Genomic DNA, 128,934 nt, shown 5'->3' on the forward strand with positions numbered 1-128,934 from the left:
GTTGGATTTAAGCTTCCATCACAAATGTGGTATTTTTTTTTATTAGTTGTTGATGGACCTTTATTTTATTTATATGTGGTGCTGAGAACTGAACCCAGTGCCTCACACATGCTAGGCAAGTGCTCTACCACTGAGCCACAACACCAACCCCAAATGTGGTTATTTTTATATTAATTTGTGATGGAAATTTAAATCCAACACTTAACATAATGAGGAGCTGAGGCTCAACAGCTAGGTGACTGCACCATTTTGTAAGTGGCTTGTCTAGCCCTTGTCAAACCTTCAAGATGCAGCAGCCCTGGCTGATAGCTCCTTTGCAAACCCGAAGAAATCCCAAGCCAGAACTAGCCAGGTAAATCGCACCTAGATCCTTGGAAACTGTGGGAGACAATGTTTATTATTTTAAACTGCTTAATTTTATGTTATAAATAAGGCACACTGGGCAAAGACAGCCCATTGTTTCTTGAATGGAATAAGTAAAATTAAATTACCAGTCTTCACTGAAATAGTATTAAGTTCATTCTGTTAAAGATAAAATTTTCAATTCATATTTGTTTGATATCAGGAAAAGAATCCAATTCCTAAATTCCCTAATTGATTCTTAGGTGCAAAACTATATTTTAAAAAATCTAAATGTACATATCTATAGATATTCACACTATTGATTAGATTGCAGCCTAAAGTGCCCATGTATTTTTTAAAAATTAGATTCAAAACAGTAGCAGGCCAGCTCCTTGGATATTTTTTCTCCCATAGGATTAAACTATAGATACTTAAAGTGTTTCTAGTGAGTTCCAAAAGGTCTGAATTAGGATGCTTTGGTTACACCTGAGCTATTATAATGAGTTTTAAATTATACTTAAAAGAAATATGAAGTAAATAGTGTGGGCAACAGTATACAATGACTACATACAGTTGCCAACTGCAGAATTCAGCACAATGCAGGGTATTCTTTGACACTTATGGACATCACAGATCACTACCAGAACATCACATAAGTTTATTTCAGATGTAACAGCAATGTTAAAATCGACAAGTTTAATTCTTAACTGCACCAAGTAAACTTAGCCATTAAAGTAATTTTAAAGTTTTCCCTCCAAAAACTGAGGGAGCTTTTCTTTTCCACCACCACACACCAGTTTCCTAATAATCTCTTTTTGAAAGATTTTCAATTGATGAGTAAACTTTGAAGATATTTCAGAACTCATTTCCTCAAATGAAAACTAATCTGGGCAAATTATACATTGCATAGATTTCTCTACAGATTCTTTTCTTTAGAACCTAAATGCAAATTCCATACAGTATAAATTTAAACTACTTGCCCCACTGTAAAAACTATCTGTCCTGAAAAATATGATGGATATATCCTGTGATCTTCCAGTTAACAGAATTACTATTTTACCTCAAAGATTTTTTTTTTTATCATATATCAAAATAATCAACTCAACATGGGGTATTACTTTAGTCTTTACTGACTCATAGGTGTACAAACTAGTGCCCAACTTCTACTTCTTCCAAATCTTCTTCTTGTATAAGTGGATGGAATTATTTAACACAAGTTTGATGTAGGACAGTTAACTCTTTACAAACACTTAAAATTTAGGTTAAATCTTTTAACTAGTGTGGAAAAAGAAACTAAATGACAGAAAGCCTACAAACTCAATTCAAACTTTAATATTTTTCCCTCTTTAAATAACAAGTACTTAATTGTCGTGAGGCAGCTATTCGGTTTTTGATAACCACATATAGGGATACATTCATAGGACTGCTTAGAAAGTCCAGGTGAAATGGATATAGAAATAGAGGCAGTGTCATCTCAGAAAACTCAGTTATATATCAAAATCTATTTTGATATCTGGAAGTTTACAAAAAGGCTGAATTCTTCACACTAATTACACTTCCTGTAACTCAAGCACTCTTTTCTTGTCAAGAGCAAGCTGAATCTTATCCACAAAGGTAAAGGTGCTTAATGCTAAACTTTTCTTCTAAGCCTACATTTGGATTGTTTAAGGAATTGATAATGAAGAAAACAGTGTGGTCTTTCTACATTTTTACTAATTTAAGATTAGAACACTAAAAATTCATTCACCAGCCATCTTCCTTATATTTTTCTTGGCACTCAAGACTATGGAAGCCTATTTTACTTTGTACTCTCACACTTACAAATAAAAACTTAAGGATATAAAGTGTGTACATTCTATAAAATAATATTGTCATTTAACCTATTTGGACATGAGACTTTTATACCAGAATTTTACATGAGGATCAATATTATGAATCAAACTTCCTTAAAGTCAAATGACAGAAAACTCAAGCCCTGTGCATTGTTTGTAAAGTCTAATGAGAGCATTTCTAGAACCATCACTACTGACAAACCAAAAAATTCTAAATATTGAAGATGGGGCAATGGGAGTAAAACACAAGTATTTCAGATGTCTCTCATAAAGTTATCAACCTGTTAAAGCCACTCTCTACGTGTCAGAAAATGTTCTGACAAAAACCAGTCTGTCAGTAGAGGAGGTCACAGTGATATCTGCATTATTAATACTTTATGCTTCTATCTTTCTTAGAAGCAATTTGTTTAACAATTCCCCTTATCCCAAATCCTTAAACTCAATATTGTAGGCACAGAGTATAAGCAAATCTGGGATGTTCTCCAACAGATAAGCAATAGCATAGCTATGTTATTCTCAAAAATACTGTTTAGATATTTTTTCCTATACAATCAAATGTTCAGTGGCCACACTTTCAATTAACAACCTGCATTAGTTGACATTAAATGCATTTATTGTGCCACAGTCCATCTAGGCTTCCTTTTAGGTATTTTTTTTTTAAATATGTTTACGAGAAAACACCTGCTTTAGGTTGATTTAGGGATACTGACCTATAAGGACATCAACTCCACTTTTAAGGTTAGACTATTATTGGGTTTGCTGAAGGAAAAAGGTTGGGGGAAAAAAAAAGATCACAACAAAGCTCTTTAGGTCAGTTAAAGGCCATATCTCTAGCTGGGAGAATAAAAAAAGCTTTTTTCACCAGTTCATACTCTAAAAATTAATGACTCTAATATCAATAGCAAGAAAAACAAATCTTCTAATAACCAGAGCTCACTCATTAGCAAAAAAGCAGTTTAACTCAAATGCTTTCAGATCAAAATATAACACAACCTACCCAAACTGCCTCATCCATCAGTTGGGGGAAAAATTGCTTTAAAAACCTAAATAAACTTGATATTTCTTACGAAGATAAAAATGGTCCAACTCCTGAGAAAGTGCTCAGAAGGACTAAAGGTGGAGTGAAGGCAATGTCTAGGGATTAACATCCCACAAATAGTTTTTAAGAACCTAGAGTACCACAAACACACTACACTTGTCTATGAATTACAGAACAAGATATTGCTGCTGCTTCTTTTTATCTTTAGAAATAAACAATATCTGTAGGCTCTGCCCTTCAATGTGAAAGCAGGAAATAAGGAAAAAAAAAATTGAAATCAAATGACACCCAAATTTTGGGACCATACATTTTAACTGTGAAACTAAACAGATCTACCTTCTCCTTCTTTCAAGACAACCACCATACACACACACACCAAAAAAAAAAAAAAAGAGAGAAAAAGAAAAACTAAAACAATCCAAACATGATTATTTTTGAAAGTATTAAAACTTCTAGAGGAAGAAAAGAAATGAGGAAAAAAAGGAACAAGGAGGGAGGAAAACTTAGGAAAGGCGGGGGACAGGGGCAGGGAATCAATGGGCCTCTCTTTTATTTGGCGACAAGCAAGTGCAAGAAAGTTCATTTGTAATTTGTTCAGTTGTCTGTTTTCTGCGCATCTGCATTCTGACCAGAAGGGACTTTGAGGTTTTTCTGAAGCACATGAGCATCTGCAGGCTCTATCCTCTTATAGTAGTTCTTCTTTGTCTCAATAATCTCAAAGCCAAACTTCCTGTAGAAGTCAATTGCTGACTCATTGCTGATCTGAACGTGCCTGAGATATAAAAGGTTATAAAGAAAGTAAATTAAAGTTTCATCAGCTTTTAAGTATTCTCTACACAGAGCTTCAACTTTGAATTAGAATATTATTTTTTTGTACATTTTCTTTACAATCACAACTAATATTTTCAATTACCAATAATTGATGATTTTTTATTTTTAACTGAATTATTCCATTCGAAAGATGTGGCTAGGAGAAGGCTCAGTAAGAATATTTAGTCTTACAGTTAACAAAGGGAAACCAAGCCCTACTTTTGCCAGTAAGGGGGGAAAAAAAGATTCCTGTAATTAAACATGGATTAAATAGCTGGGTGTGGTGGTACACAACTATAATCCCAGCTATTCCAGAGGCTGATGCAGGAAGATCAGAAGTTCAAATAGAGTCTCAGCAACTTAATGAGACCCTCAGTAACTTAGTGACATGCTGTCTCAAAAAAAAAAAAACAAAAAACAAAAAACAAAAAACTGGAGATGTAGCTCAGTGGCAAAGTGCTCCTGGTTTCAATCTCCAATACAAAAAAAAAACTAAACTTGGGGTGGGATTTAGATAACCATAGGCAGGAATCAGAGGCCATACAGACAAAAGCAGAAAAATAATGATAAAAAACTTTAAAGCTAGGGTCTCAAATCTGTTGTCTTCCTTTGAAATGAAAGACAACATGTTGAATTTGGGGGGGGGGGGGCGCAGGGGATGGGGGCGCATTAGGACCTAGCTAAGTGCAATCCTCCTGCCTTGGCTTCCCAAATTTTCTAGGATTATAGATGTGTGCCACTGCTCCCAGCAAAAACAACATCAACAACAAAAAAATATATAAGAAATTAGAGCTTTCTCAATTACTCTTCAAAATAATACCATATTATTTAATATCTGCCATCACCAAACTGAATTACAATTATAAACATCCAGTAATAATCTTAGTCTTGTTCTTAATCTGCAGCCTTTTAAGAGTCAAATATAACCTCAGAGAATTCTCTGATTTTGATTTTTTTAAATTGTAGTATAAATGGGTATATCACTGATAACCTTGAATGAAACAGTACAAACAGCAAGGCATGAGAAAAATAATATTAATAATATGAATGGTTTTAAATCTGAACGAGTTTTAATCCTGACTTCATTTATATGACTTTGTAGTTCCCATCCCAATATAATGTAGCAATGTGTCTCAGATTCTTTATTTATTACTAAAACAAACCAAATAAACATTGTATCAAGTAGTCCAGTGCGGTGATGCACTGCTAGCCTGTAATCCCAGCATTTTGGGAGGCTGAGGCAGGAGGATCACAAGTTCAAAGCCAATTTTAGCAATTTGACAAGGCCCCAAGCAGCTCAGCAAGATCCTGTCTCAAAATAAAAAATAAAAAAAATGGGCTAGGGATGTGGCTCAGTGGTTAAGCACCCCTGGTTTCAAGCCTTGGTACCAAATAAATAAACAACAACAACAAAGCATTGTTACAACTACAGCAGGCCCCATCACATTCCTGGGTTCTGCTTCTACATAGGATTAACATATTAGGAAAGAAAATTGCATCTGAATGAACAGGTACACTGTATTTTTCCTTGTCATTCCCTAAATAATATAGTACAATAATAAATGTACACAGCATATAATATTAAATATTATAAGTAATCTAACTGGATTTCATACGGGAGGATATCTGTAGGTCTTAATGTAAATACGCTGCCATTTTATACAGAGGCTTGAATCACTCATATTTTGGTATCTATGAGGGGAATCAGGGGGGCGGGTCCTAGAAGCAATGTTATACAGGTACTGTACAACAATTATTCCATGGTATTTTTTTAAGATACAGTAAGTGATCAGATTTTAAAATTTCTAGTAATGATTTTTATTGACATTTAAACTGTTGAGATAAGAACATTAAATATTATCTTACTTACAGATAGATGTTGTCAAAAGTGCCATCTTTTTCACAGATGTTTAGGACGTGATTTAACATTTTAGTTCCTGTTAATAATACAAACAACAAATAAGTAACCTTAAAAAGCAACCTTTAAATTCTATACCTATTTGCCAACTGAACTACTTATTGAGACCTAATAAAATTTAAGAGGTAACATTAGATACTAAGAGATAAATATAAAGCAATTTTTTATACAAATATTTACAGATAGATATTTTTTAAGTGGGGGGAAAATTAGACAAATCCATGGAGGGTTTTTCAATTGAATTATGTTAGTAAACACCAGTTATTTTCACTTTATTTTATAAAAGAAATAAACTGACTTATTATATCAAAAAGATTTAACAAGGTACTTAGGCTTTGAAGGAGGGAGGGAAAGTAGGAGGGAGGAAGGAAGAAGAAAGAATGAATTACCTATTCCTAGCCTTCTGTAAGGTGCAAGACATCCTAATGTCATGATGTAAAGTCTCTTCTGATTCTGTGAATGATCCACCCTGCAGCATACTGCACCTACAGCAATATCATTGAAATAGGCTGCCATAGAAAATATAAAGACATAAAGTTCAATAGACAAAACAACACATTTAATCATTTCTTCTAAGAGACTAAGTTGTTATTATAAGCATTAAATTTTAATTAGCTATCCTATGAATATCAATGGCTTCAAAAACCTCTTACATTGTCTCAGAAGGCTGTAAAGCTAAATCATTGGTAACATACAGGCAAACACTAAGTAATAAAGAATATTTAGTGATTCCATTTAAAATTCAAATATTCTATATTTTTTTTAGAACCTGAACCACTCCATTAACCTCACTTGTAAAATAAAAAGACAAATTAGTTAAGTCTTCTTGCTCTAATAGTAACGGGTGAAGTTTAAAACTACAAATTTTAAAACAGAAGTAAGGAAAAAAGCCACATCTTACCAAGTTTTGCTAGCTCGCCAACCTCCAGCACATCCTTGTAGAACTTGTCATTGTAGCTGACTGGAAAAATGACCTGGTTCAATCTCTTCAACTGTTTAATATTGTGTGGTGTTACATCTCCCAACTCGATCCGGCTACTGGAACAAACCAATATGTACTCAATAAAATATAATTAGTTTCTCATTTATAAAGATAACATATTAAATGGGTAACAAGTTTTTTTTTCATGATCGACAAATCCAACATTTTCATAATGACTTGATATTCCTAAAACTATTACCATTTAAGCAAATATGGCCAGATATTCAATACCAATTTTGCTAGTAATTTTCATACAAGGGACAAATATAGTATGCAACTATTAAGAAAGCCAGAATAATATCTTACAATGAACAGGAAAGATTTCCCTGTAGTTTACTATTCAAAAAATTAGATACAACTATTGATCAAAAAGAATGATGACACCTAATATTAGCAAGAGAAGTAGCAAATGGTATTCTTAAACCTTGCAGATGGTAAATATACAGTATCTCTTGAGAAAAATTATCTAGTACAATGTACTGAAATAAGTAATCCTACTTCTAACATTTATCCCAAGAAAATAATTTGTGTAATAATTATGTGCCTATTAATTGAGAATAGTGGCCCTCCTGGGGCCATCTACTTCAAAGTCACAGTGGTGGTACTCAAAATTCACATTCTTGGACATCCCACCCCCCTTTTCAGGACCAGAATCTCTGGAAACAGAATCTACATTTTGAAAAATACAAGTTTGAAAATTATCTATCCAGAATTGGATCCATTCTTGCCCACCCCAGCCAGAGTTCTGTTTCTATTTTTCACACATGAATAAATCCTACTTCTTTCACTCTTGGGGGGAAAAAATGCAATAGTAGCATTTCTACAAAAACTATGTAATCAAAAGAACTGATTCCATGGAAAAAGGGATTAAAACTAAAAAGTTTCATACAGTAACCAAGTTATTTTGCCTATAAAGCTGCTAGTTTCAGATTATAAAGGCATTCGAATCTAACAGCAATGAATTGCAAACAAGTATGCTTATTAATCATTTGTATCACATTTGGGGTGTGTTGAGCAAATGACTCAACAAGAATGTCTACATTCTACCATACTTAGAATAGTAAAAAGGAAAAAGCAAAGATAAAAAAGTGTTTACTGATAATGAAACCGATTAAAGTTAAGCATGCTATATCCAAATTTCTGGCACAGAAATATGTTGTAATATAATTTTGTGGAGAAAAAAGTATATTCCACCTATATATCCAATACTACAACTTTTGTTAATATCTACAGAAAAATATCTGAAAAGGATATTTTTAAATATATAGCACAAACTATAGGCAATTAAAAAAAACTTTCTGAACCATTAAAACTTAGATAATAGAAGCATTAAACCTTGTTGTTTTTTTTTTCTTTTTGTATCAGGGATTTAACTCAGGAGCATTTAATCACTGAGCCACATCCCTAGTCCTTTTTTTGTATTTTATTTGGAGAAAGGGTCTAAGTTGCTTAGGGCCTTGATAAATTGCTGAGATTATAGGCACGTGCCACCACATGTGGCTAAACTCCGTTCTTTTTTTAAAATGTGGTACAGAGGATGAAACCCATGCTAGGCAAGCGCTCTATCATTGAGCTACAATCCCAGTCCCAAACCTTGTTGTTAAGGACAGTTATAATTATAGATCACAACAGGATGACCTAACAAAAGAAATGTGTAAAGTTTATTTATTTAGATAGAAGTCAATATGCTACACTATTTTCTTATGTTAGAATTCTCTAAGAAGTATATCACTCTGTAGTGCCCTGTTTGAAAAACATTCTCTTGCTAAGGAGTTGGAAGCAGAAAAAAAAAAAAAATCAAAAAGAAACTCAATCTTCTACTTAAGTACTCTGTATCCAGAACTCAAAAGATAGTGTAAAGAGTATCCTTCCTGTCATATGACCTTCAGTCTTCGTGCCTCAATTATTTAATTTTTATTCCACTATTATGTATTACTAACAGCAACTCAATCACACTTACACATATTGTTTTCTTAAAATGTAAGCACAAAACTTTTCTTAGCAGTCACAGTGATTTTTTTTTAATTTCTTTTCCATTTTCTGGTCATACAAATAAATATGGTATTCTCCAAAGTATCTGACAACTGCATTGAATTCCCTGTGTAAGATTCATGTCTTCTTTAAGTAGGTTTCACCTCATTCATAATAACTTCTCCTCTTAATTGAAGCATAGCTTGTTTTTTTCTTTTTTAAAACTGAAGTAAATTAGGGCTGGGGTTATGGCTCAGTGGTAGAGTGCTTGTCTAGCACATACAAGGCCCTAGGTTCAATCCTCAGCACCACTTTAAAAAAAAAAAAAAAAAAAACCCGAAGTAAATTACATCTTGTCCCAAACCCTTTCTTACCTGAAATCCACTGGGCTCACTGCCTTGCTGTCTATCATTCTTATTTTAAATATTCTGCAGATACTGATATCATGTAAAATATAGGATTCCATTAAATAAGGAGATCACATCTTACCTATACCATCTTCTCTTTAACTTCCCATAGTGCCACAAATTGGGTACAGTAATTTATTTTACATACAATATAGCTTCTCTTGATTATATTCAGGGACATCACTTAAACTACTCCACTGCATTTTCTTAAAATAAAAGTCTTAGCCTCTGTATTTTAAAAGTGACTGAAAAATACATTAAGTTTAAATTTAAACAATAATGAGTAACTAAAGAACTTAGGAACTCAAGCTTCTAAATGATAAGTGAAAAGACTATAGTTTTTAAAATTTGAAGAATGACCTCTTGGCAGTTATCAGGCTTCAAGTATATTTATAATTTTCTGGATAATAACCAGGTACTTGACTTCATACATGAGGAAAAGGTGATTATAGGGCATGTCCTAGATTGAATAAAAGTACTAAAAAAAAAAAAAAGTTTTCATTAGGCTTGGCAGATCAAGCCTATACTGAAGAAACAAAACTGAATCATTACAGTATAGCAGCTTAATCTTTCCTTGCTTAATTTTTTACAAGTTTTTTTTTTTAGGTGCATAATCATAGAAATGACTTAGGAAGTGAAACTATTCTGAGGAACAAGACCAGAAATAGTTTGACACAGTCTCTCAGTATTTTTCTATATGCAAACATGTACTGTTTGGTAGCTGTCTGAAAAATTAGATTCTTACTAGATGGTCAGAATATACTAGAAACAATTTCAAAGTGGTGACTAAAGGTACAACTGTCAACAAAATTTAGCTTCAAATATAGTTTATTTTCATTAACATGATATGTCTAATTGAAATGGAATACTTCTGTAATCCTGATCACTTAGCTTCAAAATTATTTTAAGATGTGGATATTCTAAATATATTAGTAATATAATATCAACCTATAATTTAGCAAAGAACATGTGCAGTATTAAAAGGCATGGAATAATTTCAACATAAGGGATATGTAGAAATGTCAAGAAAATGAGAATATCCCATGACTATAACAACCAAAAAGTAGAAGAGCTCCCAAAGTTTTATGAAGTCCCAAATCTCTATTAGAAAATTAATATAAAAACACAGTTTCTAAGAACTCAGTGAATTTAAACTTTTCTTGAGTTCTTAATGTGGAAAGAAGGTAAGATGTACAGTCTAAGGAGAAGGCAAAACATTAACAAAATAGTAATGGTGTATTTCCAAAACTGTAGCCTGTTCGGTAAGGCTAAAATATAAATTACCCAAAAATAAATAAATAAATAAATAAATAAATAAATAAATAAATAAATTACCCCATGGGTACATAAGAAAGCTGATGTTGAAACAATTCTACGAGGGCCCTGCACATATTTTCTTGGTGATTTTATTCATTCCTATGACTTTAATGCTACCTACTTCCAAATTTGTCTGTAGCCTAAACTTCATTCCAGAATTCCAAAATCTGATTCAAAACAACTCTAGTAGAAACCCCCAAGTACATATACTGGAAACCAAATATACGGACCCTTCCCCCAAAATGTCTAACCTGCAGTTTTCCCCATTTCTTTTGGCAGCCTCTTCATTCTTGGCTGTGTATTGCCCTTGCCTTCTTTTAGTCTTTGTCCAAATGACATCTCAAGAAAGCTTACTTCAACACAATGGTTTTCTTATAATCCTGACAGGCTTTCTTTGAAGATTTATATATATATATATATATATATATATATATATATATATATATATATATATATATTTGTTAAATATATTTATTAATATACATTATATGAAATACATTTATTAAATTATATTTAGTTGAAGTTGGACACAATATCTTTATTTTATTTATTTATTTTTTATGTGGTGTTGAGGACTGAACCCAAGGCCTTGCATGTGCTAGGTGAGAGCTCTATTGCCAAGTCACAACCCCCATCCTTGACAGGCTTTCTTATCAGGATTAAGTTGGCTTCAAAGTTTGGAAGTGTTCCTTCTTTTTTAGCAGGAACGTTAAGTACTCAGGACTGTTATAAACTGTTGATAACTTGACGTCTGTATAATCTGAAACATCCTTCATTTTCACTGATGATACTTCTCATTTTAAAGTCTGCTTTAATTATCACATAGACACAGCTTTCACTTAATCAATGATGCATGGTGTATCTTTTAGCAATTAAAAAAAATTTTTTTAAACTTCCCCAAATCCTTAAAGTGCCATGTAAGCAGCAGCACTTATATAGTTCAAGAGTTCGAGGCCAATCTGTACTACACATTGGGACTCTATCTATTAATAAATTAAAAAAGTAAAAATAAAAAATAAAATTTCTTGTAAACAATACACACTCAAGTCCTACTCCTTTCATCTGACAATTAGAATATCTAGTCCAGTGAAACTCTCAATGCCATAATTAATTCAATCAATCCAAGTCCACCAGCTGGCAATTTTTTTGTACCAACTATTAGTCATTTTTTATTTTCCACTTTTTTTTGGCATAGGGGAATCAATTTTCTCTTGGCTTTTTTTAAACTTTAAATTCACTTTTGAGTGTATAGCTCTGAGTTTTGACAAATATGTAAAATCATGTAACCACTATTATACACATACATATAATCATGTAGTGAAATATATAATAGTTCTACCACCCTAAGAACCTCCTACATATAACCACACCACTCCCAGGCAACCACTAATCTGTTCTTTATAATTTTGCCTTCGAGAATGTGACAAAAATTGAATCACAAAATACACAGTGCTTGTTTAGCTTTTCATTCAGCATAATTCCTGATACAACAGTGTATTCCATCCTTGTCAATGTTGAGTAGTATTTCATTTTATAGACAGATGTATCATACTTTGTCACTGCTATGCTACAGATTGGACCCAGGGCCACTCACATACACAGAACTACACTCCTAGCTTTATCCTCTAGTTGAAGAACATTATGAGTTGTTTATAAGTTTTGAAGATTATAAAGTTCCATTAACATTTGCATATAGGTTTTTCGTGAATGTGTTTTCATTTCTTTTAATAAATACCAAGGAGTGGGAATGCTAAATTATAGGTAAGTACATGAGAATTCCAGTTGTTCTGTATTCTCACCAATACTGGGCATTGTCAACTTTAAACTTTATGCTGCTCTCATTAGTGGGTTAAGACATCTCATTGTGGTTTTTATTTATGTCCCTATATAACAAATGATATTGAATATCTTCTCATGTACTTACTTTTTACCATGTCTTCCTTGGTTAAGTTTATGTTCAAATCTTCTGCCCATTTTTTAAAAAACTTAGTCTTTGTAAGCATCTTGTCCTCTATAAGTTATAGCTACATACATATAATCTCTGAGTCATGTCGCAAAAATTTTTTTCAGTCTGTGGCTTTTTTCATTTTTCTGATTTTTTTAAAATTATTTTTTAGTCGTAGTTGAACATGATATCTTTATTTTATTTATTTTTATGTGGTGCTGAGGATCAAACCCAGGGCCTCACACATGCTAGGTGAGCACTCTACCACTGAGCCACAATCCCAGCCCCAATTTTCCTGTATTTTATGGAGTAGGAGCTTTACATTTTGGTTGAATGTCTTTTGGGAAATACTTCTCAGGGTCTTACCTAAGAAATTTTTGCTTAACTAAAGGTCACAGATTATTTGATTAGTTACAAAGATATGCAACTATCAACCTCAATTCAGCTTTGGAAGTGCTTATACGGTCTCAATCCTCTTTCCTACTCACAGTCAGCCACAATGTACAGTTTCTCTTAGTACAGATTTGCTGTTCCGGGACGTTTCCAACATGAAATCACATAATAATGTTATCTTTTACACTAGACTTCTTTCCTGTTGCATAATATTTAAGGTTTCCCCATGTTGTAGTATATTAGAAGCTCAATCCTTTTATTTCATTGTGGTATGGATATATATAACGTTTTGCTTATCTGTTCACCAGTTGATGAGCATCTGACCAATGTGTACTTCCTAGCTATTATAAATAAAGTTGCTAAGAATTTTGTATACAAGTCTTTGTACAGGTATATGCCTTAATTTTTTTCCTGAAATTGGAATTGTGGGCTGGATAGAAGGTATGGTTTTTAAGAAACTACTTACTAAAGTATAACAATGGCTCTCAAAGGATAACCATTTCCTAATCCAACGTAACATACATTATTTTACATGGAAAAAAATGTATTTTGCAGGTTAAGACCTTGATATATGAAAATTAACCAAGATTATCCAGATGGGTCCAAAGTCCTTAAGAACCAGAGATGAAGCCAGGCCCCACAGCCCATGCCTGTAATCTCAGGGATTCAGGCAGCTGAGGCAGGAGGATTGCAAGTTCAAAGTCAGCTTCAGCAAAAGCGAGATACTGAGCAACTCATTAAGACCCTATCTCTAAAACAAAAATAGGTCTGGGGATGTGGCACAGGTTGAGGATGCCCCCGAGTTCAATCCCTAATATCAAAACAACAACACCCCCCCGCCAAAAAAAAGAAATAGAGATAACAGAGCACAGCAAAGAGTTCTTATGATGGCACACTGCTAGATTTGAGATGAAGAAAGAGCTTTGAGTCAAGGAATCTAGCTGCCCTTGTGGAAGCTGGAAAAGGCAAGGAAATGGATTCTCCTCTAGAGCCTTTAGAAGAAATACAATCCTGCTATAAGAGTTTGATAGGGCTATTTTAACAAATTAACACAAACTTAGTGACTTACAGCAACAAAACATATTTTCTCACAGTTCAGGAGATTAGAAGTCTGAAATTATGCTAAGGGCAGGGCCATGCCTTCTAGCCCATAGGAAAGAATTCTTCTAGACTTTTTTAGCTTCTAGTGGCCCTATATATTTCTTGGTTCAACGTAGTGTTTGTTTCCACCTTCACATGGGTCTTCACTGAGTCTGTGTCCTCTCCTATTCTTAGACACTAGGTCAATGGATTCACAACCCACTCTAATCTAGTATGACCTTGACTTAATTTTATCTTTAAAGACTATATTTCTAAATAAGGACACAGGCTGAGAATCTGGGTAGATTTGAATATTTGATGGTAACTTTTAAATCACTAGATCTGCCAACACCTTTACTTTTAGCCCAGTGAAGCCCGTTTCAGACATCTGAATTCAAGAACTGTAAGACAATAAATTTGTGTTACTTTAAGCCCTGAAGTTTGAATTGTTTCAGCAACAACAGAAAACTAATATATCACTTAAACGTTTACAAAATGGCTTCACAATTTATATTCTCACCAGTAATGTATTGGGGTTATAAACCCCCAAGTTTTCCTACATTATTTTTTTAATACCTGTTTCCAGTCATTCTAGCAATGTGATGTGATACTTCACTGGACACGCATTACTCTAATCATTACTGACACTGGGAATCTTTCTGTATGGTTACCAGTCATTTGTATATTTTTGGTGAAATGTTTAAGTTTTTTGCCCATGGCATAGACCTGGGATTAAACCTAGGATTTTGACAATGACTCAATTCATAAGAAATTGAATTGTCTGTCTTAAGTGAGTTAAAATATATATTCTGGACATAAGTCCTATATCAAAATTATAATTTTCAACTCCTCTGTTCCAATTGTGGCTTGTCTTTTCATTTTCTTAGCTGTATACCATAATAACCTAAGATGATAGTAATTGAACAAACGGAGGATTTTCTGCAACATCTTTGCAATCTATCTGTAAATCTACAACAAGTTTTTAAAAAATTTTTTACACAATACCTTTATTTTATTTACTTTTATTTATAAATAAGTCATAAGTTTTAAACTGTGCATCATCCTAATTAGCGAGATAAAAGTCTTGTGCCTTTTCACTCAGTCTCATCTGGGATGTGAGTCATCCTTCTGTCCAAATTTTTTTACACAATACATTTATTTTATTAACACAGTGATGAGGATCAAAACCAGTGCCTTTACACATGCTAGGCAATTGTTCTACCACTGAGCTACAACCCCAGCCCAACAAGTTTATTTATTTTTTTTAAAAAAAGGATGATGAGGCATTTCAGCCAAATGCAATCAGTGGAGTGTAGGAATTTGATGTAAATAAATCTATTAAAAGGACATTTATAAGACAGGAAAACTACAGATTAATAGTTTTAATCATATTAGCTATTGTAATTATGTTAGAAAAAAAACTTTTCTATTCAAGATTCATAATGAACTACTTAGAGGTACAGTGAGATAGTAGGTGTAGGATTTCCTTTCAAGTGTTCCGGCTGAAAAGGAAAGTAAGGGTCAAAGATGAAACAACATGGGAATCGACCCTACTACTTTCTAGAATTGAAAGTTGTTGTTTATTGTCTGTTTACTTTTATATGTGTGAAAATTTCCATAAAAAAACCAAAGAAATACAAACACCACTCATTAAATAAAGCACAAGATATAGAACTTTGAAGTTAGGTTTTGTATCAACTTGGTGAGGAAAGAACAGACATGTTATTGGTGATATGAAAACTCATTAAAAAAAAAACACTTGATGCCTCATTTATTCTTTACTGTTTAAAAGACAAGCAAAAGGAGGCAAGAACTTCAAATTTTTAACAAATAGTAACTTCTCAATCTCTAGCTGTACCAAGCTTTCACTTTGTGGGAGAAGCTGAGTAAGAGAATGAGTCTTCCATTGAAGTACAGATCTCCCTTCCAAATACCTAAACCAAACATCTGAGATATGTATGTATACTGACGTATGTACATATGCGTATGTGTGTGAGGGGATATGTGTATGTAAATATATATTTCTCCTAAGGTGCTGTAGATGGAATCTGGGGTCTCCACTGGGCCCTAACCCCAGTCTCTAGACATATTTAAAACAGGAAAAAGAACACAGAAAACTTGTTACATGTCTAAGACATGAGAATATGAGATTCAGTGACATATTTTTCATTAAATTAGTGTCAAACACACTAAAGGGAATACATTTAGACTTTTTATATGAAAGAATACCTCTTTATACATTACTTTTAGAGTTGTTTCCTTGAACACAGAACAGATATACCATAAAGAACATGTGAGTTTTAGGGGTACAATAGTAACCTATAAAGATGTTGGAGAAAAATTTTCTAGAGTAGGAGAAAAATCCTGGAGAAGCAGTGTCACAAAATCCAAGATTAGATTCCTAACCCGTGTATATATAATAACCTTGCTCAAAATTCACAGTGCAAAGTTCCAGCTTAGAATTTACTTTTGTAATAAATCTTGTTACATAAACCATCCATTTTAACACCCACTTAAATTATAGTAGTACTCTCTTACCTTAGGTTTTGCTTTCTATAATTTCAGTTACCACAGTCTGAAAACATTAAGTGGAAAATCGCAGAAATAAACAAGTTATACGTTTTAAACTGTGCATCATCCTAATTAGTGAGATAAAAGTCCTGTGCCTTTTCACTCAGTCTCATCTGGGATGTGAGTCATCCTTCTGTCCAATGTATCTGCACTATATAGGCTACCTGCCAGTTAGTTCTTAGTAGTCATCTTGTTATCAGATCCCAGTATTGCAGTGCTTCTGTTCAAGTAACCCTTTCTTAGTAGCCTAATAATTCATCACAAGGCCTATCATTCATGTCACTTTATCTCATCATGTAGGCAATGTATCATCTCACGTCACAGAAGAAGGGTGATTATAGTACATTAGGATATTTTGAGAAGACTACATGCACAAGCTAGGTGCACTGGAGCACACCTGTAATCCCAGCAGCTAGGAGGCTGAGGCAGGAGGAGCAACAGTGAGGCACAAAGCAACTCAGTGAGACCCTGTCTCTAAATAAATACAAAAAAGGGCTGGAGATGAGTGTACCTGAGTTCAATCCCTTGTGCCCCCCCCAAAATAAATAAAAATTAAATAAAAAAATTTAAAAGTCCATATGCACAATTTTTATAATATTGTTAAAATTCTTGTTTTATTATTATTTTATTATTATGCCTAATTCATAAATTAAGCTTTACCATAGGTATGTACTGCATAGGCATAAAATAGCATATATCAAGTTCAATACTTTCTGTGGTTTCAGGTCATTCACTGGGGTCTTGGAACATATACCCCGGGGATAAATGAGAACTACTTTAAGAAAAAACATCCCTTATGTGTGATTTACAAAGCTAAGGAATCAGTACCAGAAATAAAGGTTATGTATGTCCAACATATCTGCACTATATAGGCTACGGTGGCCATGGCAAAAAGAATTAGAATAGGTCAATGGAAAAAGTATGCTATATGATTAGAGTAAATTTGACTTCAAATATTAATTATTTCCCCTAGTCAATTAGCACAGAATGCTACACTATAGTTCCAATTTATGTGTAACAGCAATTTATGTGTAAGAGGACCTATGATTCAAATTCAAATCTGTTTGTCCCTGCAATGTGGGATTAAAAATGTACAATGATGGTTTGCTTTCTGAAAAGAGTTCAAGTTAACAAGGTAGACCATTTATCTGTAGTTTAAGACTTCTATTCTGTACATAAGCCTGAAAGATTGCCTAAAAGCCGAATCAAATGACCACAGCTACTGACCCAGTTTTTCTTTTTGATTTTTAAATTAAGTTGGATGCTAAAACTTAAATGAGGATTTTACATAAAGCCTAAATTTGCAATTTCTCATTTTACTCATGTACATTACCAGCTCGTTCCTACTGGCATGGGAGTTTACAACTCTTAGAAAACTGAAGACAGCAATTACTAAAGGAACTAAAATATCTTAGCTCAAGTAAATTCATGTGACATTTTTTTCTTGATTTCAAAGCTATAACTATCAAATCCCAAGTCATCTTCATATAGAAATTCTTATTATACTATGGATCCAACTGCAGGCAGACTGACAGAAACAAGAAAGAACAACTACAATGGCACTCAGAATTCTCAATTAAGTCCTCAGATCTGAAATAACTGTATACATCTACAGAGCCTATTAGCTAGTAATTTGTGTCAGCATAAGACTAGTCTGTTATTCAGTCAAATCTTATAACCATAATCTTTGGGATTAGAATATGGAAATAGGAAACTTTTATTTTTGGTTTAGTAAACAAGCTAAGTGACAAAATGAGATAATGTCTCCCCATGTTTAGTACAGCAACATAAACCACAGCAAGCACTTGAATGTTCTGAGTGTCAATCATGCCAATGATTGCGAATTTAGTGGCATTATACTGAAAGGCCACAAGATGGGGATGATTCCACAAAAGTGGGTTTCTGTGCAAAGTATGACTTTTAAAGTTATATAGTAAAAAGTGAAAATAAAAAAAGCAAGCTCAAAACCTGTTTATGCTATCAATGGGTATAGCATACCTTGGCACAAAATTTTAACTATACGGTCACTTCGTGCACTCTTTGACCAGAAAAAACTTGCAAACCATTGGGTCTATTCCCCCTTCATTTTACAGATGATAAAACCAAAGCCCTGAGAGACAAATAAAATCTGTAGTTTTATAGACAGTTATCAATAAAGCCAGAATCAGACCTAGGTCTAGGAATTTCCATTTTAACAGTGCAGTTGTATAAAACTCAGTTTGTCTACTAGCAAGAATCAGATTATGACCATGGTCCTCGGAATAAAAAATTTCGAACAGGTAGATAATTTTTTCTTAGCTGGCAGTAATCTTGTTCTAAACTCTTGCTTTCAGTAATTACATGAAAGGGTTAACTCCTCTAGAGAATTTCTTCTTCCACAGAAAGGCCCAGTTCAAAATTTCTCAAAGCACAGCTTAAATACTAACTGCTCATGGTGCCTTAACCTGTCTCCCCAGTCTTCTACCCATAAAAAATTTATTACTGCTTCTGCCTTTCCAGGACACATTTTAGTATTCCATAAGCATTTATTTTTATACTTTGTCTTTTCTTCTAAACTATAAGATTTAGAGCAAGTCCCCAAATATCTCAAGGAATTACTAAATTATTTTCAGTAAATACAAGAACTCTAGCCCTTAATATTAACTGGTCAGACTCTTATCATCTCATCTAGATTTCAGAGTAGGGTTTCTCAATTTCAGTACAACTGACACTTCAGGCTAGATAATTCTTGAGTGGGAGAAGGCTTTCCTGTGCATTGTCGGATGTTTAGCAGCATCCCTAGCTATTAGGTGCCAAAACTCTTCAAACATTTATCAATAATTAGGGAGGAGTGCAGGAGGAGAGGTTTGCTCCTGGTAGAGAACCATTGTTCTACAGATTTAGCAGCATCAAAAAAGTGGTAGTATGGGGGTTGGGGTTATGATTCGGTGGCACAGCGCTCACCTAGTGGCTCTGGGTTCGTTCCTCAGCACCACATAAAAATAATAAAATAAAGGCACTGTGTCCAACTACAACTAAAAAATACATATTAAAAATACTTATTTTTTTCATATAACAGTCAAAAAATAAGACTAATATACTCCATATCTATACATGCATAAATCTTTAAACAAAAACAAAAACAAAGTGGTAGTGGGTGGACAGCTTTCCTAATTGTTAAACTGCAAGAATCAGAGGTGTAAAAAAAAAAAAAAAAAAAAAAAAAAAAAACTCAGAAATTATTTGGTTAATTGCTAATGCTAAATACACACATGGACACAATGTACTCAAGGCCTTTACCTAAAAAGAATAAATTACTCTGTGAAAAAAATTTCCATTATCATCCATATATTAAATTAGAACTCCTTCTGAGCTATGGTTTTACCTTTATTACCAAGTAAATGATAATGTTTTTATCTCCAAATCTTAGTATCCAAAAATGTATTCCTTAATGCTTATTTGCACAGGAATCTCAAAATCAACTCAATCTACAAAAAATTAGAGCATCTACCTCTATTCATATCTGTCTTCATGAATAGCTCCATCATTCATCCAATATAGAAATTTAATTCTGATGTATCCTTATATCCTTTTACAATTCTTATTAGTTATGCTTCCTCAAATACCATTATAACCTATTCTCATATCCTTTCTCTTAGCATCATGATTCAGGCCACTATTTCAACCTTAATTTTAAGAGCCTAATGAAGGAGACTAAGTCTAGCACCTAGGAGATAGCCATCACGAAGCAATGAGAATAATCGTCCTAAAACACTACATCTCTGCTCAAAATCTTTCAATAACTGTTGGGGCTGAAATTGTAGCTCAGTGGTAGAATGCTTGCCTAGCATGTGTGGGTTCCCGCCTCAGCACCACTTTGAAACAAAGACTTTTATCACCTAGCTACAGCTACTGATCTAGTTTCTCCCTACCACCCTCAACAACTTTGGGTCACATAAAACTACTAAAAAATCCCAGAATCCACTAAGCTGTTTTTTATTCTTGGCTTATTTCTGCCTTTTTTTTTTTTAACTAGAAGATTATAGATATCACATCATCTGTACAGGGATATTTTAATGATTAAATGAGAATCCATTACTTGGCCCAGTAGGAATATCAGGTAGCAGTTAAAAAAAGCAGTCATGGGTAGGTGTCAAATAACAGCACCTTTTCCTGTAGTCTGAGAACTCATCAAAGCCATCAACACCTTAAATACCAACAGTAAATTAGAACTTGCACCTGAGTTAGAAACTTTGGTCATCATTGTTCAGGTTCAAGTCTTTCTTGTTAAAGAATGAAACCAAGACCCAGAGATCAAGAGTCACATTATAATGACCCTATTTCTAGCTATCATTTGTGGCACACTGACATAAAACTTGGTGGCACTCTAGATAGGGCAGAGAGGTGGAAAGGGAAGGGAGGGGGCATGGAGTTAGAAATGATGATGGAATGTGATGGACATTATAATCCAAAGTACATGTATGAAGACACGAGTTGATGTGAATATACTTTGTATACTACCAGAGACATGAAAAAATGTGCTTTATATGTGTAATAAGAATTATAATGCATTCCACAGTCACATATAAATTAAAAAATTAATTTAAAAAAAGAAAAAAATAGAACAAAACTTGGTGCCTTTTAGTTAAATGATGTTTGTATTACAGTTAAGTTTCCCTTATATAATGAACTACATAGACTAGAAGGGGAAAAAAAATCCAAATATACCTTAGAATTTTACTTCGGGCTATCTGGGTCAACTGACATCACAAAAATTTACTAATCTGAATGTCTCAACCTCATTTTCTACAGTGTCTTTGACTGTTTTGTAATTTCAAGTCTGCGCAATCTGTATCCCAATTAAAAACAAGATGTTTTATAAACAAATAAGTCACAAAGACATATAAATACCAGTAAAAGTAGAAAGTATCCCAACTTCACCAAGTAATAAAATTTTCAAAATTAAATAAATAAATTTATCCATTTATCACCTAATCAGCCAAGTAAAAGTAGAGTTAAGGCTATAAGAATATGTACTCAAAACACACTTGTGGGCTGGGGTTCAATGGTAGAATGCTTGCCTAGCATGTGAGGCCCTGGATTTGATCCTCAGCACCACATAAAAATAAATAACTAAAATAAAGGTATTGTGTCCATCTACAACAACAAAGTCAATATCACAATTGAAACAAAAATTTATAAAACTCTTGGTTGAAATGGTAGCCAACGTTTTCATCCATTTTCTTAAGTTTTTTGCAAATTTCCTTTCCCTTCTGAATCTGACCTTGGGAGAAAGAAAGGACATTCTCATAACAGGGCTAACAGTATAAACTGCTACTTTAGGAGGGCAACTGTATCAGAGCTTTAAAAAATGTATTTTTTGATCCAAAAATTTTATTCCTAGGGAATTATCCAAAAGAAATAATTAAGGATGTTTGTCAAGTAGTTTTATGAACAAGCGTCCATTACAGCACTTAGGGGAATAAGACAAGAATCCTCAGGACTTGAAAAACAAGGTTCTCCCTGAAGAACAACTTCAATAATAACAGGCAGAACAGAGGTCGCACTAGCTCAGGAAAGACAAATACACAATTCTGATTATGCTCCTCACCCATGGCAGTCAAGATGACTGGAACACAAGACTTTAAACAAAAACTAGGAGTGGCATCAGAATCCTTTCCCAGAGTATAAATAGCCATAAATCAACTGTTGGCCCACAACTTGAAACATTTAGACATGTCTATCATCTGGGAACTATATTCTAAGGGAAGAGATCATGTTTTACATAACTTTGGTTGGTTGGTTTGTTTATTTTTGGTACTAGGAATTGAATGCAGGGGTGCTTTACTGCTGAACTACATCCCCAGTCCTTTTTATATTTAATTTTGAGAAAGGGTCTTGCCAAGTTTCGGAGGTTGACCTGGAATTTGCCATCTTCCTGCCTAAGCTTTCAGAATCTCTGGGATTACAGGTATATGTAACAGCTCACAACTTTGGTTTTAAGGGTCTAGCACAGCAATGTCCAAAAGAAACATAATTTTAGTTACATACATAATTTAAAATTTTCTGGAACCTATATTAACAAGCCAAACAGGAGAAATAATTTCAACATATAATAAAAACAAAACATTAATAATTTATCTTTTTTAAAAACCCCTTTCCACAATAAGTTTTTGTAGCATACCTCAATTCAGATGTTAATTTTGCTGGGAAATCATTCATCTATATTTACATTTCATGAAATCTAGATTAGATCTACATATACAAGGTGTGTCAAGCATTCTTAAAAATTGTCCAATAACTGAATTTTTAAATTTTGATTTAAAATTTTTAATTAAACTTTAAAAACTCAAGTTACTCAGCCTCAAAAGGCACATTTCAGCAGCTCAATTGCCAACTGTTTCAGCTGCAACTATAATGGACTAATATTTTGCTATTGAGTTAGGGACTGAATTAATTGATAGAAAAAAATCATACTACTGAAGGCAACACAGGATTAGTCACCTGTGCACACAACTGTATAGACAGGAGGCATACTTCCTATTATACAATGATTCCATTCACAGATGTAAGCAACTGACTTTCCTATTATTTATAGTATAGTCGTACCTGATCACTAGACTAAAACAGATTTTATTTTAATTTTCTGTATTTCTTTTACACCAGGTTAGCACATTACAGATTTTTTAAAAAGTTATTTTAAAGTCATTTTTTATATGAATGTATCTCAATACAGCAAAGGGAACATTAAAAAGTAAAGTATTTGTTAAAATTCAATCTCTCAACCAACAAACAACAAATTATTGATTTCACAGTAGCAAGAGTAAGAATTGCAGGTTTATAAAGTTATCAAATGCTACTTCAGCCTGACTGGCTTTTTTCCCCCCCTGACAAAAGAGCAATATAATCTTATTGACACATGGCAAAGATCACTAATTGTGTTTATGGCCCAATGATTTTTCACAAACACAACACACACATATGTATGCATGCATGTATATACACATCCTATGTAACCAATATCCAGATAAAGAGAACATTTCCAGCACCCCAGAAAACTCCCTGTGCCCTTTCCTAGTCCATACACTATCAGTGGTAACTGTTACTCTAAATTCTCCAACACAGTTTCATCTCTGACTAAAGAATCTTATATTTTAATTTTATTCAAAATAGTTACTTTTTAGCTTTATTTTCTATTACATTAATGACCAGTTACATTGCCGCCCCAGTCACAGCTATCTACAGCGTATTTCTTGCTTGACTATCATCTTCCCTAGTGAGGAATAACAAACAGATCAAAAATAACCAGTTTATGTTAGGCACAGTGGTCCACATTTGTAATCCCAGCAATTCACAGGAGGATCTCAAGTTCAAGGTCAGCCTGGGCAACTTAGGAAGACCCTGTCTTTAAAATAAAGGGGGTGGGGGTGGGCCTGGAACAGGGATGTAGCTCAGTGGTAAACATGAGAACAAGCACCACTGGATTCAATCCCCAATAGAATCCCCCCACAAAATCATACAAAAAATGCCAATACAACAGAATACTAACAGTAAAAATAGGAAGTAAAATCAGAAAATAAGTTTTAAAAACTTAAACAACAGGCAACATAGGTAACAACGCACATTGATATGGAGTTGGGAGTCCTACAGTTTCCCATTTCTAGATATTTCTATTTAACTTACCGTCTTGTTAGATCAATATACAATAAAATATGCAGCAAATTAAGTTTCATACAAAAACCACATAATCAAGACCACTATTTCCCATAGGCCTTTCAAAATCAAGAGTTAAAAAACTGACTACATTGCACATAGTGATACAAGTTCTGAAACTCAAGGACTTCAATATCTTCTAAAGAATACAGTATATCTTAACTTTATTTCTTCAGCACCTTAATTATATACTAAGAAGCAACAACTTTTTTCAAGTCCCAACTTCCTGGGAGTGAGTGGGAATAAGGACTATTCCTGTGAAATCATCTTAAAATTTTTCATTCAAGAACATGATTCTAAGCTCCCAATCATAAGCAATAAGAACTGTGCTTAAGGACTCTTAATGCATGGTTGCTGGCATAAATTACAGATTCAATAACTTTTCTCTAACACCGACCTCATTTCTAGAGATCTGCCTCCATCACATCACACTTAAATGTCCATTTAAAATAAAAAGAGTATAATAAAGAGTATATTGCTTCATGAGTATATTAATTCAAAGTAGAAACTGGCCCCATTTCTGTTTCCAAGAGAATTACCAGAAAGACATTACACCCTATGGAGAATGAGCTAGATTAAAGGTTTTGGATCAAAACATCCAGAACAATTTCTTGGATACTTGGCACAGTTTCAAAACTGGGAACTCTTCAGCCTCATTATTACTTTAAGAAAACACAATGAATATGTATTGAACATATGGAAAAAAAATACAAAAAAAAATGAGTTAAGAGAGCACAGCATCTACACTCAAGTACTGTCTATCAGAAAACAAACAAACAAAAAAGGGAGACTCCCCAAATATGCTGAATCAAAGTAAAATAGCCCCAACTTCCTGGATCACGACCCAATTGGGAAAAATAATTTCAAGACATACAATTCAACAATGAAATGGATCTCCAGTATTTAAAGCAAATCAGAGTAAGAAAACATGCTACAGACCTAAAACCAAATAAATAAACTTCCTTGGAATCTCTTCTACACTTCAAACATAAATAGAGATAATATTTAAACCTTAATTTTAGGCAGTATGAAGTTACTCCAAAAACTGACTTACTTCATCTTCAAAAGAGCTGCTGAATAGTTTGAATAGTTTAAGTAACTTAAAGCATAATTATAATCCTTCAACCGATTTACAATAGTAAGAAAAAAATTTTTTTTCAGGCGTCTGAGAAAGCTTTTACAAGGTTCTGTTTCTTCCTTTGAGGATTCTAAAGGCAAGCTCCCAAATACTCATTTAAGCAATTCTATAATGTAACTAATACTGTAACAGTATATAATTTAATGGCAAGAAGACATATTATGCAAACGGAAACAGTTAAATCAAAATAATCCCTAATTTTATTCAAGAGAGAGAAAAAAAATCGAATCTTAACTTTGTCAACCATGCCGAAGAAAGCATAGTAACCTCAGAAGCACTTAGGGGGCAATTACCAACTGCTGAAGCAATAGCTCCACCTATTGATTCACAATACTTCCTTAAACATTTTGGCACCCCAAGTCTACACTGTTTGAGCTCATTCCCCCTCCTCCACTCCCTCTGACCCAACCCAAATCTAGTTGAGTCACTAGCTCTTAATACTCATGCCCATGCTCTTTATTCCAATTCCTTCTCCCGCCAGAAGGTTCTGCACGGACCCCAAATGCGAATGAAACGGAAAGGTGTCAAAGACTGTAGTTCCAGTTGTTAAGCATGGATCTGGATAAGAGGACAACCTGACCACTGCACCAGAAATGGGCCGGAGGTGGCTCAGGCGTCCGCTCCGGGGTAAGAGGCCCCAGGCGCCTCACAATAGTTTTTCCTTCTTGCCCCTACTAAGCTACACTTGTCCTCCGGACAAAATCCTAGGTTCACCACTCTTGCCACCGCTAGCCCTTCAGCCCGCCAACAGCCTTGGTCGCCTCCGCCTCCTCTAGGAACAGAGGGAAGAGAGAAGCCTGGAAATCTCCCTTCGCCCGGTCTTCGCCCTTAGTTTCTCCCCTTCTTCGCAACACTCCCCCTACACGGGCCCGGGCCCCAACACCCTGCCCGCCGGGCCCTAGGAGGCTGCCCTTCCTCACCCTTTCATCTTCCCCGCCTGCTGAGGCCGTCGTTACCACCGCTATCAACGCCGTTGTCCTCGCCGCCCCGAGCTCTCGGCGCCCTCAGCTCGGGCCACTCAACCCCACAAGCCGGCCTCCTCGCCTAGGGCACAGAGCTAAAGGGGTGACGGAGGCCGCGAAAGTCGAGGGCGGCCCTGAGTCTTCGAAGGGGGCGGGGGTGTCTCCAGCAGCCGCGCTGGTGCCACCGCTTCTTCACACGTGCACTCAGGGCACTCAGCTCCCGCCCGCCGCCGCCGCCAGCCAGACCCGCCGCCGCGCAGTGACCTTTAACCCCGCCCCCTCTGCGCGCCGGCGCGTCCACCGCCTCGCGCGCAGCCGCACTGCTAGCCTCTACGTTCCCTCTTCCCCACCCCCACTTCGGGACCTCCATCTTTTTCCTGGGCTTTGCCTCCGGGCGTTATGCTCCTCCTCCCATCTCTTACGACACTACTGGTGGGGCTAGCTTGGTAGGCCCTGGCGGTAAAATCCGGATTTTTCTGCCCCTCCTTTTTCTCTCCCACCTCAGCAAGATAAACCCTTCCCGACCCGTTTTTCCCAGCTGGTAGTATCCAGAGTGACCTTCAAACACTCGTATCCTAATAAGGCTTTATAAAGCTGTTTCTTAAGGAAGTCCTAGAAAACTCAACTAAATGAGGTGCTTTTAAAACAAACACAGTCAACAACTGGCCGGGTAACTTGGCTACTCTCCAGCACAGCTCAAATTTTGAAATCACGTGATGGCCCAAACCTTACAGCCTGGGATTTTACCGGCGGGCCTCAGAGGGACGGAACTCCATCGCCATTTCCGGTCCCGGGCTTGTGGCTTAACGTCACTTCCTTAGCAATGCACTTTAACCCTTGTCATCCTCGCCTTCTGAATTGCACCTTACATCACAGTCTTTGTAAAAATATATGCTCACTTTTTCTTTAGACGCAAAACAAAACACAAAAAATATTCAAGAGATCTGCAGATCCCAGCTCGTGGGATGCAGCGCTCTAGGATGGGGAGGATGCAGGGCGGAGCTCGAGTTCACGTGACTGACTAGACCCGCCCCGCCCCCTTGCAGCTGAAGACATCCCCTCCCGCAGTGACAGAGCCTCTGGATCTGTGGTCAGTAGAGTTTCTGCACCTCGCGCCCCAGCAGGTGAGCTGCGACCGGTAACTGGCGTCTGGTGGGGATTGTAGAAGGGAGTGGGAGAAGACAAGGGAGACTGTAAAGAGTGGCCTCCACTGCTTGGGGTTTCTTCCCCGCTGTCACCGTGCACTGGCAAGGAGCTTATTTCTCCACATCTCTTGACCCCCCCCCCCACCCCTCAATGTGATTGTCCGGCTACCTATGATTTGAGGTGTCCACCTTTTCCGGGGTTGAGAGTGAGTGCGGCCATTATGGTTCCCTATTTGGAATCTTTGGTGCTACAGGTAGTAGGATTGCTTCAATCTTTCCTCAGGGTCTGCAACAGCCGCCAGCCCCCACTCCCCATTCCCCAAAGCCTATTCTTTGGCAAACGCCCTCACCCGGGTGAGCAGGAAGACAGGAGAAACCCTGGAGGCAGAGACATCTGCGGTGAAACAGGCTTGGGAGGGAATGTCACTGATATGGCTCTCACTGCAGTCACTGAAAAGCTTCCTTTCGAATGTGCTTTCTCAGTAATTCTAAGGGTTTTATCTGACATCCTTGCAGGAGAGGTTCTGTGGATGTCCGTCTCCTTTGGGTGGGAATGGAAGGGTAAAAGCAGAACTTACAACTTTTTCTTCTTCGAGAGGGTGGATAGTTGAAGGAATAAAGATACACTGTCTTCAAAGCAAGGGTGTTGGTAATGCGACATTCTCGATTGAATGGAGAGTCTTTGAAAGATGGTGTTGCTGTGTCTTGGTCTGCAGTAGGCCCAGGCTAGCTTATGGGAAAGTGACTACGTTTTCCTGAAAGGGAAGTAATTCTTTGGAAACTGATTGGGCTGGGCGTATAATTAAACCAAATTTATTTGACCATAACTTAAAAGACAAGAAGATTAAGTAAAGATACTGCTGGCTATTTTCTGCCTTTGGCATTCTTTTTGCCTTTCCTTAAAATCTACTTGACACTCCCAATCAATACCTTGACCAACTTTGTGGTAAATTTGAATTAAATAAAGCTTGTGTTTCTTTTCCCAGTGGTGAATAGTATTTTGTGAAAATACAGAAATTGTTTTGCCTAGGTTTTTGACTACCCAGTGCTTCTCCATTTAATATATAATGCAACAGCCAATGTTTTTACCCTAAATAATGTACTTTAGGAAAGAATGTGTTCCAGTTTGGGGTTAAACTTTTTTATTTGTATTGCAAACTCAGAAAGTTCTTGTTTCTTTTAAATTGAAAGTCCCTACCAAAAATTACAAATATGATTTTTGAAGTTTGAATTACACCTAATATGAAAAATCACATTCTGAGTTAAATCTTGTAGTTTTCTAACCAGTGTAATTGAAGAATCTCTTTAAAAGTCTTGAAAAATGAGGAAGATGGAATCATTATCTTTTGAGTTGTGAATGTGCTGACTTATTTTTGTTTTTCTGTATCTTCCAAATTGAACTTGTTTTGTTAAGGAAAGCTCAAAGTTAAACCTTATTAAATGATGGCAAAGTGGAAAAACTGGCCTATTGATGTTTCTTACTAGAAAACACAACCTTAATGATTCTTGATTTTTACCCAACTAATAAAGATCACTGTTGTCTTTTTTGTGGATTTCGAATTTTCGCACATTGTACTTATGACCTATTCTGGACAATAGCACTAACGATTGATATATTTATATAGCCATGACTATTACAGATGTGAGTATATTTTTGTTCATTTCATTTCTCCAGAGTGAGGTTTCCTGATCTTTAGAGGAGAGAAAAAAAATAGTGTTGCTTCCTTGCCCAGATGACATCACACCAATAAAGAGAATTCTTTAAGTGCTCTGGAAATCAAAACCTGTTCTGTCCAGGTACACCAGAATAGGCAAGGAAAAAAAAAAAAACAGTTAAAAAGCCAGTTCAGTACAAGAGAGGAAAATACCAATATGAAAGAGGTTGAATGAGTCTGCAGTTTTATTTCACAGTTCTTCCAATTTTAGGGAACTTATGAAAGAAAGAACTCAGACCACTGATGAAATTTGGAAAATTAGCAGCAGGAATTGGTGACTAAATTGTTGTATAGGTACACACACACACACACACACACACACACACATGATTTGAAGTTTGGAAGGCATTTTACAGACTATCAATTTGTGAGTGTTACATGTAGAAATTTTAACATTTATTGAGAAATTGTGTCATAATACACTATAAAAAAATACATAAAGATTTTTGTGTTAGGGCCCCTGATAACTCTTGTTTTCTTACTATGAGGTCATTCTCATTTTCACTGCCTTCATAGATTGTTATAACCACTAAGAATGTTTCCTTCCCCTATGGGCAGAGGTAATCTTACAGTCCTGTGGACTACTACACAATGTTTTTCTGTTTTTATTTCTGGCATATTGCTGTTAATTGGACTGTTCCTCCTTAAGTCATAAAGCTCCTAGGAGTTCAAGGACTATGTCTTTATTGTTGTTTCTTCTGCACAAGAATGCAGAAGTACCTGAGAGGTACTCATTAAATTGTTGATTGAGTGAATGCTGAACAATTAGACAAAGAGATTAAACTATTTTAACTTTTGGAGATCATAACTCCTTCTAAGTTCATACACTTTTTTTTTTTTTAAAGAGAGAGTGAGAGAGGGGAGAGAGAGAGAGAGAGAATTTTTTTTTAATATTTATTTATTTTTTTTTTTAGTTTTCGGCAGACACAACATCTTTGTTGGTATGTGGTGCTGAGGATCGAACCCGGGCCGCACGCATGCCAGACGAGCGCGCTACCGCTTGAGCCACATCCCCAGCCCCTAAGTTCATACACTTTTAAATATAAGTTTTATATTTTTAAATATAAGGTATTGGCTTTTAAATATAAGTCAGTAATAATAGTTTTCCAAATCATGATCAATAGAATAGAAACAAACTTCATATGGACTTCATTAGTGCAGTGACCAACTTAGGTTCACAGTATGTATATTTAATAATAGATATGGCTATCATCCAGATATGGGAGGGAAGTGGTAGGAGTAAGTTATTTTAAATGAAAAATTAACTCTATTATCTACAAGTGAAGTCGCATTAGACTAAAACAGAGGATCTTCATTCAGCTGTGCCAGCTTAGTTCTATGCTACATGCCTTTGTTGGGAGTGCTGGTTTCGGGTTTGATATTGAGGGTATATAAAGCTGTGAGTTAGAATAAGATGATTCTAGATAATCTATTAGAAAGTATTTTTAAAACTAAATGGTGGTTGGGCTGGGGATATAGCTCAGTTGGCAGAATGCTTGCCTTGCATGCATAAGGCCCTAGATTCAATCCTGACCACCACAAAAAAAAAAAAAAAAACTAAACTAAAGGGGTGAGGCTGGGGCTATAGCTCAGTGGTAGGGTGCCTGCATGTGTGAAGCACTGGGTTCAACCCTCAGCACCACTGTCTTTACATTTCGATTTCCCAAACTGAAGCCTGGGTTTAGAGTCTCACCCCAACTCTTAATAGCTGAATGACCTTGGGCACTTAAGTAAGATTGTTTCCTCAAGTTTAAATCTATCCCATAGGTGCCATTAAATTTAGATGAGTGTACAGTGTTTAGTACACACTTGCAAAGTTTTTTTATCATTAACTTTACTGACATCTACTTTGATTTTACGTAACTGAATTCCTAAAAGAGACTATATCCTACAAAACTTGACTAACACCCATTTTTGAGCACCAGGTTAGATATGGTGAAGGAAGTAGAATATGAAATGAGACTATTAAGGAAAAAACAAAGCAGAAAAAATATATGTCTAGCAAAGTTTCGTTTCTTTTCTTTTTTTCTCTTTTTCTTATGAGATGAGGATCTCACTTCACTGTGTTGCCCAGGCTACCTTGAACTCCTGAGCTCAAATGATCTTCCTGTCTTAGACTCGCAAATAGCTGGGACTACAGGTGCACACCACCGTACCCAGCTTCTAACAAAGATTTAATAGGAGCTGAGAAATATCAGCAAAAAAGTCCTGTATTTTATCAATTGTAGTGATTTAGTATTTTCTGCACGAAGATTTTCCAAAGCATGTGGTAATTAATGTGTGGAATCAATTTAAGGAGGCAGTTCTTCTATTTCTAATTTTTTTGTCCACAATGAATAATAGAAATATATTGTACAAGCTGTAGAGTGGTGTTATTTTATATCTTATTTTTATCTTCATGAAATTGACAAAGAAATATAAGGAACTGAGGAGACATGAACTAGATAATAGTTTTCCTTTCCTAAATTAATACTCACAGGATTAATAGTTTTGCAATGGTAAATATCAGTAAGTTAAACAGTAATTAAAGTATAGCTTCTGTGAGCTTATATTTCATTTTAATCGTAAAAAATATTGCTCCTTCATTCTAAGGAAAGATTTTATTAAAAGATTAAATATTTTCTTTAACTTCAGTTCTCTGTTCTTAAACTTAAAATATAATAAATGCATACATTCATTTTTTATTTATACATATATTCATTGTTTATTATAAATAGTGACTAATAAGAATGTATTCCATTTAATTTCTGTAGAATTTTAAAGTTAACTATTCTGTTTTTTTCCTATTATGAAATGAAAAAAATCTCTGGGTTATATAATTATTTTCTAAGTAGTGTTATATATGTACATATACTATACAATATTGTACATATTATATAAATATATAAAGTTTGTGTCTATACAGATGCAGCTGAAATGGATTTTTATCTTCATAGTTCCAGGTCTTTCTTTTCACTGGAAATTATTAAAACTATCCTAAAATTAGTTGTTACCATGAATAAAATTATGTAATGATGTATGTGAGATACCCCTTCCTGTCCATTGCTGTGTAGTTAGTTCTATTACATTTCACAGTTGTGAATAGCCTTCTTTAAAAATTTATGTATTTTCAGATTTGAATTCTTATATCCTGTTTTTTTTTTTTTTTCATTCTTACAGCCTGTGATTTTTTGTCACCATTATTTTTGGTATTGTTATTATAACTAACCAAAATTTTTCAGTTTCAGATCTTAATTCTACCTGTAGAAATTTATTGTTCTTTTGATGATGAATCTTTTTATTGAAAATAAGGTAAATGGTGAATGATATGACACACAAGAGTTCCAGATGTACTTAAGCAATGAAAAGCAGCCAGACTTTATGTTTTATTCTGATTATTTCTTAAATTTTTTTTTAAATGTTTGTTTAAAGGCAAAATAGAGGCAAGGCATGATGGCACATGCCCATTATCCCAGATATATAGGAAGCTGAAGTAGAAAGATTGTGAGTTCAAGGCTATATAGCAAGATCCTTTCTCAAAATAAAACGTATAAAAAGGGTTGAGGTGTTGCTTAGTATTAGAATGCATGCCTAACATGGATGAGGCCCTGAGTTTGATCCTCAGCAACACACACACAAGCACATAACGCATGTGCACACACGGCCGATAGACAAACAAAAACAAAATAGAGAAGGCTAGATTGGGAAATACCTGTAAAATTGAAGAAAGGGCATGTATATAGTAGTGACTATATATATGCAGAATGAAAAAATTTGGTAGGAAATGCATCAAAAAAAAAAAATAAGGATCTCTAGAACATTAAAGAAAGATTCAAAATTTATTACTATACATCTATATATTTGGTTTCTTATAATCAATAAACATTTTAAACAATTTTTGCTCGATATGGAAAATGGAAAATTAAAATATTGAATTCTTTCATCTTATATGTATAGATGTATTATTAGTCTAAAATATGTAAGTTCAGCAGAATTTTAAAAAGTAGAAGCTAATGCTAGTATATATAGGGAATTGCTACATGATAAAACAAATTCCAGTAGGGAAAATAGGCACATGTATATGATAACTATAACTAATTCAATTGGTCCATTTGGAGAAAAATATAATGGAGCCAGTGCTTTGCAACATATACAAAAACCTATTTCAGATTGATTGAAGACTGAAATGTAAGAGATAAATACTTAAAATATTAATCTGAATTTTTTGCAAATGCAGTCTAAGCTAAGGCAGAAAATGTAAAAATTATAAAGGAAAAATAGACATGTGAGCCTATATAGAAATAAAGACTTCTTCAGTGGTGATAAGGACAAAAGTTTAAAGTACTTATAAAAAGAGTTAACATTTTAAAGAACTCTTATAAATTAAGAAGTTCACCTGATACAAACATAAATAAAGCATGTGACCAGAAGTTAATGAGAAGAAAAATCTATAGCATGAAAAGTAACCTTACTAGTGATCAATATATTATCAATGAAATACTACATCTCTGACTAGCAAAAATTAAGTGAGTGATAAATCTGCTAATAAGGATGTACAAGGAAGAATTTTTCTCACAAAATGCTAGTGGAAATGTGAATTACTATAGGTTTTTATTTTTAGTAAATGATCAGATGATGTCTGTTAGTCTTGAAAATACATGTTTTTCCATTAGTCAGCCTCCCTCCATGGAATCTTTTCCTTACACATAAAAGCACCAATAATTAAGCAAGTGTTTACATGAATGTTGATTGCCAAAATGTTGGTAGTGGCAAAAACCTAGGAACCGAGGTATGCCTGTTAATAGGGGAATTGTGTAAATTATGACACATTATGGAATGTTGTGAAGTCATTCAATGATAGCAGTTGAATCTATATTGACTTGGAAGGATTTCTATCATGTTTCTTATGTGATAAAGGCTGAGTATAAAGAAATGTGTATAATGAGATTTTATTTTTATAAAACTGTGTGAAAACACACCATGACTTTTGTGTATGTTTATATAGGTTGTTGACATTGGAAGAAGAAAATAAACAGAAAAGGAAGGAGAAAGAAAGGGAGGAAGAAAAGGTACTGTATCCGCCATCACATGTATATAAAAATACATGTTTGTACATGCCTACATATGCAGTGTATTGCAGGAAAGGATGATCATCAAATTGTTCAGTGATTATCTCAGTGGGTAAATGAGCATTTCAGGTTATTTTTGCTTTCTTCCTTGTATTTTTCTTTATTACATGTTTTGTTTTTTTGTACCAGGGATTGAACCTATGGATGCTTAACTACTGAGCCACATCCCCAGCCCTTTTTTATATTTTATTTAGAGATTAACCACTGAGCAACATTCCCAGCCCTGTTTTATATTTTATTTAGAGACAGGGTCTCCCTGAGTTGCTAAGTGCCTCAATAATCTGCTGAGGCAGCTTTGAACTTGTTATAGGCGTGCGTCTCCATGCCCAGCTCTTTATTACATGTTTTTATTTTCACAATGAACATGTAGTGTTTCAGTAATTAGGGGGAAAAAAAAAACCTTTTAACATTTTAGAAAAGAAATAGAAGGCCAGATAGAGCAAAGAAGAAATTAACAAAAGGAAAAATACATTTGAAATGGCCAAATGACTCTTACCTAAAATATTTATTGTTGTTGTATTATCTTAGGTATCTGAGAGAAAAGTGAATAAATTATCCTAATAACTCCATAAGTTATCCTTAATTTTATGTATGTAATAACTCTTGGATATCCAATAAGTGTCATGAATACTGTATTAGAAAATAATAGGTATTACCAGATAAAGTTACAAATTGACATTTTGTTTTTGCTGTGGTATTAAGTGTTCCAGAAATACTTTCTGCCTTGGTGATATAGAGCATATTGTACAAGTATAGACTCTGTAAACTGATTTACTCTAACGACAGAATCATTATAATGATAGTCCATTATTGTGAACTCTACAAATTTGTTTTGAAGTCACTTAGGTTATATGGGGGGGAAAAAGTAATTTCAGAGTATGTTAAGAGGCAACATAGGAGGGGCTCTAGTACTGACATCAGAGAGTATGATTCAAATTCTGAGGTTTCTGGGCTGGGATTGTGGCTCAGCAGTAGAGTGCTCGACTAGCAAGGGCGGGACCCGGGTTCGATCCTCAGCACCACATAAAAAAAAATAAAGGCATTGTGTTGTGTCCATCTACACCTAAAAAATAAATATTAAAAAAAAAAATCTGGGGTTTATGCTTCTTAGTAGAGTGGCTTTGCAAAAATTACTTTTGTCTTTCTGTATTGCGTTTTTCTCACCTTTCAAATGAAGGTAAAAAGAGTTTTCTTCATTGAGTGTTATAATGATTAAAGGAATGATAGTATAAGAAAAATGATTAAATAATTTGACATTTAAGAGCAATGTTAATATTTGCCATTAATTTGCCTAGTTAATTGGGTGTGTGTGTGTGTATATATGTGTGTATATATATATATATATATATATATATATATATATATATATATATGGTTTTGGTTTTTGACTCAATTGTTTTAGCATTCATTGAATTATTCAACAATACTTTTAAGTTGGATAATCCATGTTCAAATGTGATATAAATTATATATTTAGATATTTCTGTTTTCTCTTACTGTCCCAAATCTTTAGCCTGTCCCCCGGTTACATATTTGTTACAAGTGGTAGCACCTATTCATATTATTTTGGACCTTCCTTTTTTCACTTAATATTATCTTGGAGATCTTTCCACACTTATACAGTTAAAGCTTCCTCATGCTTTTTAATGATAGGTAAGTATTCAGTTGTACTAATGTATCATCATTATGGTGATTACAATGAGATTATTATTCAGAGTTTATTCCTGATCCAGGTACTTTTCTTAATACTTTAGTTGTATTTACTCATTGAACAACCTTCTAAGATAGTTAATATTTTTTTATCCTCATTTAACAAATGATTAAAATTAGGCAAAAGGTGGTTAAATGACCAACAGTGTAACACAGCTCATAAGTGGTAGAAATCAGGATTTGAACTCCGGGAGTCTCTCTCCAGAGATTGCTGTCTTAATAACACTAAACTTATAGCCTATTATATCACAAGTTAAGCTAGTCTTCATATTAATGGACATTCCAATTTTTTGCAGGGGGAGGTACTGGGGGTTGAATTTTATTTACAGACAGGGTCTCACTTAGGCCCTCACTGAGTTGCTGAGACTGGATTTGAACTTGCAATTCTCCTGTCTCAGCCTCCCAAGGTCACTGGGATTACAGGCCAAGCTCCACCATGCCAAGTCCATTCTAATCTTTTGTATAAGAAACAGTAATGTAATGGGTGTTTTATTAATAGAACATACTGTACACATACAATATATCCTTAGAAATGAAGTGGCTGGATCAAAGGATGCATTTTGATAGGTGTTGTCAGTAATTTCCAATTTAGGGCTGCACAGAAGTTCAGCTTTGTCCTCAATAATTTGTTGAAATCTGCTATTTAGCTTGAGTCTTTGAAAGAATGAGTAGCTGAATTTAACATTTCTAGCTTCCCTGAGTTGTGTGCCATCTGTTATCATATGATAGCATAGGGTACAGTCAAATAGGATCAATGTAACAGTGTCAGTATAAGAAAAAGACATGACATTTGGACTTATTACTTTATAAGTAGTGAAGAAATAACTTGAAATGCTTCTTATGTGACTTATACATTGAAATTCTATCAATTGAAGTTTGTGTATATTGTTGAAAGAGTAAAATATTTTAGAAATTGTTAATTGTGAAATTTGCTGATTTTGTGTACCAATACAATTATGTAAGAGACTTACATAAGTAGGGAATTTTCAATTAATATGATCATTGAGTATACTAGCGAGCCAAATGTAGGAGTAATACTATCCTTTTCTGTGAAAAATAAATTATCAAAAATCCATGAGTTCCAATTTTAGGTAATACAAAATTAGACATTGAGGAACTTTATTCAGATGAATTACAAAATCCACAAATTATTTCAAGTGAAATATCTTCTGTGCAATACCTTCTATTTCCTTTCTTTCAAGAAAGAAAAAAAAAATATTTCTTATGAATGTAAGAAGCACTGTGATTGAACTCTTCAGTGTGATACAAAGGATATGTTTAGAATTACAGAATCTGCTCAGATCCCCAGCATACTACACCTGCAAGTGTTTGAATGTGCATTTATAGTACTTAGTATCGTTCATAGTTGTGTGTGTTTTAAGTATGACCTCAGATAATAATTATTTATCATAAATTAATTCTGTCTCAAATTAGAGCAGCATGAAACAACAGGAAATACCTATCTCTACCTTCTAAAGGAGCCATTGAATCATATCAATTTTGATGTCCAAAATATTAGAGCTTAGCCTTTGTCTTAGAAGAGAAACCCTTCTGTGCCTTATGCCTCATCTAAGCTTTTGTAAACTATTATGCTTTATCCTGAAAATATTGAGCATATAGTATTGCAGATGCATATCTGACTACTGTGCTTCTGAGCTATTAAGAGACTGTGGAAGTTCTCAGGATTCATTGAGCTGGACTGAACAAGAGAGTGCCTTTGTCAAGGAGTCACATGCATTCATTTTTAAGAAATAGACCAAAATCCATTTGATTTTAAGTTTTTATCTGGTTCCCTGATGCTAAAAGGTGGGGTTTTTTTTTAATCAATTTCTCATTGGCCATGTAGTCTTTTATAACTACTCTGTTAGTTGGCAAGAAAAACAAAAGTAAATATATATTCACTGTACATATTATGCCATTACAAGAATTGTACTGCCAATATGTTGTGCTTTTTGATACCACGGATTAAGCCCAGGGATGCTTTACCGCTAAATCACATCCCTAGTCCATTTTCTTTTTTTATTTTGAGATGAATCTTATTTGCTAAAGGTCTTACTAAATTGTTGAGGCTGGTCTTGAACTTGCAATCCTCCTGCCTCAGCCTCCCTTGTCACTGGGATTACTGGCATGCATCTCCATGCCCAGCTCAATACTTTGTGCTTTTAAAATGAGTTCTGTTGAGTTTTAATTGAGTTCTATTGAGCTTTAAATTGAGTACATTTAAATTTACAATTAGATAAGTTTTGATGTATGTATGCACTAATGAAACCATCACTGTAATCAATATGTCCATATTGAATCATAACTATCATGCCTTAAGAAACATGCCTCTTTGTAAATCCGTTCCTTCCATACTTCCCCAGGCAACCACTACTGATCTGTTTTTTATTACTATAGGTAAGCCTGCATATTTAGAATTTTTTATAAATATAAATATTTAATTTTTTGTTTGCCTTTTACTCATCATAATTGTTTTAAGATTCTCTGAGGTTATTACATATATTATTAATTTATTTCCTTTTATTGCTGAATGTGCCATTTTATGAAATATCACAATTTGTTTATCTATTCACCTGTTTGTGGATATTTGACTTCTATTTATATTGTTTGACCATTATGAATAAAGCTTATGAGAACATCCATATAAAAGGTTTTGTTTGGACATCAGCTTCCTATCTCATGGGAGAAATATGGCTGAATTGTATGGTAGGTGTATATTAAACATTTTAAGAAACTGCTAAACTGTTTTCCAGAGTGGTTCTATCATTTTACATTCCTACCTGGAGTATATTAGAGTTCTAGTTGCTTTAAATCCTTATCAATAAAGATTTAATCCGTGGATCAGTCTTAAACTTTTAGCCATTCTAATACATGTTGAAGGACATTTCATTGTGGTTTCATTTGATGTGTCCAGTGATTAATGATGATAAGCATATTTCAAGTAGTTCTTTGTTGTAAATATATCTTCTTTGATGAAATGTACGTTCAAATATTTTGCCTATTTTAATTGGATTGTTTTCTTATTGAGTTTTGAGAGTTCTTTATTCAGATTATGTGTCCTTTATCAGATTCATGTTTTGTAACTATTTTCTCCTAGCTAGTAACTTATTTTTTCAATTAACAAATGTCTTTTAAGGAACAGAAGTTTTTCTGTTGTCATTTGGTGTGTTTTTGTTTGTTTGTATTTTTGTTGTTATTGTTTTGCTGGCTATAAGCATTAAATCAAGGGATACTCTTATCACTGAGCTACATCCCCAGACCTTTTTATCTTTTATTTTGAGATAGGGTCCTGCTAAGTTGCTAAAGCTAGCCTCAAACTTGGGCTGCCTCAGCCTCTTGACAGCTGGAATTGTAGGTATGTGCCACCATGTCTAGTGAGGAACAGAAATTTTAAATTATCATAAAGTCCAAATTTATCAATTTATCAATTTCTTTTATGTACTATTATTTTATCTAACAATGTTTGAAGAAAAGAAGTTTTAAATAATCATGAAGTCCAGTTTACCAGTTTGTTTTTATAGTGTTGTATCTGTCAAAGAAAGTTTTATAGATATATAGGTTTGATGTTTAGGTCTATAATCCATTTTTAGTTAATTTTTGTATAATGCAAAATATGGATTGAAGTTGTATTTTCTCTCTCTCTCTTTTTGCATTTACATATCAGCTTTTTCTACCACCACTTGTTTTTTTTTTTTTGAAAGAGAGAGAGAGAGAGAGAATTTTTTTAATATTTATTTTTTTTTTAGTTCTCAGCGGACACAACATCTTTGTTGGTATGTGGTGCTGAGGATCGAACCCGGGCCGCACGCATGCCAGGCGAGCGCGCTACCACTTGAGCCACATCCCCAGCCCCTCTACCACCACTTGTTAAAGATGATATACTCTCTCCACTGAATTACCTTTAGACTTTTATCAAAAGTCAATCGTCCGTATATGTGCCCATAAGTAGCCTTTCTGAGTTAATAAATGTTGTAAATTTTAAATAGTATATAATACTAAACAGAATACTAATGATTAGACTTTATCTGTTTAATACAGACTTATTTGATGTTTAGCATTCATAGCATTAAATAAAATAAGCACTAAAGTTATTAGTAAAATTATAATATTTAAAATTTTTAGTAAGTTAATAAATTTAATAATATTTAATGTTTTCTTAATATGTAAGAATACTTGGTAATTTTTATCTCAGAAGGTCATTCTGTGATGGTAATATTTGACAGCCTTGGCCAAAAACAGAAAACATGGTGGAAGGGCATAACAGAAGAAGCCTGCTCACCTCATGGCAGACAGGAAGCAGAGAAAGCAAGGGGAGTGGGCCACAGTAAACCTGGCTAAAAGTTGCTAGCAAAATACATGCCACTCACTGAATGCTGTGCTGCCTTGAAATTACCTCTGCCAGATTATTTAGTCCATCACTTTAAAGTTTCAAGACAAGGCAAAACATAAACAAGTTCTTTGTCAGAATGTAACAGGAATGATCTCTAGTCCAATTGCAAGTAACATCCTTATTCCACTCTGAAAGTTTATTGTGGCTCACCATTTCAGAGATTTAGTCCATGGTTGGCCAGTTACATTGCTCTGGGCCCAAGTTGAGGTAGGACATGTCAGAAGGGCATGACAGAGGGAAGCTGCTCACTTCTTGGCAGCCAGGAGGCAAGAGAGCAAGCCACAGGGAAGATGAACCCTTCTAGGGCATGACCCCAGTGGTCTACCTCATCTAGCTATGGCTCTAGATGACTGACTACAGTTACCATTCAGTCCTTTCAAACTAGGATTGATTGATTATGTTACAGCTTTCATAATCAAATCCAGAAATTGCTGCATTAACACAGAAGCTTTACTGTAACTGATCAGTATTTAGTAATTTTCTACTCTTTGAATAATTGGGGTACTTCATGAATAAAGCAGACATTTTCCTGGCAATAAAGACAGGCATTGAACTCCTTTCACAGATTTTTAAAATTATAATAGTGGTAAATACTACAATGGAGCATTATTGAAGACCATAAGTACACACCCAGAGGAACTGAAGTCAATTCCTTGCAGACCATAACTGTTTAAATCCTCCTCTACCTACAGAAAATTTAATTAAACAAACTTTGGTTGTTATTAATCATAGTACACTAGGTGAACTATTAGAAATGCAGATTTCTTGCCCTCTAAATTAAATATGTCTGTGAACATTTGACTATAGTTACATAATTCCATCCAGGTTCTGAAGTGGGTTTTTGTTTTGTTTTTTGCCAAATTAGGCAGCATTCTTTCCTTTTTTATTCTTTCCTTGTGCTTTGGCTCATATTTTCATTGCAGAGATTTTCATAAATTTGTGAGTTGGAGGTGAACTTAATTTAATTAAATATTGAGTTATTAATATGCCTTTGCACTGTTTGTGACCTTTCTTCTCTTTGTAAAGACATCATTTTATAATATGAATATAATAGTATTTTTATGGCACCATTATTGATGCTAAATCTTGTATAGGCCTTGTATGTACATTGGTTTCAAATACTTACATTGTTTATATTTGGCTTGTTTGGCTACTCATATTTTCTTCACAAAGCAGTCAAAATTTTTTTCATTAAAGAACTGATTAGAATGTAGAGACTTTTCAAAAGAAATTTATGTGTATTTTAAACAATAGTTTTTTAAAAAATGAGTTGTACAATTTTTAGACTACTCTTTTTTTTTTAAGAGAGAGTGAGAGAGGAGAGAGAGAGAGAATTTTTTTTTTTTTTTAATATTTATTTCTTAGTTCTCGGCGGACACAACATCTTTGTTGGTATGTGATGCTGAGGATTGAACCCGGGCCGCACGCATGCCAGGCGAGCGCGCTACCGCTTGAGCCACATCCCCAGCCCTAGACTACTCTTAAAGAGGGTAATTTTTCACATATGATTACCTGCATTTAAAAAAATGGCTAGCCACTTCATAAGCAATTTAGCTGATTAAAAAAAAAGAAAAGAAAAAACCTATTCAAAACCTATACAACTATTGTAGTACTAAGAAGCTACTGAAGGTTGAGGATCTTTCCAAGAGAGAATCTGCTAATAACAGCCCTTGTCACTATGAATTTGGAGTTGCACACTGTTTGACATAAGAAATTTCATTATTATTATTATTAGTAGTAGTAGTAGTATATACTTTTGGGTAAACTGTCTATAGGATTTCAAATAAGCTAATAATTTCATTGTTATTTTCAGATTTTAAAGCTATTTCTAATTTTTTATTATTATACTGTTGAAGTAAACACAAGTAATTGTTTAGTCCTTGTTCACACTCCTGAGAAAATCCACAAGTACAATTTTTACATTTAAGTGCCTTATTGCGTATTCCATGTTTTTGTTCTTATTTCTTAGGTTCTGATTATTCCACTTGAAGTTGGCCAATTTTCCCTCCCCTGTATAAAAATGTACTGTACTGAATTTAGTTCTGATACTAATTTTGATTTCTTCTAGGACATTCCCCCAATACACATATTTTTAATAGCTCTGAAATTATTACCAATCCTATAGTTTTAAAGTGCCATAGTTTAATTTGTCAAGGTTTTTCTCCTCAACATTTGGTCTTAGTAGTATATCAAATAAAAGAGTTTAGTATAATTGTTATTATCTTAGATTAGATGAAATATGGTATTACTACTAGATAGGAGTATATGTGTGTGTTTATAAAAATTGCTTTTGTGATAAATCAGCATAAAATATCTATAGTATTGATCCTTAGTTTGTTGCCTTACTTTGGCTTTAAAGTTAATACAAATAAAAATATTCTAGCAAAATGTAAAAAAATAAAAACAAAAAGGTGGGGGAGGGGGGACACACTAGATACCCAGTGAGAAATATTGTTACTGGATAAGTTATGGAATCCATTTTATCAAACAGCGTACAGTTTAAGATGATAACTTATGAAGACTATGTAGTATATGAAGAAACTGAAGTGAACTAATATATGTATGAAGTTGTATTATACTATTGATTACAGTTATGTAAAGAACAAAATGGCTCGTGTGGACATAATACAAAAGTCAGTAATATTCAAATGGTAAGATGTTCCCATATTTGCTTCTAAAACAACTTTTAAAAGAAAGATGTGTGGCATGCTTATTTTCCTTACTTTTTTTATAGTATTTTCCTTACTTTATAGTGTTGGGAACCTTCTTTGGGCTCATTTTTTCCTTCATAAAGGAAATTAAGAAAATTTCCTAAAAATTTACAGACTAGCCTTATGGAATATTAATGGAATATTAATATTAGGTTTACTGTAACTTTTTACTTTTCAGTTTACCAAGTTTTATCTAAGAAATAAGAAAAAGAGGATTCACTCAATACTGTTTTAGGCAGCTTCAAATTTATGACAATTTTATTAACCAGAAATTTTTCACTACACTATTCCCCCTCCCTGTTTTTTTTTTTTTAAGAAAAAGGAAAAAGAAGGTTTATGTCTTTGCTAGCTCAATAGTAAAGCACCCCTGGGCTCAATCCCTGGAAAGAAAGAAAGAAAGAAAGAAAGAAAGAAAGAAAGAAAGAAAGAAAGAAAGAAAGAAAGAAAGAAAGAAAGGGAAGAAAGGGAAGAAAGGGAAGGGAAGGAAGGGAAGGAAGGGAAGGAAGGGAAGGAAGGGAAGGAAGGGAAGGAAGGGAAGGAAGGGAAGGAAGGGAAGGAAGGGAAGGAAGGGAAGGAAGGGAAGGAAGGGAAGGAAGGGAAGGAAGGGAAGGAAGGGAAGGAAGGGAAGGAAGGGAAGGAAGGGAAGGAAGGGAAGGAAGGGAAGGAAGGGAAGGAAGAAAGAAAGAAAGAAAGAAGGAAGGAAGGAGGGAGAGGGAGGGAGGGAGGGGAAAATAGTTTTTAAGAGAGAGATTATTTAGGAACAGTCAATTCCTGTTTTCTGCTTACTCCTTTTTCTTTTGTATTATCTATTGTCATTTTGACAAATAGTTTGGCAAATAATAGAAAAGCAGCTCCTGGAGTTATATTCAGTTTGACTGCTATAACAGAGACTTAAACAACAAACATTTATTTCTCATAGCTCTGGAGTCTGGGAATTTCAGGATGAAAGTACTTGCAGATTCTTTGTCTGGTGAGGACTCCAGTTCCAGGTTTATAGATTGCCATGTTGTTGTATATTCATGTGGTGGAGACCAGAGGTCATTGCTTTCCTTTCTCTTCCTATAAAGGCACTAATTGCTTCCCAAAGGTCTCACCTCTAATATCATTACACTGGAGGGGGCGGTGGTGGTGGTAAGATTTTAACGTATGAATTTGGGGGAAATGGACATTCAGTCCATGATAACATAGGATTAAAAAAAAAAAAGAGCTAGCTAAAGGCTAAGATATTGGCTACAATAAGATCTTTTCAATTATTTGTTATTAGATGTTGAAATAAGACCAAATTTTGGTGTCACTACTCTTATCAGTTTGTCATTTTGAATCAAATAATCAAGTAACATTTAGTTAATAGTACTGTTAAGAATTTAAAAGGATGTTTATTTTTAACATAATGTTGGAGTGTGATATGTTTAATAAATAGTAGCCAATATTATCTATTTTTAATTTCAGAACATTTTATTGAGGTTAACTGCTCTACAAGGCACTGTGGTATATGGAAGAAGTACAAGAATAATAAATATTCCTCTTGAGGGCAGGAATACATGAATCCACTTATATAACAGTTTTAGCATTGATCATAGCCTTCTAGCCTGTAAATAGATATTGTGGAATTTACACACTGAGTACAGTATTTAGTTACTTTCATTAAAAATTTGAGTTTTCATACTAAATATTGTGAGATTTTATCTACAAAAATTTAAAAAGAAAGAAATCTATTTTTAGAAATGCTATAAAAATTGTTTATGGACCAGCATAGTGTTACATTAAAATAATACAATTTGAATTCATTTCTCAACTTTAATGTCTTCTTTTACCTTTTATTTTCACTATTTCTTTTTCAGGACTGTCTTAAACAGAAAAGTGTGAGTCAAAAATAAACAAGTGAATGAAAGGTCTTAAGTAGAGGAAGGAGAATAGGGAAATGAAGAGGGGAGGGAAAGAGTTGGGGTATGGAAACTGAAATGAATTAAATAAAATTCTATGCATGTATGATTTTCTCAAAATGAACTCAGCTATTATGTATAGCTATAATACTCTTTTTAAAAAAAGAAGAAAAGAAATAAAAATAGAAGGGGGGTGTCTCCTCAAAAAAATTATTGTGATAGGAATACATATTTTTTATTCCATTAGGCAAGTTTGCCATCTGTGATTTTGTTGTATTCTCTACTGTTTGATTCCCACTTTTGACCTCACATTTCCTTATACATTTTAGTAATTTTTATGAACTATTTCACTTTCACTAATGACCCTTATGTTTGCCTTTAGTTGTAAATTTTGTTATGTTTGTTGTTCTTTTTTAAAATAGAGCACTATGAATTATGTATGTGTATAAAATATTTTGAAGTTCTCTCTTTTCTTGTTATGTTGGTTAATTCAGTGGACTAATAAAAACAACAGGGATATAGATGGTTTTGTCATTCTTCATAAAGTGGCTTGCCTGCTTAATTTAGTTCCCTTCAAGATCCCAGTGGCTGCCACAGTTCCAGACATCCCATGCAGATAACCAGCTCCCAGAGGAGAGTGTTTTTTTGTTTTTGTTTTTTTTATAGCCTCTGCTTTGTTTTGTTTTATTTTGTTTTTTGGCAGGGTCTTGTTATGTTAACGAGGCTAGTCTCAAATTCCCAGTTCTCTTAGTCAACCTCCTGAGTTGCTGGGGTTACAGGCATGCACCACATACTCAGTTTAGCCTATGTCTTTTTGAAAAAGCAAAGAAATTCTTATTGCTCATAATAAGTATGTTTATCAAACAAGTTTATTTCTAAATCAATCATTGCCGAGGAAACTAGAATTGCCATGTTAGGATTACCAAAATCTAAACAAGGTTGAGGTTTGATTGACAAGGCAAAAAGTCGGAAACTCAGCATGCATAGCGAAGTAAATGTGCACATAAGCCTTTCTAATAGGCTTGCTAGCTAGGTGGATTAAATGAAATGAATAGAAAGTGCTTCACAAAATGACTGTATAACATTTATTATATATTATATTTATATGATACTATATATTATTCTTATAGTACTATTAATGTAAGTATTATATAAGCATATAATATATAGTACTAAATATGTGGTACATATAAAGATAGTATATATGCAGTACCACTAAAGTATTTACATGGTTATCTCAAAAGATCATAATGTACTTCATAGATATGTACAATTCAAACAATATGAGAAAATAAGTATTTGATATAATCTGTTGAATTCATCATCTCTTCAAAAAATCCTATTTTCCAAAGGTAGGTATTAGTAATGAATTAGATAGAATATACTTTTTCAAGTGTTACATAAAAATGATACTTTATTATCAATGAAGTGACCTAAGATTTTGTATGTGAATAAATATTACCTTGGAACATTAGTATTTAGCTTGTATATATCAATTCCTCCTAACAGCTACATTGTCCGAAAGTCTGGTAGTAAAAAGAATTATTTCTAGAATAATGAAATTACTAGGTATAATGTATTAACCAGTAGCAATTTGGGCCTTATAAAATGGAAGGGGAAAATAAGTGGGCCCCTGTTGTTATTTGCCACTGCAGTGTTCTGCTGTGGTGCCTGCAGGGGAGGGACTGATGACTCATTGGCTCAGATGGTTGCCTGTGCTGCCTTCTGGATTTTTCCTTTCCTACAGAGGGTTTTTTTTTTTGTTGTTTTTTTAACATTTCACAAGTATGGAGGAGGGCTATAATGTTTAACTAAATGATTTCTTAGTTATAAATTCCATTCACTTTTTATCCTTAAGGTAGAAATCAAACAGCTAAGCCAAAATTTTTATGTAATCATTGAGCTGATTTTTCTCTGAATGCCACATATTTTTATGAAAGTATATAGTACATACTTTTTTTCCTTTCCAGTGTGCTGGATATCAAACCCAGGGTCTCAAGTATGCTAGGCAAACAACTACTCTACCACTGAACAAAGATAGCTATATATTGTATTAGGAAAGAGTTGTTAAAGAGATAACAAAACTGTTTTATGAAGCACTAAATTATTTCATAGCTTTCTTCTTATATCATGGAGATTTGGGATAATATTGAATTTTAATGTAATGTAACTTGCAAAGTGATTTTTATATTGAAAGTTAGCGTTTTGAAGGTTGTATTAAGATTTTTTTTAAAGCCTGTGCTTTTTCACAAAGGCATAAGCAGAAAATTTTAGTAGGGTGTTTTTATTTTTACTATTTTCAGAGATAATAAGAAATGGTAGATAACAAATTAATATATTGTATGACCATGCTTATCAAACTGCTATTTGCTTATCCCTCTTCAGACATCAAGTCACTATAGCATGTCTGCTTGATGAATAATTTTACTCATGGAAAGCATTTTTGTATTTTTCTTATAAAGCAAATAATATACATGATGGATTAGACTGTAAAATTTGTTTGTATTTAAAGAGAATATACAAGAGCATACCAAGAAAATGCCGTTAACAGTAGATTACTTAGCATCCTATTCCTTGTCCAGAACTAGGGTGTTGATGGGAGTTTTCTGTAATTGGGGTACTTAGGTGAAAAATCTTGAAAATTACAATAGGAAATCTTCTATCAGAGTTGTGAGAATTGCAAATTTTAAATACTTCAAAATGGCCTGTTATCTTGGCCACTTCTGGAGTTTTTTCCAGCATTTAACTGTTAAGTTGGAACCTGAAACTCCTGGATCTTAGGAACATATTTTCCAACTCTTAGAAATTAGTACTTTAGAACTAAATAGACTGTTGGGTATCTATCTGTATTGTTATAGGGCTTTATCTAAGGTTTACTTTGAAGAATGAGGAGGACCAACTTCCTTATAGAAATTAAGCCTTTGGCTATTTGAGTGCCTGATTCTGTCAGTTGTTTGGTTTAGATGAGATCCATCCTCTATCTGACCTGCTTTCCAAGGACAGTTTTGGATTCTCTTTCCCCATTTGGAAAATAAACAATTACAAGAGACCTCAGACAGAAAACAGACCAAAAATTGTGGTGGTTTAAGTGCGAATTTAACTTTCAGTTATCTGGGGAGTGATTCTCCAGTCTGTTCATTATTTGAGTGTTTTGGATTCTCTAAATGCAGGTTTTTGAATTTTAAGCTTATATTTGATCATAATATCTTACAGTTGGCTAACCATTTGGTAAAAACATACCAAACCTCTAATTAATTCTACTCAGATTGATATATACAAGAAGAAAATGTATATAAATATTATATTAATTTACAATAGAGAGATATATTATTAATCTGGTATCAAAAACAGCAACCATAAAGGAAATGTGATTGATGGTATCACATTTAAAGCCAAAATTATACAAAAAGAAATAAAAACCTAGAAGGGTAAATTATAAATTGAGAAAACATATCTATGTGACAAAATATCACTGAGTTATATATAAAATATGATTATAACCATAAGTGGAATTAAAATTAAAAATTATAATCATGAAATTCAAATACATAAATTTAAAACATTTAAAGTTTTTTAGTTATAATTGATATGTGAATTTAATTATGTATATGTTAAATATTGAAATGGAAAACATTAAGAGATCATTTTTAATGTAAACTATCCGGGATGCAATTGGTGGTATTACATACCAACAAGTCTTATAAATGTGTACATAATTCTACAGGAATTTTATTGCTAGAAAGTTATAAGGAAATAATCTGACAAATGTGTAAAATCTTTAGTTATAATCATGATTGCTTTGTTTTTTAAAAAAATCAAATCCCCTAATTGAATATTGTTTTTTTGTTTTGTTTTGTTTTGATATTGTACCAGGGATTAAACCCAGCGTCTCTTAACCACTGAGCCATATCCCCAACCTTTTTTTGTTGTTGTTGTTTTATTTAGAGACAAGGTCTTACTGAGTTGCTGAGTCTGGTTTTGAACTTATGATCTTCCTGCCTCAGCCTCCTGAGCTGCTGGGATTATAGGTGTGCACCACCTCACCAGTGGAATGCCAAGAAAGTTTGTTATGGAAGATGTTTTTTAGGAATCAATATATGTGATCCCCAAAGAAAGGGGATGGAAACGGAGTTGGCAGAAGTCAAAATGCAATGCAAACAGGACAAAGCCTTAGCCAACCACATGGGGAAATTTATAGTATCCACATGAGGCTGAGATGGCTGGGCCTCTGTACCTCTACTTTGCTTAGTTGCAAGGTTCAGGCTGCCCTGTGAAAGGTGTGAGGGTAGGCTAAGTGGTTCTGTGTGTCTAAGGCTGACCCTGAAGGGCAGATATTTATCGCTTCTCTACTAACCACACTTTCCTGCTCTTCCTTGAAAGGGAGTCTGGGTACTTAATCCCCCACAGAGGCCCCAATGTTATCTCCTTTCTGTATATTACCTTTGTTGTTTTGACCATTTCTGTCAGAAGTTAAGAAAAGCAGGGTAAGAGAATTGAGAAGGACAATGGAAAGAGGGTGACTATTTTATTGGAAGGGCTTTGGGGGTGGGTATATTTGAGCAGAGACCAAATGATAAGAAATTAACCATGGAAAGAAAAAATATTCCAGTCATGAGCACAGCAAGTGTCAGAGTCTGTGTGGTTATGGCAGAGATAAGAATTTAAATGTGTTAAAACATCAAAAGTGTTTAGAATTTTATTCTGAAAGATGTTTCAGAGCAGTTTGGGGATGTATTTGCAACCACCTCTTTGCATATAATACAATGGAGTAGATAAAGCTAAATTATTCATACTTGGTTGATTTTTTTTTCCTTTTTACAGTGGCTTTTTAAAAAGTAGGGTTATCTTGCTATGTAAGAATAGTATTCAAATGAATGCAAATTTGTGTCTCTGATGAAAGTCTTCTGTAGGTAAATTTGTAGAATTATTACTTAGGCTCTTTATGTTACTTATTAGTTTGATGTTACTGTTTCTAATGCCTTTTGTCTTTGGCATAAATTAAATAATGTGTGCCTAAAATTTAAAAAGTTGAAAATGGTAGATTCATCAGTATTTCCATGGTGGCTAGAATTATCCAGCTGGCTAATAAGCCCACAAGACAGCTGAATCATGAACAAACCCATTTAATTTCCACTAATCATTGCTCATACATTTGGAGACCCTCACTGTTCAGTTTTAAAGGGAAGGCGTGTAAATACTTTTTAAAAAATCAGAACAGACACTTTTATTACCTTATGAACTCTTTAGAACACCTTCCTACACCCCCAGGAGAATTGAATCATCTGTAGGGAAGCTTTACTGTGTATTCTAATACCTTCTTGTTCATCTTTGAAGTCTCGGCTTACTCTAAGTCACACTCATCTTGCCCGAGTCTAGGTTAGATAACTTTGCTGTATGCTCTTCTAAATCAACCTGTACTAATCCTGTGAGAGCACATGTGCCATTTCATTGTAACTACATATTTGTCTTTTTATCCTACTATACCAGAATATGCTTAGGGGAAAGATTATATCTTCTCCATTTTATTTTCTCCCCATAATATAAGCAAATGACCATTATTGATGCTTAAAAAACAATTCATGTGGTTCCAGAAAAAAAGTTGTGGTAAATTAAATATTATAGCTAGTGGGGGAACTAGGCAACAGCCTCTGTTTGGCTCAAATAACAAAAAAGTAAGGATACATTAGATGCTTTTTAGAAGTTAAGCATATCTTAGCTTGAGTTAACACAGTAAAATTAGTAGTCATCAGTATTTCTGTTAGGCATACTATTAGATGCCCCACTACACCCCATCAGATTTTGCAAATGAAACTGAGGCTTAAAAAGATGAAAGAATGTGACTTATTCAAGGCCACAATTTATAAATTCATGTTTGTTAGGGTTTAACTATTAGGTGTCTCCCAAAGCTCATGTTTGAGGCAATGTAAGAAGGTTTAGAGATGAAATGATTGGGTTATAACAGCCTTAACCTAATCAATGTGTTAATTCTCTGATAGGTATTGATTGGTGACCATAGGTAGGTGTGGTTGGAGGAGGTGTTTTATTGGGGGGATGTACCTTTACGGTATGTATTTTGTTTCTGTCCTTTTCAGTTCTCTCTCTTTTTTTTTTTTCCCTCTCTCTCTGTGCTTCCACATTCCTGGCTGCTTTCCTCTGCCACACACTTCTGCCATGATGTTCTACCTTAACCTCCTCTAAAATTGTCAGGTTTTTTGGTCATAGTAGCAAAAATGCTAACTAAAACAAGTATGTCTGACATAAAGCCTTGGTCTCTGTCTCTCAATTAAAAGACATATCCAGAATAGATGGATACTCTTTAGTACTTGCTTATACAACATCTGGAGTATTGGTTTTTGTTTTGTTTTGTTCGTTTTGAAAGACATATTGGCATCATGAAAAAGGGTCGTCAAAGGGGGGAGGAATCTGAGCAAGACTGCTTTGAGGGACAGCTGAAGGCATTAAGAAGGGTTTGCTTAGAGAAGGAACATGCTCCCTGTATGTCTACAGAAGTTGGAAGAAACCATGGCCAACCATCTGTTGGAAGAACAGATGTTACCAGGAGGTAGATTTAGGTTATCTTAAGCAAAACTTTTTAGGAAGAAATTTCTAAAAATAGAATGGCAGAGTCAGACATTGTGGTGCACACCTGTTTTCTGTTACTCCAGAGACTGATGTGGGAGTGTTCCTTGAGTCTAGGAGTTCAAGAACAGCTTGGGAAACAGTGAAATTCCATCTAAAAAAAAAAAATAGTAAATAAAAAATAAAAATGACTTTTTCAAAACTAAGGCCCTATTCAAGTAGTAAAATTGCTGATAAAATTTTTGTAAGCATTTTAAATGCCAGAAGGAGCATTTAAACAAATTCGTAATTTAATCACAGCTCTAGAATAAGTGGTAGGGTTATTTCTATTTTTTAGATAAATAGTAAGATACTGATTTGTCCAAGGCTTCTGCAGCATATAATTGACAAAGCCAGAATGAGATCCCAAGTCTGCTGACTCAAGATCTTGTGCTCTTTTCCACTTTAAAAGGCAGATGACCATGTATCATTAGTGCTACAGAAGAAATGCCCATATTTGGGAAAGAAGTTAGTCTGGATGATTGTCAGATACCCCTCTGACTTTGAAAATCTTTGATTTTTCTGAATACTAAAAATTGACCACATTAGCTTATTCATACTTCTTTTAAAACTTTTCCGAGTCCATTTCCTAACATATTTATCTTTAGATTTTGTTTATTCCCCACCCCATTACCTAGTAGTTTCTAAAAACCTTGCTTTGTCTCTTTATATTCCAGTCTTTTTCAGTCCCATACCTGCTCTTATTTAGTGGCTTCTTCTGTTGTATCTTCAGGAGGACAAAAATCGTAATAAACCAGTTTCCTTTCTTTACTTCTTCCCTGGACTGCCCTTCCAATTTAATTTTGCTACAGAAGACACCTAGTAATGTTTATTTGCTTTTATGTGACATCTGCGACTGTAATATCTGGTTTAGTTTTTTTTTTTTTTTAGTAAATTTCATTTTTTCTACCTTACCTCCTCTAAAATTGTCAGGTTTTTTGGTCATAGTAGCAAAAATGCTAACTAAAACAAGTAGGTCTGACATAAAGCCTTGGTCTCTGTCTCTCAATTAAAAGATGTGTCCAGAATACACCCTATCTTTATCTTTATAAACAAAATACCAAGCTGCCCTACTCTCTCCCTCACCACCTACCAGTGCCACCTGTATGTTCTTTGACATTTTTCTTTCCCCGCAGATCATATTCTGCTCACTTATAAGGCCTCCTATATCTCTTTGTGATTTTATTCTCTGATTTTGCTCTTGACTTACTTTTTTAAAAGTAGGCTTTATTGTTAGAGCATTTTTTGGTTCATAGCAATATAGAGCAGAGATTTCTCATATATCCCCTGACCCAACACATGCAGAGCCTGCCCCATTATTAACATTATCCAACAGAGTAGTAAATTTGTGACAGTAATGAAACTTCCATTGGTACATTATTATTATCCAAAGTCCATATTTAATGTTAGGGTTTGCTCCTATGTACATTATGTGGGCCTGGACAATTGTTTAATGACATGTGTCTACCTTACAAACATAAAGTTTCATTGCACTAAAAATCCTTTATACTCTGCCTATTTATCCTTCCCTCATAACTATTATAGCCACTGACCATTTTTTTTTTTTACCCATAGGTAAATTAACATGATGGATTTCTCCAAGCTACCCAAAATAATCGATGAAGATAAAGAAAGCACATTTGGTTATGTTCATGGGGTCTCAGGGCCTGGTAAGTAATGTGTGAGACTAAGGATTCCTAACTTTGATTAATGTCTTTTCAGGATGTTTTAGGTAGAGGCATGCAAGTTTCTGTTTACCTACATAAATTCTGTCTTTAAAAGATCTTTTAATGACTGTGGACTAAAGTAATGTCTCTATCATAAGAGTTCATCTTGCATTGATCATGTAAATTTGAGTCATTGAGGTACTTTGTGTTATCCTATTTATGTTTATATTAGGTAAATGTATAACTGGTGTTTATTTTTACCTATATCTTCTATTTTCTTCTTGTTAAATTTGAGGTTAAAAAATAGCTATAAAGTTTATTGCTTTTAGTGTGTAATGCCTTGAAGATAGCAGGCATTCTGTTAATCTATTAATTTGTTTTGAACTTTAATAATTATCTTCAAAGAATTGATAGCAACTTTTGCTCTTTTCACTTCTAAATTATTATGAATGACTATTTAAAGTATACATAGCTGGCTACCTTTGAGAGGGAAATTTAAGGAAATTTAAATTTAATACTGTAATGGAAAGCAGTTTTTTTTCTTTTTTTTAAAATTTCTTCTGATTAGTTATACATGACAGAAGAATGCATTTTGACACATAAATGGAATATAACTTCTCATTCTTCTGGTTGTACATGATGTAGAATTACACAGGTCATGTAATCATATATGCACTTAGGGTAATAATGTCCAATTCATTCTACTATCATTCCTACCTCATACCCCCTCCCCTCCTTTCACTCCCCTCTATCTAAAATACCTCTGTTCTTCCCTAACACCTCCCTGCCCCACCCCCAAGCCTTATTGTGAATTAGCATCCACATAGCAGAGAAAGCTTTTGGCCTTTGGTTCTTTGGGATTAGCTTATTTCTCTTAGTATTATAACTCCATCCATTTACCAGCAAATGCCATAATTTCATTCTTCTTTATGGTTGAGGAAAGCTCCATTGTGTATATATACCACATTTTCTTTACTCTTTCATCTGTTGAAGGGCACCTAGGTTGGTTCCATAGTTTAGCTATTATGAATTGAGCTGCTATAAATGTTGATGTGGCTGCATCATTGTGGTATGATTATTTTAAGTCCTTTGGGTGTAAGCCAAGGAGTGGGATAAATAACTGGGTCAAATTGTAGTTCCATTCCAAGTTTTCTGAGGACTTTCCTTACTGCTATGGAAAGTAGTTTTTAAACTTCATATCCATTCTGCCAAAACTTGAGAATACTGCTTTTTTTTTGGTGGGGGATGGCGGGTACCAGTGATTGAACTCAGGGGCACTGAACCACTGAGCCACATCCCCAGCTCTATTTTGTATTTTATTTAGAGACAGGGTCTCACTGCATTGCTTAGCATCTTGCTTTTACTGAGGCTGGCTTTGAACTTGATCCTCCTGCCTCAGCCTCCGTAGCAGCTGGGATTAAAGGTGTTGTGCCATTGTGCTAGGTGGGAGTTTTACTTTTTACATAATGAATCTCATTTCATTATTCATTTTGTTGTAGAACATTTCCACTACAAAATTTGATTCACAGTATCCTTAGGTAAAACATGCCCATTGATTTATTATTGTTAATGCCTTGAAAATTCATTTTTCCTTAAATCTTCTTATAAATCTTTTACTATAGTCTTTTTCTTACTCTAGTCATGGTGGAAATGATTATACTATTTTTGCTATTTATGCAGATGAAGGCTATCGGTCACTGTGCCTCTTTTTTCCTAAGAACTTGGTATTTGCTCACTGGCATATAATAAAACAGTTATTCATTTATATATTTCATTGTTTACAATTTCTTTTGCCATTAAGAGAAACAATTTTCCTCTTAAAGATAATGAAGGTCTTTAGGACAGAAAAAGTAAATATAAGAAATTTCAGAGAAAAGAACAACATCAAAGAGTTTAGGTAAAATCATTCTGCAGAAATGTGGTAAACTGCTCTTGGTACCAATCTTAATTCTTAAGTACCTAATAGAGAAATAGCAGTCTTTTTGGCTCATGAAATAGGATTTTAAAGATCATTGTCTGTAATATTTCAATGGATCTTAATTTTTCTTATAGTAAATATAAAAGTAAATATCAAATCTTTGTATATATAACAGGTTAGGTAAATATTTACACCTTCAGAGTTTCCGCTTAAATCTTGCCTGTTATGTAATTCTAATTAGTTATATCAGAAGGCTAAATATTAAGAATGGCTTTATTCCTTCATATTTGTAAAAATATGGCAACTTTCTTTCCCTTCCAGAAGAGATTTTTGCTTACTAGACAACATGGTCCAGATTAGTAAGATTTATTCATTTATTTATTTATTAATTGTAGTTGGACACAATATCTTTATTTTATTTATTTATATGTGGTGCTGAGGATCAAACCCAGAGCCTCACACGTACTAGGCGAGCACTATACCACTGAGCCACAACCCCAGCAAAAAAAAAAATAGTAAGATCTTATTCTGACTCAAATTTTATAAGAAATTGGGGTTCATAATTGGGACTTTATCCAGTGGTGGTGATTAATTATAAACATTGTTTATGAAAAAAAATTGACAGATGCATGTGAGCTATTCTATGTAGAGCTATCATTAGTTTATAAAAAGGGCTTCCAGGAGAGTTTTAAGAACCACTGAATTAAATATTAGAAAGTAAAAATGTTTCTTTAAGTATTATTTATCAAAAATACTGATAGTACAGCAAACTGAGAATTGTTGTGTGCCAGATTTCTGTTCTCGCGACTAAAAGGCTCAGGGATCACTCTAGTTAAACTGGGCTAACTGGGCTGCATGAAATAACCACACAAGAGACACAAATACCTTTTTCTTTGGGGTTGCTGTGACGGCTCCTCTGACCTTAAGGGTCCTCAGAAAGAGGGAGAGCGAGATCACTCGCTGACCCCTTTTATTGAGGAGAAACTATTCAAATGAGGCAAGGGGTCAGGTTTCAGGGGGCTGAGTCTATCTTCATGATGTCCACTGTCAGCAGGTTGACTGACACCTGGGTAGGCCACACCCAAGGGTACAGTAAGAGAAGGGGACACACACAAGGCACTTCCATGGAAGATTCTATCCTAAACAGGGCAAGGGGTTATATTACAAAGGAACAGGTGAGCATAACTTCACCCATGGGGCTGTAGCAAGACACACCCATTTCTGTGCCTCAGCACCCAGCTGGGGAGTGTAACTCAGTCACCCTTAAGGTTGGCCTCCCACAGTTGTGGCATTCTAAAGCTTTTATTCCAATTTTAATTTTTTTTTAATGTTTGAAAACCCATTATTACATGTTTTATAGTAACCTGAGTTCATCAGAATATGCCTCAGGATAACCAGGAAAGAATTTGCCTAATAGATGTCAGACATTTGAAAATAGTTTTCATGTATAGTGTATAAATTAATAAACTTTAGCCTAGTTTATTTTGTTTACCTCTTTATGTCATGTACTAAACATACATCTTTATGTGAAACTACGAGTGTGTTCCGTAATGGTAGTTTTATCTTTGTTTTGAATGCATTAGAAAGTCATGTTATTGTATTTACAGAGCACCAAAGTCTTATATCATCTAAACAGTCTTTTTTCTCTTCAGTGGTTACGGCCTGTGACATGTCAGGTGCAGCCATGTATGAGCTGGTAAGAGTGGGTCACAGTGAGTTGGTTGGAGAGATTATTCGATTGGAAGGTGACATGGCTACTATTCAGGTGTATGAAGAAACTTGTATCCTTTTTAATTCAATTTCCGGCCACTTTCTGTGTATTTAAATTCAAGTATTTAAGCCAAAGGTAAAAGCAGCAACTACTAGTCATATTAGAAGCAGGAAAAATAGATGTCATAAAGAGTCTGGATATATATGTATACACATATACACATATTTATATATACATGCATACATACGTTTATATGCTTCTGATATAGGAGTATATTGAAAAAAGGAGAAAAGGTGCTAGGAATCAGTACTGTTATTTTAAGGAATTAGTATTAATGTTTTGAATTTTCATTGCTCTTGATGTTTCACGAGTTCACAGACTTCAGGGGTATGCAATTGGAATTTTTTCAGAAGGACACATAAGGCATAAATGGAATAACAGTATTGATTTGTGTGGTTATAATTCTCTAGCCATAATTTCTGTTTAAAATAATAAAGCTATAGTTAAATCAGTTACCAGTCTGTCTTCATTCTGATGAATAGCACTAGGTGACAGGTTCCATTACACCTTTAGCACTAGGAAATCCTTATTGTTTGGTTATTAATATACTGGCTTTTAAACAATTTTCTTTGAAAAATGAAGAGTTTAAGACTTGAGTCTTGTGAAGAGAAATCACCTTTGGGGGCATTCATATATATCTTTGTTTAAATCAGCATTAATTATTTGGGTATTTAATCAAGTTTTATTTTATGCTACTTTTTTGACCATTCTAAAATTCATACTTGCTGGTAACTGGTTTTCCTGTTCAAATACTGGGTGCTAATTTAAAACAAAATCATCTGAAAAAATAAATCTAAACAAAAATATTTTTTTCCTATTGCTACCTTTATGTTTATTTAATCATTTGAGGGGACCTTCTGGACATTGAACAGGGCCTCTCCATGCTAAGCACAAACTCTACCATTGAGTTATACCCCAGCCCTATTTAATATTTTACATGACTTAACTGTGGGCCCCAGCAAACTTCCAGCTGGCAGTCTGAAGGGCAGGGAAACAGCCCAATGAACATCACCGCAGAGGAGCCAATCAGCTAGATGTTGCTGGGGCTGCTGTGAGCCAATCATCAGCCGGCAGCTGGAAGTTTGCTGGCAGCTGGAAGTTTGCTGGGGCCCCTTTGGCTGTGGCTCTCAACACTTAAACATTTAAAATAAATGAAAATAAATACAGTGGCAACCTTTCCTAATTTTGTTATCCTGTACCTTGTCAGTTTTCAAAACACACAACCACTTTAATTGACTCCTTTTATTATATATCCTTCTAGTTTCTTAATTGCACAACTAAGCAAATACATATTTTTCCTTTCTTTTTCCCCCACAAGATGGCATTTTATGTGCACTATTCTGTATCCTACTTTTTTCACTTAAAAATATGTGCGTTACAGAAGATGTGCATGAATAATGTATTAAATAAAATAAAATATTGGTAAAATCTAGATATTAGAGGGAGTTTACTGAAAAATTCTTTCAGCTTTGTTTAGGTTTAAAAAATTTCATAATAAGATACTGAGAATAAAAATGTTTATTTTGGAGAGCTTTCTAGAGAGATTCATACATGCTCGTATCCTTTTCTTCTAGTTACATATAATTCCATCATATGGGCATATCACAGTTTATTAATTGATTTCTTAATGACAGAAAATTTGATTGTTTCTAATCTTTTGCTTTTATCAACAGTGCTACAGTGTAACCATGGTATGAATTCACAGAAGTTGGCTCCTAGGTTAAGATTTAACTATTTTTTAAAAAAAGATTTAACCATTTTTAATTTCAATAGATATTGCTAAATTGCTTTCAGCGAAAAGTGGTACTGATTTTACTCTTATGAACAAATACTAGAGAACAAGGTGAATTTATTGTGCTTATTTACAGATTTTACACTTTTCCTTTCAAAGTCACTTCCTTAGTTCTTTATGTTTTTGTCCAGGTACTATTATCTTTTAGGGAGACTACTGTTCTATAGTGGTGTGTTTGAAATGATGAATTAATGAGAGGCTTGTCTTTTAGTTTTAGCCCTGTGGTTCCCAAACTGCAAAGACACTGGGCAGCTGCAGTAAACTCATGTGATGCCCAGAATGCTTAAAATTTTTGAGGTTAACACAGAAATATTAGATATCTTGTCAGATACTACATGAACTAGTAGCTTGAGATAATAAACATTTTTATTATTTTGCTGCATTACATTCTTGTTGGTGGTGTCATATCTTTGCAAAGCTGAGTGTTTGGTGGTTGCTAAGCTAAAAAGCAAGTAGGTAAAAGTCAGTATGGAATATGGGTTTCCATTGTGATCGCAAAGTTTGAAAATAGGCATATACATCCTGTTCATAAGAATTATGGTTATTTAGGGCTGAAATTTATACTCTTTTTCTTTCAACTGATGCATATTATTCTTTCATTGCTACTCAGTTGTTCACATATTTATGTATTTGTTAAGTTGTTTAAACATAACTATTTATTAATTGAAATTATAATTTTTTTGTCCTGGGACACTGTGAACTATTATTGAAATACTAAGGATGCTGTGAATTGAGAAAGTTAGGGAACCTCTACTTTTAAACTGTGATAATTCTTATTGGTCATATCTTTAAACTTTTATTGTGAGTTTTCCTCAACCACTATTTCTAGCTGGTGTGTCTGTTGGAGACCCTGTACTCCGAACTGGAAAACCTCTCTCCGTTGAGCTTGGTCCTGGCATTATGGGAGCCATTTTTGATGGTATTCAAAGACCTTTGTCAGATATCAGCAATCAGACCCAAAGTATCTACATCCCCAGAGGAGTAAATGTGTCTGCTCTTAGCAGAGATGTTAAATGGGATTTTACACCATGCAAAAACCTACGGGTATGTCTACGTAACCAAGAATTTCTAAAGTTGGTGAAAGAATGTGAAATGAATGTTTAGTGAACTATTTTGTACTCTTAGTCCAAATAAAAATAGACTACATGAGCATAGTTTAAATTTTTCCTTAAATGCATTATAGGATTGAAGAACTAGTATGTTTTATTGATAAGTGAAGCAAATTGTTTTTATAGCATCAGAAGTGATTCTATTTGTTTATTTGAACACTAAATGTTAAATGCATTTTTCTCTAGGTTGGTAGTCATATCACTGGTGGAGATATTTATGCAATTGTCAATGAGAACTCGCTCATCAAACACAAAATCATGTTACCCCCACGAAACCGAGGAACTGTCACTTATATTGCCCCACCTGGGAATTATGATACCTCTGTAAGTATCACTTAAACTTTATCCCACAGAGCAGCCCTATTTATATATTATAGTTGCTCCATTTTGATGCTGTAAATAGTCTAGGGATATAGCTCAGTTGGTAGAGTACTTGCCTTGTATGCACAAGGCCCTGGGTTTGATCCCCAGCACCAAAAAAAAAAAAAAAAAGAAAGAAAGAAAGAAAAAGAAAATAAAGAAAAAAAAATATCAATCTCGCTTCTCACTTCCATCTACCACCTTCCTATTCCCAAGAGAAATTGGGGATTACTTAAATTTTGGAGGAAGAAACATTTACAAATTTGACTGCACTTAAAACCATGCTGTATTTTTATAGGATGTTGTCTTGGAGCTTGAATTTGAAGGTATAAAGGAGAAGTTCAACATGGTCCAGGTATGGCCTGTTCGTCAAGTTCGTCCTGTCACTGAGAAGCTGCCAGCCAATCATCCTTTGTTGACTGGCCAGAGAGTCCTTGATGCCCTTTTTCCGTAAGTTTGGGATTTGTCCTACAATTTTCTCTGAGTTATTATATGTCCCTATCTTTTCATTATCTTTGTAAATAAAGGTGTTATGTGCTTGAAACCATAATAATATCCAGAGTAATATGGTTCATGTTTATAGAGTCAAACCATTAAAAATAAGTTTTTCCCCCATGGAGGCAAACACGATTGTTTATTTCTAAAATGTTCTGAAAAACTAAAATTTCCATAAGAATATCTGTGCCAAAACAATGTATTGCTCTTAAGTTATCTTAGAATTAGTAGACTGGTGTTACTGTTGGTTAATGATTTTTAATGATTTCTAAAATCAGCTAGGCTCTTTATGCTGCCAGCATTATTTCTTAATTTGTAGTCTGCTCTTACTATTTTCTTTTCTTAAAAAATCTTTTCCTTTATTTGTAAATTTTAGTCTTTATCATATCCTGCTTTATTTCAACAAATGACTATCATTTAAGTCACAGAAAAGACTGAAACTGCAAGGCAGGAGCTCCTCAACCTCTGACCAAACCAGTGCACTTTTTTGTGTGTGTGGTGCTAGGGATTGAACTTCTGGACTTTGTGCCCTCTGCCACTGAGCTGCATTCCCACCCTCCCATGCACTTCTTTTTTTTTTTTTTTTTTTTTTTTGGTATTGGGGATTGAACACAGGGGTGCTTAATCACTGAGTTACATCCTCAGCCTTTTTTATCTATTATTTTTGAGACAAGGTCTCCCTAAGTTGCTTAGGGCTTTCTGTTACTGAGTCTGGCTTTGAATTTGCAATTCTCCTACCTCACTCTCTTGAGTTGCTGAGATTACAGGCATGTGCCACTGCCTCAGGCTGTCCCTCCTGTGCATTCTTAAGGAATTTTCTTAATTTTAAGTTACTCTTTGAGTTGTTCTTGCTATTATTATTTCTTTGAGATCTCCATTCTAAGTGGGAGACTATTATGCTAAGTGAAATAAGCCAAATTCAGAAAGCTGAAAGTAAATGTTTTCTGCTTTGTGGAAGCTAGCCCAGAATAAGTGGGGGAGGGATAGGGAGAGAAAGAAAGGGAAGTGGGGATTCCATCAGAATAGAAGAGAGACAGATGAATTAGATGAAGGGCATGGAGAGGAAGGAAGAAGAGATGGGATAGGGGAAGACAGTAGAATGAATCTGACCTAACTTGCCCCTGTACATATATGAATATACTGCTGTGAATCTCACCATCATGTATGTCCACAAGACACTAACTTAAAAAAAAATGGAAGTAAATAGCAGAAAGATCAGTAGAATAGAGGGAAGGAAACGGGGAGGAAAGAGGATAGTGAGAACTACTAGGGACTGAATTAGAGCAAATATATTCCATGTTTTATAATTATGTCAAAATCAATCCTAGTGTTATGTATAACTAAAAAAAAATTAAAAATCTTCATCCTTTGACTCTTTTTTCTTATTAGTCAGTACCTCCTATTTCCATACCTTTCACTATTCAGCCTAGACTAGACTTAATAGTCTTTCATTCTTATGGCTTTTTGTTACTAATGTAATAAATCTTGTTGTTCCTCTGTATTTTAACATACCACCTAGAAAAATCAATCTAGCTAGCTCCTTTTCTTAACTCTACTCATAGGTATCTAACTGTACTATTGGGTAGCAATGCTTCTGCATTTCACTAGTTATACTTCTCAGCAGCTATTTCAAACTATTCCACTTGCCTCAGATCTTTAACTCCACCCTTCTTTCTTCTTTCTTTATAAATGATCATTCAGGATCTTTCACAGAGAAATTAGAAAGCATGAGTTTTGGAACCCCTTAGAGGCACTTGACCACTGAGCCACATACTCAGGCCTATTTTGTATTTTATTTAGAGACAGGGTCTCACTGAGTTGCTTAGCACCTCACTTTTGCTGAGGCTGGCTTTGAACTCTTGATCCTCCTGCATCAGTCTCCTGGGTCATTGGGATTAGGGGCGTGCACCACTGCTCCCAGCTCTTCTTTTCTTTTTCTGGAGCTTATCTCCTGTCATGTCTCCTCAAAGATCAGAGTCATCTTCCCTTTCTCTCCTCTCTAATGATAAAAGTCTATCTTCTACCCTCTGTTTCTTTCCAACTTGTCACTACTTTTCTCCTCATCTTCATTGACAAACATTTTGAAAGAGTAAAAAGTTGTCTCTGCTTTTCCCACTCTCACTGTACTCTGCCCTTTTTTATATGAATCCCTTGAACTACCCTCACTGCTGTCATCAGTCACTCCCATTCTTGATCAAGAAATATATTTTCTTAATCTCTATAGCTTTGAATATTGATGTTACTCTTTCCTTGAAACACCCTCTTTTTTTGTTCTTCCTAATAGTTTCTGTGTACAAGTTCTTATTCTGTTGTAAACTTCTCCCCTTACTTTTTGGTACTTTTTAGGATTTTTGCTTTTCTATAGCTTCTTTGTCCTTACTCTGTCACTTACTCTGTCTCTTGGGATGACTTTTATAAACTCTCCTGATTTAAATATTCATCCATGTGTGATGACTCTTTTCTGTATCTTTATCCCAGACCTTTCCTGACTTCCAGATTTATATATCTACTTCTGATAATACCTTTTGAGTATCCTACAAGTGCCTCAGTATCAGCATATTCAAAACTGAATCCACCTTAATCACCACCCCTTCTTTGAAACTTGTTCCTTTTCTTTGTTGCCTCTTCACAGATGTCATTTCTGTGACTTCTCAAGGACTGATCTTATCTTCCCATATCTAGTTCAGCAAATGCTTTTATTCTGTTTTCTAAATATTTTTATCTGTGTTTTTAATTCCTATTCCATTACTGTAGTTAAAGCCCCGCCCTAATTCCTGCAATGATTACATGTAATCAGACTTGCTGTCCTCAGTTTTGCTTTCTTTCTAGGTGGTTTTCCATATGACATAGTGGTCCATCTAAAACATATCTGATCCTGCACTCTTTTAATTAAAACTCTTAATGTATTTTTCATTGCTCTTAAAAAATAATACATATCATGAATTTCTTACAAAGTCACCCATCATCTGGCTATTGCCTACTTTCCAGCATTGACTCAGCCACTCATCTGCCCAACTACTTCCTTAAAGGCCATCTTCTAGAAATATTGGAAAGACTTTTTAATTCCTCAAGCAATGGTCTCTCCTGCCCCTGGACCTTTGGGCATGCTGTTCCCTCTGCTTCGATTGGTATTTCCTTTTATCTGGCTGACTTCCATTTCCTTCAAGTCTTACCTACTTTCAGATCCTTCTGCTCCAAACCAGTGTCAAACTTTTCACATTGGATTGATAAATTTCCAAATTGGGTATACCCAGTCCTATCCCCACTCCAGGTTAAATTGATTTGGCAGAAGTATGGAGAGCCATTATGAGAGAAGTATGCAGAGAAATGTGACATGCTTTAGTCTATCAAATACCTAAAAGGTTTGGAGGAAAACAATTTTGATGCATATTAGTTTTATATTGGGAAAAAATCTGTTTTTATAATTAAGGATGCAATGGTTCTATGAATTTTTAAGATAAAACATAATATTACAAAGACTTTTCCTTTAGAATTACATCCCGTTTTTTTCTGATCACACCCTTCCCTCACACACACAAAGAGTGGCATCCACTTTCTGTTGCCACTTTTTATGGAGAGTTTGGCAGCTAAATGGTATCATAATCACCAGCTGATTCACCAGTTAGTTTATCCCACTGGAATCTGAGCTTTGTGAATACAAGAACATCACTATTTTATTGGCTGTTTGTTGTCTCTCCAGCATCTCCAAGCACAGTTTTTAGTACCTAGAAAAAAGTGCTCAGTAAATAGTTATTGAAAGAGGATTAACTTAATACTTTAACAAAACTTTGTTCATTGAACTTTATAGTTGTTTGTATTTTTTATTTGTAATTCCTGTACTGTTTCCCCCCTACCCCAGCAGTATTAGGTATTGAGCTACTACATCCCTAGTCCTTTTTATTGTTTATTTTGAAACAAGGTCTTACTAAGTTGTTGAAGCTGGCCTAGAACTAGTGATCCTCCTGCTTCAGCCTCCTGAGTAGCTGGGATTATAGATGAGAGCCACCATGCCTATCCTCCTGTATTGTCTTGTATTGTCCTGTATTGTCATGAACTAATTTATATAAGCATTCAGAATATTTAGCACCATCTTATTGTATTTTCACACTCCTCTTCCCCAGGTGCCTTATGAAATATACTTGCCCTGTTCTGCTAGTAAAGATGATAGAGATGAATAATGATTAAAAGATATTATTAAAGATATAAAAAAGGGGAACAATTACTATATTTATGTGTGTATATCTTATACGTGTGTTTATAGAATATTTCAGAGCGTTTTCTTTCCTTATATTTGTTTCACTTACCTACTTTTAAATATTTAATAGTATTTATTAGCAAGCAAAGTGATCCATTAATTTTTTTTTTTTAATTTCTTTGTTAGGTGTGTACAAGGTGGAACTACTGCTATCCCTGGAGCTTTTGGCTGTGGAAAGACAGTGATATCACAGTCTCTCTCCAAGTATTCCAATAGTGATGTGATCATTTATGTAGGATGTGGTGAAAGAGGAAACGAGATGTCTGAAGTCCTCCGGGACTTCCCAGAGGTCTGTATGTGGAAAACTTCAAATACTATTCTAGAGAAAATACCACATATCAACTTTCATGGCAGTTAATAAAGCTTAATATTGGGTCTGGAGTAATGCTCTTCTTTGTCAAGGATATTTTTAGAAATTTTAAAGAAATATCTATGATTTTATATTGAAGGAAAGAAATTTAAATTTTTCAGTCAGACTCTTGAAAGTTTCTCTTTTTGGTATGGAGGTGAAAGATAAAACAGACAAAAATATTTATGTATGTGAACCTTACATAGGTTTTGTGATCTACTAGTTTCTATTATAGAAATATTTTCTTTTCATAAAATAATAGATTTCATTTATGAAATGGAAATAATATCTATCTTCATAGCATAGCACCATGGTACAGGAAAGAGCAGTTAGAGTAATAGGGAATATTATTTGGGAAATACAGGTTAGAGGAATTAAACATGGACAAGTTGTGAAAGATAGGGTTGAGGAACCAAAATGTTACATTTAGAACTCAGGAGATTACCTATGGATTTTTTTTTTTTTTTAAACCTCTAGCTCACTATGGAAGTTGATGGTAAGGTAGAGTCAATCATGAAGAGGACAGCTTTAGTAGCCAATACCTCCAATATGCCTGTTGCTGCTAGAGAAGCCTCTATTTATACTGGTGAGTTACAGATTGTCATAAAAGCAATTAATACCTGTTCTTAAACTTAAAGCTAGCACCAAGATTTTCCTTTTGCAGAGAACTTTTCTTTCATTCTCTGATACTTTTATATAGTTACATCCTAACTTTAAAAATATATTTTGCTTTTTTTAATCTTTTTTTTTAAATACTCTTTATTTATTTATTAATTAGTTAGTTATTGGCGGACACAACATCTTTGTTTGTATGTGGTGCTGAGGATCGAACCCGGGCCGCACTCATGCCAGGCGAGCGCGCTACCGCTTGAGCCACATCCCCAGCAGCTTTTTTAATCTTGAAAGTAAATAAACAGAAGATATTTATAGAACTGCTCCAGTATTTTAATGACCATGAAATCATATATTTATACCTTTTCCCATTGATCTGTCTTTAAATATGCTTAGATTATCAGCTTTAAATTATTATATTTTGACTAGTGATATAAAAGATAAGAAAATTGGTGTGTTTATATATTACCTTCCATCTTTACTCCCACTTCAATCTCAACTTTTAGTGTTTTTATTTCTGTTTTTCAGAACTCATTTAATTTGTATTCTGTTTTTCTAATAGTAAGTCCAGTATTTAATTTAATTTAGCTTTAGACCTGCAGCAAAATGGAATTAATTCTCACTAGCAGTCTTTTGGCTATAGTTTGTCTGTTTATTTCTTGTTTGGCTAAAATTTGCCTGGAAGTTTCCAAGACAGGCCCATGGAAACTGTATTTCCTGAATTCTTGTTTCTTCATAAGTTTTCTTTTTTGTTTTATTTTTCCTGTTGCCTTTAAGCTTTAATAGTAATTTGAATATAAAATTTTTGGTTCAATTATTAATTCTAGTCTGGTGGTTTTCACTTATTTGGAGGAAGATAAAACAGACAAAACATTATTGAGTTTCATAAATGTTATGATCTACTAGGTTTACTAGAGTAAAATTTTTTTTATAGATTAAATGGATATGATATATGGAATTGAATTGATACCTATTCAACTTTAACCATAGTTTGGCTTAGTATAAAAGTCTTGCTTCAATATTATTCCCTTGAGAACTCTTATTCTAGCATTAAATATTGGAGAAATGTCTAAGACTGACCTTTTTTTTTTCTTTTAGAGTTGGTTTTTCTATTTGCCCAAAGGAATTTCTCTTTAAATTTCAAGTCTCATATTGATATCTTTGATTAATTTTTCCTGAGACATGGTACAACTGTTCAATCTATTAATATATCTTATCTCTCTTCCATATGTTATCATTTCTTCTCCAGTCCCTTCTCTTTAACCTTTTGTCTGTACACAGAATAAATGACATTTATTCTTTGTGTTGCTTCTAATGAAACCTTTATTTCTAAAATAGTTTTATTTTTCCTACCAGTTCTTTGTTGAGTTCTGCCAGCTCTTGAAACATCTCTTTTTTTTTTTTTTTTTTTTTTTGTCTTGCTAGATAATCCTTGAGATTTTATTTTGTGGTAGGATGCATTATTATGGTTCAACTCGGTTATAGTTTTCATCTGTTCCTTGTCAGGTTCTTTTGCCAATATTTTATCCCCTTCTATCTTTTTTCTTATTTCATCTTTGTTTAGATATCCTGTGCTTATATTTATTGTCACTATTATTCATCTCTGTGTAGGAGATAGCAGGGTTTGGCTATGACTGTGGTCCAGAGTAATTGGAATTCTTCATGGTTACAGTTTGTGGCAGGGTGCAGTTGTGTAACTAAATTATTTTACTTTTTACTTGTCCTGCCAACAGAAGTCAGCAGCTGTAAGGCAAATTCTTTCTTTTCTACCCTGCCTCTCACACTTTTTATGTAGTGAAAGAAAATAGGAAGTTCCTACATGTATTTTGGTCACATCTATCTCCCTGCTTCTCCTTGATGCCATACTGGATCCAGGGAACTCCTGCCACTAATCATGTAGTCCTTTGAAGTGATTCAAACAAAGGATTTTTGGTTTTGTTCCTCAGAATGTGTCTCCTTGTTTTTAGAAATTTTATCTGAGTTGTGTTGCCTCAGATGAATTCTTGGTGTTTCCACACACTTTAGTTTGATTTTCACTCATTCAAGTGGCTTTCCTCATTATTTTGTTATAGTGCTAAATGTGTCTCTTACCTTTTGATAATTGAATTTATATGTTTCTTGTTCTTGTTTGGTAGTTAACTTTTATGAGAAGGTAGTGAATTCATCTGAGGCTTACAACTCAGATAAAGCTTTTGACAACTAGGAAACTCAGCCTGAGTTCCTAGACTAAGGTTAATGGCAGCACAGGAATCAGAACCTGAGACTTCTTTGTATATATTAGCTTCTTGTGTGAATTTACAAGACAGGACCTGATCTACTGTTTTAGTCAGCTTTTTTGCTGCTGTGACTTGACCTGACAAGAACAATTTTAGAAGAGGAAAAGATCATTTGGGGGCTCCTGGTTTCAGTCCATAGATAGCTGCCTGCATTCTTCAGGGATCCAGGTGAGAGGCAGAACATCATGGTAGAAGAGTGTAGTGGAGGGAAGTGGCTAAGTTGATGATCAGGAAGCAGAAAGAAAGACTCCACATGACAGATACAAAATATAGACCCCAAAGGCACGCCCCCAGTGACCTACCTCCTCTAGCCACACCCTACCACTCTGTTAATTCCTATCAGGGCATTAGTTTACTGATTCAGTTAAGGCTGTCATAACCCATTGGGGGGACACCTCACATCCAAACCATAACATCTACCATTTTAATATGGAAAATCTACCTCATTTTTTATGTGGCTTCATGTCCCCACCCCCCTTTTTCTTTCTTTCTACCTTTTTTTTTTTTGATACTGAGGATTAAACCCAGAGCGCTCCACCACAGAGCCACATCTCCAGCCCTTTTTTGTATTTTATTTACAGACAGGGTCTCACTAAGTTGCTTAAGACCTCACTGAGTTGATGAGGCCAGCTTTGAACTTGTGATCTTCCTGCCTTATCCTTCAGCACCGCTGGGATTACAGGCATGCACCATTACAGGCTGCATGCCCCTTTGATAGCATAATCTAATGAATAAACATCTGTTTATTGGACAGTTGGATTGATTACTACCACAAACAATGCATCACTAAGCCATCCTTATGCATGTGTTTTATACTGAGTTTGTTTTTGTTGTTGTTTGGTTGGTCAGTTGGATTTTTTTGGCGGGGGCAGTATGTTTTGTGTGCTTATTTCTTTGTACACAATTTCTAAGAGCAATTTCTTAGAATTAAAATTCTTGAGAGTAGAATGCTTAATATAGAGTTTAAATTATGTTAATCATTCAGAAGGAATAACTATATCCAAATGAAAAATGTAAAGGAAATATACATTTTCAGATTATAAAGATGTTGTAAAGAAAAAGATGAAATAAATGTGAAGGTATGTCATTGCAAAAAAAAAAAAACGTAATAACTATAGACAAATTTCTGTTTACCCACCTCTACACCAATGCTAGTATTTTTTAAACACTTTCTTATATGCTTATCAAACAATAGAAAATTAAAGTAATATTATAGTGAATACCCCAGCACATACCAGCACCTAGACTGATTAACTAACATTTTAAATATTCTTACTTTATTAGATATCTATCCTATTTGTATTTCTTAACAGTGAACTAGCATCTTTTTGTGTGTATTAACCCTTAAAAGCTGTCTTCTGTCCATTTTCCTTTTGGTTAGTAGTTGTTTTTCATGCACCAAGAATTCATCTGAGGCTTACAACGCAGATAAAGCTTTTGACAACTAGAAAACTCATCCTGAGTTCCTAGACTAAGGTTAATGGCAGCACAAGAATCAGAACCTGAGACTTCTTTGTATATATTAGCTTCTTGTGTGACTTTACAAGACAGGACCTGATCTACATACAAGAAGGATTGAAAATTGAAATATTTCTTGTATTAACAACATTTATTACTTTTTAAAAATAACCATAAAAGCTAATTAGTTGAGTTTTAAGTATCCATATGTGTATGTGATATCTAGATTAGACAAACTACGTTTGGAAATTAATTCAGACTTAATTGTTTCAACACAGAATAGGGGAAAAAATCTTCTTGTTTTTTAAAATGTGTATTATGTTGGGATAGGATAGATTATGCTATCAAATATTACCAAATATTTAATTGTTCATTATAATAGATGTTTATTTCAGGTAGTCAGGGGCTCTTTGTCAACTAGGCTGGAGTCCAAGATAAAAAGAGTTTTTTAGTTTTTAACACATAGCTTTCATACTTCTGGGTGTTCTCAGAAAAATGGAGGAAAGTCTGTGACTTGCTTCACCTTCATGCCCACAAGGGAAAGGGTAGATTTGGGGGAACAGCTAACAGTCTACTTCATATATTTAATGCTATAAAGTTTTCTTAAGGGTAAAAAGTCAGAAATGTATATCCTAACATTGTAATTTGTAATATTCCTCTCAATTTAGGCATTACACTATCAGAATATTTCCGTGACATGGGCTACCATGTCAGTATGATGGCTGATTCTACCTCGAGATGGGCCGAGGCCCTTAGAGAAATCTCGGGTCGCTTAGCTGAAATGCCTGCAGGTAAGTCTTTGTGTTGCTTATCATGTAAGCAAGACTGATAGGACTTTGGGAGCTGGCTTAGAACCCCTCTTTTAAAATTTCTTTTCATTTTTCAGATAGTGGATATCCTGCATATCTTGGTGCACGTCTGGCTTCTTTCTATGAGCGAGCAGGCAGAGTGAAATGTCTTGGAAATCCTGAAAGAGAAGGAAGTGTCAGCATTGTAGGAGCGTAAGCACCCCAATGGTTTACTTTTCAAAAGCAAAAAGATTTAAAAGAGAATATATTTTTACTTTCTCTGGTAGCAGTGATTCTTAACCAGGGCTGCATTCCGTTGCCACAGAGCTTCAAAGTAGTTCTTTGAAAATGTACAGGTCATCTCTACATGTTCGGACTCTATAGTTGTACCTTCACTAATGTATTGTATTTGAGTCACAGTATTTTAGGAATAACTTAAAAAATTATAGACATGGTGAAATTAAATCATGGTAAAAGCAAAGTAAAGCCAGACATGGTGGCACATGCCTGTTATCCTAGCAACTGGGGAAGATGAATGAGGCAGGAGAATCACAATTTTGATGCCATCCTCAGCAACTTAGGCCCTAAGCAACTTGGCAAGACCCTGTCTCAAAATAAAAGGGTGGGGATGTTGCTCAGTATTTAAATGCTTCTGAGTTCAATCCCTAACACCAAAAATCAATAAATAAATAGTAAAGATTTTATGATTTCTACATAAAGCCATACTTAGTTCTCCAGCTTTTCCTTCCTTCCTGTTCATCTGTTTGAATAGAATAATGAAATTGATTGTAATAAAAGATCATCTTATTTCTCACACTAGAAGGTGTTCAATAATTCATTGTTATCTGCGGTGTAGTTCTGGCTTTTAAGATTTTTATGTAACATTTTTCTTTCCAAGGATGATTTATTTCTAATTAGAAATAATTTCTAATAAAATTTCCAATTTTATTTATGTTAAAAAGTTAGGGCTTGAATTACCGCCCAGTCATAGAACTTGTGTTTACCTTTTGTTCAATTTGTTTTGGTATTGGGTTCAATCCCCAACACCAAAAATAAATAAATAAATAAGCTTTTACTTAAAAATTGACTTTCAAAAAATTTGGCTTTCACGTGTTATTTTTTTATAGCATTCTGCTGACTATATTATTATTTTTTTATTCTAGAGTTTCTCCACCTGGTGGTGATTTTTCTGATCCAGTTACATCTGCTACTCTTGGTATTGTTCAGGTATGTCTTCCATAGTGTATTTAGTTTCTGAGTCTTTCCTCCTGTGCTATTCTTCTTAGCTGTTCTAACACTACTTAAGTCATCATGTAAAATTTAATTTAGTCACTAAAGAGAAAACAGTGGTAAAGTATGTTTTAGAAATATCTTTAACACCAAGAGCCTTTAATACTGCTTTTCCTTAGCTCTTTTACCAGGTTTTATATTAAACTTTATATATTCATGGACAGTATGCACAGATAACTGTAACTATAGGGTCCAAACAGAAAGGTCAAAAACTGTGTAATGGGGGGCTGGAGTTGTATCTCAGTAGTTAAGTGCTTGCCTCATACGTGTGAGGCACTGGGTTCGATTCCTAGCACCACATTAAAATAAGCATTTGTTAATGGACCTTTATGATGAAATAAAGGTCCATCAATAAGTTAAAAAAAATTTAATTAAAAAAATAATTGTGTAATGACAAAAACCTAGAAGTTTATTTTAACTCAAAAGTATGATCAAGGGTAGATGATCCTATCCAAAAGGGGTTCTATTTCATTCTGTCATGGTTGGATTCCATAGCTTGGTCCATCTTGTGGCTCTACCATCACCTCGCCTGGTAATCATCTGGAAATTACAAGGGAAAACCGTAGAGAAGGCACATCCACATTTTTTTATGGGGGGAGCCAGTAGCTGGGCATGGTGGCACATATCTTTAATCCCAGCAGCTCAGGAGGCTGAGGCAGGAGGATATTGAGTTCAAAGCCAGCCTCAGCAAAAGTGAGGTGCTAAGCAACTCAGTGAGACCCTGTCTCTAAATAAAATACAAAATAGGGCTGGGGATGTGGCTCAGTGGTCTAGTGCCCCTGAGTTCAATCCCCAGTACCCCTCCTCTTAAAAAAAAAAAAAAAAAAGTGACCCAGTCATTTCACTCATCTGTTAACCATATCTAGATGACAGCAAAATCAGAAAATATACTTAATGCCTTGGCATTTGCTTCCCTGTGACAAGGAGGATTGTGAGTTCAAAACCAGCCTTGGGAGAGGGGGCGGCTGGGGTTGTAGCTTAGCAGTAGAGCTCTCGTCTCGAACGCACGGAACCCTGGGTTCGATCCTCAGCACCGCGTAAGAAATAAGTGAGTGAAATAAAGGTATTGTGAATAAATATTTTTTAAAAAATTTAAAAAAAAAAAACAGCCTTAGCAAAAGCAAGGTGCTAAGCAACTCAGTGAGAGAGACCCTGTCTCTAAATGAAACACAAAATAGGGCTGGGGATATGGCTCAGTGGTTGAGTGCCCCTGATGCCTCTGGGTTCAATCCCCAGTACCCAGAAAAAGATGTATGATTCAGAGCTAGAGTTAAAAAAAAAAAAAAGTTTATATGAAGGAATGAATCATAAGTAAGTATGTATGTATAATTCATGTAGGAAAAACAGAATGCTTACCTGTGTTTCTGACAGTAACAGAAGAAATGGCAGAGGCTAAGTTTACATTTTTTAAAGTCTTTAACCTATGCTAAAATTTTGAGTTTAAATTATGAGGGAAGGTGGAACTAAGTTAGGAATTCATAAAATATCTATGAAGGTTTAGTCTCTGAAACATGAATGTCAAATTTTATTGCATTGCCCTTTAATGATAGGAAACTGAATTTAATCAGAACATTTAGAGGTTTTTAATCAAAGTAAAGTGTCCGTTCCATTTCAATAAGCCTTTTCTTGTTCTTATGTTTATATTGTACCATAATAATCTTCAAAAGTGTCATTTTGCCTTTTTGCTATCACATTTCACATTATTAAAGAAAGTTAGATAAAATTTGAATTTGACTTGTATTATTATCCACCCTGAAAGTGAGAATACATTTTTAATGAACATTTTCTACAAGTTTATTCTGTTTTGATAACACTTGACACATACTAAAAATTAAATAATTTGTCCAGTAAATTAAACATAACATATTTAGGAAAAACAAATATGCTTCAATACTCTTAAAAACTTTTTAAGAAAATGATTTTTTTTTAATTAGGTGTTTTGGGGATTAGATAAGAAACTAGCCCAACGTAAGCATTTCCCCTCTGTCAACTGGCTCATCAGCTACAGCAAGTACATGCGTGCATTGGACGAGTACTATGACAAACATTTCACAGAGTTTGTTCCTCTGAGGACCAAAGCTAAGGAAATTCTTCAGGAAGAAGAAGACCTGGCAGAAATTGTACAGCTTGTGGGAAAGGTGAGTTGTTAAATCCCATGGGGTATAGTGTTACAGTGGCCAGTTAAAACCTTGGGTATAAAGCTAACTAAAATGTTTTATTCTCTTTTTTTTTTTTTTTTTTTTTTTTGAGGGTGGGGGTACTGAGGATTGAATCCAGGCATGCTTAACCACTGAACCACATCCCCAGCCCTTTTTTACATTCTATTTATTGACAGGGTCTCACTGAGTTGCTGAAGCTGGGTTTGAATTTGTGATCCTCTTGCCTCAGCCTCCAGAGCTGCTGGATTATAGTAGCGTGCCACCACACCTGCCAAGTTTTTTATTCTTTTTTAAATTTATTTATTTAATTTTTTTTAGTTGTCAGTGGACCTTTGTTTTATTTGTTTATATGCAGTGTTGAGAATCAAACCCAGGGCCTTACACATGCTAGGCAAGTGCTCTGCCACTGAGCCACAACCCAGCCCAAATTTTTATTCTTTATAGCCCTTAGCATGGTCCTGAGTTTATTGTAGGTGAGAGAGGAAAAAAAAACAAAACACCACTTGATTTTCTTTGGGTTCTTGAAATGAAATGTATCCATCAACCAATCAAACTAGAAATGATAGAGGTAGTGTCTTTAACATAAAATTTTTTAAGAACACTGGGACTGGGAATCAAGGATTGGATTCTAGTCCATCCACTAATTAACTATGGATCTTAAACAAGTAACTTACATTCTTATACTTATGTCTTCATGTTTCACCAGAAGATGGTGAGCCAGGTGCAGTGGTACATACCTGTAATCCCATTGGTTCAGGAGGCTGAAGCAGGACGCTTGCATATTTGAAGCCAGCCTCAGCAAACTAGCAAGACCCTGTCTCAAAATAAAAAATAAAAAGAACTGGGTATTGGTAAAGTACCCCTGGGTACCTAGTACCCTACCCTAAAAAAGAAGGTGATGATGATGATGGTTTAATTAAATGTAGCCTAATTAAATTGCTGAATCAAATGACTTTTCATATAGTATGCAGAACTAGTTAGGACTGTTAGAGGGACTGGGGATATAGCTCAGTTGGTAGAGTGCTTTCCTCATGTGCACAAGGCCCTGGGTTTGATTCCTAGCACCACAAAAAGGAAAAATAAATTTTTAGGGCCAGTCATGGTGGCAGACGCCCATAATCCTAACAACTCATGAGGCTGAGGCAGGAGGATTGCTAGTTCAAGGCCAACCTCAGCAATTTAGCAGCAGGTAGGGGGGCAGAGCTTGGGATATGGCTCAGTGATTAACTGTCCTTAGGTTTAATCCCCAGTACCAAAAAAGAAAAGGTAAGGACTATTAGAGTTCTCCATCTGATTCTGTTCTTTTGATGATACCTTAAAAATTCACCTCCTAATTTTTCCCAATAAAGATAGTTTTATTAAATAACTAACATGTATAGCATGTATTAAATATTTATTATTTATAAGGTACTGTGGCTCTCTGAGATTAACAACAAACAGAAGACCTGCAAAACCAGATAAAGGCAATACAGAAAATAAAATTACATGTTTATTTTGTTTATGAATGTAGATATAAAAGTATTAAATGTTCATTTGTTACACCATGTAGGTTATTCAAAATAGAATAATGTATCCTGAACAAGTAAAGGAATGCAAATGTGATTCAACACAGTATTATTATAATTTCCCAGTATAATTAATGTGACAGAAAAGAATATCTTAATCAATATGGAAAAAATATTTGAAGTTTATTTCTTATGAGTTTTAGAAACCTCTTAGGCAAGAAGGAATAGAAGTAAACTTCCTTAGTTTGTTAAAAGATACTAAACTGAGGGGCTCGGGTTGTAGCTTAGTGGTAAAGCGCTTGCCTAGCATGTATGGGGTGCTGGATTCGATCCTCAGCACCACATAAAAATAAGTAAACAAAGGTATTGTGTCTACAACTAAAAGAAAAAAAATTTTTTTTAAAGATACTAAGTTGAATGTGATGGCATGTGTCTATAATACCAGCTACTGGGGAGGCTGTGGCCAAAGAGCCCAGAATGCGAGACCAGCCTGAGCAACATAGCAAGACCCCATCTTAAAAAAAACAAAAAATAAAAATAGCATGCTAAATGTAGGGGAAATATTTGATATAATGAAGAATAGAAAGATTTCAAATGCATTTATTTTTTAAAAAAATCAGTATTAAGACAAGAATGTCTGTTATCACTGTGTTCAATTGAATAGAGAGGTCCTTATTAATAATGTTAGAAATCAGACAAGTTGTAAAGGAAGAGATTAAAATGTCATTATTTATAGATAATATGTTCATATAACTACAAAAATAACAACAGAGGAATAGAAATAATAAGAGTATAAGAAGGAATTGCCATGCAAGATAAATATAAATAAAGAAAATTTCACTAGGATTAGGAATGTGGTTCAGTGGTAGAGTGCTTGCCTAGCATGCATGAGGCCCTCAGTTCTATCCAAAGCACTGAAAAATAAAAATTCTCAATACAAGCAATACTAATTAGGAAATAAAACTAAAAATAAGATTTTCATAATAGCAACAACAAATAGAGTATATGCACTACCCAGAAATCCATATTTTTGTTATGGAAAAATATCTTTAAACTAAAAAATGAAACAGAAAATAATCTAAAAAAGTCTACTCTTTTGGATGGATGACTTATTAAAAAATTACCACTTCTCTTTAAAATATAAGCTCAATGTGATGCTAGTCAAATTTCTAGTTGAATCTTCTGAGCAAATCACTAATCATTCCAAAATCTATTAGCCATCACAAAGATTCACAATCTTAAAAATAAAAAGTAAGGAACTTCCCTCTATTGTTTAATACAAAACCATAGTAAGAAAAACAGTATGGTATTGGTGAAATAACAAACAGTGGTGGGACAGAATAGGTATAGACTTGTGTATGTGCGTTCCCTTGATATTGTGAAGTGACTCCACAAATCAAGTGAAAGGAGAATAGGTTCTTTTAGTGAACAGTGGAAAACTACTATTTGGAGAAAATAGAACTGGATTGCTACTAAATTCCACATATTAAGGTAGACTCCAGGTAGATTATCAATTTAACTATTAGAGGGAAGAGGTTAATAGAAAAGAAATATTAAGGATAACATTTTGATCTAGGATTAGAGAAGGACTTCTTAAACAAACCTCATTGAACACATTAAAAGAAAACAAAGGTTTTTTGATAAAAGTAAGAATTTTTGTTCAACAAAGGCTTACCCATGAATAAAGGTAACAAACTGATAACAGATTGGGATAGGAAGTTTCTGACAAGTAAAACTGGTGGGCTTTCTAAAATATTAACTTTAAGTTAACAAGAAGACTAGAACCCCAACAAATATGACCAAAGGAAAGAGCAGACAGATTATGGAAGAGAAAACCCAAAAAAGATTACAGACCTTTGGTAAAATTGAAATGGATGGCATTAGAGCAGATTATGCTAAGCGAAGCTAGCCAAGCCCTAAAAAACAAATGCCAAATGTCTGCTTTGATATAAAGAGAGCAACTAAGAACAGAACAAGAAGGAAGAGCATGAGGAAAAGACTACAATAAACAAAGATGAATGGGGGGAGAGAAAGGGAGAGAGAAGGGAAAGCATATGGAAATGGTAGGAGACCTTCAATGATACATAAAATTATAAGAGGTTATGAGGGGCAAGGGGGAGGGGAAAAAAAGGGAGAGAATTGAACAACAGCAGGGGAGGTAGAGAGGGAAGATGGGAGGGGAGGGGAGGGGGGGATAGTAGGGGATAGGAAAGGTAGCAGAATACAACAGTCACTAATATGGCATTATGTAAAAATGTGAATATGTAACAGATGTGATTCTGCAATCTGTATTTGGGGTGAAAATGGGAGTTCAAAACCCAATTTGAGTCAAATGTATGAAAGATGATATATCATGAGCTATGTAATGCTTTAAATAATCAATAAAAAAAAACAAATAATAGAAGAATGCAATTAACTTTGCCTGTCCCTTTCTCACAACTCCCAATAATTTTTTTTTCTTTTTTTTTAATTGTTGGTCGTTCAAAACATTACATAGTTCTTAATATATCATATTTCACAGTTTGATTCAAGTGGGTTATGAACTCCCATTTTTACCCCGTATACAGATTGCTGTATCACATCAGTTACACTTCCATTGATTTACATATTGCCATTCTAGTGTCTGATGTATGCTGCTGTCTATCCTATTCTCTACTATCCCCCCTCCCCTCTCCTCCCCTCCCCTCCCCTCTTCTCTCTCTACCCCCTCTACTGTAAATCATTTCTTCCACTTGTATTATTCTTCTCTTACCCCTCATTTCCTCTTATATGTAATTTTGTATAACCCTGAGGATCACCTTCCATTTCCATGCAATCTCCCTTCTCTCTCCCTTTCCCTCCCACCTCTCGTCCCTGTTTAATGTTGATCTTCTCAAGCTCTTCGTCCCTATCCTGTCCTTGGTTACTCCCCTTATATCAAAGAAGTCATTTGGCATTTGTTTTTTAAGGATTGGCTAGCTTCATTTAGCATAATCTGCTCTAATGCCATCCATTTCCCTCCAAATTCTATGATTTTGTCATTTTTTAATGCAGAGTAATACTCCATTGTGTATAAATGCCACATTTTTTTTATCCATTCGTCTATTGAAGGGCATCTAGGTTGGTTCCACAATCTTGCTATCGTGAATTGTGCTGCTATGAACATCAATGTAGCAGTGTCCCTGTAGCATGCTCTTATTAGGTCTTTAGGGAATAGACCGAGAAGGGGAATAGCTGGGTCAAATGGTGGTTCCATTCCCAGCTTTCCAAGAAATCTCCATACTGCTTTCCAAATTGGCTGCACCAATTTGCAGTCCCACCAACAATGAACAAGGGTACCCTTTTCCCCGCATCCTCTCCAGCACTTGTTGTTGTTGGACTTCATAATGGCTGCCAATCTTACTGGAGTGAGATGGTATCTTAGGGTGGTTTTGATTTGCATTTCTCTGACTGCTAGCGATGGTGAGCATTTTTTCATGTACTTATTGATTGATTGTATGTCCTCCTCTGAGAAGTGTCTGTTCAGGTCCTTGATAGAGCCCTAATATCCAGAGTATACAAAGAACTCAAAAAATTAGACAATAAGATAACAAATAACCCAATAAATTTTTAAAACTAAGAATTTAAATAACTAAAATAATAAACCAGGATAAGAAGAAGTATTTAAAAAAAAAAAAAAAGAACATTAATCAGGGACAGGGTTTGTGGGTTAGGGGTAGAGTGCAGTGCCTAGCATGTGTGAGGCACTGGGTTTGAGCCTAAGCCCTACATAAAAGTAAATAAAGGTATTGTGTTTATCTACAACTAAAAACAATTTAAAAAAAAAGAACATTATTCAATTTGTACTCTCATGTTCATAGCAGCCCTACTCACAACAGTGCTAGGAGTGAAAACAACTCAAATGTTCATCTATAAATAAATGAATGAACAAAGTGGTATGTTCATACAATGTGATATTATTCAGCCTTTTTTAAAAAGGGAAATCCTTTCTCTGGCTATAACATGAATGAACCTTGAGGACATTATGCAAAGTGAATACACCATTCATTAAAAAAGTACTGTTATGATTTCACTTAAGAACTATCTAAAGTAGTCAAACTCATACTTCTCAGAAGAAGAAATACAAATGGCCAACAAACAGGAAAAAAATGTTCAACTTCCTAGCAAACAGGAATATGCAAATCAAAACTACATTGATATTTCATTTCAATCCAATCAGAATGGCAATTTTTAAGAATATAAATAATGATAATGCTGGCGAGAATGTAGAGGAAAAGGTGCACTCATATAGTGTTGGTGGGAGTGTAAATTAGTACAACAACTCCGGATAGTAGTATGGAGATTCTTCAAAAAACTAGGAATGGAACCATCATGTGACCTATCTATCCCATTCCTTGCTATTTATGCAGGAAAAAACCTAAATCAACATACTAATCAGCATACTATAGTATATAGGCACATCAATATTTATAATAGTGCATTTCACAATAGCCAAGTTATGGAATCAACCCAGGTGCCCATCAATAAATGAATGAATTAGGAAAATGTGGCATATATACAGTGGAGTTTCACTCAGTCATAAAGAAGAATGAAATTATGGCATACGCTGGTAAATGCGTGGACATGGATAACATCATGCTGAGTAAAATAAACCAGACTCAGAAAATTAAGGGTCAGTGAATTTTTTCTCTCATATGCAGAAATTACAACAAAGTAAGGGGGGGGGTGGGGAAGTAGGGGGCGGGTATCAAAAGCATAAAGGGAAAAGATCATTGGAGTGGAAATAGGGAAAGGGAGGAGAGACAGGAAAGTGGAGAAAATGCAGAATCAACTTGACAAAATTTTGCTGTGTGCATGTATAAATATACCACAGTGAATTCCTCCTTTATGTATACCTATAAAGCACCAATTAAGAATAAATGGATAAATGAATAGAGGGAAGATTAGTAGAGGAAGGAGGATAGGGGGAGGGAAAGAGGACGCACTAGAGACTAAAATGGAGCATGTATTATTATGTCAAAATGAATCCCAATATTATGTGTAACTATAATGCACTAATAAAAACATTTAAAAAAATAAATAATGAAAGGAAGACTACTTGAGTAGAGGTTGGGGAACAGGAGAAGGGAGAAGAAGAGGGAAAGAGGATGTATTAGGAACTGAAATGGAGCAAATGATATTCCGTGCATGTATGATTACATCATAATGAACCCCAGTTTTATGTATAACTATAATGCACTATGAAAGATATTCTTACAATAAAGTAGTCAAGTTCATAGAAACATAAAATAGAATGGTGGTTATCAGTATCTTGGAGGAGGGAAGAAGAGGGGCTTACTATTTACGGACATATGATTTCAGATTTGCAAGATAGAAAACTTCTGAAAATCGGCTTCACAACCCTCTGAACTGAACTCTTTATTAAAAATAGTTAAGATGGCAAATTTTATGTTATATACTTTTTAACCACAAACAAGAACAATCAAAAGCAGTCATAAAGCAAATTTATTAGTACATTCCTGTAATCCCAGCAACTCGGGGGTCTGAAGCAGGAAGATTACAGATTAAAGACCAGCCTTGGCAATTTAGCAAGACCTTTTCTCAAAAAGTAAGAAAGGGCTGGGGATATAGCTCAGTGGTAGAGCACCCCTCAGTTTGATTCCCAGTACCAGGAAAATAAAATTTTTGGTTAAATATAATGTGTTGATTATATTATTTCTGCTTGCTTAACTGATTATCACCATTGGTACCCACATGATGGAACAAAATTTCTAAAAATGTATTTTTTTTTTTCTCTCTTCTAGGCCTCTTTAGCAGAAACTGATAAAATCACTCTGGAGGTTGCAAAGCTTATCAAAGATGACTTCCTACAACAAAATGGATATACACCTTATGACAGGTAGTCTATACAGATTTTTCTTTTTGTTTTTTTTTAATTGAGGCATTATAATTATACAAAATAATAGGATTCATTGTGATATATTTGTAAATGCACAGACATAATTTTGTCAATTTTATTGCCCAGTACTTCCCCTTCCCCTTCACCTCCCCTTCTGATTTTTTTTCCTTATTTGAGGATTTTCTGTTGTGTTTGGGCAAGGAGCTACCTACACATTAAAACCTTTTTTCCTCACACAGATAAACGCTGACTCAATATATTGGTTTATTTTGTAAATTCATAGCAGACATCTAATGGTTGAAATCATCACCTTTTCTTAATTTACTCATTTGTGAAATTATGACAGTATTTTCACTCATACAACCATCTATAATTAGACTAAATTATGGCTTAGTGTGCAGAGCCTGGGGATCATTACCTGCTTTAGAAACTATCTTTGCTAATTCCTTTTATTGCCCATGTCTCTTGTACTCTTCGCTTAAATAATTATGTTATTCTTTCCTGCCTTGTTTGTCAAGAGTCCTGTATCTTTTTCCTTCCACCAAAGCCTTTGTTGCTGCCAGTCCCAGCCCCTTCACTCCTGCCCAGTGCTTGCTTTTTTTCACTATTGTCTCTGCCACTCCTGTGGCATGTTGAAAGTTCCTATTTCTTTTAAACTGTGAGGATTTGAGCCCTTTTCTCCCAAGCTAGCTTTTCTCCCTCAAATCATATTTGGTTCCACATAAGAACCAGAGAACTAAGCAAAAAGGATTAATCAGACCATAGAGCAAGCAGAAAATATGCCTTGTCAGTAAGCCTTCGAAATCTGTTAAATCGGGAACTTAAGAAGCTCTAGGAACCAAACTGCCTACACAAAGATAACTCAACTAGGGAAAAATCTTTGGAAAAGGTATGATAGGACTATGCATGAAATTATGTATGCAGATGTCTAAGAATGTGTTAGAAGACTGATAAGGACAAATATGATTGAATTGATATTTACTCATGTGTACGTACAGTCTCTATTTCTTTGTTACGAAAAGGTATATGAGTAAATGAAAATGAACACATTTAAAGAGAAAGAGGCTACTATTATTAACTCACAGCAATTTGCAGTTCCCCCCTTCCTATTATTCATTAAACCTTAACTAATATCACAAAGGAGTCTTTACAACTCAGTTATTTTCCATTTGAGTTACTTACCTACCTACAAATCTTACAAATACTACAAATCCAGGGAGGGGCATTATAGTGTAGCAGTATTATTTCATTGTCCCTCCTATTTGATGAATTTACAGACAAAAATAAACATCACCCTTAAAACAAATAAAATAGATATCTCCATATCCATCCATACCCCCTCCTATTTGATGAATTTACAGACAAAAATAAACATTACCCTTAAAACAAATAAAATAGATATCTCTATATCCATCCATACCAGTACTGAGGTGTCTTTGCCCAAAAATTCTTCTTAAATAATTATTGGTCTTTTGTATTGTTCTTCTTTTCTTATGTATCGTCTAATAAATATAAGCAGTTTGCATACTTAAATAAAGAAGCTGATTCCCTGGTAATTTATAGTTAAAGTTTTACATACTGAAAATATGCACCCACTTTGGAATTTGTTTTTGTTAATTCTTTTGACCTTCATTTACCCTAGGTTCTGCCCATTCTACAAGACAGTAGGGATGCTGTCCAACATGATTGCATTTTATGATATGGCCCGTAGAGCTGTTGAAACCACTGCCCAGAGTGACAATAAAATCACATGGTCGATTATCCGTGAGCACATGGGGGAGATCCTCTATAAACTTTCCTCCATGAAATTCAAGGTATATTTTGGTTCTGCTGTAACTTTTTTAGTAGGATTTTTTTTTTTTTCTCTAACAGTTTGAGTCCCAAACCTGGGGTATGAAACTTGCTTTTATCATTTTCATATATGCTCAGGATGTATATAACCAGAACAGGTCTTGAGGTGATATTCAAGTAGGAATTCCAGTGATAAAAAATTATGGTATTTCATGTCTAAAATAAATGCTGACTATTTCTCTTTTGTCTTAGCTGCCAGGCAATTTAGAGCTAAATTCATTGTCGAGCAGCAATTATCTTACTTCAAGTGCCTATTAACATCTAACTCCCATGTTCTTCTGAAATGATGTCTGCTCTATTTACTTCTTCCAAATATCATGTAGTACACATTTTTACTTTTACATGACCCACAAGATAAAAATAGGTAGTTATGTTAAATTACCAGTAGAAACTCAAATGTATAATATTGTTTTTGAAATATTTGATCAATTGAATTGTATTTAATTTAATTAAGTCATGACATTCAGGCATATATACTAATTGCCTACTGAGAATGATTCTCAGCATGTATATATAATGTATAAATTTTTACATAACATAGAGTGTATGTATATTTACAGTATAGATTAAAAATATGAATCTGTATAAATATTCACTATATCAAGAATTAATATTCACAATCTTTGGGTCCTGTCATTCATTCCACTTTGAGATATGTGAACCAGGGAAAAAATCAGAGATTTTTGTTTTGTTTTGTTTTTCAGTACCGGGGATTAAACTCAGGGTCCTATACATGCTAGGCAAGTACTCTATCAATTATGCCATATCCATAGGATAAAATATATGAAGGCATTAATTTTTTTTCCAAATACCCCAAAACATGAAGAAATACATTATAGAGTGAAAAAAATAGTTTATAAAAAAAATTATATATAATTTGATTTAAATTTTGTCTTTAAAAATTCACTTAGGAAAAAGATGAAAAGTAAACCTATAATAATGATTTCTGGTAGAGTGATTGAAGGTGAAAACTTTTCTATTTACATGCTTATTGTATCAAAAGCATCACTAGGTTTTTTTTAATGCTTTGGGAGAGTAATATTTTTCCAAGGCATTTAGGAAATTTCCAGCTGTTGGTATGGACAAGCATGTACTTGGTTTTGTTTATTTTCATACTAGTGGAATTACTGGATCAGAGAGCTTTGGGCATTTAAAGTCTTGTACACATTTTACTCAATTAAATTGCCTTCCATGAGGATTTTAAGTGTGGTATATTTTAAAATTTATTTTCCATATTTCAGTTCTGCATCACAGTATGATACTATCAGACTTTGAATAATATATTGTTTTTACTAATTTCCAGTTATATACACCCAGTCATATGCATCTAAATTTTTTAAATATAAGGAAATTATCACACATTCTGAAAATTATTTTCCAAAGGTAAATTGAATTTTTAATATCTTTTTTCAGGATCCAGTGAAAGATGGTGAAGCAAAGATCAAGGGTGACTATGCACAACTTCTTGAAGATATGCAGAATGCATTCCGAAGCTTGGAAGATTAGAATTGTGATTCCTTTCCTCCTATTCCTCAGCAAGCTCATATGTGTATATTTTCTTGAATTTCTCATCTCAAACCCTTTGCTTCTTTATTGTGCAGCTTTGAGACTAGTGCCTATGTGTGTTTTCTTTTGTTTTGCTGTTTATTTGGTAGGTCTTATACAAAACATTCCTTTCCTCCAGTGTTTGAAGGGCCTCCCTGATACTTTATCTGAAGTGGTGAATGTAGTAAATATGATATACAATGGCTACACTACTGTAAACCTGTATGTAGGGTGAACTCCCTACTTGTACTAGGTTTGCCCATTCCTCATCTCCATTAAATTGTAAACAGGACTTACTGCATATACTCTCTTTGAGTAGATTTAGAATGAAAGGCCATATTTTTAAACCTTTTGACAGGTACTTTGTGAAATGACTTACTATCTATGTGGTCCACTTGCAGCTTAGCATTTTGCTAAGTAACTACTTTGCAGGAAATGTTTTACTTTTAAAAAACTTTGATGGTTAATGTTCCAATTATGCATTTCTTTCCCAGTATAAATCAGGAATATTTATGGGAAGCTATTGGGAACTACATTGTTTTTAAAAAGATATTCATGGAGCTCAGCATAATATATAAATCAGTACCCTCTCAAAGCATGAAAAAATAGACAGGTAGTCAAACTTAGCTAACATCATCTTGTTAAACCACACTTTATTTCGTTAGGAAAAATTCAGTATCAAGGACTATTATATACTATATTAAATTACACTAAAACAATCATCGAAAACTTGATCTATATCACATACTTATTTTCCTCAAACATCTTGGAAGCCTAAGTTTTTAAGAATCATGTGGCAATTCGATGATCAGTAAAGTGCCACAGATAAGATACTTAGTAGTGGTTAAAGGCCGTTTGCCCCTTTAAGAACCAGCTGAGCTGTAGTGATTCTTGGGGCCAGAGTGACATTATGTTTTTACAAAGTAATAACATGTCACATGCTTGCATGTTTATTTGCTTGTTGAATTTTTGAACAACCAGTTTACCAATTGTAGAGAATATTGCTTTCGTGGGTTTTTTTTCTGACTTGGAGTTTCTCAGAATATCTATGGCCATAGTAGTGTGACAGTTTCCATTCTGTTTAATAGGGATGAAGTTAATTCTTTTATCTGCTGGTAACAGAATCTGAGTCATGTGAAAAAAAGATCATTTCATCGGATCTTTTAAGTATATGTCTAAAAATAATAAATCTCTGTGTTCGTATACTAAGGCACGCTGCACAACAGCACTGAGAGCAAGTTTCCCATTTACTCTTTCTGACCAATAGAGGTGGCACCATTGCTTCCTTTTTGGGAAAAGGAAAGGGTGTACATGAGCATATCTGATGATTTGATACACAGTGTAATAGCACAAATAAAGTATTTATTTTATGCTTCAGTATGTTATTTAATTTTGCGATAATGCATTTCTTTTGGTCTATTAAAGAAAGATGTGTTCAGTAGTGAATTCAGGTATAGTTTTGTGTAAATCTTTGAAGATTGCATATTTTCCAGTAGCCTGCTATTCAGGAAAGATATTCTTCCATAGAACTTTTTTTTAACCCTTCAGAATATTGACAGATAAGAATTATGCAATGATTTGTTGAGATGTGGACTTAATGGTGCTGCTTAATCAGTTTGCTTCCAATGTAGGAGACTTCCTACCCAGAGGTCCTAAGACTAGTGGAAATTAAAAGGATTTCAAAAACTTCTGTTAAATCTACCAGCAAGCTAGGATTGTGATCATAATGAATGACATGAAGAAACTAATTGACCAAGTATGTTTTCTGTTGTACTGAATTTGAAACATGCATTCTTCCTCCTTTTAAGAATGCTGATGTATGAATGTGAAGATGATTGAGAAACTATGCTCAGATATTCATTGTAAGTGTCCCTTCAGATATATGTTGTAGAATTCCAAATTAGTCACTGATAGTATTTCTTTAGTAAGGCTGTGTTAAAATTACAGCAATCTTTTAAAAAGATTATGCAGTTCTATATTTATTGTGTTGTACCTCGTCCTAAGTGCAGCCAGTGAAACAAGTTTCATATGTATTTTTTCCAGTGTTAAATCTCACACACTGTACCCTTTGGAAATTTCTGTCTATCCTAAAGAATGAATAGAAGAGGCCATATATATTGCCTTCTTATCCTTGAGATTTCACTATCTTTATGTTAAAAGTTATGTATAATTATTAAAATCTATGAAAGAATAAAATGGATTTAAATTATTTGTCTTCTGGGTAGCAGGAAAGCTGCTAGAAAACATGCCACCTTGTTGTATATGGGCTTAGTATTTTAGCACGACCTTTTAAATTTTTTATTTATTTTCTTTATAGATTATTTAAGATCCTAAAACCAAATTGGGGCCATCACTGAAGTGATATCCTATCATTGTATCTTACAATGATTTAAAAATATAGCACATGGAATTTTATTTATTCTGATGGTACTTTAAATTGGAAACGTAAGTGGATTTCTGAAAATCGTAAATTAAAAGAGATCAGTGATACTTCAGTTTCAGGCAAGGGAACAAAGCCTTATAATTCATGCTTTTGCAAGCTGAATTATTTTAGATCCAATGTAGCAATGAACAACATTCATTGTGTAGTTATCCAATATGTTATCTAGGATATGCTTTTTTTAAAAAAATTATTTATTTATTTAGTAGTGGGGATTGAACTCAGGGACACTTGACTACTGAGCCCCATCTCCAGCCCTATTTTGTGACAGGGTCTCACCAAGTTGCTTTGCATCTGCTTTTGCTGAGTCTGTCTTTGAACTCGAAATCCTCCTGCCTCAGCCTCCAAGCCACTGGGATTACTACCGTGTGCCACCATGCCCAGCTTAGGATATGTTTTAATTTTCCTTGAATGTTGTATTTCCAAAGGAGTGAAAAAGCAGGGTGTAATGGACAACTTCATATTCCTACTGAGTGCCATGTTTATGTAGAGGAATACTTAGGAATTCACAGAAAGACTTCTTCCTTATAGAGTGGGTAGTTTTTAGTCCCTTAGGTAATATCCCAATATCTTCCTCATATTAGTTTTAATGGTTTGCTATGCATAAGAGCATGAAGAAGAAAACTCACTTTTGAAAGTCAGTGTGATAAAATGCTGTGGACATTGTTGTAATAGTTTGCATTTTCCTCAGAAGTTGACTCTGAGACAAGTATTTGAGTTTAGGTAGTTTATTTGGGAGATGATCCTAGGAAATACCAATAGGAGAGTAGAGAATTGGGAAAGAATAAAAAGAAGCCATTATAAATATTCATTGTTAAACAAATTAATACTGTTGGACTATGGAACCCAATCCTGCTGCTGAATTCTGGGAGCAAATGAAGAACATGCATCTTAATTATTACACCTGTGAGTACTTTAACCAATCATTGACGGCCAATTCCTATCAATTTTCCATTGCAAACACAATGACAGGAAAAATAATGCCCAGCACATGCATACAGATAGATGAGGCCTAGTGGACATACAAAATCCCCTGGGATATTAGGTTAGCATTCACTGAATGATAACTCATAATTGAAGAGAGAAAGGTGGAATATTACCAGCAACTCTTTCAGGCTTCTTAAGAACCCAGGAAAAAAAGAATTATTCAATCAGTAATTGAAAAGCCGTTCTGCAAAATAAGGAAACACCATTTTAAAGGATCAAGAAACTGGGAGAAAAGATGTGTTTTAAAGAGCAGAAAGTATACACACACGTGCTAATTATGGTGATGAATAGACAGAAGTGGGTTTTAATGCTCCTGAAAGTAAACAGCTTCTTAAGTTAATGGGGATTTTGATCATTTTTTATATCCCTTCCATTATAAAAAAGAGGAATTTGAAGTCCAGAGAAGTTAGTTGATTTGCTCAATGTCAAACACGGCTCTTTATATGAGAATTCACTCTTTTGGTTTCCAGAGTCTGATTGCACTTAAATCATACTGTCTTTCTCTTGTGTCTGCACTTTTTATTCAGAACCAAGGAGTTGAGTTGAATAAAGGTGAGAAAAATAAATTGGAAAAAAGTAAGTTAGAAAAATTACTGGCTACACAAGGTGGACATGGGTAGTACAGTAGAAGGACTCATTTACAATGTGATTCAGAAATTATTAACAATTGAGTCAGTTTAGGAGAATGAATGTAGAAGTAGATACATATGATTTTTACAAAATTAATATAGAAGTATTTAAAGAGAAAAAAACAACATGAACAATAAATGTCTCAAGAATATAAAAAGAACTCCTTTAAGAAAAAAGAAAAACAGATCTTGAAAGATAAATAGATAAGACTTAGGCCACATTGTGTGAAAATGGTGCTCAGATTCTAGTCCTTAGGAAAATATAAGTTAATATAACATGATAACTTTCTTCACACACGCTAGAATGGCTGAATTGGAAAGAAAATACCAACTGTTGGTGAGTTTTTTGAGCAACTGAAACTTAAAAAACATTTTTGGTGTGCTGTAGTCCGGCTGGGCCAAATCACCGGGGGTGACAAGCAACTTGAAGGTTGAAACGGGAACTACTTTATTGCGAGTGAATTCAGCACGAACTGAGCAAGAACTCAAAAGTAGCGGGCACCCGAGGTAGCAGGAGCCGCTTCTCTTTGGGACAGCAGAGGTACATATACCCAACTAATTACACACAGCTTAACTCAGTTAACATCATCTAGATACAGCAGTCAGTCAACAAGGAATCCTCATCATCTTAATGGCTCACTGGCGTTACTTCACAAACCACTCCTCCTGGCAAACTGCCAGGCGCCATCTTGACTTGATTTGCATCCCCAACATCTCCTCCCTTTTGTTTTATTAAACAACAAGTATGTGGCTTAGGGACCGTGCCTGTTTTAGGTTTTCCAATACTACATATGGTCCTTAACCGTCATTGGATGGTCTGACCTCAAATCGTCAGCCTCCTGTCTTAGGTTGGTACCATTGTAATTGGATCTTACCCGTCTTTGACTACCGGCCCAACACACTTAGCCATACTTGTGGATAACAACCAAAGTGGTTTTTACACAAACACCATAAACAACCTGCCACAAGCAGAAGGGAGGAGGATACAAAATGCCATGATATCAAGCCATTGACTGCTCCAAGTGAGAAACTCCTGGAAAAACTGTACCACAGATGACACCTGGTACTAATTACAATTTGTATATCAGTTCTTTTTTTTTTTTTTTTATTTTTATTTTTTATTGATTATTTAAAGCATTACATAGCTCATGATATATCATCTTTCATACATTAGACTCAAATTCTGTTTTGAACTCCCATTTTCACCCCAAAAATCCATATGCAACAAAATGAAATTGAATCCCTTTCTCTCGCCATCCACAAAAATAAACTCAAAATGGATCAGGGAGCTAGATATCAAATCAGAGACACTGCATCTGATAGAAGAAAAAGTTGGCTACGATCTACAAATTGTGGGGTCGGGCTCCAAATTCCTTAATAGGACACCCATAGCCCAAGAGTTAACAACCAGAATAAACAAATGGGACTTACTTAAACTAAAAAGTTTTTTCTCAGCAAGAGAAACAATAAAAGAGGTAAATAGAGAGCCTACATCCTGGGAACAAATCTTTACCCCCCACACCTCCGATAGAGCCCTAATATCCAGAATGTACAAAGAACTCAAAAAATTAAATAATAAGATAACAAATAACCCAATTAACAAATGGGCCAAGGACCTCAACAGACACTTCTCAGAGGAGGACATACAATCAATCAACAAGTTCATGAAAAAATGCTCACCATCTCTAGCAATCAGAGAAATGCAAATCAAAACCACCCAAAGATACCATCTCACTCCAGTAAGATTGGCAGCCATTATGAAGTCAAACAACAACAAGTGTTGGCGGGGATGTGGGGAAAAAGGTACACTTGTATATCAGTTCTTAATGCATATAAGTGATACACAGTCCAGGTAAGTTCTGCAAGCAGCTTAAAGCAGAGGAATCCATTAATATGTCTATTTCTTCTTGAAGTAAATATTAATACAACAGTTTGTACAATTTGTGTCATAGCTATCGCAGACGCTGTAGAAACAGCAACAGCTGTGATGATGGTAGCTGTAATTCCAAAGTCTCCTTTGGTTTTTCAGTAATACTGGAAATTCTTCTATTTTTGTCTTAAAGTAGGAATTCTGGCAATAATGGCTAAAGAAAATTGTGCAGCATTCCAGCAGGCACTAAGAAAACAATTTTCTGAACAATTTAGTACATTATTCTGAACAGAATTATTAGATACAATGAAAAGGAAAGGTGAAAGTAAACAAACAGATTTGTTAACCTTTTTTTGTTCACATATTAAAACAATACCCAATTTAAATTAAACTGTTTAAATCATGTGAATAAAAGATATTTGGATTCATTTTTTCATGAGCGCTCTTCATATATGGACATATGCACATACAGACATACAACACATAACACAAGTGTGCACACATAACACAATAGTAAAGGCCTTGTAGCTTTTCACAGGTGAAATCTCCATTGCAATGTTTAAAAACTCCACAGTTGATTAAAAAATAAAACTAATCAGAAAAACATTATCCCAGGTCTGTATGAGCTCAAAAAATAAAATAGAAAAATTCTTCTTGTAACTTGCATATGGGTTTGAAGGTATTCCCACAAGTAAACCTCAAGGTTTTTTGCATTTGAAATAGGCCTTAATGGTGCTTATTATTCATTAGTCTCCAGGTGTGGGGGAACCATTGTCGAAAATGTAAGGATAACTAAACTGGAGTTCTGGATATCAGCTGTTATGGATTTTGAGCGGAATCATCTTCTTTTTGGTCTGTAGATATTGCTTTAGTTAGTCTCTCTGGAATCCAAAAGAGCTGATGTTCTCCCTGTGGAAACACACAAACAGACCCCCGACTCCAGACAATCACTGGGTCAGGACCTTTCCATTGTCCAGTTAGAATATCCTTCCAAAGTACCTTTGGCTTATGTACATTTTTTGGACACATGTGCCTTTCCGCACACTAAGTCCTGATGAATCCAAATTTTAAAAGTTTATCGTAAAAAGGGTTATGTTAAGTTTATCTTTGGGGGATTTATATCCCTTCCCTATTCCCTCTTTTTGTTTTAATAAGTACATTTTAATAGTTTGATGAGCTGTTTCAACTATGCCTTGTCCCTGTGGATTATACGGGATTCCTTTATGTGAGTAATGCCAAATGATGAGCAAAATTGCTTGAAAGAAGTAGAAGTATAGCCAGGGCCATTATCTGTTTTTAACTGTTTTGGAATGCCCACAGTGGCAAAATTTTGTGAACAATGAGAAATAATATCTTTAGATTTTTCTCCGGTATGAAGGGAGCCCATTAAATATCTGGAAGAAGTATCAACTGTAACATGCAAATATTTTAATTTTCCAAATTCTGGCAAATATGTGACGTCCATCTGTCAGATATGATTAGATATTAGTCTTCTAGGATTAATTCCAAGATTAACTTGTGGTAAAAATGTCACACAATTTTGACATTGTTTTATTATATGTCTAGCCTGTTCCTTGGTTATTCTAAAATGCTTTTGCAAGGTATTAGCATTGACATGGAAGGATTTGTGAAAATTTGTAGCTTCTTCTAGTATAGAAAAAATATGTATGTCATATGTGGTTTTATCTGCTAAATCATTGCCCAAACTAAGGGCTCCAGGCAATCCTGCATGTGCCCTGATATGTCCTATACAGAATGGATCTTTTCTGTCCCAGATTAGACTTTGTATAGCAGAAAACAAAGAGAAAACAGTAGAGGAAGGGGAAATTCTACTAGCATCTTCAAGGGAATTTATAGCATTAACTATATACAAACTCTCAGAAAATAAATTAAATATGGAATCTTTAAACATCACAAAAGCTTATAATACTGCATTAAGCTCTACCTTTTGAGCTGATTGTTCGGGTACTAAAAATGTAAAAGCTTGATCAGGGGTAATTATTTGACCCATCAGTGAATATATTTGGAGCATTCATGATAGGTGTTTTTCTTGTCATTTTTGGAAAAACTACAGGATGCGAGGACCAAAAAGACAACAAAGGATTAGCTGGTACATGGTTATCAAATGAACAAATAGATTTGCACATAATTATTGCCCAAGTATTTAACTCATTAGCTAACTCGTTAATTTGATCCATAGTATATGGAGTGATAATTTTGTTAGGAGAAATTCCAAACACTCCCTTTGCTGCTTTTATTCCTTTGAGTATTAATTGTCCTACAGCCTCAGGATACCTAGTAAGAATAGTGTTGGGAGAATAAGATAAATGTATCCATAATAATGGACCTTCTTGCCAAAATACTCCTGTAGGAATATGTTTTGTTGGTAGTACAATAAATAATAATGGCGAACTTATATCAATTCTATCCAAATGCATTTTTTCCATATATGTTTCAATGAGTTTTAATGTCTTCTTGCTTCAGGTGTTAACATGCAGGGTGAATTTGGATCTGATGGACCTTTTAGGATATCAAATAAAGGTCCCAACTCTCCTGTTGGTATGCCTAGATAAGGCCTAATCCAATTTATGTCTCCTAACAACTTTTGAAAGTCGTTAAGTGTTTTAAGTTGATTTACTTGTATTTGAATTTTTGGTGGACGGACCATTGTCGAGGATAATAGAACTACAAAATAATTAACTGGAAAATTTAATTGTACTTTATCTATTGCTATCTCTAGATTATAATTTTTTAATAAGTTTGTAAGTGTGGCATAACATTCTAGCAATGTGTTTTTATCTTTGTGTGCTAATAATACATCGTCCATATAGTGAAATATTTGTAGTTCATGATTTCTAAGTGGCTGGATTGCTTGTTAACATAAATTTTACACATAGTTGGGCTGTTAGCCATCCCTTGAGGGAGTACTTTCCATTCATATCTCTGATCAGGACTGCTAGGAGCCACAAGCAAATAATATGATGCATGGCACTTTCGGTTGTAAGGTGACGCCAGCTAGCCATTGAGATGATATGATTATGTTAAGATTTACATTCATATGGAAATTGGACTCCTGCTGTTCACCTTGGCCTGCTACGGGACTCATGTTACGGGACTTCCGGAGAGTTCCCATTGGTTGGGGAAGGATAGTAGGAGGGAATTCCAGGGGAGGTCCGGGCCCCCCGGTTCCGGTTTTTGGCTTGCCGGCGCGTACGGAGTATTGGCGGCTTTTTCAAAAATAAAGTTTTGTTCCTGCTTTAGTGGCTCGTGATTCTGTGCCCAGCCAGACTGAGGCACAGGACCTTCATGATTCAGCGCAGGGACAGTAAATGCAAAACGTGGACTTTCCTCAGGATTAATTGGAATTGAAAAAAAAAATCTTTAATATCTATAACTAAAACATACCAGGTTTTTGGCAAAATAGACAATTGAGGAATCCCCGATTGAGCAGGTCCCATAATAACCATCTCGTTGTTAATACCTCTTAAATCTTACAATAATCTCCATTTACCAGATTTCTTTTTGATGACAAAAATGGGAGTATTGTGGGGAGATACAGAGGGTTGTATATGTCCCTCCGCTAATTGTTGTTTGACCAGGTCATGGGCTACTTGTATCTTTTCTTTAGTCAGGGGCCACTGAGGAACCCATACTGGCTTTTCTGATTTCCAAGTAATTTTTATTGTCTCAGTGACCCCTTCTGCAAACCCAATCCATGTCTATTTATTCCTTGATCTATTTGAATTGGTGCTGCTATACCTTGTTCTTGTTTTACTAATCTTTTTTCTTTCCTAAAACCTTTTTCTGGCCCTAATAGTGGATGCATTTGGATTGATGTTATTTGTTAATGTCAAACCTAATTGATCTAGGACATCTCGTCCCCATAAATGTATAGGAAGATGATCCAATACATATGGCTGTATAGTTCCTTCACATCCTTCAGGATCCTTCCAATCTAATACCATTGCACTTCTATGGGGATTAGTTGCCACTCCTAGGCCTCGAAGCGTTTGAGTGGCCTATTGTAATGGCCAATGTTTTGGCCATTCTTGACGAGATATGATGCTAAGGTCTGCACCTGTATCCAGTAGCCCTTTAAATTCATGTCCTTGAATATTTAATTTTAGCATGGGCCGAGAAATCTCCAATCTATACCTGTGGAGCCTAATCCCCTGGAACCTCTTTCTACAGTATGACTGGAAAATTTATCATGTAGGCTGGGTATTATCAATAACTGTGCAATTCTATCTCCTGGTGAAATTATTGATATACCCCTTGGAGAACTGGCTATAATTTTTATTTCACCTTCATAATCGGGATCAATTACCCCAGAACTTATCATAAGTCCTTTTATTTTTTTATTTTTTTTAAGACAGAGTGAGAGAGGAAGAGAGAGAGAGAGAGAGAGAGAGAGAGAGAGAGAGAGAATTTTTAATATTTATTTTTTAGTTCTCGGCAGACACAACAATGCCAGGCGAGCGCGCTACCACTTGAGCCACATCCCCAGCCCCTCATAAGTCCTTTTAGAGTAGAAGAACTGCGTCCTAATAATAAGCCTACTGTTCCTCGTGGAAGAGGTCCTTTTACCCCTGTGGGAATGGTTTGAACTCCCATCTCTGGAGTTAGTACTGCTCTGGCAGAGGCACAGATGTCCAACCCTGTACTCCCTCTGGTTTGTCTGATAAGGGATCTAATGGATAATGTGTCCTGGGCACTACCCTGATGGTGTTTCTGGGTTCCTCCAATGCCCCGTATATTTGTGGTCGTGGGCCCCCCGTCTGTTTTTTGGCAATGGAGTCCAATGTTTTCCTCCACGATATCATGGGTAAACACCTGGTCCTTGTCCATTTTTTGACAATGGAATACCCTCTACAGTAGTCTGGGAATGGCATTCATAAGCCCAATGTCTCCCTCTATGACATCATGGGCAAATACCTGGTATTTTACCTCTTTTCTCATACCCAGTTTGTTAAACCCTCCTCCTATGGGGCAACTCCTTCTAAAATGTCCTGTTTGTCCACAATTGTATCATGTTTTTGGCCTGGCACCTAAATCCTGTTGTACTGCAGCTGCCAAAACTTGCCCCTGTTCATTAATGTGTCTACATAATTTAATATATGTATTTAAATCTCTATGTTTCCATGGTCTAATGGCCTCCCTACACCATCTATTGGCTTGTTCATAGGCTAGCTGTTTCACTAATGGCATTGCTTGATCTACATCCCCAAAGACTCTGGTAGCTGTTTGTATAAGCCTATCCACAAATTCAGCGTAAGGTTCATTAGTTCCTTGTATAACCTTAGATAATTGACCTTGCAAATCTCCCTGCCCTTGTAAAGTTTTCCATGCCTTAACTGCAGCTGAAGTGATTTGTGAGTATATGGCAGGATCATATTGAATTTGTTGCTGCTGACCCTCATAAAGTCCCTCTCCTAGCTACATATCTAGATTTCTCTGAGGATAACCGGCTGCTGCATTTCGCTTAGCCATCTCCGTACAAAATTCCTGATTGGCAACCTTCCACAACAAATATTGTCCTCCATTTAGCATAGCTTTGCACATGCTAGCCCAATCTGTTGACATCATGTTCAAGTTGGTAATGGATTTGACCATACTTACAGTAAAAGGCGCTTGAGGACCATAGGTTGTTACAGCCTCTTTCAGCTGCTTCACAGTTTTGAAATCTAAAGCATGGTGAATTCGCTGCCCTCCTGCCTCCTCAAATACAGGGCATGCTAATCTTTGAGGTCCTATCTCAGGATCCCATCTATCAACTATGGGGGTTGGGGGCCATCCAGCATATATTATCTCCATAGGTGGAGCTGTTGGTTAAATACTTACACCCTCTGGTGATAGAAAGGGGTTAGTAGCAACCCCCTGTTGTAATTTTTCCACTGATAGCCCTTCCTTCTCTAAATTTTCTTCCCCTGTCTGACTAACTTGAGAGACTTCCTCTTTTACTTGATCTAAAATGTCTTCTCCTTGACTAAGCAAACAAGATTGTATCAACGTCCATAATGGTAATCTGCCAACTGCCAGAGTTCCTGGGCTTTCCTTTTTTATCTTTTTTTAAATCTTCACCATGATGGTTCCATTGTGATATGTTTAACAACTCCTCCTTAAGAAGCCATGGGCTACATTTTTGTATCGTATCAATGTATGCCCTAACTGTTCTTGGTTTTACTGGGGTGTCTCCTTCCTCTAGCAATTTACTTAATACTCTTTCGGTTTGTTTTTTACTAATTTCTGATCCCGTATTTCTGCTACAAAGATAATGCAACCCAACAAGATAACATAAAATAAAACCGAAACAAAACGAGACAAAAATGGAACAAAAATTCATTGTATCAATTTTTCTATCTTGACATGTGCATCCATGCACTATCTCTATCTCTTCATTCCTCAGGGGCAAACAACTTTTCTCCCATTCTAGGGACAGGCAGCCTGAAACAAAAACGAAACAAAATGAAAGAAGAATGCACTGTTTCTTGAAATGGTCACCCATCCTCTTGCCCTGTCCTCAGGGGCGAGCAGTTTACCTTGTCACTTACCCCCAAGCTTCAGGCGCTCCCCATACGGCCACCATATGCCGCAGTCTGGCTGGGCCAAATAACCGGGGGGGTGACAAGCAACTTGAAGGTTGAAACGGGAACTACTTTATTGTGCGTGAACTCAGCATGAACTGAGCAAGAACTCAAAGTAGCGGGCACCCAAGGTAGCAGGAGCCGCTTCTCTGTGGGACAGCAGAGTTACATATACCCAACTAATTACACACAGCTTAACTCAATTAACATCATCTAGATACAGCAGTCAGTCAACAAGGAATCCTCATCATCATAATGGCTCGCTGGCGTTACTTCACAAACCACTCCTCCTGGAAAACTGCCAGGCACCATCTTGACTTCATTTGCATCCCCAACATTGGTGGAAGTGTAAATTTGTGCAACCACTTTGGAAACTATTCTGGTAGAATCTACAAAGTTAAGGGAGAAGGAATACCTGTTGACCCAGGAATCCCATTTAGAAACAAAAATATATCCCAACAGAATACAAACATACATGTTCATCAAAAGACACATACCAAAATGTACATGGTAGCACTATTTGTAATAGCCCAAACTAGAATCTACTTAATTGGTGATTTGGAAGAATTAAAGTAAATTGTGATATATTTACACAATAAAATATACAGAAAAGAGTTAATGCATTAACACACATGTATGTCACAGACATAATGTTTAAAGAAGCGAAACAAAATATACTGTATGATTTCATTTATATAAAATTTAAAAATGAGGGCTGGGGATGTGGCTCAAGCCGTAACACGCTCGCCTGGCATGCACAGGGTGCTGGGTTCGATCCTCAGCACCACATAAAAATAAAGATGTTGACCCAACATGGCGGCCGGGGAGGAAGCAGTATTTTCAGGATCTCCACAGTAACGCGATCAGAAAGACCCATTAATACACCTAGAATCTACCTACGGAGGAACCTCTAGCAAAATTCCGTGGAAAGGAGACCTGCCGGGAATCAGTAAGTTTATGAGAGGTGACAGTTTGTCCCAGATGAGTGAATCTTGGCCACGCGGTGCAGAGGTTCAGTCTCCCTGCCAGCCGCCGCCAAACGGCCGCCAGCGCCTGCCCGGTTCTGCAAACGGCCCCCGGCGGCCGGGCCCGGCGCGGCGATAAGGGTCCCCACCTGCACAGCAAACAGCCCCTCCGCCCACCCAGCTCAGGAGGCGACGTGAAGGGAATCTAACCAAGCCTTTATGAAATAGCGAACTGGGCTGCGTACGGGGGTTGCTGAACTGCTGAAACTGGTGCTCAGAGTAGCGGCTTTAATAGAGTCTTTGCACAGCTTTTTAGAGCTCCTTTCACCATTAGTCGGTAGTGGACCACCCGGCCAAGCAGCAGAAAAAACAAGATTGAAAAAGAGACGCTTGGCTCCCAGACGCTTTCCTGTTCAGAGCCGCGGGCGCTTTGCGCCCATATGCTTCCTCTTTCACTTTGCTCCCTGCAGAGAAGCTGAATGGGTAATCAGCAGTGGATCTTAAGTACCTGAGGCAAAGAAAGCTCAGTACACCCCGCCCTTTTTTTTTTTTTTTTTTGAATATTGTATATACAGGGAGAGTTAGTGGACTGAAATTGTTGGCTGGGCTGGGGTTTCGGGCCGAAAATCCACTCCGCGGGAGCCGCCATTTGCTTTTGGCATGCTGCCTTGATGGCCCTGTCTACACTGTCCAGCAGCCACATCTAGAGACTGGAACTGGGCTGCGTGCCGAGCCCTGTCCTCTGAAGGCTGGACCACGGCCTCAAGCGCCTCGGTCGCCTGTTCCCTGCTGCACCTTGGGGCAGAGCCTGCTCTGGGGTCGTTGGGCACCCTCCTGCGAGGGGACCCGTGCTCTGGAGGAGGGGGTTGGAGAGCTGCGGCGGCAGCCGCTTGGGCCCTGGGAGCTAGGCACCAGGCCGAGGAGCAGCGGAGGCCGCGGCGGTGCTGCTAAGGTCGTGAACAAGCGTGGCGCCCAAGAGCGCGGTTATCGCTCCCACCAGGGCTGACAACAGAGGTCCCTTGCACCAGCTACCAGGGGAGTTGCTACTTGAGGGCAAACAAATTCGCTGGGGGTCCTCAGCCCCAAGCCCTACAAACGTAGGGTCCGAGGGAGGAAAACAGAAAGGGTGTGCCCAGGCATCCTTGAAAACAGGGCTCCCAGGAGCAGCAGACCCGGCGTGTAGCCAGTAATGTGGTAAGCATCACAGGCGAGTGGGGCCTGGATTGAGGAACCACAAGAGAAGGACCTAGGCACTCAGGACTGGAGACTCGCACAGTATGGGAAGAAGAGCTGAGGCACAGTGATTGGCTCCCACCTATCAAGAGGAGAAGCCTGGCCCAGTGGGCATAGCTCCACCTACTGGAAGAGAAGTTAATCGAGCTTTATGACTGCATTTATTAATATTATTTTTTTTTAATGATTATTATTAGTTTTTTTTTAATTTTCACTTTTTGTAGTTGACGTTGTTGTTGTTCTTTAACTTTCTTATCAATGGTTTCATTTTTTTTAATTCTTTTTATTCTATTATTATTACTATTTTTTTTAAACTTTAATTTCCATTTTTTAATACCATTATAATTTTTTTTGTTTGTTTTAAAATTTTTATTTTTTCGTTTTTTCTCTCTTTCTTCTCACTTTTTTCTTTTGTCTATTCATTTCTTTTCAACTTTCTTATTCCCCCTCTCTTGAACCCCACCTGCCTACACTCACTCTCTTTAGTGACTTCTTCCCTTCCCCTCTAATACCTCTCCTCCCAAGCATCAAATAAATTTATAAGAGTAAACAGTAACTCAGCAGTCAAACAGAATAAGAAGTATCATGAGCATAAAAAAGCAAGGAAGAAAAGGAGTACAAACAATGCAGGACAGCCTAAATATTCAGGAGGACCTGGAGTCATCAGAAAAATGGCCATATAAAGAACTCAAGGAACACCTTAGACAGATGGAAAGGAACCTTAAAGATCACATTGAAAAGGAATTACAAAAACAGATAAAAGAAGAAGTTAAACATCTTTATCAGGAGATAGAGATTATTAAAAAAAATCAAACAATAATTCTAGAAATGAAGGAAACGATAAACCAAATTAAAAACTCAATCGAGAGTATCACTAACAGAGTGGAGCAAGTAGAAGCCAGAACGTCAGATAATGAAGACAAAATATATCAACTTGAAAAGAGTCTAGCCAACTCAGATAGGCTGGTAAAAAATCACGAGAAAAACATCCAAGAGATTTTGGATAACTTAAAAAAACCAAACTTACGAGTCATCGGGATAGAGGAAGGCACAGAGATTCATGCCAAGGGAATGAATAACCTGCTGAATGAGATAATTACAGAAAACTTTCCAGAAATAAAAAAGGAAACAGATATACAAATTGTAGATGCATACAGGACACCGAGCACACAAAATCACAGTAGACCAACGCCAAGACACATTGTTATGAAGCTATCCAATATACAGAACAAGGAGAAAATATTAAAATCTACAAGAGAAAAGAGACAGATTACATTTAGGGGTAAACCAATAAGGCTGACAACGGATTTTTCATCACAGACGCTGAAAGCGAGAAGATCCTGGAACAACGTATTTCAAACACTGAAAGACAATGGATGCCAACCAAGAATTCTGTATCCAGCAAAATTAAGCTTCAGATACGACAACGAAATAAAAATCTTTCATGATAAACAAAAGCTAAAAGAATTTGTAGCCAGAAAACCAGCATTGCAAAGCGTCTTGAGCAAAACTCTACACGAGGAAGAAATGGAAAACAATAACCAAAACCATCAGCGGGAAGTGCCTCGGTAAAGACAGAGGAAGGGGGGAAAGCTAACCATGGAGAAATAAACTAAATTAGGGGGAAAAAAAAAAGATAAATAATCAAACATGGCAGGAAGTACAAACCATATATCAATAGTAACTCTAAATGTTAATGGCTTAAACTCTCCAATAAAGCGACATAGGCTGGTAACATGGATTAAAAAAACAAATCCAACAATATGTTGCATCCAGGAGACTCATCTGATTGGAAAAGACATACACAGACTCAAGGTAAAAGGTTGGGAAAAAATATACCAAGCACACGGTCCTCGTAAGCAAGCAGGCGTGGCCATTCTCATATCGAATAAAATCGACTTCAAGACTAAGCTAATCAAAAGGGATAAGGAAGGACATTATATACTGTTAAAAGGAACCATTCACCAACAAGACATAACAATTATCAATATTTATGCACCAAATAATGGTGCTGCGACGTTCATAAAACAAATTCTCCTCAAGTTCAAGAATCAAATAGACCACAACACAATAATCATGGGTGACTTCAACACACCTCTCTCACCATTGGACAGATCCTCCAAACAAAAGTTGAATAAAGAAACTATTGACCTCAATATCACTATCAATAACCTAGACTTAACTGACATATATAGAATATATCAACCATCATCAAGTGGATATACTTTTTTCTCAGCAGCACATGGAACCTTCTCAAAAATAGATCATATATTATGCCATAGGGCAACCCTCGGTAAATATAAAGGGGTTGAGATAATACCATGCACTTTATCAGATCATAATGGAATGAAACTGGAAATAAATGATAAAAGAAGGAAGGAAAAATCCTACATCACATGGACAATGAACAATACGTTACTGAATGATCAATGGGTTACAGAAGACATAAAGGAGGAAATCAAAAAATTCTTAGAGAAAAATGAAAATACAGACACAACATATCGGAATCTATGGGACACAATGAAAGCAGTTTTAAGAGGGAAATTCATTGCCTGGAGGTCATTCCTCAAAAAAAGGAAAAACCAACAAATAAATGAGCTCACACTTCATCTCAAAGCCCTAGAAAAGGAAGAGCAAAACAATAGCAAATGTAGCAGAAGGCAAGAACTAATCAAAATCAGAGCAGAAATCAATGAAATTGAAACAAAAGAAACTATTGAAAAAATTAACAAAACAAAAAGTTGGTTCTTTGAAAAAATAAATAAGATCGACAGACCCCTAGCCATACTAACGAAGAGAAGAAGAGAGAGAACACAAATCACTAACATACGGGATGAAAAAGGCAATATTACAACAGACGCTTCAGAAATACAGAAAACAATTAGAAATTATTTTGAAAACCTATATTCAAATAAGATAGAAGAAAGTGAAGACATTGATAAATTCCTTAAGTCATATGATTTGCCCAGACTGAGTCAGGAGGAAACTCACAACTTAAACAGACCAATATCGATAGATGAAATAGAAGAAGCAATCAAAAAACTTCCAACCAAGAAAAGCCCAGGACCGGATGGGTATACAGCGGAGTTCTACAAAACCTTTAAAGAAGAATTAATACCAATACTTTTCAAGTTATTTCAGGAAATAGAAAAAGAGGGAGCTCTTCCAAATTCATTCTATGAGGCCAACATCACCCTGATTCCGAAACCAGACAAAGACACCTCAAAGAAAGAAAACTACAGACCAATATCTCTAATGAACCTAGATGCAAAAATCCTCAATAAAATTCTGGCAAATCGGATACAAAGACATATCAAAAAAATTGTGCACCATGATCAAGTAGGATTCATCCCTGGGATGCAAGGATGGTTCAATATACGGAAATCAATAAATGTTATCCACCACATCAATAGGCTTAAAGATAAGAACCATATGATCATCTCGATAGACGCAGAAAAAGCATTTGACAAAGTACAGCATCCCTTTATGTTCAAAACATTAGAAAAAATAGGGATAACAGGAACTTACCTCGACATTGTAAAAGCTATCTATGCTAAGCCTCAGGCTAGCATCATTCTGAATGGAGAAAAATTGAAGGCATTCCCTCTAAAATCTGGAACAAGACAGGGATGCCCTCTATCACCACTTCTATTCAATATAGTTCTCGAAACACTGGCCAGAACAATTAGACAGATGAAAGAAATTAAAGGCATAAAAATAGGAAAAGAAGAACTTAAATTATCACTATTTGCGGATGACATGATTCTATACCTAGAAGTCCCAAAACGGTTTACAAAAAAACTACTAGAACTAATAAATGAATTCAGCAAAGTGGCAGGATATAAAATCAACACACATAAATCAAAGGCATTTCTGTATATCAGTGACAAAACTTCTGAAACGGAAATGAGGAAAAACACTCCATTCACAATAACCTCAAAAAAAATAAAATACTTGGGAATCAACCTAACAAAAGAGGTGAAAGACCTATACAATGAAAACTACAGATCCCTAAAGAAAGAAATTGAAGAGGAGCTTAGAAGATGGAAAAATATACCCTGTTCATGGATAGGCAGAACTAACATCATCAAAATGGCGATATTACCAAAAGTTCTCTATAGGTTCAATGCAATGCCAATCAAAATCCCAATGGCATTTCTTGTAGAAATAGATAAAGCAATCATGAAATTCATATGGAAAAATAAAAGACCCAGAATAGCAAAAACAATTCTAAGCAGGAAGTGTGAATCAGGTGGTATAGCGATACCAGATTTCAAACTATATTACAGAGCAATAGTAATAAAAACAGCATGGTACTGGTACCAGAACAGGCGGGTGGACCAATGGTACAGAATAGAGGACACAGAGACTAAACCACAAAGCTACAACTATCTTATATTTGATAAAGGAGCTAAAAACATGCAATGGAGAAAGGATAGCATCTTCAACAAATGGTGTTGGGAAAACTGGAAATCCATATGCAACAAAATGAAACTGAATCCCCTCCTCTCGCCATGCACAAAAGTCAACTCAAAGTGGATAAAGGAGCTAGATATCAAATCAGAGACTCTCCATCTGATAGAAGAAAAAGTTGGCTCCGATCTACAGATTGTGGGGACGGGCTCAAAATTTCTTAATAGGACACCCATAGCACAAGAGTTAGTAACAAGAATCAACAAATGGGACTTTCTTAAACTGAAAAGTTTTTTCTCAGCAAGAGAAACAATAAGAGAGGTAAATAGGGAGCCTACATCCTGGGAATAAATTTTTACTCCTCACACTTCAGATAGAGCCCTAATATCCAGAGTATACAAAGAACTCAAAAAATTAGACAATAAGAAAACAAATAACCCAATTAACAAATGGGCCAAGGACCTGAACAGACACTTCTCAGAGGAGGACATACAATCAATCAACAAGTACATGAAAAAATGCTCACCATCTCTAGCAGTCAAGGAAATGCAAATCAAAACCACCCTAAGATACCACCTCACCCCAGTAAGATTGGCAGCCATGATGAAGTCAAACAACAACAAGTGTTGGCGAGGATGTGGGGAAAAGGGTACTCTTGTACACTGCTGGTGGGACTGCAAACGGGTGCGGCCAATTTGGAAAGCAGTATGGAGATTCCTGGGAAAGCTGGGAATGGAACCACCATTTGACCCAGCTATTGCCCTACTTGGACTATTTCCTGAAGACCTTAAAAGAGCACACTACAGGGATACTGCCACATCGATGTTCATAGCAGCACAATACACAATTGCTAGACTGTGGAATCAACCCAGATGCCCTTCAATAGATGAATGGATAAAAAAAATGTGGCATTTATACACCATGGAGTATTACGCAGCACTAAAAAATGACAAAATCACGGAATTTGCAGGGAAATGGATGGCACTAGAGCAGATTATGCTTAGTGAAGCTAGCCAATCCCTAAAAAACAAATACCAAATGTCTTCCTTGATATAATGAGAGCAACTAAGAACAGAACAGGGAGGATGAGCAGGAAGAAAAGATTAGCATTAAACAGAGACATGAGGCGGGAGGGAAAGGGAGAAAAAAAAGGGAAATCACATGGAAATGGAGGGAGACCCTCATTGTTATACAAAATTACATTTAAGAGTTTATGAGGGGAATGGGATAACAAACATGGAGGGAAATGAATTACAGTAGATGGGGTAGAGAGAGAAGATGGGAGGGGGGGGAGGGGGGATAGTAGAGGATAGGAAAAGTAGCAGAATACAACAGTCACTATTATGGCAGTATGTAAAAATGTGATGTGTAACCGATGTGATTCTGCAATCTGTATTTGGGAAAAAATGGGAGTTCATAACCCAACTGATTCTAATTTATGAAATATGATTTGTCATGAGCTTTGTAAAGTTGTGAACATCCAATAAAAAAAAAATAAAGATGTTGTATCCACCAAAAACTGAAAAATAAATATTAAAAAATTCTCTCTCTCTCTCTTTTAAAAATAAAATAAAATTTAAAAATGAAATCTATTTGAAGTCAAGATGTGGGGAAGAGGATATTAATAGCAGAACTGTGGCATAAAGGGGCTTCTGGAATATTGGTAGTGTTCTGGTTCTGCTAATGAGTGTGTCTGCTTTGCAAAACCTCACATATAATATGGTTCACCATAAATATGTAATAAATTTTAGGAAAATTTACATACATGATTTAAGTCCTTTTTTATATGTATGTCACACTTCACTAGGAAGTTTACAAAAAAAAGATTTTAATTAATGAATTTCTAAGTATTTAAAGTAGTTTGTACTAAGAAATATATTGTGGTGGTTTAAAAATACTTCTAGGTTTTACCTAGTAATAAAAGTGACCTTATTTTTGTTTAATTTTTAAACTTGCCTCTCCTAGCAGTAGTGACAGATTTGAATTTTTTTGTTACTGGGGATCAAACCCAGGGTTTCTTACTAGCTAGGCAAGTGGTCTACCACTGAACTGCAGCCCCAGCCTCTGAATTTTTCAATTTGAGAAGGTTCTGGTATTTTTGCAATCAGTAGTTTCTTTTGTTGGATAGCTGATGAAGATTTGGAGAATAATCTGTTCTTGGAACAGAGAGAAGCTAATCAGACCACATGTTTGTAGAATGTATGAACTATTGTCTTATTCACAGATCCAGTGGCATACAAACATTATTCAGGTATTTGTGAATACATATCACAGCCCTCAAAGCAGCAATGCATGACTGCTAAAAGCAGGTTTAATATTTTAAATGTTTTAATTAGACATTTTCCAAACTAGTCTGAATATAAGAGGTACATTTGATTGTGTTAATGATACAAATTTTCAGTCTTTGTCCCCAAATTGAATTGAATTCTGACATATAGGAGAAGAGTAGGTGAATCAGTTTTATAAACATTCCAGGTTGTGGGTGTAGTTGCACACACTTGTAATCCTAGCAACTCAGGAGGTTGAGACAGGAGGATTGTGAGTTCAAGGCCAGCCTCAGCAATTTTGAAAGGCCCTAAGCAATTTAGTGAGATCCTGTCTCTAAATAAAATACAAAATAGGGCTGGGGATGTGGCTCAGTGGTTGAGTGCCCCTGAGTTCAATCCCCAATACCCATCCCACCCCTTCCAAAAATAATAATAATAAAAAAAACAACAAAAAGAATTCCAGGTAATTCTTACCATTAGGGCAAGTTTTGAGAAACATATATCTTTATTCAATGCTTAGCTATAAAAGATAACATAAGAGAATCAAGTGTAAATAAGTGTTCTTCCAAAACCTAACTAGTTTTATCATAATTTCAGCATTAAAAGATTTCATTGAGGGCTGGGGATGTGACTCAAGTGGTAGCGCGCTCGCCTGGCATGCGTGCGGCCCCGGTTCGATCCTCAGCACCACATACAAACAAAGATGTTGTGTCCGCCAATAACTAAAAAATAAAAATATTAAAAAATTCTCTCTCTCTCTCTCTCCTCTCTCACTCTCTCTTAAAAAAAAAAAAAGATTTCATTGAGCCATTTATCCTTTAAGACATTCCTTGATACCAGCCTTAAACAGTACTCTGCTGATTCACATGTATTGAATCTCCTAGACTCAGAATAGTCTGGCAGTAGGACAGTTTTCCTAAATCATGAAATTTAAGCAGTAATTATAGTTATGCCTATGGATTTCAAACATGATTCTTTTACAGCAATTTCTCTTCTGCCCATTTCTCTATATGCAGGGCATTTTAAAAAGGAATCAAATTCTGAAATATGTTTGAGGCTTAGTTTGTGAATTACAAAAAGTATAATTTGATTCCAATTTTTAAAAACAACATTTGTCCTGGGATTCAAAATTTCTTTTTTTTAAATCCATCATAATAATTTTCTTGGTTCAATTTTTAACTACTGTCTGAATAGCTCTAGTATTTTTATGACTCCCAAATAGCTAGTACATTTAGCATTTATTTGATGACTTAAAATTGCACTAAGAATTTTGGGATACCTTGTATAAAACCCCTAAATTGCCTTCAGTCACATAAAATCACATTCATGGCTTTTATTTTTAAATTGTGTGCTATATTTTAAAGTCTTTATAAAGCCTTTTTGACAGTTGCCCTTAAAAATATTTAGGACAGTATTTCCCCAAGTATGGTATTGATGGTTAGGTTCTTTGGGCACAGCCCCTGAAATGGAGACTGAGATATAAACTGCTAATTAAGAATCCACAATTTAGAAAGGAAGGGGCAAAAGTAGGGTTAGGCAGAGAAGTCAAAGCACAAAGCAGGCTTGACCTAGTCTTAGCCACTCCTGGGGGAGAAAGCTCTGAAGCAAATACTGCCAGAGCTGATTCTTATCAGCCTGAAATGGTCAGGCCTATTTACCCTTGCCTGTCTTGGTTCCCATGTTCAGGCTGCCTGTGAAGATGTGACCTTGGACTCCAAGGTCATTAGCATCTGCAGGTCTAAAAGGAGCTACCTGCTGAGCACACTCCTGTCAGTGGCTGTGCAAATCTTCACTCACAGGGGAGTCTACAACACTACTCTCTTTGCTTAGGAGACAGATGAGCAGTATAAACTGTAATACAGTGAGGCAGTCATTTAGTATTTTAAATCCATGATTTTAAGGATTTGCTCAGGAAAGAAGCCAAACAATTCAATATTTTTAAAGTGAGCCATCTCTATTATTTTTAACAAATTTTATTTGCACACTGATTCTTTTTAAACTGAGGTGTTGAAATGATGAAACTAGCATTTCATTCTGAGCATAAATTTTGTAAAGAATGAACTCTCATCACCATGGCAGATGAATGTAATGACCCAATGTATTAGTTTTCTAGGACTACAATAACAAAGTTCTCTAAAGAGAGTCATTTAAAAAAAAATAGGTATAGAAAACCACATACAGTAAGAAGATATGACAAGAATCATGAAAGTAAGTCTCCATATGAAAAATATTTTAGCAACCCTACTTTTAAGTTAAAAACTGGGCTCACTGTTTCAGCATCAAGTGAAATGTGTTTGCTGAATACTTTTACAAATGGATCTCAGGTAAATGTTGACCTAATTACATATAGAAACTCATCAGGAAGTGAGTACTTCAAAATTAATAGAATATTTATGTGTGGCAGGGGTACTGGGGATTGAGGGCAGGGGTCCTGTATCACTGAATTATATCCCCAACTCTTTTTTAGGGTCTCACTAAATTGCTGAGGCTGGCCTTGAACTTGTGATCATCCTGTCTCAGGCTCTGCAGTTGCTGGGATTATAGATATATGCCACCACACCCGGCAAAATTTACTTTTATAAGAAAATTAAATTAATCTCAGGGACTTGGTAAGCAGAAACACAGGCTATGAAGTCTATATATTGAGTAGAGGGGAAACATTAACTTTGACTTTAAAGCAAATTGGGCTAAAGTATAAGCAGTATCAATTGAAATTTTAGGAACTGCAGATTTTTAAATTACATGTCATTTAAATAACTCTATAAACAATAGGAGAAAGCAAGAAAGATAGACTTGCTCTTTTGAAAAAAAAAAGCAACCCTAATTCACAGTTTCATAAAATGTTTAAATTTAATGTTTATGAATGTGCAAATTTTTCTCTAGAACTTTATAAATATATCTATTCTCATTACCATCCCTATCATCTCCTAAGAACTTCGTTCTAACAATTACCTATTCTTTTTGTTGTTGTTGTTGTTTTTTGGGTACTAAGGATTGAACTCAGGGGCACTTGACCGCAGAGCCATGTTCCCAGCCCTACTTGTATTTTATTTAGAGACAGGGTCTCATTGAGTTGTTCAGCGTCTCCCCATTGCTGATGCTGGCTTTGAACTCACAATCCTCCTGCCTCAGGCTCCTGAATTGTTGGGATTACAGGTGTTTACCACCAAGCCCACCTACCTACTCTTTAAAATATCATCAACTGCTCCTTTTCTGCTGAGCATTTTCCTCTTTTTCTAATAGCAGAGACAAAATATCATGGTGGGTAAGAGCACAACTCTAGACTGCCCATTTTCAATCCCAGCTCAGCTACTTCCTAGATATGTGACCTTGAGCAATCAACTTAACCTCTGAGTTTTTTCATCTGCCAAATAGAGATGGTAAAAAAAAAATCTGTTTAATTAGGATTAGGTTCAGTCTGAGTGACAAAATTTGAAACTAATTTGGTTAGAATAAGTTTGAGGTTTGTTTGTTTCATATAAGTGAAAGCACTCAGGATTAGGAAGATGAATACATGATCTTTGGAGATCCAAGTTTGTTCTTTATCCTCAACACATCTTCCATCCTCTAGACTGTAGGGGAAAATGTTTATGTATATATATATTTTTTTCTCTGCCCATCCTAGGTTTACAGTTATAGTCCATATAATGAGAGACAGATTAACAAGGAAAAAAACCAAACAAATATATTTAATGTAAGTTTTACATAGCATGAGAATCTTCAAAAGCAAACAGAAAGTTGGGTGTGGTGGTCCACACCTATAATCCCAATGACTTGGGAGGCTGAGACAGGAGGATCCCAAGTTCGAAGCCAGCCTCAGTAGCTTAGCAAGCCCCTAAGCAAATAAGCAAGACCCTGTCTCAAAAATAAATCTAAAAAAATTAAGAAGGGCCGGGGAATGAAGCTCAGTGGAAAACATCTCTGGGTTCAATCCCCAGTACCAGAGGCAAAGACATGAAGAAACAGTTAAGACCTGAATTTTTGTGTTAGGTTTGATATAAAGTAGAGATGATAGGTTATGATCTAACAGTAATAAACTGGAGGAAACTTAACAACCCATTTGTTCAGCGTTGTTTCTGAAGGCTGCGTGCTCCTTGGCTGCAGATTCAGGGAGAGCACCTGAGGTTCTTCTAATGTGCTTCATTGGAAAATCAGAGCATCCTTCCAAGATTTTATGACCTGCTTCAGGGAAGAAGGGTAAGAAGAGGTTAGAAAGATCTTCCTGCTTCTATGGTTTTCTCAAATTCTGCTTAAAATAATTGGGGGGTAGAAAGTCCTGAACCTGGGATTGGGGTTGTGGCTCAGTGGTAGAGTGCTTGCCTAGCACTGGGTTCAATCCCCAGCACCACATAAACAAATTAAATTAAAAAATAAAGGTATTGTGTCCATCCACAACTAAAAAAAAATAATAAAAAGAAAAGAAAGTCCTGAACCTTATCGAAGTCTAAGATGGCTGCTACATACCACATTCCAGCCATGCAGAGAAGAAAACAGGAGAAAAAAAAAGTTCTTTCCCTTTAAAGACATTTATACTAACACATCTTGGTCAGTACTTAGTTACAAGATCATACTTATCTGCAAAGGAAATTGGAAAATGTAGCCTTTCTTCCAAGCAGCCATGTACCAAGATAAAGACTGGGGTTTCTCAGTGATAGTGATATCACTCAAGGAACATTTTGGAAATTCATGAGGGTTTTAAAAATGAACAATGAGAGAGAGAATGTGTGTGTGTGTGTGTGTGTGTGTGTGTGTGTGTGTGTGTGTATGTGTTGGGTGGGGATCTCTTTGCTAATGATATTTAATGGGCAGGGCCAGAAATGGTAGATATTTTGAAGTGTGAAGGAATGAAGAATCACCCTGTACCCTCCATAAATTTCACATGTCCTATAAGACATTCTTATAAGCGAAACACTTGTTTACAATTATGTGTACCTGCAACTAATCCTTTTTTTAACATGTATTTTTTACAAGGTGTTAATATAAACTGATTTTTCAGGAATATAAATGGTATATATATTAAGTGAAGATTGTATTTTGTTTCCTGAGGGAAGTTATTCAAGGGTTGTTCACCATTTCAAGATATGATGTCTTTGATCACATATTTTAGAGTTGCCCTTCAACACACTAGTTTTGCATTGACTCTTAGGTTCCTAATAAGTCTAACTATAGACATAAGCATCTATATCAATTATATTTTCTTTTGTAGAAATGTCTGCATATTTACATATTGAATTACATATTATTGTATGACAAAGCACTTTTCTTTATAGTTGAGTTGAAATTTTGTAATTTAGAAAAAAAATGTGTTCATGAATTATCAAATTTCAACTCTGTATAACAAAGAAGGAGTTAAAATATTTATAAAAATCAAAAGTTGAAGGACTGGTGATACAGCTCAGTGTTAGAGCACCTGCCTAGAATGTGTAAGGCCCTGGGTTTGCTTCTCAGCACCAAAAAAAAAAAAAAAAAAAAAAAAGGAAAGAAAGAAAATCAAGCATTGGATAACATAGGCAAGAATCCCATTTCATATGCAGTAAAAATTATGGAGAAAAAAATGAAGAATGCTTAATGGAGTATCACTAACTATCTCTATGGTACTATTTCATGGATTTTTTTTATGAGGATCAATAAGCTTGAATCCCAATCAGCCAGAGGAAAGAAGCCTTGTTGGATACAAAGAACATTCAGTAGTGATAACAAAAGAGCCTTGCCTTAGAAGTGATGCCACTCTAAACTAATCTACAAGTGATAACTTCTCAGAAAAGATTCAAAAATACTTTTGTTAAGGTGAGATTGCAAATAAATCACCAAGTCCATCTTAAAGCAGGAGACAGAAACTTTATTCACCAGTTGGTGGTCAGAGGTAGGTTGCAAGTCTACATCCTTCAACCCCGTCCCATGGTTTGAGTACATCTTTTATAGTCCAAAATCATATTAAAATATAAGTGGCTATTGCTATGATTCAAAACCATAAACAAACATCTTGAGATCTAAGATTAAGCAGAAAAGATAGGGGGCCAAAACGTCCCTAGTTGTACGTGTACAAGTTAAAGAATGGGTATTAACATCTAGATAATCAATCTCTGATAGGGTTCATTGTCCAAGAAAAAAAAAAAGAGAACCAAAGATAGAACATTTTTACATTGTATAAGAATTGCCATTTTGTGTTGTCAAACATGCTATGCTAAGCAACTGTTGATTGGTACGGAGGTGGGGTTTCCCCTGGGAGAAGCAATTTCTTGTGTTTTTTTCCCCCAATATTTTTGTAGTTGTAGATGGACACAATACCTTTATTTTATTTGTTTATTTTTATGTGGTTCCCAGGATAGAACCCAGTGTCTCACAAATGCTAGGCAAGCACTTTACCACTGAGCCACAACCCTGGCCCTGGGAGAAGCATGTCTTACATGATGTGGAGTCTCAAGGCAAAACGGAGTCTGTTTGGTTAATTGCCCAAATAGCCTAGACCATAACACTTTCATGAAATGCAACAAAATTCAGCATTCAAAATAATAAAATTCTGCTGGGCACAGTGGCATGTGCCTGAAATCCCAGCGGCTTGGGAGGCTGAGGTAGGAGGATTGCAAGTTTAAAGCCAGCCTCAGCAACTTGGCAAGGCCCTGAGCAACTTAGCAAGACCCTATCTTTAGATAAAAATTAAAAAGGGCTGAGGATGTGGCTCAGTGGGAAAGTGCCCCTGAGTTAAATCCTCAGTACCAAAAACAAACAAACAAACAAAAAACTAAAATTCACAATGTCATGGGATATTGCCAACTAAAGCTGGGAGAAAAATCAGGCAATTGAATAATTTCAAAAATGATAAGGTTGATGGAATTAGTAGACAGGAACTGGGAAAAACTATTGTTAATATACCCTTAATGCACAGGAGAGAGTATAATGAGAAATCGAAGACTTAATGGGATTTTTAGAGATTAAAACTACAAAACAGAAATTGAAATTTCCCTAGAAAGCATTAATAGAAGATTAAATACTACAAAGGAAAGACAGTGAGCTTGAAAGCAATAGAATCTATCTCCAAATATGCATAGAAAGAAAAAGAACTAGAAAAAAAAATAAAAGAAACTGAACAGAGTCTCAGTGACATGTGGAATAAAAACCACAGCCAGTCTAAAAGACATTAAATTGTTGTTCCAGTGGGGAGGAGGACAGAACAATATATGAAGAAATAGCAGGAAAAAAATTTTCTGATGAACATTAAAGGCCCACAGAGCAAGAAGTTCAATGAAACTCAGGCAGGATAAACATAAACACACAGCAAAACCACACCAAGACACATTATAATCAACTTGCTGAAAACCAATTATAAACAAAAACTTTAAAAGTAACTAAAGAAAAAAAAAAAACATTTCATTGAGATGAAGAAGCAGGTGAGGTAAGTAAAGTAACTCTCACGCAGTCCTGCCGCTAGTGAGCACTGGAGCCAGCTTTTAAATCCACTTCTATTCTATCCAAAGCCTTTTCGCTTGACCACCCAGGAACACTTTCTTTCAATTGAAGACTTTCATAAGATGTATTTCAACCTTTTATAAAAAGTATTTTAACCTTTTAATGCTAATTTTTCAAATTCTTCTTAAAAGTACTTTCTAAGTAACAATGAATCCAGATGCTAAATGAAAAGGTAAATTGGTTTTATTTTTAACTGACGAATGGGTATTACCAAAAATGTTTTTGAGTCAAAATATGAACTAAAGTAAATGGTGAGGTATTAGGTTAAAAGGAAAGAGAACACAAAAATATTTTCTGTAGTGGATCCTGTTGGTGAACTGGTCTTATTCTTTTTACCAAGCTGGTTCACCCATCCTCTGCCTGAGTGTGGGCTGCTAAGGACTCAACAGAACACTGGTACTAAAACACACCCTTGACCAACAGGGACTGCCACATCTGGCAATGCCTGGAAACTTATGCCCTGTGTCCCTCCCACCCACACAACCGGCTCATGTCAATATGAAGATATCAAAGACCAGTCTTTTTGCCCCAAGGTGACACAAGTCTGTGATGACATTCGTGCTCCAGAGCTTCCAATGGGATCTGGCTGAGGATAAATTTCCCAAGCATCCACATCAGAGATATCTTCTTCTTCTCACCTCTCCTGCTTCCCTCACTTCCTTGTAAATTTCACCAGGGCAGCGCTTCTTCAGTAAGTCTCAGGCTATGCTTCTCAGGAATGCCACTGAAGACATTCCACTTTCATTTCCTCTTCCACAGAAAATGTCCATTGAGCAGAAGTAACTACTATGATTTTTCCAGTCATGTTGCATATGGTCAGAGGAGCGTCTTGTTCTGAGAGGTTCTTGTGAAAAGAAGGTCTCCAAGTGATGTGTTAATAGCAAAGTATTTAGGGCTGTGGATGTTGCTCAATGGTAAAGTGCTTGCAGCACAATGCTCTGGTTTTGTTCCCCAGCATCAAAAAAAAAAAAAAAATAGAATATAGATTTCTTAAGACATCTACTCAGTGGGATACAGTGGTTCATACCTGCAATCCCCGCCATTTGGGAGGCTGAGACAGGAGGATTCTTAGTTCAAACTCAGCTTCAGCAACTTAATGAGGCCTTAAGCAACTCAGGGAAAGACCCTATTTCTAATAAGATATTAAAAAGGGTTGGGGATGTGGCTGGGTGGTTAAGTGTCCCTGGGTTCAAACCCTGGTACCAAAAAAAAAAAAAAAAAAAAAGACATCTACTCAGCCAGGTGCCATGGCCCACCTCTTCAATCTCAGCTTCTCATGAGGTGGAGGATTCAAGGATTCAAGTTCAAGTTCAAGGCCATCCTGGGAAACTTGGGGAGATCCTTTCTCAGAATAAAGAATAAAAGGGCTGGGGAAGTAGCTCAGGGGTAGAGCATTCCTGGGTTCAAACCCCAGTACTGCAAAAGAGACAACTTCTAATTTTAGAGAATTGAACAATTCAAGTCCTCATCTTTTTATCCAGTCTTTCTTATGCCCTAGGATCTAAATCACAGATAAATGCTGTTTTCCAGGGGTTGTACTTATTTTTAATTGCACAGTTGTGAGATTCAAGGTCTCATTGAATCTTGAATTCAAGTCTCATTGATATTTGTATTTGCTTCTCCAGTTTCCAACAAACATAGCTACACACACACACAAAAAAATACTACACATTTTACACTTCATTTTTAGCATGAGTTTCTAGTTACAAAGAACACAATTTCTATTCTTGTCTTTAGTAGGCAGAATTAACACTTACCCATGAATTATAACTGCTAAATTGCTAATGATCTTGCTAGAAATTTTTATTAAACAGTACTCTTATAGCCTGTTAAATGCAATGAAATAGATAATATACTTTCTAAAAATGTCTGATTTCCAGGAAGAGTCTTGAATAAAGGAAAATATTGTCTCAGCATATTTAGTGATCTCTGAATTCAATTACACTATCAATAGTCTATCAGAAAACATTTATTCATATCTTTACAAAGGCAAAGCATTTCTACTTGAAATGGTAATGTTGAAATTAAGAGATTTATGGGTATCTTTGAGGCAACTGAATAGGAAAAGGGTCAAGTTAGGTATGTTTATTTATTTAACACCATAGGTTATAGTGCTACCTTAGATAATATAAGGTATCTCATTTCAGAAATTGACTCAAGGTGGATTTAAATAATTCACAGGTTGATGAAATGTGAATCCAGACACTCAATAGCCTTAGCAAATGACCTAGGAACTCTGTTTCCACTTTTCTCTTTTTAGCCCAACATAACTTCTACTACACCAATATCCTTATTTTACCAATTAAAAAGTTTGTTGTGTCTGGTGGATCTCATTCCCTATGCCAGGAAATTCTACCTCTCTTTCTGCACAACTTATCTTCAGCTTCTTTTTCTCTATTGTCTTTTTCCTATCATATTATAAATATATTCCAGTCACTTTCATTTTTCAAAAATGAATCAAATCATTGCCAAATTATCCATCTGACACTCAAAAAGCAACATTTAAATAAAAAGACCATTACTTTAATTAATTATTATTTTTCTTTAAAATAGCATGGTTTGTATCATGTATACTGGAAAATATATAGCATTTGCATGAACAATTTAAAAGTCCTTATACATATATGTACCCATTACTCAGTTTAAGAAATAGAACATTGGAGAATCATAGAAGCCCTCTGTGTGTTCCTCCCCAGTTGTATCCATCTTTCTCCCCCCTAAGATAAACATTACTCTGACTTTTGTATTAATCAGTGACCTGTTTTAATTTATAGATATATCATTTAGATATGTATCTCTAAATATATTCCTTAGTTTAAAAAATTAGCAGCAAGCACTTGTCATCCTGTTTAAGGAAAGGTGGATGTTGCTACTATCAGATAAAGACTTTTAGAATAAACTAAAATGATAGGTCTGCAGGTCATGCTCTGACTTCAGGTTGCCTGAGAGTTTATTAGTTATTCATGAATATGTCAGTGGGCCAGGATCTGAGGGAGTCCTGAAAAACATAGAGCTCACCTTGTTTGAGCACCTGATTGGATTCTAGATATTTGGTAAAAATACAGTCAGACAGGGTAGACTGTGCCATGATTTCTGCTTCTAAGCCTTCTCTATATATGTCCAGCTCTTAGGAGTAATTTAAAAGCAGAAATCTATGGGGTGAAGCAGTAGAGCACAGAAGGAGTATGGGAACTTCACAAGCTAAGTACAGAAAAGAATCAGCATGGCTCATGGTAGAATTCTGTCCTCCACGAAAAAGGTAAATGATAACAGGGATCTTGGTGATGACAGTACTCAATCAATTTGTGTCTTGGTTGCCCGGCTCCCTTCTGAACTCCCTGCCTGCCTTCTATATCTAGCCCACAGCTTTGTTCTGGGATCTGCCTTCAGCCTTCTCTTGGGAATTCCCTTCATCTCTCTCCTGTTTCTATTCTCTGCTTTTTCTTTCTTTCTTATCCCACATTTTGTCTTTACTGGTTTCTCTGTACTTGTTTCTCAAGTAGAATAAGTGGTAAGTTTTCCAAGACATTGTACTTCTGAAAAATGATGCTGTTGACTAGCAACCTGGAAGTAAGGAGATGTCTAGGAATAGGACTGCTTCTCAAACAGCTTTGACCCTTGTCCTCCTTGCTTTAGCTACTCTTCACCCCTGCTCCCATATCTTAATTTATCACCAGTTCCAGAGATATTTTAGTGTTGCTAGTTCCCATGCTTTTTGAGAACTCATAGAAATCGGGTGGGTCTTCAGGTTTCCTCCTGGTCAGTTTGGGGCTTGGCTTTCTCAGTCTTATAAATCAGTTGTCACTTGTTCAACTACTTTTTAGCTTAAAAAATTTCCTTGCTTTTATTCTCCTCTCTTATCTTCCCTGTCTGTCCACAATCCCTTCCATTGTAGTTTTGATGGGTTTCAGGAAGGAACACAAGTAGATAAGATACATAACGAACAGATAGACTAACCTACTATTAATGGTAGCAGTAGAAAAGTGTGGTAAAAAATTAACAGTGGCATTTTCTAAGGATCTGGAGAAAAACCAGTCCTACTGAACATTAAAAAAATGGGGAAAAAAGTTTCTAAACTCCTTAAAACTCTAATAATGAAATTTCAGAGAGCTGTACATTAAGAAAATTTCACTTAGCAAAGGGACAAAAGTGGCATACCATTCAGACACTGGTCTGCAGGCCTCAGTGGGAAAGAATAAATTAGTGACCCCAGGACAATATGTATTTCTGACAGCATTATGTGTTTCCTCAATTCATAATCTTCATCACCATCTTTGCCCCATCTCCCAAACTCCTTTTTGGTGTGCTATGGAATTCAAGATTGGAAATTAATAAAATCCCTTATATCCTAAAGACTTTTGGTTTTCTTTAAAAATTTTCTAAAATCTCTCTTCATTTTGCTCTTAATAAAACCTGGCTTTCACCCAAGGACACTGCTTTCTCTGAAGACCACTCAGGCTATTTTTTCCCTAATATGGTCATAACACCTGGGACAGCTTTCCTCTCAGAAAACTTTCATGGATCTTGGTTTCTGGTATTCATGCCCTGTATAGTTGCCTCTTTCAGTGAATCAGAGCTGACAGTTGATTCCAGTAGAATGTAGCGTGACAGTGTATAACTTCCAATGTTAGGTCATAAAAGGCATTGCAACTTTCACCTTTGTCTTTTGGGTCACATGCTCTACGGAAAGACATTGCCATTCCATGAGGACCCAAGCAGCTTTGTGGAGAAGCCCAAGTGCGGAGGAGCTGTGTCCTCAAACCAATAGCCAATCCCTTGGAAATGGATCCTCCAGCCTCAGTCAGTCCTTCTGATGACTGGAGCCCTGCATGATTGCATTGGGGTGGGGAAATCAGGGAGAGGGACCTCATAAGAGATGGTAAACCAGAACTGCCCACCTGAGCTGTTCCCAAATTCCTGATCCATGGAAACCATGAGAGACAATGAACTCTTGTTCTTAGTCACTAAGGTTTTGGATGAGTTTTCATGCAGTTATAGTAACTAGCATACCATTGGGCCCAAGAAAAAAGTGTTTGTTGTCTTTCTCCTGTCTGTTGCATCTTGACTTTCTCCTGAAACTCATTTTGAAGTTAACATCAAAAAACTGTGTCTCTGACTCCTTCTCGTTATTGAAGTCATTTACCAACTCACAATTCATGTTCCCCTTTTATATGGAAGATTTAAGCTCCTTTCTCGTGGTCACTTTCCTCTATAATACTCTTTTTCTACTTGGTAATTTCAGTAGTTACTAAGATTATACTTTCAATCCCTGGCTAATTTTTAATTCCTTGACATTGGCTTTAATCATCTTAATCATTACCTGGTCAGTCACCTATTCTCATGCTCTGAACATTTTAACTTTAATTTACCCATAATCTCAATTTCAAGCACCATTTCTCTTTCCAACTCATCACGTCTGCCTATTGCCTGCAATCTTTTAACCTCAATTAGATTTTTTTTGTGGTGTGTGCAGTGCTGGAGATCAAACTCAGGGCCTCAAGCATGCTAGGCAAGCACTCTAACACGGAGCCACATCCCAGCCCCTCAACTAGACTTTAAAACTTCTAATCCTAATACATTTCATTGTCCTTCACATTTTTGTAACCTTATTTTGCTTCTTACCCAGGCTGGATTTCAGGGACAGTCATTATTGCTACACACTTGGATTCATATTCCTCTCCCTTGCTCCTCTGAGCTTTAGCATATTCACCTGCTAAAATCAGCCCTAATTAAATTCACCTCTGTGTATTCTGTGCTTGCACTTGTGTAATTGCAAAGAAACCCACACAAGTGGTCAGGCTGGTTTCACTTTATATTTGGGGAGTTCTGATTATAACAACTTTTATTCAAAATAAGGAAACAGAGAAAGTTGATCAAATGTGTTGAACAGAATAATCTTCAAGTGAATCAGAAAAAATGGTTCAAGTGTGTTGAACAAAATAAGGAAAGTTACAAGAATAGTACTAATAATTCATATCTACCCTTTACTCAGATTTTTTATTATTACTATTTCCATGTTTGCTTTATTATTGGTTTTTTTGCACATAATTTTATGAAATATTTGAGACTGCATTATCCTTATGTATATCAGTGTATATTTACTAAAACAAGGACATTTTCTTATCTAACCACAGTATAATTATCAAAAGCAGGGATCCAAGATGATGAGGAGGTCTCGTTCCTTGTCACTCTGTGATCCTGGATTCAAGCAGAGGGAAATATTGTTTCTCTGCGAGGCAGCCATTGCTGCCCACTGATCCCCTGCTGTTTACCCCCCATCCATTGCCACTATTGCCCACAGTCTGCAAGCATAATGCCAACATTTTGAACTCGGGTTGCTAGCTGACTGCCACCTGTGTCTGCCATTTGCAGTGGAGGTCAAGCAGTTGGCAATTGCCTGCTGTTAGCCTGCAGACTGCTAGTGTATTGCCTGCTGCCTGCTGCTGCCTGGAAGGCCATTATTACAGTGCTTGTAGGTTTAGTTACATGTGACAGCCGCTATCTTGGGACAGTGGCCAGGGCCTGCAGGTTTGCCACTGCTACCATCTTGGGTTGCATGCGCCTCAGTCTGGGGATGTATTGTCAGGGTGCCTGCAGGTCTGGTTACATCTGAAGTCTTTCTGCTGGGTGTGTTAATGCCCACCAACTGGCTACCTCTTTGCAGGGTTGCTCCTTTGTGTGAGCACATCCCTGGTGGTCTCTCTGCAAGTAGAAATGGCATTGAGATCCTTGGACTGCAGCAAGGCAGAGCCTGGGGAAGCTGAAGCCCAGGTCCCTTAGATTGCAACTGGGTTTGCGTGTACCAGTCTGGGTCTGACAAGCCTGTGGAAAGCCAGAGACTAAGGGCAGTTCCCCGAAGGGATCACAGGTTGGAGAAACTGGAGAAAACTAGGCTCTCTCCAGCTCAGTGAAGTAGAACAGAAGAGGCTGGGTACCTGAAAAATTTTCAGGAAGCAGGTTTATTGACTGCAGGGTTCAGAGGTGGCTATTGCCTAAGAATCCTTCCTCTGAACCCTGAATATAGAAATTCTTTGAACTTTATACCTGGGGCTGGGAGGTTCATATGACAAGAGTATTTCATTCCATCTTCTAGACAGGAGTTTCGCAAGTGTTTTTCTGCAAACCTGGCATTTATAAACAAAGAAGAAGCTACAAACCAAAATGCAGGTTTGCCACTGCTACCATCTTGGATTTTTGCTGATAGCTGATGTTCTGTGTAAAAAAACCCTCTAATAAGAAGAGGAACTTACATGCCACAAATATGGAGGGGGTTTCTGCTTAATTATGATAAAGGTCTTCTGGGTGGGGGGTCTCTGGCCTACTTCACAGTGAGTTTTGAAATGCACAGGACGGAAGGGGCCAGCTACAATGGGTGGGAAGTCTGGAAGAGAGTATGAGAGATCTTTCTATGGCCTCACCTACCCAACCGGAGCTACCATCAAACACAAACAACTGCACCTATTGGTGGAGAAGGGAAGCTGAAAAAAATTTTGAAAGCTAACGGAAGCAATCATTCAATTTTCCATTGAAATTTCCTTTCCCCCCTGTTTCACATCTCTACCATCTTTGAATCCAAATATTTTTAATACATCAGTTTGTTGAGAAATGGGATGTCTGAATATTATATTACAGTTTTGTTGTATATTCTTATATTTTTACTTTTAAAAAAAATCTGTATATATTTTTTCTCTCACCTATCTGCTTCCCTGGATTCTCTTTCTCACTTCTCTTATACTAACAGCAATCTCTATTAATTTCTCCCTTGCTCTTACTATAAATTTTTACCTCTGTCTTCTCTCTTTCTCCCTTATAAACATCACATCTTTCATTATTTCTGTTCCCTCATTGTCCATCATTTGCAACAGTAAACTGTTTTAGCAAATTTAATGTTTATATTTAGACAATAATTGAACACATCATTTCTGTTTATTGTGATAATACTGTAGACGTCTTAATAGGAACTATTTGGTTTAAAGGTATATACTATTTGCATTGGGTGATGTTAAAAATTGGTCTCTCCTTTTAAAGGTGGTGTATTGGAAGCCTTCAGGGTCACTGTAAGACTACAGAATAGAAACTGTACTGCCACAGATCCATATTGCTAAATGAGAAGACACAAAACATGAAAAAACAAGGGAACAAAGCACCTCAAACAAATAAAGATGTTCCAACAACAGAACCTATAAACAACACAGTATAAGAAATGTCAGAGAAGGAGTTTAGAAGGTGCATCATAAGACTGATCTTCAAAATAAAGTATGGTATCAGAAAATACAGGAATTGAAAGATCACTTCAAGAAGGAGGCAGAAATTATAAAAAGGAATCAAGCAGAAATCCTTGAAATGAAGGAAATAATAAACCATACTAAAAATACAATGGAAAGTATCACCAACAGACTAGAGCACTTAGAAGACTGAATCTCAGGCAATGAAGACAAAATATATACTCTTGAAAATGAAGTCGACCACACAGAGAAGATGATAAAAAACCATGAACAGAACTTCCAAGAAATATGGGATAACATAAAAAGACAAAATTTAATGTTTATTAGAATAGACAAAGGTATAGAGATACAAACCCAAAGAATGCATAATCTTTTCAATGACATATATCAGAAAAATTTCCAAATCTAAAGAACAAAATGGAAAATCAACTACAAGAGGCTTGCAGGATCCCAAGTGTACAAAATTACAGCAGACCCACACCAAAGCACATTATAATGAGAATGACTAACATACAGAATAAGGATAGACTTTTAAAGGCTGTGAGAAAAAAAAATTAAATTACATTTAGGGGGAAACCAATTAGGATTTCAGCTGATTTCTCAATCCAGACCCTCAATGCCAGAAGGTCTTGGAATACAATATATTGAGCTCTAAAAGCAAATGAATGCCAACTGAGAATTACACATGCAGTAAAATTAAGCTTCAGATTTGAAAATGAAATAAAAACCTTCTGTGATAAAAGTTAAAAGAATTCACAACTAGAAAGCCTGAACTACAGAACATTTTCAGCAAAATATTCTATGAGGAGGAAATTGAAAAAATAAAAAATAAAGAGCAGCAAAGGGAGGAATGACACTAAAGGAAAAGTCAATCAAAGGATAAACTAAGCCAAATTAAAAACAAAAAATAAACTAAAATGTTCGGGAATACAAATCATATCGCATTAAATAACCCTGAATGTTAATGGCCTAAACTCATCAATCAAAAGACATAGACTGGCAGATTGGATTTTAAAAAAAGACCCAACAATATGCTATCTTCAAGAGCCTCACAACTAGGAAAAGACATCCACAGACTGAAAGTGAAATGTTGGGGAAAAAACGTATCACTCCCATGGACTGCATAAACAAGCAGAGGTTTCTATCCTCATATCAGACAAAGTGCACTTCAAATTAAAGTTGGTCAGAAAGAATAATGAAGGACATTTCATACTGCTTAAAAGAATCATATATCAACAGGACATAACAATCGTAAATATATATGTCCCAAACAATGGAGCATCTACATACATCAAACAAACCCTTCTCAATTTCAAGATTCAAATAGACCTAAACACAATAATACTGGGTGACTTTAACACACCTCTCTCACCACTAGATAGATCTTCCAAACAAAAACTAGACAAAGCAACTATAGAACTAAATAATATAATCAATAATTTAGACTTAATGGATATATAGAGAGTATTTTGTCCATCATTGAGTGAATATACCGTCTTCTCAGCAGCACATGGATCCTTCTCTAAAATAGACCATACATTATGCCACAAAGCAACTCTCAGTGAATACAAAAAACAGAAATACTACCCTGCATTCTATCATATCAAAATGGAATGAAACTAGAAATCAATGATAAAAAATAAAAAATAGAAGCTACTTCAAAACTTGGAGACTAAATAGTATGCTATTGAATGATGAATGGATAGCAGAAGAAATCAGGGAGGAAATAAAAAAATAGAGGTAAATGAGAACACTGGTACAACATACCAAAATCTGTGAGACAGTATGAAGGCAGTGCTAACAAGAAAATTCATTGCGTTAAGCTCATACATTAAAAGAATAAAAAGTCAATATATAAATGATCTTACATTACGTCTCAAAGCCCTAGAAAAAGAACAAATCAACACCAAAAGCAGCAGAAGACAGGAAATAATTAAAATCAGAGCCAAAATCAATGAAATTTAAACAAAAGAAACAATTTAAAAAATTGACAGAACAAAAAGTTGATTCTTTGAAAAAATAAAATTGATAAACCCTTAGATACACTAATGAAGAGAAAGAGAGAAAATTCAAATTACTAAAATTCAAGATAAAGAAGGAAATATCATGACAGACACTACTGAAATACAGAAGATAATTAGAAACTATTTTGAAAGTTTATACTCGAATAAAATAGAAAATCTTGAAGACATCGACAAATTTCTAGAAACATATTATCTACCCAAACTAAATCAGGAGGACATACATAATTTAAATAGATCAATTTTAAGCAATGAAATAGAAGATGCCATCCAAAGCCTACCAACCAAGAAAAGCCCAGGACCAGATGGATTCTCAGCCGAGTTCTACAAGACCTTCAAAGAAGAATTAGCACCAACATTCCTCAAATTATTTCACGAAATAGAAAAGAAAGTAACCTTTCCACAACTCATTCTATGAGACTAGAATTACCCTGGTAACAAAACTAGACAAAGACACATTAAGGAAAGAAAACTTCAGGCCAATATCCCTGATGAACATAGACACAAAAATCCTCAATAAAATTCTGGTAAATTGCATACTAAAATATATTAAAAAGTAGTGCACCATGATCAAGTGGGGTTCATCCCAGGGATGCAAGGTTGGTTTAATATAAGGAAATCAATAAACATAATACATCACATCAATAGACTTAAAGACCAGAATCATATGATTATCTCAATAGATGCAGAAAAAAAAAATTTGACAAAATATAGCATCTCTTCATGTTTAAAACATGAGGAAAACTAGGGATGGTAGGAACATACCTTTACATTATAAAAGCTATATATGCTAAGCCTAAGGCCAAAATCATTCTAAATGGAGAAAAATTGAAAACATTCCCTCTAAAAACTGGAACAAGACAGGGAAGCACTTTTATTCAACATAGTCCTTGAAATTCTAGCCAGAGTAATCAGATGTAAGAAATTAAAGGGCTATGAATAGGACAAGAAGAAATCAAACTATCCCTATTTGCTGATGACATAAATTCTATATTTAGAAAATCCAAAAAATTCCACCAGAAAACTTTTGACTCATAAATGAATTCATCAAGGTAGCAGGATATAAAATCAATACTCATAAATTAAATGCATTTCTATACATAAGAAATGAATCTACTGCAAGAGAAATTAGGAAAACTACCCCATTTACAATAGCTTAAAAAATACTTGGGAATCAATTTAATAAAAGTGGTGAAAGACATCTACAATGAAAACTACAGAACACTAAAGAAAGAAATTGAAGAAGACCTTAGAAGATGGAAAGATCTCCCATGTTCTTGAGTAGGCAGAATTAATATCGTCAAAATGGCTATACTACCAAAAGCACTGTTCAGATTATTTTTAAGGATCTTTCTATTTTATTAGATACTATTCAGATTTAATGCAATTCCTATTAAGGTTCCAATAACATTCTTCATAGAAATAGAGAAGCTGAAATTCATTTGGAAAAATAAGAGATCCAGAATAGCCAAAGCAATCCTCAGCAAGAAGAATGAAGCAGGAGGCATCACAATACCAGACGTTAAATTGTACAACAGAGCTATAGTAACAAAAATGGCATGGTACTGCCACCAAAACAGACATGAAGACCAATGGTACAGAGTAGAAAACACAGAGACAAACCCACATAAATACAGTTATCTCATACTAGACAAAGGTGCCAAAAACATATACTGGAGAAAAGATAGCCTATTCAACAAATGGTGCTGGGAAAACTGAAAATCCATATGTAGCAAAATGAAATTAAACCTCTATCTCTCACCCCACAAAAAAATTAACTCAAAGTAGATCAAAGATTTAGGCACTAGAACAGAAACTCTGTTCTAACACAGCCCTAATCTCCAGGATATATAAAGAACTCAAAAACTTAACACCAAAAAAAAAAAAAAAAAAAAAAAAAACAAATAACCCAATCAATAAGTTGGCCAAGGAACTAAATAGGCATTTCAGGAAAAGCAAACACGAAAAATATTCATCATTTCTAGCAATTAGAGAAATGCAAATCAAAATTACTCTAAGATTTCATCTCACTTCAGTCAGAATGGCTATTATAAAGAATACAAACAACAATAAGTGTTGGTGAGGATGTGTGGAAAAAGGCACGCTCATACATTTCTGGTGGGACTTCAAAGTGGTACAGTCAATATGGAAAGCAGTATGGAGAATCCTTGGAAAACTGGTAATGGAACCACCATTTGACCCAGCTATCCCACTCCTTGGTTTATACCCAAAGGACTTAAAATTAGCATACTATAATGATGGAGCCACATCAATGTTTATAGTAGCTCAATTCACAATAGCTAAACTATTGATCTAATCTAGATGCCCTTCAACAGATGAATGGATAAAAAAGTGATAATATACACAATAAAATAAGACTCAGCCTTAAAGAAGAATGAAATTATGGTATTTGCAGGTAAATGGATGGAACTAGAGAATATCATGCTAAGTGAAATAAGTTAATCTCCCAAAACCAAAGTCTGAATGTGTTCTCTGATCAGCAGATGCTGATTAATAGTAGGCGGAGGGTAGGGAAGAATGAAGGAACTTTGTATGGTGCAGAGGGGAGTGAGGAGAGGGCTGCAGCTGTAGGGATGGGAAGGACAGTAAAATGAGGCAGACATTATTACCCTATATATATGTATGATTACACTAGTGGTATGACTGCACCATTTACAGCCAGAGGAATGAGAAATTGTGTTCCATTTGTGTACAAAGTGTCAAAATGCATTCTACTGTGATGTATAACTAATTAGAACAAATTAAAAACTTTTTAAAAAATAAAAAAAAGAAAGGGCTGTATTTAAGTAAACTTAAAAACGAAAGAAGAGACAATTAGGACACTGACACATACAGAGGGAAGATCCCACAAAGACAGAGAAGGCAGCCATCTACCAGCCAAGGACAGGGGCCTCAGAGGAAACCAGCCCTGCTCACACCTTGGTCTTGATGTCTAGATTCCAGGACTGTGAGAAAATAAATTTTTGTTATTGAAGCCATCCAGTCTCTGATACTTTGTTATGGCAGCCCCAGTGAACTAAAGACTACTATGGGTGTTTGTGTCCTAGAATCTTGCAGAAACTTGGATATCATTTTCATTCCATAATATTGGGGAAGAAAAATCCTTTTGTAAATAAAAATTAAGGAAACAAAAAAATTTATCAAAACCAGGAAATTAACATTCAATCAACACTATAATCTACGGACTTTATTCAAAGTATGCCAGTTGTCCCAGTAATATTTTTTAGAGGAGAAAGATTGCTTCTGGTTCAGGATCCCATCCAAGATCCCACATTGCAATTAGCTACCATGTTTTTAGTTTCCTTTAATATGGAGCAATACCCAATCTTTATTTGCTTTTCCTGAACTTGATGTTTTGAATAGTTCAAGTGAATTGTTTTGTACAATAACCCTCAATTTGTATTTGTCTGATGTTCCTCATGATTAGATTTAGATTAGGCATTTTTGGTACTCTGTATTTTGGCACCTTATTTTTTGACATTTGACAGTATTTCCTGTGGATCCTTTCATATCAGTACATAGAGTTTCTTCATTCCTTTTGCTCTCTCTTTTCTTTCCTCTTCTGAAACACATTATGTGTATGTTGGTATACTTTATAATGATCAATGTTCAATTTCTTTCATTCTTTTTCAATACCTGCTCCTATGAGTGGATAATCTCAATTGACTTATCTTCAAGTTTTCTGATTCTTTCTTCCACTTACTCAAACCTTTTGGAACTTCTCTAGTAAATTTTTCATTACTGCACTTACCTCCCAGGTTCCTGTCATTTTTTTGTAATTTATATTTCTATTGGTATACTCTATTTATTGATACATTTTATTTGTGGTTCTTCTTTTGGACATGGTTTCTTTTAGTTCTTTGTTAATACATGAAATAGTTGACTAAGAATTTTGCCTATTTAATGTATCTAATGTAGGCCTCATTATGGCCTGTTGCTATTACTTTTTGCCTGCATATGAGCTGTACTTTCTTATTTCTTAGCATACCTTGTAATTTTTTGTTGAAAATTGGACATTTGAGTATTATAAGATGTGTCAACTCTAGAAATCTGATTGTGCCTCTCCCTAGGGTTCACTATTGCTTTTTCTAGTACTTACTGGTTGATCATTTATTGGCTTATATGAATTATTTTAAAAAATTGTGTAAAATACACAAAATATAAAATCTATCACTTTATTGATTTTTAAGTGCACAGTTTGCAGTGTTAAGTACATTCATATTACTATACAATTATTATATCTCTAAAACTTTTTCCTCTTCCCAAACTGAGATTCCTATCCCATTAAACAATAAGACTCCATCCTTATTGTTCTGCTTGGGCCCTTGAAACCCCTATTCTACTTTTTTTCTCTATGATTTTGACTACTCTGGGTTACTCATACAATTTGAACTAATGTTTTTATTGTTTGTCATGTGGGGATACAGGTCACTGTGATGATCACTGCTTAGTAATGAGCAAACCAAAAAAGGAAAAAAGAAAAAGAAAAATCTTCCCATGTTTGCAGATGGGTTCTTGGTTTATTGAGTGTGTTCCCTTCCTGTTCTAGCAGAGCAGAAAGTCAGCTAGATGTGAGGATTTGGGACTCTTATAGGTCTTTTCTGAGCATGCTCCAAACTCTTGGCATGGATGTGGTCTTCTGTGTTCCCAGAAATCTGTGGGAGCTTTTCAAACTCTTATTCCCCCAAATATCTCATTCCCCTACCCTTTCCTTCAAAGCTTTTCAGATTGCTTGCCTTCCTTGTTATCTTTTGCCCCTAGTTCATTTGCCTTCAAATGTTTCCCACCAATGTTGACTCCTTTCCTCAAAGTAGCTGTCGCAATTTCAGGGAACCAAAAGACAGCTCAAAACAAACCACCACAATTCTTTAAGAATAAGGTCTGTACTGCTTCTTTTGAGAATAGGAACCAGGACAAGAAATGGGGCTATTATGGGAGGTGGACATTTAAAACATCACAACGAGAGGCTGGGGTTGTGGCTCAGTGGTACAGTGCTTGCTTAGCATGTGTGAGGCCCTGGGTTCTATTCTCAGCACCACATATAAATAAAATAAA

The 128,934-nt window shown here is 35.3% G+C and overlaps 2 protein-coding genes across 2 annotated transcripts; one reads left to right on the forward strand and one right to left on the reverse strand.

Annotated features, from left to right (window-relative positions):
• Positions 1 to 980: 980 nt before the first annotated feature.
• Positions 981 to 26,676, reverse strand: NAA50 (N-alpha-acetyltransferase 50, NatE catalytic subunit). Its single transcript, XM_081300617.1, has 5 exons — positions 26,358 to 26,676; positions 6,843 to 6,979; positions 6,331 to 6,450; positions 5,894 to 5,960; positions 981 to 3,985 (listed from the first exon to the last, which is right to left on the reverse strand). Exons 1-5 carry the CDS (start codon positions 26,363 to 26,365, stop codon positions 3,808 to 3,810), a joined length of 510 nt encoding a protein of 169 aa, XP_081156743.1. The 5' UTR covers positions 26,366 to 26,676; the 3' UTR covers positions 981 to 3,807.
• A 750-nt stretch (positions 26,677 to 27,426) lies between these two features.
• Positions 27,427 to 86,953, forward strand: ATP6V1A (ATPase H+ transporting V1 subunit A). The gene is made up of 16 exons (XM_081301381.1): positions 27,427 to 27,523; positions 34,244 to 34,307; positions 53,255 to 53,349; positions 56,917 to 57,045; positions 59,657 to 59,871; positions 60,123 to 60,260; positions 60,595 to 60,746; positions 65,173 to 65,335; positions 65,873 to 65,981; positions 70,410 to 70,532; positions 70,628 to 70,742; positions 71,693 to 71,756; positions 73,754 to 73,957; positions 81,267 to 81,361; positions 83,004 to 83,175; positions 84,626 to 86,953. Exons 3-16 carry the CDS (start codon positions 53,265 to 53,267, stop codon positions 84,716 to 84,718), a joined length of 1,857 nt encoding a protein of 618 aa, XP_081157507.1. The 5' UTR covers positions 27,427 to 27,523; positions 34,244 to 34,307; positions 53,255 to 53,264; the 3' UTR covers positions 84,719 to 86,953.
• Positions 86,954 to 128,934: the final 41,981 nt, after the last annotated feature.

Source organism: Spermophilus citellus, assembly GCF_964194105.1.
Source record: "Spermophilus citellus genome assembly, chromosome: 7".
Lineage (NCBI taxonomy): Eukaryota > Metazoa > Chordata > Mammalia > Rodentia > Sciuridae > Spermophilus > Spermophilus citellus.

Excerpts from the sequence above, each read along its gene's own strand:
- NAA50 (XM_081300617.1), bottom strand. Across the intron at positions 6,451-6,842 it reads TGGCGAGCTAGCAAAACTTG|CCTATTTCAATGATATTGCT; the intron begins GTAAGATGTGGC and ends TTTCTATGGCAG. Across the intron at positions 5,961-6,330 it reads TTACAGAAGGCTAGGAATAG|GAACTAAAATGTTAAATCAC; the intron begins GTAATTCATTCT and ends TATTATTAACAG.
- ATP6V1A (XM_081301381.1), top strand. The coding sequence starts at position 53,265 with ATGATGGATTTCTCCAAGCTACCCAAAATAATCGATGAAGATAAAGAA. Across the intron at positions 59,872-60,122 it reads CACCATGCAAAAACCTACGG|GTTGGTAGTCATATCACTGG; the intron begins GTATGTCTACGT and ends ATTTTTCTCTAG. Across the intron at positions 70,533-70,627 it reads CTTAGCTGAAATGCCTGCAG|ATAGTGGATATCCTGCATAT; the intron begins GTAAGTCTTTGT and ends TTCATTTTTCAG.